The 105,251-nt window shown below is 37.6% G+C and overlaps 10 protein-coding genes and 1 pseudogene across 10 annotated transcripts; 5 read left to right on the forward strand and 6 right to left on the reverse strand.

The window, feature by feature from the left end:
• The first annotated feature begins 3,495 nt into the window (after positions 1-3,495).
• Positions 3,496-4,445, forward strand: LOC125186082 (PRA1 family protein B3 pseudogene; annotated as a pseudogene).
• Positions 4,446-6,028: 1,583 nt separating this feature from the next.
• On the forward strand, positions 6,029-8,769 carry LOC125189161 (protein RETICULATA-RELATED 6, chloroplastic-like). The gene is made up of 6 exons (XM_048086408.2): positions 6,029-6,803; positions 6,883-7,437; positions 7,511-7,618; positions 7,688-8,233; positions 8,314-8,427; positions 8,510-8,769. Exons 1-6 carry the CDS (start codon positions 6,159-6,161, stop codon positions 8,639-8,641), a joined length of 2,100 nt encoding a protein of 699 aa, XP_047942365.1. The 5' UTR covers positions 6,029-6,158; the 3' UTR covers positions 8,642-8,769.
• Positions 8,770-10,040: 1,271 nt separating this feature from the next.
• On the reverse strand, positions 10,041-12,464 carry LOC125190391 (uncharacterized). Its single transcript, XM_048087689.2, has 2 exons — positions 12,299-12,464; positions 10,041-12,052 (listed from the first exon to the last, which is right to left on the reverse strand). Exon 2 carries the CDS (start codon positions 11,922-11,924, stop codon positions 10,236-10,238), a length of 1,689 nt encoding a protein of 562 aa, XP_047943646.1. The 5' UTR covers positions 11,925-12,052; positions 12,299-12,464; the 3' UTR covers positions 10,041-10,235.
• Positions 12,465-17,334: 4,870 nt separating this feature from the next.
• On the reverse strand, positions 17,335-21,617 carry LOC125199706 (alpha-soluble NSF attachment protein-like). Its single transcript, XM_089059436.1, has 9 exons — positions 21,366-21,617; positions 20,569-20,618; positions 20,388-20,460; positions 20,168-20,247; positions 19,837-19,988; positions 18,964-19,123; positions 18,836-18,883; positions 18,541-18,621; positions 17,335-17,621 (listed from the first exon to the last, which is right to left on the reverse strand). Exons 1-9 carry the CDS (start codon positions 21,508-21,510, stop codon positions 17,541-17,543), a joined length of 870 nt encoding a protein of 289 aa, XP_088915562.1. The 5' UTR covers positions 21,511-21,617; the 3' UTR covers positions 17,335-17,540.
• A 5,099-nt stretch (positions 21,618-26,716) lies between these two features.
• On the reverse strand, positions 26,717-27,151 carry LOC125199707 (uncharacterized). The gene has a single exon (XM_048097638.1). It carries the CDS (start codon positions 27,149-27,151, stop codon positions 26,717-26,719), a length of 435 nt encoding a protein of 144 aa, XP_047953595.1.
• Positions 27,152-27,215: 64 nt separating this feature from the next.
• On the reverse strand, positions 27,216-28,008 carry LOC125199888 (uncharacterized). Its single transcript, XM_048097745.2, has 2 exons — positions 27,846-28,008; positions 27,216-27,706 (listed from the first exon to the last, which is right to left on the reverse strand). Exons 1-2 carry the CDS (start codon positions 28,006-28,008, stop codon positions 27,216-27,218), a joined length of 654 nt encoding a protein of 217 aa, XP_047953702.2.
• Positions 28,009-34,022: 6,014 nt separating this feature from the next.
• On the forward strand, positions 34,023-36,918 carry LOC125190549 (amino acid transporter AVT6C-like). Its single transcript, XM_048087877.2, has 5 exons — positions 34,023-34,550; positions 34,852-35,004; positions 35,406-35,609; positions 35,967-36,432; positions 36,525-36,918. Exons 1-5 carry the CDS (start codon positions 34,181-34,183, stop codon positions 36,646-36,648), a joined length of 1,317 nt encoding a protein of 438 aa, XP_047943834.1. The 5' UTR covers positions 34,023-34,180; the 3' UTR covers positions 36,649-36,918.
• A 12,688-nt stretch (positions 36,919-49,606) lies between these two features.
• Positions 49,607-53,343, forward strand: LOC125187700 (uncharacterized). The gene is made up of 5 exons (XM_048084330.2): positions 49,607-50,003; positions 50,527-51,123; positions 51,378-51,486; positions 52,076-52,142; positions 52,975-53,343. The coding sequence occupies exons 1-5, from the start codon at positions 49,724-49,726 to the stop codon at positions 53,101-53,103; spliced, it is 1,182 nt and encodes a 393-aa protein (XP_047940287.1). The 5' UTR covers positions 49,607-49,723; the 3' UTR covers positions 53,104-53,343.
• A 570-nt stretch (positions 53,344-53,913) lies between these two features.
• Positions 53,914-58,264, reverse strand: ETG1 (E2F target protein 1 (ETG1)). Its single transcript, XM_048083413.2, has 14 exons — positions 57,930-58,264; positions 57,447-57,560; positions 57,232-57,339; positions 57,002-57,133; positions 56,713-56,757; positions 56,496-56,612; positions 56,246-56,401; positions 55,758-55,829; positions 55,501-55,614; positions 55,145-55,347; positions 54,894-55,029; positions 54,573-54,800; positions 54,300-54,367; positions 53,914-54,216 (listed from the first exon to the last, which is right to left on the reverse strand). Exons 1-14 carry the CDS (start codon positions 58,095-58,097, stop codon positions 54,093-54,095), a joined length of 1,785 nt encoding a protein of 594 aa, XP_047939370.1. The 5' UTR covers positions 58,098-58,264; the 3' UTR covers positions 53,914-54,092.
• An 8,754-nt stretch (positions 58,265-67,018) lies between these two features.
• On the reverse strand, positions 67,019-71,994 carry KT2 (potassium transporter 2). Its single transcript, XM_048085454.2, has 10 exons — positions 71,491-71,994; positions 71,353-71,412; positions 70,978-71,212; positions 70,654-70,899; positions 70,509-70,562; positions 69,668-69,928; positions 69,192-69,244; positions 69,005-69,122; positions 68,329-68,583; positions 67,019-68,257 (listed from the first exon to the last, which is right to left on the reverse strand). Exons 2-10 carry the CDS (start codon positions 71,389-71,391, stop codon positions 67,161-67,163), a joined length of 2,358 nt encoding a protein of 785 aa, XP_047941411.1. The 5' UTR covers positions 71,392-71,412; positions 71,491-71,994; the 3' UTR covers positions 67,019-67,160.
• An 18,168-nt stretch (positions 71,995-90,162) lies between these two features.
• On the forward strand, positions 90,163-93,615 carry LOC125187332 (UDP-xylose transporter 2-like). Its single transcript, XM_048083898.2, has 7 exons — positions 90,163-90,567; positions 91,045-91,229; positions 91,325-91,392; positions 91,777-91,909; positions 92,706-92,867; positions 92,953-93,222; positions 93,299-93,615. The coding sequence occupies exons 1-7, from the start codon at positions 90,447-90,449 to the stop codon at positions 93,413-93,415; spliced, it is 1,056 nt and encodes a 351-aa protein (XP_047939855.1). The 5' UTR covers positions 90,163-90,446; the 3' UTR covers positions 93,416-93,615.
• Positions 93,616-105,251: the final 11,636 nt, after the last annotated feature.

Below are 105,251 nucleotides of genomic sequence, written 5' to 3' on the forward strand. Positions count from 1 at the left end.
TGAAGAGAATAATGTTGAAAGGAAATTGAATTCAAACCATCCCAATTGCTTTACATCGTCGTAAATCTAGACAAAATACCCTACAAATCTTTTTCAAATCAGTTGGACACCTCCTGAACAAGGAAGACAAAAGCTCCAAAACCCAGTTCATGGACGGCTTCCTTCTGCTGTGGAGTTAGGTTTTTAAACAGTTCAGGAACTCGGTTGGGGTCCGTCGACAGTAGAGATGGTCGACTTTCTTCCCCCTCGGCTTCCTTTTCTCTGCGTCTTCATAAGAGGTACTCGTCTCGCCCCTTTGCTCAGCCAATCTCCCGAAACTTCAAAAATCAATAATGTATTGCATTAATATTATATACTCCCTCCGTCCCATAGAAATTGACCATATTTCCTTTTTCATACTTCCCATAGAAATAGTCACATTTCCATTTATGGTAACTTTTTTCTCCTTTTTTACTTTTTCATTTATGGGTCAACCATCCACTACACAATTTCAACTATTTTTTCTCCTTCTCTCTTACTTTACCAAATTACGCATTAAAACCCGTGCCAACCCTAAGTTGACCCCCTCAACTTAATCCTAGATGAATAGTCCCATGATAATTAGTCATAGCCTCCCCCCTCCAACTAAAATAATCCTACAACTTAATCCTAGATGGATAGTCTCATGATAATTAGTCATGGCAACCGAACGTCACCTAAAAGCGTTATATTATTAGCCGAGCTACATTATTAGATGACACGTGGCCAGATTGGGACCTTGATAACGATTAAAAGATTGGTCGGACCGATTCATTAATATTGCTTCATACATGGATATTGTATCTACATAAATTTATTTTTCAAAACACTGCAATTTAAGTTATGCCAACTTCTATTATACAGTGTATATCTATATAGAAGAAAAAAAATACTATCTTCGTCCACTAATAATCGTTCCATTTTACTATATTTGTCTGTCTATTAATAAATATCTCATTTGTCATTTTACTATTTTTGATAATCAGCCTCATATTCTAATAACTTTATTTCGCTTATATTTTATTATTATAAAACTAATATACTCCTTCCGTCCAAAAAAATATTCATATTTGTGGACGGTACGGTAAATTAGTAAAATAAGAGAGCGGTGGAGAAAAAATGGGTAAAGTATGAGAAAGGGAGATGAGAAAAGTAAAAGAGAAAGAGCAAAAAATGGATAAAATATGAAATAAACTACTATAAAATAAAGATTCACCTTTTACTATTATTTTCCATAAATTTTTTATTATATTTCTTAAAATTCATGTGAAATTAAATTGAACTTTCGTGGGCTAGTATTAGAGCATGCAATGTTGCGGATGTCCCGCCGCCCTTCCCGACGGACTTCCCAAAAACACCTCTTGCCACGTCATAAGGACTTCCCACTGCACTGCCACGTCATAAGTACTTCCCACTGCACAATGGCGGACATCCCCAAGGACTTCCCGAGCGGACTTCCCACAATAAAGAAAATCACAAATTCACAAATATGCAATTACGTTACGGAATTAAATTTTCGACACGAATACGGACGGGAAAATACAACAACTTCATTAAAAAAAACATAGATAATTATATAAAAAAAAATTACAATGCAAGCAAAAGAAAATTAAAATATCAACGTCTACCACTCCGCGTCCAAAGCTCTTCAACGATATCGTTCTGAAGTCGTATATGGGCTTGTGTTTGGCGCATGTCGGCAAATGCGCGGATCCGATCGGCCTCTCCGTGGGGTATCCTCATACGTACATTCCCGGTGGCCCGCCGTGGCTTGAACCCGCATTCATAGCACCTTCATTGGTCAACTGAGTCAGTGCAGGACCTTCACTTTCGACAATCATGTTGTGCATAATAATACATGCGTACATGACATCAGCGATGTTGTCAATATACCACATCCGTGAAGGACCCTACACTGCCGCCCATCGACTCAGACGCACACCAAATGCCCGCTCCACGTCCTTGCGTGCTGCCTCCTGACAACCCGCAAAGTAGATCTTCTTATCTTTTGATGGGCATCTAATCGTCTTCACAAAGACGGGTCAGTTTGGGTATATCTCATCCGCCAAATAGTAGCCCGTATTGTGCTGGTTGTCGTTGGCAACGAAACTGATGGCGGAACCAACGCCATTGCACTGATCGTTGAATAGGGGAGACGACCGGAGGACGTTGATGTCGTTGTTCGATCCGGCTATTCCAAAATACGCATGCCATATCCACAGTCAGTAGTCAGCTACAGCTTCAAGGATCATCGTGGGATGCTTGCCTTTGAAGCCGGTAGTGTACATCCCTTTCCAGGCGTCAGAGCAATTCTTCCACTCCCAATACATACAATCTATGCTGCCCAACATCCCGGGAAACCCGTGCACCGACCCGTGCATATCTATTAGCTGATGGCAGTCTACGGGGTTGGGCTTCCAAAGATACCATTCTCCGAATATCTCTCTAATGCCCTCGCAAAAATACTGCAGACACTCACGAGCTGTCGACTTGCCAATGTGGAGGTACTCGTCGAACATGTCGGTCGCGCCTCCGTATGCCAGCTGCCTGATTGCGGCAGTCCACTTCTTTATGGGCGTGTGACCGGGTTTGCCAACCGCATCCTCCCTGAACCTGAAATACTTGTATCGATGCTCTAAAGCACTCACGATACGGAGAAATAGCAGACAATGCATCCTAAAACGTCGTCGGAATAAGTTATCCCCAAAACGCAGCTCCAGAGCGAAGTAGTCTGCAAACAACCGATGATGTGCAGCGATGTGGTCCCGGGGTACTACAGCTCGACGACGGATGGGGCGAGGTACCACCGCCTGCTACTGCCGCTGCATCGCCTCGCGTAGCCCATGTCATAGCAGCCTGCAGTTCTTCATTAATTCGTCGGCCCTCATTCGCACCACCATTAGTCATTCTGTATATACTTGACAATAGAAATTTAGAGAGAGAGAAACTTGTTAACACAAGTGGAGCGAGTGAAATGAAGTTCAACGAGTCGTATATATAGATTTTGTTAAAAAAAAATCAAAAAATGGGAAGTCCGCGCATTGCCGCAATGGCGGATGTCGCGGTGGACGTCGGCACGACGGCCGCGCCCCTCCCGTGTCCGCCCCTCTCCGCCCTAATGCTGGACGTCCTGCGCGCCCTTCCCCGAAGCCTCTTCGACGTCCGCCGGGAAGGGCAGCATTGTAGATGCTCTTATTTTATTATTTATATTTGCATAATTAGTTAAACAATCTTCAACTAACTTATCTAACTAATGCATCAAATTTGAATTATACAGTAATATTTGAGAATTGAGAATCTAAAATTCATGATAGTACCAATATTTTAAGGTGGGTTGAAATATATCCAGCCCAATCCAACGCCTTAGGCATCCAGCCCAACCCAAAATATTTTAATTACGGTAAGCAGAATTGTTTGGATTAAAACGCGTAGATTAATTCCTAAGAAAAGTGAATATATATGTAAAACACTTTTTGGTAGCACTTGCCAAATCCAAATCTCACCGACGCGTGAAAATCGAAATCCCAGCAAAAATATCTACCAAATCTTCTCTCTCTAAACCCCAAATGGCCGCTCCGGCGACTCTCCCCATCTCCAACCCCCAATCCGAATCTCAGCCCCCGATCGCCACCCCCGCCTTCCGCGCCTTCATCTCCCGCCTCAATTCCAACATCCGCAACGGCCTCGCCCAGCGCCGCCCCTGGCTCGAGCTCCTCGACCGCTCCTCCTTCTCCCGCCCCGACTCCCTCTCCGACGCCGCCTCTCGCATCCGCAAAAACTTCTCCTATTTCCGCGTCAATTACGTCTCCCTCATCGCCCTCTCCCTTGCCCTCTCCCTCTTCTCCCATCCCCTCTCCCTCCTCGTCCTCCTCGCCCTCCTCGCCGCCTGGATCTTCCTCTACCTCTTCCGCCCCGCCGATCAGCCGCTCGTCCTCGCCGGCCGCACCTTCTCCGATCCCGAAACTGTGGGGATTCTGGTGGTTTCCACCATAGTCGTGGTCTTCCTCACCAGCGTCGGATCTCTGCTCATCTCCGCATTGCTCCTCGGCCTCGCCGTGGTCTGCACGCACGGCGCGTTCCGGATGCCTGAGGATTTGTTCTTGGATGATCAGGAGCAGGTCAACACCGGCTTCCTCTCGTTTCTAGGCGGCGCCGCCTCCTCTGCCGCCGCGGCTGCTGCTCCTACGGTTGTCGCAGCGCGCGTCTGATTGTAGATCTGGTGCGGAGATCAACACACGAGGTAATATGTGGAAGTGAATTGAATTTTACTCGGAAAATATTTGTGATTCATCCGTTGTTGTGATGGACATGTGTAGTTAGGGTTTCTTGTTTGCAATTCAGGATACTTTACCAATGTCTATCAATGTAATTGTTTTGGATCGATTTATGTTTAATATTTCTTCATTAATGGATTTTGCTCCTTTGAACTCTCCCTGTTGCAATCGATGATGCTCTTTATGTTCTTGAAAATGGATACTCCTTCAAATTGTTTGCGTTTTGGTGTATCATGTTTCGTAAGGATTTATCTGTAACATTGATTAAAATAATTTCACAAGGAATTATGTGAAATTTTACTCCTTAGCTAAAAAATTATTAAAATTTTACACCAAAAGATTTTGAAGGCTCCCAAAACGTCTATATTAATTATAATTTCAATTTATGCAATGTTATGTATGATGTTTAGATTGGAGCTGTAATTAAATCTAATACTTGACACAATTTGAATAAAACTCCCAAATAATACAACTTTGCGAGATTATAGAGTCAATTTTAGTACTGGTATTATTTAATTTGAATATTAAGGTTTTGAAGAAAGATTTTACGAAAAGCTAGAAAATTAAACAATAAAGAGATGGGATTTTGAAGTCTTTATTGTCATATTCAAGATCTTCATCAATATTTGCGTGTGGGTCTAAAGTTAAAGACATCTATATTTGTAGACCCACTCATGCACCCATGGTAGCCTAAAGTAAATATTTGAAGTGAAAAGCATGGACTGGATTAACTGGATTATGACATTCAATCAACTATTCACAAACTAATTACAAATTATTGGCAATGGAAACATTTAGCCACACATTACACTATGAACAATACCAAAAGCCTTGAATTTCATGATGAATTCAATGGAAAATGACAAATAGGCGTCGTGATGATGAAGAACATTGGCTCAAATACTTCATCTAATTATATTCCTTTTCTTCAATCTTTTCTCCCAGTTTTTCTTGGCTAATTTTGGGTTTTTTCATCCAAGAGAGAATATGACCATAACCGCTCAATGATCCTCCCTTTTTACTTGATTTCGTCAAAGAAATTGCTTCTGTGCGTGATTCCCGCACGATCGTGCATCAAACAGCCATGTGCACGGTTCGCGCAATGGCTTCAACTCTGGGTGAATTGGTGACAACTGGTTGATGCATGAACCAGCCCTATTCGAGTTGCGGGCTAATTGGCTTATTCAGGCCCGTCCACGAATTACGGATTGCATTGACACCTTTATAATCATGTGGACTCATACAATCGTACTAGTGTATTTAGATAGGTGCAAAATCGAGAAAGTAACTTCTTTTTAATAAAAGAACACAATAAAATTATGCTCCCTCCGTCTCTCATTAATTGACACTAGTTGACTTTGCACGAGTTTTAAGAAATATAGTAGAAACTAAGTGAAAAGAATTAGTGAAATGTGAGTCAGTGAGTCCTACTTTTATATATTAATTTTATAATAAAATATGAGTGAAATGAGTGAATGGACTGTGAGATCCATTACTAAAAGTAGTAGGATGTCTACTAATTATAGATAGATGAAAAAGAAAATTGGTGTCGATTCCTGGGGATGGAGGGAGTAACATTAGTTTAATCATTAAAAATTAGAATGTGAAACTAATCAAATTTAAATAGTAATGTAGTACTACTTGTGTACGATATTTGAAATGAGTATGGTAAGTAGTACATTATAAGGCCAAATGCATAGTGGTGTAACTCTTGACGCCACAAAACGAGACCAATAAGAACCAATCACAACATTTATTGGCATAAAAATTGAAATCTTATTCCAAGGCTCACAATCAATCCGATTGGTCCCCCTCTACGTACTTGTGCAAATGCCGCATACAGCTTAGCTCAAACGACAACACAAGATGAAGATGGAGCCCCGCACTTTAACCGTCAAACCTCCCGGCTTCCACTTCCCAACAAACAAACTCCCCCGCCGCCACGTCTCCTTCCGCCGCGTCGTCACCGCCGAATGCACCCCCCCGGCCGGGCGCCGCGATGTGCTCATCGCCCCCTTGCTCGCCCTCGGAGCGTACGCGCTCCACTCGGCCGCGGCCAAGGCGGACGAGACGGCAGAATCAACTAAGCAGCATGTCAAGGACGAGACGATTAATTCGAGGATCTACGACGCAACGGCGATAGGAGAGCCGCTGGCGCTGGGGAAGGACAAGAGCAAGGCGTGGGAGAAGATGATGAACGCGCGGATCGTGTATTTAGGCGAGGCCGAGCAGGTCCCGACGCGAGACGACAAAGAGGTGGAGATGGAGATCGTGAGCAAGCTGAGGAAGAGATGCGCTCAAGCTGAGAGGCCCCTGTCGTTGGCCTTGGAGGCTATTCCTTGTGATTTGCAGTCCCCCCTCAATAGCTATATCCAAGGCAGGATCACTGCAGACGCCCTCGAGTCTTTACTAACGCATTGGCCGTCACAGCGCTGGCAGGAATACGAGCCTCTGCTCACTTACTGCCGCGATAATGGAGTTCCGGTTATTGCCTGCGGCCTCCCCCTTGAGGTGCGGTGCGTTTATATATTTATGATATGTTTTGTGATGTCAGCTGATTATATTAAGTTTAATGGCGTTGTTTTTATAGGTTTTGAGGACAATTCAAGGTGAAGGGGTAGGCGGGCTCTCGGAAAGTGACCGGAAGAAATATGGTCCGCCTGCAGGGTCGGGCTTCATCTCAGGGTTCCGGTCTATCTCAAGGCGATCCTCATCATCTTCTTCGTCCTCCTCCTCTCTTGACATAAATTTCTCAAGTCCGCCTGCTCCGTTCGAGCCAAGCTCCTACTTCTCCATGCAAGCCAAAGTGGTGGAGGACTACTCCATGTCTCAGATCATTCTACAGGCCGTTACAGCCAGTGGGAGCAACGGGATGCTGGTAGTAGTGACGGGCGCCAACCATGTCGCCTACGGGGCCAGAGGGACGGGTCTACCCGCAAGAATATCCAGAAAGATCCAGAAGAAAAATCAAGTAGTGATATTGCTTGACCCTGAGCGCCAGTATATCAGGAGGGAGGGAGAAGTCCCTGTCGCGGACTTCTTGTGGTACTCGGCTGCCAGGCCCTGCAGTCGGAACTGCTTCGATCGTGCTGAAATCGCTCGAGTCATGAATGCTGCTGGAACTAGGAGAGAAGCCTTACCTCAGGTAAGCCAACTATATTTTTTTTTTCAGACTGTCCCAAGATAGTTAAGTCATTTTCTGTTTTTGGCTAAATCAGGACCTTCAAAACGGACTTGATCTCGGTCTAGTGTCCCCTGAAGTACTACAGAATTTCTTTGATCTAGAGCGATATCCGATCATCTCCGAACTAACACACCGTTTCCAGGTAATTCGATGATTATGTTCAACTCTATTTTTTTTGTCAAAGATGTTAAGGATGTTTGATCACCAACAGGGCTTCAGAGAAAGACTACTGGCAGATCCCAAATTTCTACACAGATTGGCCATAGAAGAGTCCATATCAATCACCACAGCCCTGGTAGCTCAGTACACGAGGCGCGGAGACAGATTCATCCAAGAGCTGGACTATGTTATCACGGACACAGTTAGAGGGATCGTGGTGGATTTCTTCACCGTGTGGCTCCCGGCGCCCACGCTGTCGTTCCTCCCTGTCGTGGACTCTGCTGCCCCGGACAGCTTGGAAGCGGTGAAGGGCCTGTTGGGGTCCATCCCGGACAATGCTTTCCAGAAGAATCCGGTCGGGAGGGACTGGAACGTGAGCCATAGAATAGCATCAGTGGTGTTTGGTGGTCTAAAGCTGGCCAGTGTGGGATTCGTCTCCAGCATTGGCGCGGTGGTCTCGTCAAACATACTGTACCTGTTTCGGAAGCTCATCAATCCGAGCTTTGCTGCGATGGAGCAGAACAAACGCTCGCCTATACTCAAATCCGCCCTCGTCTATTCAACCTTCCTCGGAACATCAGCAAATCTGCGCTATCAAGTACACGAAATGCGCTAGATTTATGTCATTTCTTTCAATGAGATCAAATCAAACAAAATAGTTTGTTTGTTTGTGTACAGTTTATTGCAGGAATAGTGGAGCATAGGATATCGGAGGAGATCGCGGACCAGCCATTGCTAGTAAACGGGATATCGTTTGTGGCTCGAACGATAAACTCGTACTTGGGAACGCAGGTGATATGGCATTGGAATGTATTGTTATTGTAGTCATAAAATTGAGATGATGAATGGTTGCTGATACATTGAATTTGTGCAGCAATGGATTGATTTGGCAAGGTACACAGGAGTGCAGGCTAGTAAGAAGGAAGAAGAAATAGTAGTAACATCGTATGAAGTGTTAGAAGATGCTACCAACAACATTGATGAAGTTGAAGCCAACCAGCAATAGGCTGAGTATCTTCCAAATGCCATTCATTCTTTCACAATTTTGGCTAAGTGTACATTGAGAATGGACAACCACAGGAATACTTTCAATCAATTTTCATTAATAATATTTTTTATAGAATTCTTCGATCACTAGTAGTTATCATTTGTCTGCCTTCCATAATGTATTTTAAATGTTTATTTTTGTATCCATAAAATAAGATGCAATATGGATCACCAAAAGTGAGTTTTTTTGAATAAATGCATAACATATAAAAATTCATTTTAAATAGGAAATAAAATAAAAAGGAAGTATAATTAGAGTAGTAAACGTTTTAGATATCAAATTTTAATGATTTATTTTAGTATATATGAAATAAAAATAAAATAAAAATATTGTACTGTACTACTCAATATGAATGGAAATAAGGACTTTTGGTTTATTGACTAGCAACTTAATCACTAAATCGTATTGAGAATGAATATATTTACCCAATCATAGTGTTTTTCAACTTGATTATAAGGCATAATTATGCTTGCAGGCATTAAAAAAAATATCTTACAAAGTGGGGTTCGTTTAATTTATAGTCACAAAGAATTGCATTTCTTAACAAATGCGCAACACAAATTGGGTTGTTATGAAAGACGGGGGTGGGGTTGGGCTGAATGGTATGCAATTTTTAGAAAAATGTAGGGATATTTTTGAAATTTTTTATTCACATCGTCTCATTAGATAACCATTTTTCCATTTTTTTTCCTCAATCAAGACGATCATTTTCTACTTTTCGATCTTTCTCACTAAAATATTCAACTACTATTTTTTTTACTTTACTGCACTCGACATTCGACAACTCTACCTACTATCTCGTGCCACTGAAAAATGTGATTATCTTGAGCTTGAGTAGGACGAAGAGAATATTTATTTATAAATTCAAAATAAATTAACTCCCTCCTTCTCACTCACACAATCCCACATCGCTCTCTCACGACCTGCCATCAGCAAAGCCCCATGCATTGTGATTTTCTTCATACAAGTACGAATAACATTTGTGATCTTATTTAAATTATTTTTAAAATATGGACATTTAATAATTATTTATCTTATTCATAACCACAACTTTTAAGAACATTTTTTGAATGCATCATAAATTTTAGTCAAGCAGTTGAAATCAACTAACTTCACTACTATATGTTTTTGGATTAATGGATTTAATTTCAAATCAATTGATACTGATCATATGCTTTGTTATTTTCAGATAAATGAATCGTTCTAAGAAACTTTCTTCTGATGTCAAAGTTCAATCTTTATCAGCTAATGGACCTTTTCTGCAACCTCAAGTCATCTTAAGAAATACTACTACTATATAATTTTAGTTGATTTATGAGCTAGCAAGATCGATTTACTTTCAAATTTGACACAGAAATACAGATAAAAACATGATAGTATGTGTTTCAGTTTGGAATTGAGAGCAAACAATATGGCATAAAAGGAAATATACTCAAAAGTAAAACTCACACAATAACAGAGCAATATATCTCCAAATAAAAGAATTCTCAACACTTAAGCTACATGTATCAATATTACAGTGTTACCTGACGATTCCAAAACTTGCGCTGAGCTAATCATCTTCTCGTCGAATAACTGAGATTGTTGGTGCTGTCATTGTTTCATCCTCAACTCTCGCAGAAGATTCTTCTTCAATAAACGCGAGCTGCCTCCCGGGGCTGTTGTACTCCTTGGATAATCGGCTGGGACTAGGCGAGTTGCCCTTTGTAACACGGGATGGAGATGGGATGTTGTTCCCTAACGGTGAAGTGGGATGAGATCGGAACTCACCACCCTCGCGATTCAATGGGGACATAGGCATATGCTCGCAGTTCTTCTTGTAAAACTTGTCTTCCACGATTTCATATGCATTCCCAGTTCTTACTTCCTGAGCCAACGAGCACCAACAGCAGAAAAGCCACATGGCACAGTCGGTCACAGCTGGTTTGCCACAGCAGAATTTCGAAGGAGGCAGATTAAATCTCTTTCTCATCTGAATTCTCCAAAACCCACCGTAGAGTAGACCAAAAACACAGAGGAATATCCCGGTGATGCCTAATGCCTCCCTAACGGTCTCGTTATCAATATTAACAGCAGCCAGGTTGAATATCCAAAAGGGAGCCATACAAAACAGAAGAAAAGTTGCGATGTGGACGTACATATTGCCAAACCCGAGCCTCTCCATATTCCATCCGAAAACACAGAAGCTACAGAACAGTGAAAGGTAAGCTAAAGAAATGTCATCCCAAAAATCAAGAATGCCTCCACTCCAACTTGGTCTCGTCTCCAGTGTTCTTCCATCGTCTCTCATCGCAAACGAGAATCTCTTTTCTAGCGATTCTCTCCTAGATTGGTCTCTGCTACTACTATCCTCGGTCGTAACTGGAATTTGCATTTCCTCATCTGACTGAGTCTCGTAATCTTTCCCAAGAGGGCTAAGCATAGTGTACACTCCAGCAACTGCAGGGGCACCAATTGCGAACGAGATACATATTCCAACACCAATGGCAGGTCGCTCCGACCTCTTGTATCCCAAGTTAAGACCACATAACGCGTATTGAGCAAAGCAGTTTAAGTTCAGCAAGGCTACAACCACCATCATATGTGCCCATTCGTGGGGTTTGTAAGTACCATGTTTGCAGTAAACTTTCCGAAGCTTTAGAATATCTTCTTCCCTCCACCTAAGCAGTAGTGCCAGGTGATATATTCGCTTCGGATGCTGGTATAAACACATGAGAGTGAACAAAGCATTGAGGATCTGATTATTGACTTCAAACCAAGCATCCCTCTCCGACTTCTTGGGCAGGGCATGGTTCAACATGCCAATCATGACCATGAACAAGATAGCACCGGAAACAGCAACACATGCAATCCAAACAAAGAGTGCCATATTCATAGGATCTCTTATCCATTCTTTCCCCATTTTCACAAGGTTATTCCAGTCCATTTTACGCGAAAATATCCTATGGAAGCGCTCACGTATATGGAGACTACCGGAAGAAGGTACAGCACGTGAAGCCTCATCCTTCCCCTCTGCAATCCGCTGAAACCTAGCTGAAGGCGACGCTAAGTTGCCAAATTTAAGAAACCTTAGCCTTTTAGAGATAGCGGAGAAACCGCCATCGGATCCTCTCCCCGAGCTATCTTCATTTATAAGACCTCTCTGAGATGTTGAGATGTGTAGAGGTGCATGACTCTTGACTTTACCAACACTAGACTCCTCACTTCCCACAATATCCTCACCATCACCAATTGAAACCATAATTGTTTTTTTCTCTCTAGAGATCACCAAAGCATTCTCAATCTTTTACCCGTTTCCCTTGACTGTGACAATTAAGCTACCAAAATAAACTCAATTCATGACTGCAACTTCACTTCACCCAATATATTCTGGAAAAATAAGCAAAATCAAATATGCAAATTGAAAACCCCAACTAAAAGATGAAAACACAGAGACTAAGAGTAGGATTTCCATTCATTCAAATACCAATTACTACAGCTCAAAAGCAAAAATAACAAATTAAATTAAACAGCTAGAAACAAGATAGGAAAACTTGGCAGATACAGCAGTACAAAAATACAAGAAAGGAAAGGAATACAGCAATATGTAAGCAATGAATTTGAAAAAAAACTCACAAATAGGGCAAATTAGCAGAGCAAAATTTGTGTGTGATTGAAGGTTGGAATTTGAGATTGGGCAGCTACAGTTCCAGAGAAGAAAATGAAAGAATATTGAATAAACTTTAAAGTGGGATGCTTTTATTTTGGGTTTTCCCTTCTTCTTCATCCTTCTCCTATAACTATAACTTTTATTCCGTTGGGTCAACCGTTATCTGTCGTCAACGTGGCTTTATTACATTTTATTTTTATTTATAAAATACATTTTGAATCTAGAGTGGAATAGTAGTATATGTTTGATATATCTGTCTTTTTTATTGGATTCATAGAAATTTGATCAAATTTTGATGTCTGTGTCTTGAAATCTTAAAAACGCGTTGAAAAAGTTTTTTTCAGGACTAAGAAGATATTCAAACGGGAAAGATAATCATAAATCTAATGACAAAAAAGACTTGATTAGGGTTGATTGTGGTTTTACTAAACTAAACAGGTTACAACAGCCATTGACAATGCAAAAGCATGTTGGCCAAAGTGAATGCCACGTGGTAAATATCTGGCTTCACGTGAAATTAAGAAAATAGTTATTCTAAATGTGTATAAGTAAGTTGGTTAGCGGTAGAGTATTCGTGTCTGAAATTAAAGATTTTGAATTCGAGTATAAATATCAAGCCACCCACCACATCCACCTATCTGGTCCCTAATTTATATGTAACTGGTAGAGTAATAATATCTGAAATCAAAGATTTTGAATTTGAATACAAATCTCAAGCGATTCACCACATCCATCTATCTGGTCCCTAATTTATTTATAGCGGTAGAGTAATAATGTCTGCAGTGGCGGACATATGTAGAGCTTTGGGGGACCCATGTAACCCCCAAGAATTTCAAATTTCCTTATATATATTTTATATTCATAAGATTTATGTATTAATTTATCAGCCCAAGTGGTCTTCTTTTAGGCCTATCAGCTTCCAGTACCAGCTTCGATGACCGTGTTCAATTCTCCACAAGCTCAGTTTTTAGCTTTTATGATTTCAATTTGTCTTTACACCAAAAATAATAATAATAATAATATATTAGTACTTCATTAATTAACCCATCTCAAAATTTATCCATAACTGATAGTATCAATTTTTCCTTTTGTTATTTGTGATTGGCTTTTATTATTTCAATATGTCTTTGCACAAAAAAAAAATCATACTCCTATATTAGTATACTTCATTAATTAACCTATCTTAAAATTTATCCATTATTGATAGTATCCATTTTTCCTTATGTTATTTTTGATGTTTTTTTTTTATTTTTCTACAACTATTATAAATAAAAAATTTCAGATTTTATACTAATTTATTCCAAAATTTATTCATAACTGATTATACTCCAATAAAAATATATATATTTCTAGTATTCGTATTATTTAATTATTTCTATCTCATTACTCATTTTTCTCGCAATTGTCGGCTATGCTAGCATAAAAAATAATATCCTACAATTGTTATCAATAACTTGGATCACCCACCGTCAAAATCCTGCGTCCGCCACTGAACGTCTGAAATCAAAAATTTTGGATACTGAATACAATTCTCAGGCCATCCACTACATCCACCTATCTGGTCCCTAATCTATTTGAATCGAATACTAATATATGGCGCAAAAAAGTTGACTTACAATTTCAGACAAAACTATTTTGGTATAGTTTTTATTTAGTTTTAAACTTTTAGTAGCGTGATTTGTGTACAATTAAGGGCTCGTTTGGTAGCTATGTCATGTTTCGACTAGACATGATACCATTATGATAGTAATCATAGTTTCGATTAGTTAATTTACATATATTAGGTGTTTGGTAGATTAAGATAATTATGAGTTATCTTATTGTAGTGTTTGGTACAATAAGTCACAAGTAAGGATTAAAATTATGATTGTCAAAATTATCCTTATTAGTTTAAGTTAATTACTAAACTATCATCATTTTACCCTAATTATTCCTATAAAATCGTTTTGTTTAAAATTAACATCTTTTCAAGCTAAACTCCTTACAAAAATTAGCATCTTTATATCAAAAAACTTATATTTATTTTGGTATTCTATTTTTGTGAGCATTAATAATTTTGGACAAATTTTATGAATAATCAATTATTATTTTGGACAAATTCTATATGAAAATATTTTATCAAGTACCAAATTTTCTATGTTCAATTTTTTTGAAGTTTAAAGCGTTTGTGGATTGAACAACATCGTATATTTATGTTCAAAACAAAAGTAATTGCCTTCAAGTATTACGTAATTATAAGTATAATATAATATAATGTAAATAAAGTAATATAATGAGAATATAATACGATTTAATGTAAAGTAATATAATGAGAATATAAAGTAATATAATGAGAATATTATAATATAATATAATGTAAATAAAATAACAAAGTAATATAATTAGAACAACAAATTGACATCAACAAAATTCTTAATATGATTTAATAGGAAAATGACGTTCTTCAATACAACAACTAAGTAAAATTGATGGGTTAGAAATTTTGATGGGTAAAATTGTATTTTGCTAATTTAACTAGGCTTCCATGATAAATAACATAGGATTTTGGGTAGTTACAAATATGACTAAAACATAAGATTTTCAGTGGGCTTTGTGCGGGCCAGAAATAAAACACCGGCTACTATATTTGGTAACATAACTACCAAACACACAAATAAACCCAGATTAATCTCTTATCTAGGCGAAACATAGCTACCAAACGGCCCCTTAGCTTATGTGAATAGTATTAAGTCTTTATTTCAGCTTAGAAAATTAGTCCATAGTTTTGATGAATTACACTAATAACGGATTTCACAGTTGGATCAAAATAATAAGATAAAATTACTAAGCTATTCTACATCTATCTCACTCTCAAAATGTTCATACATATTCCTGAAACTATTTTTGTCCAAACAAAATTTAAATCGTATTCTATATTTTACACCAAAGATTAATTTAAAATAGCGTAAATTTTTATTTAAATTATCTAACACACCAACAATAAATTTTTTTCTTGTTTTGGGAGAAAATATATTTGTGGTTCTTAGGAACAAATTCTTTTTTATTTTAAAATATGCCTTAAGCAAATGTGTAATTGAAGAAATATGCATGTATGTAACGTGTAATTGGAATACTCATTCTAAGAATGCACAAACTTAAATATGCATTTCAAGAATGCATGATATCATTTAAATATAATGGGGTTGTTCGGTTTGTAAGATTGTATATCGGGATTAAATAAGTTGTGTATTTGGTTTATAAAATTGAATTCTACAACTCAATGCTAGATGGATTATCATGTGATAATTAGCCATAGTCAACTCACTCTAACTAATATAATCTTAGAACATAATACTAGAGTATGTATTGAACTTTTGATATTATTTTATCTAGGAAATCAAACATCTCTAATATTCTTATCATCCACTTTTGGAAATACTACTACTCCACATTTAACACGCCATTGACAAATTTTATAGCAAATTCTTTAAAGCTTTTGGTCATATTTTTTGTTTGTGCATGATATTTCCACAATTGTTTAATATTATAATTTTGTAGTTGAAATTTATAATACTATAGAATATTCTTTTAGATCTAGGGTTAAGAATTACTTCCTTCGTCCCATGTTATTGAATGCATTTTTTCTCAGCACAAGATTTAAGAAAATTGTGTTTAGCAGATTATATGAAAATAAAATAATGTTCCTTGTCTTACTAAATGTGAAGCATTTGCTTTCATCATGAAATCTTATGTGTTTTGTTTTATGAATTAAGGAGAATAAAATCTAGATTATGTTGTTTCTATTTTAGAAAATGCTACTTCTAGTAAGAAAACTCAAAAAGAAAACGTGTCATTAATTAAAGTCATCACTGAAATAGCGCACTTATCGTATTGAAATCACCATTTTTCCGATATATCGAAAGATTTCGGTATGGTAACGGTATCAATTTTTCTATACCGCCTGTACACCGAATATTAGGTATATACTGTAGATTCAGTATACCGCGGTATACCGAATCCTCGGTACATATCGAAAAATCTGTATACGTTGTTATATACTCCCTCCGTCTCCTAAAAATAGGAATTTTTAAACGAGCGCGGATTTTAATGCAAAAATTGGTAAAGTAAAAGAGAGATAGAAAGAAAAGTGTATTAGTGGAAAAATGAGTTCCACCTCATTAGTGAGAAAGAAATTTCCTAAAATAAAAAGTTTCTATTTTTAGGGGATGACCCAAAAAGGAAAGAGTTTCCATTTTTATGGAAATGTACATTATATTTAAAATATTTGCATAATAAATAGAATTGAAAGGAAAAAATCTCTAAAAATCCTACTTTTTAAATATTTTGTGTATAAAATAGATTTTTTTTTGCCTAACAGTATTACAGTATACCGTACCAAACTTCGGTATATCATAAAAGTGTGGCATACCGCAATAACAGTAAGATAATGGTATAAAAAATTAACCATATCGAATTTTCGGTATACCGAATTTACCGAAAATTCAGTATGATATCAGTATGATATTTTGCCAAAGTGCAGTTTTCGGTACGGTATGCGGTATGACAATCTCAGTACGATATACCATAACAACGCTGACCACATAACATTCAAGTCATTATAGTACCAACTCACAAAATAACATTATTATACCTAACTAAATTTAATAAATCTACACAACAATCCAAGCAAAAATAATTTCAAATTCAATTACCCTAAAATCAAACTTTTTTCCAAAAACCTGAATGTGGAAAATGCGACTGCTTAATAACAGATTTAATGTATCGCCCAAAAACCAACCTAGACGAACACATGCATTAGTGAGGAGACAAGGGACCATCGTCCGTATTTTGTGCCATCTGAGTGAAAATAATGCATTCAGTTTTTTGGTTGTGATTGGGTCTCTATAGTTCAAAACCATACACAAGATCCAAGTAACTTGTAGATATCAAAAATCCCTACACTTCATCGACGAAATATATCAATGTAATCGTAATCTGGTAACCACGAGATGCAGCAATTCAATAGCAGAAACAATGTTCCCCCCGGGATGAAAATCGAAAACATGAAATGGTGTATTAGTTACAAAAATCATGGTCATGGATCTTGCAAACACTTCCAACACCAAACTTGATAGTAGTATCATTCTTATAGTACACACACAATCCCACAAGACTTATCAGAAGAAACTCAGAGACTTGGATAAATCCACATGGTAAGGAAGGCACAACTCAAGTAAGATCATCTTCCTCCATCTCTTTTGCCTTCAAGGCCTCCTTTACTCTTAATAAAAGTGTTGTCTTCCAAGCATCCTACATCACAGTGAGAAAAGTTACCAATCAAGATTTCGGAGTTAACTATGAAAACAAAGCTGGCTTTCAATCAGGACATTAGCATATAGTGGTCTGTTCAACATAAACAGCGTGTATTCATATATTCAGCGCTACTTTACTGTCTTCCCATCCCCAACCCCAGACAGAGTATTAAGAAACCACTTTTTCATAGCAAAATGCACTCACATGCTATACCCTATATGGAAAATATACAAAATCTGAAGTCTAATGCCTTTTTAGTTTTTACACACATTAACTAGAGTAATTGATCCAGTGAATAGTAACTTTGTTTCATGTAAAGCAACATAGCAATGGTCAGGGAAATTATCATAGACTTATAGGAAATCTAAATAAAGCTTAAAACAAATAATAATGATGATATATGACAATTTGGCAGTAAACAAGACTTGATTCTCTACCAGTGAACTAACTATACACTTGTCATTAGTGAAAAATTCTAGGCCTTACAAACTAAGATTTGTTGTTATGACTTTCATCCTTTTAATTGTATTTCTTAGGTTGTCTTTGTCGATCCTGTTCATTATATTTATTTCACTCTCTCAAGCCTCCCTCAGATACAGTAGCCTAGAAAAATCCCAAGATAGGGATGAGAAAAACTACATGATAAAAATTACCAACGTAAAATGAAATGAACAAGTCTGAGTTCTCACTAAATAGAACCTATGGGGCAAATAGAAGCCAAGCTTAATATAAGGTGTTAAGAGAAATTATCATGCACATAATACATTAAAAGATTACATTAAGCAACTATTGGAGCTTCATAAAGGGCGCATATGCCCATGATTTAAAACAAAGAAGGGTGTTCAAAAGAAGAATATATGTATAACAAAAGGTAGGGGGACAAAAATCAAGTCCGGATAAATGAAAACACACTTACCAGCGGGGTCATACTATCAAATTCCTTGACAGCATCAGTGAATTTAGCAACATCTTCCTCATCAATAGCAGCAGCTAAATCCTGTAATCAACATACACACCAAGCCATTATCAGGTTAAACAATAACTTTTGGAGGCGCTAGCAAATTCACATAAAGATACATGATAGATGAATATGCAACACAAGTTTAAAGATGGAAAATCTAGTTTCCAAAAGTGGAAGACGTGGAGATAGAAAAGTTAAGAGAGTTCGAAAAAGGAAAATTGAATGTAATGCTTTAGCAGCCATGACATACCGCAAGCAATTTGTACTCTCGTGTTCCAGAAAATGTAGGATCCAATTCCTACAAACCCAGAAAATATGGTTATCCCACGCATCCAAACAGAAAGAGTGTTGTAAATGTGTACAAAAAACAAGATGCACCTGGTATCTCTCCAATGCATTGTTTATCGCAACAACATCACCTTTGCAAAGCTGGCAAATACCAGCATTGAGGAGGTGCCCTTTGACTCCATATTTCAGCAAGTTATTGTTGAGACTCTGTCGTGCTATGTCTTCAAAAATATCAATAGCCTTTTGGTATCTGAGAGAAAGTCCGAACATGAAGCTCGAATCATACTAGCTAAACCTTAGCAAATATAGAAGTATAAGACCTTCAAAGCTAGCCCATAATACCCTGAAACCCTTTTCTCTGGCTTATCCAGAATTCTAGATCATGCTAATTGTTTGACAGGGAAGAACCTCAATACATACCGTCATATCCAACACAAAAGAACATCAAAAAACCATGATATTATTTTATCCTTCTTCAGTGAATTGTAGTTTGCAATTTCAACACATTGCCATATCCAAAGTCTCTAAGACCATACAAATAAGCTTCTTCAAACAACCTCTTGATTCAAGAATTAAATGTATGGGCTATTATGGGGTGAACCATAGAACAAAGTGCAGGCAAGTAGATGAAACTCAGTAAAATCGTGATGCCAAGGCTCACATAAACCACAGATGTGGTTAGTTGGCAGTAATGCTTTCATGTGATACTATAATTTGTTTTTTAAAGATGATTAATAGAAAAAACTTTAATTTTTTTATATCAGCCAAATGCATCTAAGTTGCAAAAGACAGTTGGGGTGTTCATAATTTCTATGACTAGAAAAGTGACATGCGGGCAGAACCAGATAAGAAATATTCATGACGCATAAATACAAATTTAAAACAGACACTGATGATTTTTATATAAGCATATAAAACTGGGGATGGCAGCTTGATTATGCAGAGAGCACAGGCAAACTTAACTGTTCCAATTGAGCAGCGAATTGAGAAACTTTCTGCTTGCATTGATTGGCTGATGTTGTTACGTCTTCACTTTGGAAGAGATCGGCAGCTCTTTCATAATAAACAATAGCCTGCTCGAAGTTCTGTTCCTGCTCATACAGTTCAGCTATTTCCTGCAAAGCAAAAATGTCTGGTCATTTTCATCCAAAATACTAACTAACATCATTGGCAGGATCATCATTGGCAGAAGAATAAAATCTTCATCCATTTCTAACAATAAGCAGCAGAACTTGACTGCTAACAAAAGGTCATGTTTCACAATAGAAACACACATACTTCTAAGATTTTTTACCTTGTAATATCTGGCACACATATTAAGCCTTCCCATATCAAGAAACAAATTTACAGATTGCTCGAGACATGATATCGACTCTGTAAAAATATGAATGTCAGTTATGGCCAGGTGGCTTCATTTCTACAAAATGAAACAATAGAAAAGATGGGAACTACATACTATAAAATGTAACATGCCTAGTTAAACTAAATGCCAATTGCTGCTAATTTAAAAATACCTCTTATATTGGACTTTTTGTAGCTATGGGCAGCATCAGCATATGAAGTAGCAGCTTCATGCTTGCTATTCAACTGAAAATGGAAATACAACGAAACACATTTACCAAAATTAAAATCAGATGGAGGACAGAAAAAGTGACCTTGCAGCAGAGCGCAAGACGCACTCCTAGAGAAACTTACCTTCAAGTGGCAGTTAGCCAGCTTAACATACGCTGCTCCGGCCTGATCCCCTGATAAAGAAAACCACAATTTTATGCATAACCAAAACTGGCAGGAAACTATTTTCCGAGATAAATGAGGACATTTCCTGAAGCCTCTAAAGATTTGTGATTTCCGTTCCTTTTTTCAAAAAAGAAGCTTTCAAGAAAAATCAAAACTACTGAAATGCATCAACTGAATGTAATCATAATTCGCAAACAATAAACACAGCAGAAAACTGATTAAGCTCGCATTCTGATATCTTAATATTCAAAAGCTGCAAAATTACAAATGAGAAACCCCAATGAATAATGCCGAGCATAGACCAGGATAAAAGAAGCCAATGAGTAGATGATGAAAGTTACCTTGAACCATTAGAAATAAACAAAAAAAATCTTCATAGTAATTTTGAAGAAAACACAAATTAAAGTTAGTACAGGATAGTTTAGAAAGTTACCCCTTGAACTGGATTTGCTTTATTTCACAATTCAATTGTGCAAACTATCCATCGGCACTTAACAATCCGAAATGAGTAAATACAAAAACCCGCAAGTCATCCCCCACTAAATTTTAGATCCAAAAGGAGGATTTACAGCAATCGGATTCGTATCCATCGAAATCACGAAGAATTAATTTTTTCTTCCACTATCAATCCAGAGGAAGAAAAATGAACGGAAGGGCATTTATACCAAACCACACAAAATCGGGACTTTGCAAGTTGATCGATAAATAAAAATCACATGGAAGAAATTATGCATCCGGAAAATTGAATTGCTTACATGATTTGGCAAGCTTATAGGAATTGGCAGCTTTTTCGAACAAATCGGAGGCGTCTTCATACTTGGAGCCGAAAAAGCCCCAGCCGCTGAGCTTCTTCTCGGCTTTTTTCTCGAAGTCTTCGCCCTTTGCAGTGGGATCGCCCATTGTTTTTCCCCCTTTTTGGTTCTTCACCGAATCGTGGGTTTGGTTTATGTTGCTGGATTTTGAAGGAAAATGATGATATATCACAAAATAATTTTCAATGTTGCCTTTGTCTTCAGCGTTTCTTGTTGACCACTGAGAAATCGCAGCAAGATTCAGTCAGCTTTGAACCCATATTTGGGTTTAATTATAAGTTACTTACACTTAAAACTAGTAATTAATTAGATTAATGAAATATAGAATTAATTAAATGATAAAAATTAAAGATATTTAGTAAGCGCGTTCCAACAAAATAATAAAAAAGGAAAATACATAATGAGAGTGATAAAGAGGATTAATATTGTTATATCGAAACATTATCTTTTCAAAATTAATAATCTTTATTGCAAATTCAACGTCAATCCACAAAAATCAGTCTTAGTAACAAATAATTCCTCCGTATATGGTATATATAGTCTCATTTTCACTCGGCACGAGTTTTAAGAAATTGTTTAATTTTGTGAATAAAAATGGGGAAATGAGTTAGTAGAATATGGATCTCACTTTTATATATTGACTAATAGAATGTGTGTAATATAATGATGAGGTCCATTTACTTAGATGGAAAAAGGTAAACGGGACTTTGAATTGCGAACACCCTAAAATGGTAAAATAAGACATTATTTCACGGACGGAGGAAATAACACAAATTTCAGTGCAAATTTAATAAAAGGAGGTATCCAATACGGGCTTGTTGTGAAAGATTTTTATGTCATGTTTGATTGGTGGGATTTTATTTGAAAATGTAATCTGATTCGTTACTTTCTAAATTTATGTGTTTGTTTTGATTTTTTAATCTAATTAGGAAAGTAATCAAAATCTAGAAAATAAACAAGTAGTACAACAAAGTCTTAATAATTATTACTTCCTCCGCCCACGAAAAATATGCCACATTTGTCATTTTTGGTTGTCCACGAAAAATATGACACATTCAGAAAAGGAAAGTTTTCAACAACTTCTCTCTTCCTTTTTTCTTTTCTCTCTTACTAATAATATGGACCACATATTCCACTATCACTACTTTTCTCTTACTTTTTTTCCCTTCTCTCTTACTTAATCAATTCTACATTAAAACTCGTGTTATTCACAAAGTGCTTTATTTTTCGTGGATAGATGGAGTATTACATTATAAACTAAAAATTAATCAACAAAATCATAATAAAATTTTTTGAAATTATAAATTATAATCAATTATGATATTAGTAATTAACTGTAACTATATTATTATACTATATATATCGCCTTAGGGCACCACTGCAGGCCCCCGCCCGAAGTCCTTGCCATCCTCCGCGCCCTAAGCCTCGATTCTCGCATTGGGCGCGTCTATCGGGCACCACTGTAGCCCCGAGCCCAGTGCAACGCGTTTACGATTTTTTTTTAATTCTTCTACATATACTACTTTCACTTCTCATTTCACACACACTTCACTGCACTCTCCTTCCCCCCTCCCCCGCAATTTCTCTCTAGAATGAGCCCAGCAATTTTCCAAATCCAAATAGTCCCGACGCAATGCCGATATTCGGTGGTGGTGCCCGGTGTCCGGGGCAGAACCTGACGAATACCGGTCGTTCGACACACCGGGTTCTGTCGAGTCCAACTGGGATCAGAACACCCAGTACGATGGATTTCACCACGGATTCCTACAGGCTCTCCGACATGGAGCCGACCGTCGACCCCACCCCCGCCCCCAAGGAAAGAAAGAAAAAAAAACGAAGGTCAAAGCCCAGAAGTTGCTTCCTCCGGCCGAGAATGATGAATATACCCCAGGGGGGACGAACTACATCAACGAGGAGACCGTGTTGCTGATGAGGTGTTGGGTTGATATTTCGGAGGACCCGGTGTTCGCCAACAACCAAAAAATCATCGCGTACTGGTCGCGCATCACTGATCGCTACAACGGAAACAAGCCACCGGCCTCGTGGAAGCGCACGAAAGAGCAGCTACGCAAGCACTGGGATCAGGTGAAGAAGCCGCTCAAGCTTTTCTCGGCAGAGTACACTCGATTCTTGAGGGAGCAGCGCCGTGGCGAGAGTCTGATGGATGTGCGCGACAAAGCGCTTGCGTCGTACGTGTAACAGTATTTGATCGATGATCTCAAACACCAGTTGGGAATGAACTAGACCAGCTCTACCGCCTTATCTGTAGTGCACCTTCCCTTCCTATCATTATAAAAAAAAATTATTTAAGTAAATGTAGGATTTGCCTTTTAATTTGTGGTGGTGTTTTTATATTTATTTTGCTAATTGACGTGTTTGCAAACATAACAAGTAAAAAATAAATACAAAATAGTAGTAGTTAAAACTATAGGGCGGGCTATAGGGGCGCCCCACTGCAGGTGGATGGGTAGGAGGATAAAATGTTGATGCGGCGGAGTATAGGGCACCCCACTGCTGATGATCTAAGAAATTGCGTTGAAAAGTAGGAGAGATGAATAAAGTAGAAAAGATAAAGAGAGAGTAATGTAGGTGATAGAATAAAGTAAGAGTGATTGGATGCTTCGTTTTTTTTCTCAAGAGAGGAAATGACTCAACTTAGTTGGGACATCCCAAAAAGGAATACAACTCAACTTAGTTGGGACGAAATGAGTATTTATTATTGTGATAGATAGATAGACAGTCCATATTTAAATTATCCATCAAAATAATAAATATATTAATATAATTATTAGTATAATTTTGTTTTTGATTCATTACTCTCTCTGTCTTATAAAAGATGTCTCACTTTCCTTTTTAGTTTGTTCTACTAAAGATGTCACATTTCTTTTTAGTTTGTTCTACTAAAGATGACACATTTCTATTTTTCGCAAAAGTTCTCTCTCACATTTATATGACTATTACTCTCTCCGTCCCCGAATAAGAGTTACTAATTTCTATTTTGGTTCGTCCTCAATTAAGAGTAACACTTCACTTTTATCATAAATGGTAAGTAGGTCTCACATTCCACTAACTCATTTCACTCACATTTCATTATAAAACCAATATAAAAAAGTGGGTCCCACATTCCACTAACTTTTTCAACCAACTTTTCTTTACATTTCTTAAAATCCGTGTCCGGTCAAAGTGCTACTCCTAATGGAGGACGGAGGGAGTATATTTTTTCTATTCACTTAACACAAAACAAAACCTCTTAAAATCTCGTGTCATCCCACAAGTATGACATCGTTTATGGGTCGGAGGGAGTATTTATTAAGAAAAATTAAATTTAAATATAATACTCCCTCCATCTCGCATTTGGAGTCCCGGTTGATCAATTTTGGGCGTCCCGTTTTAGGGTCCCGACTGGGATAAACTAATAGAAAATGCCTACAAAGTAAGTAAAAAAGTATTAAAAGTGGGTCTCAACGTCCACTACAACATTTATTTATTACACACTCAATTAAAAGTGAGTCTCAACATCCACTACAATATTTATTTATTACACACTCAAACACTTTCTTAAAACATGTGTCCGACTCAACCAGGACTCCGGACGGAGGGAGTATTAAAATTATAAATATTACTCCCTTATCCCTGAAAAATTGTCAATTATTTTCATTTTCATTCGTGCTTGAAAATTTGTCACCTTTCACTTTTAGTACTACTGTTTTTTATAGTGGACCCTACATTCCACTAACTCATTCTCTCAATCACATTTTATCATAAAACTAATATATAAAATTAGGATCCACGTGTCACTATTTTTTCAACTCTATTTCTATTACATTTTTTAAAACTCGTGCAAGATCAAATGGTGACAAATTATAAGTGACGGAGGGAGTATTATTATTATCATTAAATTTATTTTATTAATGAGAAATAGTTATTATATTTTTAGCTTAGTGCCTAAATCAAATATAAAATTTAAAATCTTAAAACATAGAAAAGTAAAATTGTAAGAAATTATATTCATAGGATTCATTTTCCTAGGGCTTCTCCAAGGATTTCATCCTTTTGTCCATTCTAATTTCTTTTTCTTGTTGGAGCCTCTCCTCCGCTTCACATGAGTTCTCAAAGGACTTCTTCATGTTATCCAATCTTCTTTTTCTTTCATCTTGAAGCATCTCCTCCCTTTGTTTTTCAAGTTCTTGTATTATGATTCTAGGGTAATCTCGTTCGGATTCATCATTGGTTGTGTTTGCACACGTCAGCTGTCTCCAATAATTAAACGCATCCATTGTTGTGCTCTTTAAAATTTCCGAGTAAGTCTAGCGGGTTTTGGGTCACTTCTATCCAGGTTGCAGGTTAATTAGATTTTATGTTTTTATCAAGTTAAAAAATTTTAAACTTAGCTTTCAACGTTCGGGTTTCGGGCTATCCTAATAGGCCAATCGAACTGCTACCAATAAAACTAATATGCGACAAATCTAATACATAATGATGAAATTTTCATATTTATAATATGTAAAACATTTATTATGAAAATATTGAGAAATATACTTAAATTTAAACATAATTAATACTAGTTTAATTTGGTATGCATAAAATAAAACACAAATATATTTTGAGAAAATTAAAGAATATTTTAAAATTCATTTCTCTCTAATGAGGTGGACCCATTTTTCACTGATAATACTTTAATGACTTTTTCTTTACATCTCTCTCTTACTTTTACTAATTGTGCATTAAAGCTCATGTTCAATCAAAAGGGCATACTATAGTGGGATGAATGAAGTATTAAATAAATATTAGATCCGTCTCTTAAAATTAGAAACTATTTTCAGTTTGGTATGTTGCTTAAAAATAGAAACTTTCTATTTTAGGAAGTGGATATCACATTCCACTAACACTACTCCTACTACTTTTTCTTTACCTCTCTCTTACCGTACTTACTCACTTTTATCTCTCTCTCCCTTAATTTATCAATTATTCTCTCTTACTTTATGAAACTCGTGTCATCTCATAATTTCTGTTTTTAAAGACGGAGTTAGTATAATAATAAGTTAAAAAAGTCACATCCCCTGCCTTCTGTCCCGGATCCAGTTCCCAAGTCCCCTCCACGTCATCACTCCCCTAATTTTCTGGGTCAGGCCACAACTCCTACAATCCTGCAGGCCTCATCGAAGCCCCAACCATTAAATTGCACTATTAACAACTACAAATTATTTTACACGTAAAAATAAAAAATTGTGAGCAATTATAACACAAGAAATTCATTAACATCAATGCTGAAAAACGTTGGTGCGTGTCCAAATTTATTCAATTAGATCCGCTTGGAGGTGAGTATGTGCTTCTTCTTTGCACATCTCAGCTGAACAGGCCATGACATTGCGCATGTCGAGAGGAACACCCTGCACTGTAGGGTCATTTACAACGAACGAACTCGCGGTGCTGGAGTTTGCATCGTCTCTCCATGCCGTGACATAGTCTCCTTCGTCGTCATCGATCATGTTATGCATTATGATACATGCATACATAATATCAACGATTAGTGGACGATGCCATCCAGAGGCCACTCCTTTCACTATACCCCACCGTGCTTGGAGGACTCCGAATGCACGCTCTACATCTTTCCGAGCCGCCTCTTGCTTTTGGGGAAACAACGACCTCTTCGGCGTTGTCGGACATGTGATAGTCTTCACGAACACATGCCATCGCATATAGATTCCATCTGCCAGATAATACCACATACTGTACTGGCAGTGGTTATCGTGAACTCTACATTCGGCGCTCGCCCGGCACACAGGTCGTTGATCACTGGAGACTCATCAACACATTGACATCGTTGTTCGACCCAGCGACAACAAAGTAGGCATGCCAAATCCACAATCGTTGGTCAATAATAGCATCCAACACGATCGTCGGATGTGTGCCCTTGTGCCCGCTAGTGTATTGTTCTCTCCATGTTGTTGGACAATTCTTCCACTGCCGGTGCATACAGTCGATGCTACCCAGTATCCCGGGAAAAATGTGGACCTGCTCATGCATGTTCACCAACCTCCGGGTGTCGTCGGTCATTAGCTTTCTCAAGTACGTATCCTTGAATGCTCCAATGACTGGCCGGCAGAATTTAGCTAGGCACTCTCGTCCAGTGTGCTCGCTAACATGGAGATACTCATCGAACATATCTGAAGTAGTTATGTAAGCTAGTGACGTATGGGTAGATGTGCATTTCTGCAAAGTCGATATACTTTGTCGGCCAACAACATCGGTGATTTGCTTGAAATACGAGTCATGAGCTACAACTACATTGACGATGATTATGAATAAAGGCTTCTACATCCGGAACTGACTATGGAACATCTGATCACTCCATTGAGGATCTGTAGAGAAATAATCTGTGAATGGCCGCAAATGAGCTTGTTCATGGTCTTGTGTATATACATCTGAGTTTGTGGTATGCGTACGTGTTGTTCGTTCCACCCTTGAATAGTAGCTTGGTAGCGAGCAACCTTGTTGTTACTTCCTCTTGGATTGCAGGCATCACCTCCTCCAACATTCTCGCAATGTTGTCTTCGATTGCTCTTTGATCATGTAGAGGAGGCATTTTGACGGATGTTTTTGAGTGATTTAGTTTGAGAGGGAGAGAAATGAAGTAGAATAGAAATGAAAATGGTGTGGAATTAGATGGTATTTACAAGAAAAAAATTTAAAATAAAAATAATATATATATATATATAGACTTGCGGCCTGGGTCCGGGGCGAAACCCCTCCAATGCTAGGCCGAACCGCGACTAGGCCCGTCCCAGGAGTGTATAACACCAGACTGGACGACAACCAGGCCCGGCCTCAGGCCGCTGACTTGGCTTTGGGCGCGGCCAAGCCCCGTCCCCTCGTCCCTCCAACGCGCAGACCGCGGACCGAGACCTAAGTGCATTATGGCCCGCCAGCGTTAAGTATGCTCTTAAAACGTGTCCACCTTTTAGTTTAATAAAACGTGGTAGAAGAATACTAACGTTTTTATTAAAAGAATGCTATTGAAACCTTTACATATATACTAATTCTAAACTTTACATATTTAATTCCAAGTTAGTAATTTTATTGCTAATGTGCGGTGTGATCCTTAATTTGTTGCGCTAAGCGACTGGGAAAAGTATTACTATGGAAATGGTCAAAACTAATACGCATTTAGTTTTTTCACTGGTCTATCTGATTATTGAGTTGACATTAGTTTTACCTATTGCTAGTGTTTTCGTTGAGAGAACATTTTTTTGCAACTAGGGCGATCAAGATCAACTTTACATATTTAATACCAAGACAGTCTAATTGTGTATATTGAGAAGGATATTTTTTCGACGATTGATAATGAATAGATCCTGAGCATTTTCAATCGATGAGAACACGTAGAATTCAGTTATCACCACTTAGCAAAACAAGCACAACTATAACATGAACTGTATCATTTTTTAAGTTAAATTTGTATTGAATTAATTTTATGTATTAAATACTATGTATTTTTATAATCATTGCTATTATGATTTTTATAGTATAGTACTCCCTCCGTCCCATTGAAGATGATCCACTTTCCTTTTTGGTTTGTCCCAACTAAGATGACTCATTACTTAAAATGGAAGCACCTTTATCTCTACTTTATTCCCTCTCTTACTTTACTCTCTCCTCTTAACACACAAAATATAACTGCATAAAATCTCGTGCCGCTCAAGAAAGGGGTCATCTTTCTTGGGACGGAGGGAGTATATATTAACTGTAAAATAATTTAGTGATGTCCCAGTTAAAGTTTATTTCACTGAATATGATTATCTTAAAATGTGACAATGAGAATATTCGTATTTTATTTACGTGAATAATATTGTTCCGCATGTCACAATTCTATTTTGCAGTTTTCTCATCTAGATTTCTCCATAATTGAAGATGACTTGAAAGGCTAATTAATTATTCTACGGTTCTACCGACACCTAAAAAAAACACGGCAGTGTCATACTCTAGAAGAAAATGTGAAAAGACCCATATGAAATGACTATTTTGCCTCTATATCGTATTCTTTATACTAACATGAATTAAATTTTAACTCTTCTTAAATATACGCACATTATGTCATTATCACTGTATTACTTAATTATAATAATTACTATAATCCTTATAATTTATCCAATAATACTATAATCCTTATAATTAATTACTCCATCCGTCCGTCATTAGGAGTCTCATTTATGGACGGCACGAATTTTAAAAAATGTTAAGAAAAGTAGGTGGAAAAATGTTAGTGGAATAAGGGTCTCACTTGTATATATTAGTTTAAAATGAAACGTGAGTGGAATGAGTTAGTGGAAGGTGAGACCTTATTACCATTTATGGTAAAAGTAAATCGGTACTCTTATTTGCGGACGGACTAAAATGAAAAAACGGGACTCTATTCGCGAACGGATGGAGTATCTTCTTTGGGTCATCTTCTAATGCTTATAACATCATAATCTAAAACTAAGACTAAACCTACACCCTTATATTTTAAAGAGTGAACTTCAAAAATGGTCCCTGGACTATGGGTTTATCTCGAAAATGATCCCTGGACTTTAAAAATATCACCAGTAGTCCCTGGACTAAGGGTTAATATCAAAAACGATATTTTGAGACGAAAATGCCCTTTTGAGGGGTTTTGGGAGTTTGGGCAATTTGATCTTTTTACACTTTTAACATTTTAAATCTGATATTATTTTAGTTTTGTACTAAATCTGATATTATTTCAAAATTATCATTCTTCTTTCCTTTTGTCATCCTTCACTTTGTTTCTTTATTTCAATTTAGATTTAATTTTACAAAATTAAATTTTAAATTTCAGTTTTTAAATATCAATAAAAATTTTTAATTATAAAAATTATTAAATAACAAAAATTATTAGTCATAATCAATATTTGATAGTGTCTAATATTTAATCAATAAGATATAACAACGTCTTAGTTTTAATCAATATTTAATAGCTTTAATCATAAATAGACAATATAACACGATTTATTCTGAAATAAATATGTGTCTAATGTAAGACTAATATAATTTTCGTTTATTAATTTGAAAACAATCAATCAAAATGACTAGAAAATTTCAACAAAAATACTCATATACAAAATTTTTAGTCGACTTCATAATATTCAATCACAAGCAATTATAACAACCGAACGAAGGCTAAATAGAATAGCTCTTATTTTTCCATCATGATTAATATTATTTTTCTGTACTTCTTCAATTCAGCTTAATATTATATTAAATAACAAAAATTAATAGTTTCAATCAATATTTATAGTGTCCATGAATTAATAGTTTTAATTAAAAAAATTTATTGATATTTAAAAATTGAAATTTAAAATTTAATTTTGTAAAATTAAATCTAATATTGAAATAAAGAAACAAAGTGAAGGATGACAAAAGGGATGAAGAATGATAATTTTGAAATAATATCAGATTTAGTACATAACTAAAATAATATCAGATTTAAAATGTTAAAAGTGTAAAAAGACCAAATTGCCCAAACCCCTCAAAAGGGCATTTTCGTCTCAAAATACCGTTTTTGATATTAACCTTTAGTCCAGGGACTACTGGTGATATTTTTAAAGTCCAGGGACTATTTTCGAGATAAACCCATAGTCCAGGGACCATTTTTGAAGTTCACTCTATTTTAAAATTAGTGGATGAGATTAAAGCTCACAAATTTCAATAAATAATAGACAAAATATCAACAAAGGGTAATACCGTCATTATGTTATTATATGATAATTTTCGTGGGTATTTTTCTATATCAACATAGTGTATTACAAATATCAACATAATGACATGAAAATATCAATACAGTTTTATTGATATTTTACCTACTCCCTTCGTCCGCGAATAGGAGTCCCGGTTGAGTTGGGTGCGGGTTTTAAGAAAAGTTTGAGTGTAATAATTTAAGTGTGTGATAGTGAAATGTGGGACCCATTTATATTATTATTTGCTTTATTCTTTGTAATAATGAAATCTAACATTAAGAGAGAGGGAGTAAATTAAGGGAAAAGTGAGGTAATTTCTTATACTCCCAAGATAAAATGTCTAACCGGGACTCCTAATGGCGGACGGATGAAAATGGTCAACCGGGACTCCTATTCGTGGACGGAGGGAGTACATTATATTGAGATTTTGCATACACTATATTGAGATTTTTTTGCATTTGTTGATAAAATCTATTTATCAACATGTACGAAAATTGAAATATAATTTATCAAATTTCATCATCCGAACATCGTCGGAACATATGCAATTGAGATCTCGTTAGAATCCTTTTAAAACTATTTTTAATTTGATATTTTTTTTTGCAAAAAAAAATAATTTAAATTGCGAGAGTTACGTAAATTTAAAGTTTTAAGATGATTTTGATTAGAGGGAATTGACATTAATACCCTTTAAGTTTATTTAATAATTTTTTTTATTTTAAATATAATCCATGTGACATTATTTCAACCACTAGATTTCATAATCTAATGGCTAAGATTTAGTTTTAATTTGTGATTGCTAATAAGTTGGCAATTGATCAGTCCCCTAAGTGGAATCATTATACTCTTATAGTCCTATTACTTAATTATAATAATTAATAATACTATAATCCTTATAATTTATCCTTAATTGTTTTAATTAATCCATGAGATATTACCTATATCTTTACTTTAACTATCAAATTCAACTGATAGGATTGAGAAGATTTGAAATTAGAATCAATCTAAAATTCAAACATTTTTGTGATATTAAACATTTGATTGGAATTAAAAACTCTAATTCCAAATCTACATCATCAATTTTATGATATCAAGCTGATTATTAGAGAAATCTTTCAAATCAATAGTTTCAACATTAAACATAAATTTTAAATTTGATGTTTTATTTCTATTTTGAAAAATGTATTAACTTAATCACATTCAGTCACCATTTTTAAAACTCATGTTAATTTCAAATGAGACACTAAACAGTGAGTATATACTATATCCGTCCCTGAAAAGTATAAGAATTATTTCCTTACTAAGTTTGTCTCTGAAAAATATGAACTTTCTAATATTTAAAATAATTAAACAACATATTACCCCTACACAACATTTTATTTATAACTTACATCATTACACTTAGGGATGTCAATTGGGCTAGCCCGTTCAGGTTCGGGCCAACCCACTCGGGTTGCCGGGCTATTTGGGTGTGGGCTATTTGGGTTATGGACTTTTCGGGTTATAAATTTTCAACCCTAACCCTAAACCACCGGGTTTTGGGCCCATCGAGGTATTCGGGCCTAAAAGCTTTCGAAAATAATTTCTTGTATCAGAATTTTCTTCTATAAAATGATTTTAAATTATAGATATTTTTTTTTCTTTTTAGTTAGAATCATATAAAATCTTCATATTTTCATAGTATTCTACAATAATACATGGAAAGAAGCATTTCATCTTGATCAACTACAACATAAATTAAAGCTTGTGTTCGTGTCATTATTTTGGCATTGTTCGTAACTAATTCTTTATGAAAATTAAAAATCATATTTTACATGAATCATTATTAAAATGATAACTATATTAAGATTTTGATGAGTTATTTTTTTAATTTTGTCTTGATTGGCTTTGGTGGTGGTAAGACACTAGTAGCAAGATAATGGGACGGTGGAATAATGAGTTGAGGTGGAACTTGAAAGCTGATATTGTGGGATCGAGTGGAAAAGTATAGAATGAAGATGGAATAAGACTACTGATTATGTAGAAAGATTGAAGATTCAAAAATATTAAAAAAAACGCTAAAACTTAATAATTTTTAATTAAAAGTTGCAACCCATCGGGCTGACCTGCAACCCGTTCGGGCCAACCCGTTTAACCCGCCAACCCATTCAGGCCAACCCGTTTAGCCCGTTTTATATTCGGGTAATAAAATTACAATCCTAACCCGCTCATTTTATCGGATTGTTCGGGCCGGCCCACGGGTTTCGGTTGAATTGACATCCCTAATTACACTACACTACTAATGATGTGGAGCCCACTCTCCAATAACACTAGTTAGTAGTTACACTATTCTTTATCTCTCTTTTATTTTACCAATTATACATTAAAACTCATCGAACCAAATGTTCATAATTTTTAGGGACAAATATAGCATTTTGTAAGCGACGTCATATCTTAATCGTCAAAGTAATTGTTAATTTCTTTGAACAAGAAATAGTACTTCCTTCGTTCCATGCATGATGTCCACTTTTAGTTTTTAGTTTGTCCTACTTAAAATGTCCACTTTTTATATTTGGAAATAAATTTATCTCCTATCTCTCCTTATTGAATTATTCAATTCTATTTAATCCACTTAACAATTTTTCATAAAATTCTGTGTCAGTAAAAAGCATGGACACTTTGAGTGGAAAGATGGAGTATGAATTACTAGTTACTTATAATAACTAAATAATGGAAACCTAAAATAAGAGATTTTACTAGTGCAAGTAACTAAAAATATTTTTCACATGATATACTGTAATCTTTATCTGATCCTTCCAACTTGGTAGAAGAGTTAAATTTTCAATGTTATCCAAATTCATGGATTGCATTATTCCAATACAACTCAGACATGATTGGAAATTTTGTTTTATTTAGCTATCTATTTTCACATGGTTTGATAGTTACTAAAATCCATCAATTTTGATACTCTCCATATTGATTGGACTCTCAACTGAACCAGAGCGGCCCCCTCAACCGCCACAGAATATTCCCGATTTCCCATTGATGAAGCTCCAAAGCCACGAAATCGAAGTTCAAGCTCCGTTGCTCCCGGAATTCGAGCCAATCAACGATGACAGATCGATCTCCGGTGCAGTATTCAACATCTCGACGGGGATGGTGGGGGCCGGGATTATGTCGATTCCGGCCACGTTTAAGGTGCTTGGCGTGATCCCCAGCTTCTTAGTGATCCTGATCATGTCCTATTTCGTGGAGGTTACCGTCGAGTTCCTGTTGAAATACACGCAGTCAGGGCACTGCAACACGTATGGGGAGCTCATGGCTGAATCGTTTGGGAAACCGGGATCACTTGCGCTTCAGCTTTGCGTCGTCATTACCAATCTCGGCGCTTTGATTATTTATTTGATCATCATCGGTATAATTCCCCTTTTTTTTTACTTTGCCTTCTATTGATTGGTGGTGATGTTATTAGCTGTTGCTTTCTGCTTCAGAATTCCATAGTTAGGTTTCTGATCTGTGCTCGTGACTTGTTTGACAATTTGCGTCAATACACTCTCGATCAATTTAATTACATTCCTACCTTTTTCAATTACCTTCACATACTAAAAATAGGCAAAACTTGTAATCTAGCACTGAGAAATGCACATACCAATTTCAAAACTCGAAGTCAATTAATAGATTTCTGATCTATGTTTCTTTGATTATAAATCCTGCAGGAGATGTTCTCTCGGGAAATGAGTCCGACGGAACTGTCCATTTAGGTGTGCTGCAGGAGTGGTTCGGCATCCACTGGTGGAATTCTCGCGCATTCTCGTTGCTTCTGGTTGTACTTCTCGTCTTGCTTCCCTTGCTTCTTCTACGGCGCATAGGTTAGTACACCACATTTCTCTCTGATTCACTCTCTGTTCTTTTAAGTTCTTTTAAGTTAAGATTGTGTGTGCAAAGCCATAAATCAATCAAGATTCTGTTGATGTCCACTAATATTAGTTATGCAGCCTCAGTATAGTTATTGATAGTACTTTCTATGGAACTTAGATTGTGGTTACGTTTGGTATTTCACGAAAACATAACATGTATTATTGTCCATGATGAACTCAGATCTTATATACCAATGAAAGTACTATTATCTTTTGTAAACAGAGTTTGTAATGCAATAGTTGGCCTCCAATCATATGAACTCTCAGATTCTTGGATAATAGAAGTAGATTTTGTGCCAATCAGTATTTATTTTACAAGAATGATTGATATGTGTGCAATTTATCCCCTGCAGATTCACTAAGACATGCCTCAGCTATATCGGTACTACTAGCAGCGTTCTTTGTTGTCATATGCTCTGTGATGGCAATACATGCGTTATGGGTAGGGGAAACAAAAACCCCTAGACTGTTACCTGATTTTTCTGGAGGTGTTTCCGCATTCAGTCTCTTCACTACTATTCCAGTCTTTGCGACTGCCTTTGGATGTCATGTAAATGGTAAGAACGCAGACATGAATGAAATCACTAATATAGAGTCCATCATCGTGTATAGTGTATAGTATATGTTAGATTTTGACAATATTAATGTAGAGACATAAACCACATGCTAACCAGAAAAGAATCTGAGACATCATTTCGTTACTCCTCCAGTTCTTACCTTAGCCTATCAGGAACACTGAACGAGACATTCAGAAATCCTCTACTAATGCCTTATTTGTGTGTGTGAGCGAAAAAGAAAGAGACTTGATAAGTGTAGTAACACAAGTGCATGAATAGAGGACTATTAGGGGACCGATTTGGATCAACAATTTATATGCATCAGAATAACCAATTTTTTATTGGCAATATGTGCAGTACATCCGATAAGAGCAGAGCTGGGAAGGCCTTCTGATATGAGCGCAGCTGTCCGAATCTCACTCATACTGTGTGTTGCAATATACTTTTCTGTTGGCTTCTTTGGCTACCTGCTGTTTGGTGAGTCGATCATGGCAGACATGCTAGTAAACTTCGACAAAACTTCAGATTCTGTCATGGGCATCATTCTCAATAATACTGTTAGATTGAGTTATGCTATTCACCTCATGCTCGTCTTTCCGGTGATGAACTATTCTCTAAGGGTCAATGTTGACGAATTACTCTTCCCCAAAAAGCCTCACTTGGCTGCGGAAAACATCAGATTTTTGTCCCTCACGTGTACGTTGCTTGCATTAATATATGCAGCAGCTATAGCAATTCCAAATATATGGTACTTCTTTCAGTTCATGGGGACAACAACGGTCATGTTTCTGATGTTCATTTTCCCAAGCTCAGTCGTTCTCAAGTATGCCCTACTGCATTTACAATTTCCTTACGTTGATGAGTGAAATGAACGTATTTCTTACTTGATTTATTTCTTATGCTAAAACTTTGCAGAGATGTTCACTGCATGTCCACAAGGAGGGATAAGGCTTTGGCAGTGTTGGTGATCATCTTGGCTGTGGGGACGAGTTTGATTGCCATTTTCTCAAATTTGTCTGATTATTTCGGCTTCAATTGATGACGGAAATATATATATATCACCTTCGCCACAAGAAGATTTAGAGTAACAATGTTACTGCCTTTTGTCTAAGTTATTGGGGACAAGGCATATTTTTCTTGTGGACAGATAGGTTTGAAATATGGCATTTGAGAAATTCATTACAGCTTTATCTTCCTCTCTACTTTCTGATTCAATGAAACCAGAAATTCTTCCAATGTTGAAACTCTCTCTCATAGTCATATACCAGATCAGCATCATCTGAAAATGGAATGAAGAAATTCTTACACATGGTGATGACAGAATTTTTGAGGTTTTGGAGTTTCATGTTTAGTAGTTTCCTTATGCCCTAATAACATTACAATTCTATGTTTCCAAAGAATATTTTTTTAGTCGTTAGCAGTAAAAATATTGGGGTGTACGGTGCACCAATTTGAGTGTTCGCAGTATTCCAAACGAAGATTTAACGAGCATCACTTTGCTTGCAGAAAATGGCGCGAAGCCACGGCACGAACACTTTGTTTGATCTTCAAATACAAACTGCAACTACCTGTATCTGTTAGTAGTGATGTATGATGATTTCTATCTTTCCAAGAACATGAAGTATTTAATTCGATTTTTACAAATCTGCTGCTACAAACCATTTCAGTTTTGGAAGTCATGTTCACAGTCACGACTTCTAGATCTTAAATCAAAATAATCTTAAAATTTTTACGAATAAATTAGATGTCTAATGCATTTCTTTGGCCACATGCTTGCTAATAAGTGACCAACAGCAAAATTTCGCGAGAGACGATTTAGCAGTGTGTTACGGATACCATAATCCCTACAGATGCAACCTCACCTAGAGGAGACGACGACGAGGCGTCGAAGGATGTTGATGAAGAGCAGACGGCAGAAGAGGAGAGAGACGAAGCAAGAGCAGAGGCAACCAGGAAGTTGAGACCGAGAACGCAGCTCAAACAGCCGGATCGCTATCAAGACTTCGTCGCCAAGTAGGCGACAGCAGAGTCGTAGTTGGTGTTTAGTTTAATTCAGTACTTTGTTATTTTATTTTATTTTATTTTTCGTGTTGAACTTGTTTGAGTCGAGCGTCTTATAAGCTCTGTCGGGTTTTCTTTGTTGGTTATTTCCCGATGTTTAGGTTTAGGTCGAACCAACCCTAGGGCCCTAGGTATATAAATAGGGCTATTCATTAATGACTTTCCAGTTAATGAAGAAATATTTTGCCCCAATTGTTTGAGCATTTCTCCACAAAACTCATAATCGCTGCCGACGGAAGTAACTTCCGCGCCAGCCTTCCTTCTTTTAACCGCTGACCCCAACCTGAGGGGCGCCGGAAAATTCGTTTGTTGGCAGTGCTATTGATAGGAGTTCTGAGAGAGAGAGGAGTGTTCCTAACACAGTGGTAGGCATAATAAGGTTCGAGAAATCGCGACTAATGGTTGGGATTAAGAAAAGAGTAGAAACTAGAAAGAGTATTTGTCAATGAAAGAATAAACATTTGGAAATTGGAGATGACCAAATTCATAATAGTAGTAATAAACATTGGTTACAAGAATTTGAATGAAAAAAAACTCGTATAGGTGCTATATTTTTCAAATACTAATCCAAAGAATATTTTGAGTAATTTAGATTATTAATAGGTGCTTTGCATCATTAAACAAACTTTAGATAAATTTAAAAATTTTATTAAAGAAAATATTTGAAAAATGAGTTGACCCCGTTAGAGCATTAGCAATGGAAGGACCATCTCATTCCACATCAGCATTTGGCCAAAGGGTCTATCTCCCTGTCATCGAAGAGCCCTCTAATTCCATTTCATTTCCACATCATCATCATTTTGTTTTAATTTTTTAGCACTTCTATATTTAATATGTTACCAAATTAAATTAATGTAGAACCAAAAATATTAAGCGGTGGTCGGCAACGACTTCCAAAATGATGGTTGGGTGTGTGCCATTGAACCCGCTCGTAAATTGGTCTTCCAAGCGGTCAGACAGTTGTTCCACTACCAATGGATACAATCTATGCTTCCCAGCATACCTGGGAAGCCGAGCACCTTCCAGTGCAAATCAAGCAGGAACTGGCAATCTTGTGCGGTCGACTTCCGCAGATAGGTTGGGGCCGAAAGTCTGAATCAAACCTTTACAAAACTTCTTCAGATAATCGTGACCAGTTGTGTTGGCGACGTGAAGACATTCGTCGAACATGTCGGCACATCCTCCGTATGCCAACTGCCTAATTTAGAGATGCCCACGGTTCCAGAACCGGTGGGTACGGTTCGGAACCGCCGGTTTTGGTTTTGGAAATTATTGAATCGGAACCGAACCGTGAGGGTGTTTCGCGGTTACGGTCCCGGTTTCAAAACCGGCGGTTACGGTTCGGAATCGCGACCAGTTGTGTTGGCGACGTGAAGATATTCGTCGAACATGTCGGGACATCCTCCGTATGCCAACTGCCTAATTTAGAGATGCCCATGGTTCCAGAACCGGTGGTTACGGTTCGGAATCGCCGGTTCCGGTTTTGGAAATTATTGAATCAGAACCGCGAGGGTGTTTCGCGGTTACGGTCTTGGTTTCAAAACCGACGGTTACGGTTCGGAATCGCCGATTTTTCGGCGTTTTTTACGGTTTTTCATGGTTCCGAACTGCTGGTTTCCGGCGGTTTCGGAACGGTTTTCCGGTGGTTTTTGGTGATTTCGGCACGGTTTCACGGTTTTCTGGCGATTTTTCGCGGTTCTAGTCTAGACCGCCCGGAACCAACGGTTCCGGTACAGTTTCGATTCCAAAATTTTTGAACCTGAACCGAACCACGGTTCCAAAAGCGGCGGTTTCGGTTTGATTTAAATCTCACGGTTCCGGTTCAGAACCGAAACCGTCGGTTACGGTTCTGCGGTCAACCGCCCGAACCGAAAACCTTGGGCATCTCTCGCCCTCCTGCACTTCTGCAGAGGTGACAGAATACTGTAAAAATTCTTATTGTATTTTCCAATAAATAAAACAGATTATTTTTTTTGTCATAATGTTGTTATGTTTTACATTTAATAGATGTTAATGCATGTTTAAATTTATAAGTTAACTTAACAAAGTCTAAGTCTTTGTTTTAGTAGACCGGTTGTGGGCGTCGTCCACTTTAAGGTAATACAGTCAGTTCTAAACAAAGAAAAAGATGAATTTCACAACCTAGTTGGAATTTGACTATCCAACGAGAAAGGTTGCAATGTCAGTCCGCATATTTCTAAGCCTTACTGAAATAAGATGACATTGGTGTGGTATAGCACTGAACGGATCTAACAGCAAGACTTGCCTTAGGCTATCTACTGAAAGGCGAGGTCTTGATAAATATTTATTTCTTAGTCAATGTAGGTTAGCATTGAGCATACGGTATTGATTATGCACTGCTTTGACTTATCAAATGGTGCGGGTTTTTCGTAACCCAATTATCCTGATATATTGGGTAGTGGTGATCAATATCTAGCGGTGCTAGGATTGCTATTATATTGAATCGTGCGCGAGCTGAGTCTCGTTTGATAATGTCCTCAAGAGGAGCGCGAAGCAAGGTTTTATTATTCGGAACCTAGCTAGTTGGAGTGTGATTACTCTATGAATAATAAATAAGCGTTTCATGCTAAGTCCACTCTTGGAATTAATAAGAAGTTAATTAATTAAGTCAATAGCAGACATTAATTAATTAATGGACATTTTAATATTAAGCGCAGGAAATGAAAGTTAAACGGAAACCCAGATTACTTGTAATTTCGGATTTGGATGGGGAGAGTTCAATATTACTTCTGTAGTGGCTGCTCGTAATATTCCAATTATAACTTATATTAAATTGTGGGTTCAATTTAATTAGTAAAAAGTAAATTGGATGAGCTCATATCCAAAACCTTCCATAGATCCTTGTCTGGGCCCAAAAAGAACTTAATATAAATAGGAGAATAAAGGAGACAAAAATAACACAATTTTATCTTTAAAATTTTCGAAAATTTTCAGCCCCAAGCTGAAGGAATTTTCGAATTCCTCTCCTGTTTCAAAAAGGATTTCTTCTGTCTTTCTTTATTTAAGTCCTAGTATTCTAGTAAGATCAGCCCACACTGATATTGGGATACAGTTCGGGAACCAGAGAGAAGATTTGTGGTCTAGTACTCAAAGCATCACGTGGAGAAGAAGCTAGCCATCTTCAATTCTTTGGAGAATTATTTAGGTATTTTTCTGCTCCGTAGAAAAGCATGTTTTAGGTTTCAATATTCTTAAAGCATGATTGATTCAAGTTATGAGCATGATACATGTGAAAATTACGCGAATAGGTTTTGTCTAAATAATCTGCTAAATAGATCTGATTATTATGTGATTGTTATTCTTGCGCCCGCTTCCGCTGCCAGTTCCTGTTGGAACATATATACTAAAAAGCATTTTTCGAGTTTTTGAATTTGATAAATTGCTTGTATATTGTAAACACTCTTCATTTAATGAGAATAATAAATGTTTTCTTCACACTGTGTATTTTACTTTAATGGGTATTGACCGTATTTAATTATATATTAAATTATATAATTAAAACGCCGGAAAGTAAAATCAGTCTAAGTCTTCTACATTGAAGGTTGGGTCGTGGAACAGGTCATCACAGTAGGTGGCCCAACCGGTACCTTGTAGAAGTAAAACTTTTTCACAACCTAGATAGGCTTTGGCGACCTATCGTGAAAGGTTGCAGTGTCCATCCGAAAGTCGTCTTTACCTTGAGAATGACTAGTGACACTGGTGTGGTATAGCATTGAATGGATCTAAAGTATAGACACGTCTTTGTTGCTATCTACTGTTAGACGATGTCTTGGAGATTTAATATTTCCTAATCTTTGTAATAATATAGGACACACGTTATTTGATCATACGCTGCTTTGACTTATCAATAGGTGTGGGTTTTTCGTAACCCAATATTCCTGATATCTTGGGTAGTAGTAATTAATAACTAGAATGGTGTCAGTTTTATTATTACATTGAATCGTGTGCCTGCGCGGTTTGACTATATCCCCAAGAGGTGTTCGAGAGAAGTTCTATTATTCGGAAACCCGGCCGGTTTGGATTTAATCCAAGAATAAATAGAAAAGGAAAAGTATATTTTTAATATACATCTCGTACTAGACAAACTCTTGGAAATAAAGATATTAATTATTTTAAAGTCTATAGCAGACTACAAATTAATTAATGGATATAGAAAGTCTTAGACACGGGAAATAATATATTAAAGAGGTTAACCCGGATTGCTTGTAATCACGGATTGGATGAGCGATCAATATTTCTTCTATAGTGGCACAAGAAATATTCCATTGGCCTTATATTAAATTATGAGTTATAATTTAATTAGTAAAGAAGGTCCAATTGGGGAGGCCCAACCCAAGCCCCATAGATCCCTAACCTAGCCCATCATAAACTCTATAAATAAGAATGTAAGGAGGAGACACATATGTTATCACAAACCCTAGCCTCCACACTTGGCTTTCTTATCTTCTCCTTCAAGATTCTTATAATTTCTAAGAGATTCCTCCCACAAGGAATTTAGATCTATAGAGTTAAGGGTCATAGGTTAGAAGATCTTTGGTCTTGCATTCACAATCAAGCTTCAAGATCTACACGTGGAGAAGTAGCAAGCCACTTCGATTCTTTGGAGAATCATTGTTGTAAGTATTCAACAACATAATTTAAATTAAATTATGTGATTAATTGCGCAATTATATGTCTCTACATGTTCAAGCATGAAATTGAATCGACCCACATAATCACCTAAATAGATTCTTTTGTGGATTTATTTAATTTGCAATTTCCGCTGCGATTATCCCCAACAGTTCCAACAATTGGTATCAGGGCCAGTCTTTGGCTCTGATTATTTGGATTTAAATTTTGCGAAATTCATGTATGCATGTCTTATCAGAGCCGGAGAACCATCGCCGGTGCCGGTGCAACCTAAAAACGCGCCGATCGAGAATGGATTCATACGATCACACGTCGACGTGAACACGAGCGTGGGCTCGTCCACGCCGCCGTTGAGACCGCGATGCAGGTCCTCCTCGAAGCTGACGGCGCAAAGTCCGTCGACGTTACGACAAGGTGGCGATGCCACCCGAAAAAGTCGCAAGAACCCTAACCCTAAAAACCGAAACCCTAGTCAAACCCTAAGCTATCGACGCCGAACCGGAGCTGCACCGCCACAGTCGGCTGTCGCTGGTCCGTGTGAGCTCGACGGCGGAGAAGGGAACTCGCCGGAGTGACGCAGAGAAGCTGCGTCCAGGCGACGCGATGGCTGGATCGATCGCGGCGTTACAACGCCGCGAAAGTCGGAGGAGGAAGCAAAGCGCCGATCGGGCGGCGAATTTGCCGCCCCGCCGAGCGTCTCCGGTGGATATCTTCAAATCTTCGTCGTGTTAATTCATGCCAACCTCGAATCGCAAGAAATTGACGAAAGATTGTTTTAATGATTATTTAATTGATTAATTAATAAAAATCATTAAAAATAATATTATTTAATGAAATAAAATATTTTGGGAAGATTTCCCTAGATTTTAGGAATATTTGGATTATTTTCTATATCTATGAATATTTTATATTCTAGATGATATAGATAAGAATAATTTAATAGTTTCCTAAATATAATATATCTAGAATCTATAATAAGATAGATATATGTAAGATTACATTAAATAATATAATTTAATTTTCTTCCTAATCTTGAACTTGGAAATTATATGAATTTAATTCTTCATGTCTAATTAAGATTATAAATAATGCACTTTATTTTAGATATATCTTATAGTATGATATGAATAAGAATTAAATCCTAGATTAATAGTAATTCCTAAACTAAGATATTAAAGATAATAAAAGATTTAATTATCCAGTCAATTAAAATACCAACAGAATTTAATTAGTCTTAATCTGCCTTAAGGCTAAAGGATAATTAATTAAAACCATAACACAAATATCTAAGCGATAATTATGAACTAAAAGTTTATATATGGTCTCCATCGGTAGGACTGCCAAATTTTGTGAAGCTGATTTTCTAATATTATCGCCGCCTACAGAGTAGGGACAATAATCCTACGAAAACAGTAAGTTCATAAGGGCGGACTTCTCAAATAATAAATAGAATGAACTAGAAAGTGGTTCCTAATATTATCGCCACCTACAGAGTAGGGACAATAATCCTAAGGAACAACGAGTTTCAGGGTTCAATCAGAATTTATGAGATAACTTGGTTTTGTTATCAACACATGAACATTATTTTGGGAGTGTGTTGTAGAAATAAAATTCTGTAATGCTAAACCTGATGGTAGTAGTGCTTAGGCAGCAATAGATGTGTCGACCTCCAGAGGAGGAAGCTATTGATATGTCCGTGTTGTGACCAGTAAATTGTCAAAATTTTAATGCGTATTAACCTCCAGAGGAGGATACAATTTATTAATTTTGTTGTTGTAAGATTTTGAAAAGTTTTATGGTTAATCTACTCAATTTCCTTACATAAGTTTATGACAAATAGTAAAATCTTCTGTTTGCAGTGCAATAAAATCCGTCAAGATGTCTTTTAATCCTCTTTCTGCCATTCTCAAAGAAAACAAACTCGAGGGCCAAAATTACATCGAATGGAAACAAAACTTGGATATCGTTCTCACAGCCGAAGAGTACAAGTTTGTGCTCACTACTCCACGCCCAGCTGTGCCGGCAGCTAATGCCGCGCAAGCACTGCGAGATGCGCATAGACGATGGCATAAGGCGAATGAGATGGCTAAGTGCTATATGTTGGCTTCTATGTCATCAGTACTCAAGCATCAGCATTCAGCCATGGAAACTGCCGCCGAGATCATGACGAATCTCGCAAATCTTTTTGGTACTCAGAATCGAACGGCTAAGTCTCAAGCCTTTCGGAGTATCATGAAGAAGTCTATGAAGGAAGGCTCGTCTGTGAGGCAACACGTCCTCGAGATGATGAGTCACCTCAACCAGATTGAGGTTTTGGGAGGGACAATCACTCCCGAGTCCCAAGTTACTATAATCCTTCAGAGTCTTCCCCCTAGCTTCCAACAGTTCAAGCTCAATTTCGAGATGAACTAGCGGAATTACACTTTGGCAGAGCTGCTGACTGAACTTCAGTCGGCGGAGGACCTTATGGTTCAAGCTAAGGTAGCTATGATGAGTTTGTCACCTAATTCCTCTGGCTCTAAGCCTAGAAAAGGAAAGAAAAAGGCGCCGAACCCAGTGGCAGCTAAGAATGCTAAGGGAAAGAAGAAACAGCGGGGTGACAAGAAGGCACTACTGGAAAGTGCTTCAAATGTGGAGAGAAGGGTCATTAGAAGCCAGATTGTCCTAAGAAGGGCAAGGCTACAGGTATGCACCATGCTCTAGTAGTCGAGTCATATTTGGCTTCGACATCTACTCATACTTGGGTTATTGATACTGGAGCAACTGATCATATATGTTTTGATCCTGACTTAATGCAGGTGACAAGACGGCTACATGATCGTGAGATCGAGGTCTAGCTGGGCGACGCTACGAAAGTGGCGGTCGTTGCAGTGGGAGACGTTTATTTGCTTTTTTCTAGTGATAGATTTTTTATTTTGAAGAATGTTTTGTTGATACCTTCTTTTAGAAGAAATTTAATTTCAGTTTCTAAATTGTCTTTTTATGGATATTCGATTTCTTTTAATGACAATTGCGTTATTAAGAAAGATGGTTCTTATATCTGTCGTGGTATCATGGAAAACAATCTGTACACAATCACTTCTACACAATTTAATCAACGTAAATCAGAACTCAATGCTACATCGAAAATTTCTAAGAAAAGAAAAGAACCTTCAACTTCAATGAATGAAACGTACTTATGGCACCTTAGACTTGGTCATGCCAACGAAAGAAGGATTCATGCGATGGTTGATCAAGATCTTATTAAAGGTCTTGAGAAGGAACCATTTTCGCAGTGTGAGTCCTGTCTCGAAGGCAAGATGACTAAGAGACCTTTTAGGTCAAAGGGGAATAGGGCCAAGGAAGTACTTGAGCTCATTCATACTGATGTGTGTGGACCAATGTCAACCGAGACAAGGGGCGGTTTTCGATATTTCGTCACCTTTACAGATGACTACTCGAAAATCGGATACATCTATTTGATGCGCTACAAGTCTGAAACTTTTGACAAGTTCAAGGAGTTTAAGTCTAAAGTGGTGACACATCATGGTAAGAGTATCGCCTGCGATCTGATCGCGGAGGCGAATACCTAAGTGCCGAGTTTTTGGACTTTTATCAGTGGCGGGAATTGAATCCCAAACGACTGCGCCGGGCACACCCCAACAGAATGGCGTGGCTGAAAGAAGGAATAGGACCTTATTGAATATGGTCCGCTCGATGATGAGTTATACACGGTTACCTGTTTCGTTTTGGGGTCATGATTTGCTTTCAGCAAACTATCTCTTAGACAACTTACCTTCTAAATCAGTTCCTACTACCCCATATGAGTTGTGGAATGGGCGAAAGCCCAATCTAGAACATCTCAGAGTATGGGGGTGTCCGGCTCATGTATTGGAAAAGGATCCAACTAAGCTGGAATCTAGGACGGAGGTTTGTGTGTTTATAGGATACCCTAGAGGAACGAAATCTTATGAATTCTATAGTCTCAGAGATCAGAAAGTGATTGTGAGCACTCATGCCACATTCTTAGAGGAAGACTATGTAATGAATCATAAGCCCAGCAGTGAGATAGCTCTTGAAGAGCTCACTCAAGTCACAACTTCCATTAACCAAGAACAACTACCTAGTGTAACAACAATTCCAGAAATTTCAACTAATACTCCAGATATTGTAGTGCCGCGCCGCAGTGGGAGGGTCTCTCATGAGCCCGATAGATACATTGGTTTGGGTGAGTGCATGGATCACTCCTCGGACAGCAATGTACTTGATCCCTGAAATTTTGGAGAGGCGCAGACAGATGTCGATCATTGCGAATGGGTGAAAGCAATGGATTCGGAACTACAATCAATGGTGGACAAAGATGTCTACGATTTGTCTGTCCTACCCGAAGGCTGCACTGCCATTGGGAGCAAGTGGATATACAAACGTAAACGTGGACCCGATGGACGAGTTAAAGTCTTTAAGGCAAGACTAATGGCTAAGGGGTATACCCAAAAGGAAGACATCGATTACGATGAGACCTTCTCCCCAGTGGCCATGCTCAAATCGATATACTTTTGTCTATAGCAGCTTACATGGATTGGGAAGTATGGCAGATGGACGTCAAGACTGCGTTTTTAACGGGAGTCTTGAGGAGACCATCTACATGGAACAACCCGAAGGCTATGTGGTAAAGGGCAAGGAACACATGGTTTGGAAGCTTAAGAAGGCCATTTATGGCCTCAAGCAAACATCTAGATCATGGAACCAGTGTTTCGATCAAACAGTTCAAAAGTTTGGATTCGAAAAATGCCCCAATGAAAGCTGTGTGTATAAGAAGGTTGAAAAGGGAAATGTTGTGTTCTTAGTTTTATATGTAGATAACATTCTTCTAATTGGAAACAATAAAAAGATGTTGTCATCAGTGCGAACTTGGGTGTCCAGCCAGTTCGAGATGAAAGATATGGGTGATGCAGGACACATTCTCGGTATCAAGGTTCTTGATTGAATACTGTAAAACTCTTATTTTATTTTCCAATAAATAAAACAGATTATTTTTTTTTGTCATAATGTTGTTATGTTTTACATTTAATAGATGTTAATGCATGTTTAAATTTATAAGTTAACTTAACAAAGTCTAAGTCTTTGTTTTAGTAGACCGGTTGTGGGCGTCGTCCACTTTAAGGTAATACGGTCAGTTCTAAACAAAGAAAAAAATGAATTTCACAACCTAGTTGGAATTTGACTATCCAACGAGAAAGGTTGCAATGTCAGTCCGCATATTTCTAAGCCTTACTGAAATAAGATGACATTGGTGTGGTATAGCACTGAACGGATCTAACAGCAAGACTTGCCTTAGGTTATCTACTGAAAGGCGAGTTGATAAATATTTATTTCTTAATCAATGTAGGTTAGCATTGAGCATATGGTATTGATTATGCACTGCTTTGACTTATCAAATGGTGCGGGTTTTTCGTAACCCAATTATCCTGATATATTGGGTAGTGGTGATCAATATCTAGCGGTGCTAGGATTGCTATTATATTGAATCGTGCGCGAGCTGAGTCTCGTTTGATAATGTCCTCAAGAGGAGCGCGAAACAAGGTTTTATTATTCGGAACCTAGCTAGTTGGAGTGTGATTACTCTATGAATAATAAATAAGCGTTTCATGCTAAGTCCACTCTTGGAATTAATAAGAAGTTAATTAATTAAGTCAATAGCAGACATTAATTAATTAATGGACATTTTAATTTTAAGCGCAGGAAATGAAAGTTAAACGGAAACCCGGATTACTTGTAATTTCGGATTTGGATGGGGAGAGTTCAATATTACTTCTGTAGTGGCTGCTCATAATATTCCAATTATAACTTATATTAAATTGTGGGTTCAATTTAATTAGTAAAAAGTAAATTGGATGAGCTCATATCCAAAACCTTCCATAGATCCTTGTCTGGGCCCAAAAAGAACTTAATATAAATAGGAGAATAAAGGAGACAAAAATAACACAATTTTATCTTTAAAATTTTCGAAAATTTTCAGCCCCAAGCTGAAGGAATTTTCGAATTCCTCTCCTGTTTCAAAAAGGATTTCTTCTGTCTTTCTTTATTTAAGTCCTAGTATTCTAGTAAGATCAGCCCACACTGATATTGGGATACAGTTCGGGAACCAGAGAGAAGATTTGTGGTCTAGTACTCAAAGCATCACGTGGAGAAGAAGCTAGCCATCTTTAATTCTTTGGAGAATTATTTAGGTATTTTTCTGCTCCGTAGAAAAGCATGTTTTAGGTTTCAATATTCTTAAAGCATGATTGATTCAAGTTATGAGCATGATACATGTGAAAATTACGAGAATAGGTTTTGTCTAAATAATCTGATAAATAGATCTGATTATTATGTGATTGTTATTCTTGCGCCCGCTTCTGCTGCCAGTTCCAACACTTAGTATATGCCCCCCTTTGATTTTTTAATATGTAGACACCTCTAAGGATAGTACAACTGACTCAATTATTTAAAGTGCTTAGTAACCAAAGACAAGGATCGATCTTTGACCATTTAAGTTTTTTCTATTACTATCTACCATATTTGAATTGTTTATGTTATGGTCAACTTCCATCGGATCGGCTAACCTGTTGGATGCACATATAACCCAAGCAAGAACTAAGTTTAGACTTTAGCTAGCCTCATGGTGGCAAGATGGCAAGAGTAAGAGCATTCACTACAGGAGTCTTTCCCACCGAGTCGTCCCAGTTCATTGCACTTTTTTTTTTTAATATTTGATAAACACCAATAATTAAAATGAATTAAATTGAAAGAATTTAAGGAGGACCATGGAAAGGCCGTGGGAGGGCTGAGATGACATGGCTGTGGTGTGGTCAATTCTAGGGATGTCAATCGGGCCAGCCCATCGGGTTTCGGGCCAACCCTATTCGGGTTGCGGGTCAATCGGGTGCGGGCTAATCGGGTTGTGATTTTTTCAGGTTATAAAAGTTCAACCCTAACCCTAAAAGTTCGGGTTTCGGGCTAGCCCAACGGGCTAATCGGGTTGCTACCGATAGAATTAACATGCTATCAATCCAATAAAAAATGGTGCAAATTAGTTATATTTATAAAATGTAAAATATTTAATTATGATAAATTTGAAATATATGCTTAAACTTAAACATAAACATGATCAAATACTAATATTTGAGATTTATGCAAAATAAAATATAAACATCAAAAAATTTTAAAGCCTGTTTTAGAAATTTAAATATATTTTTTTACTGAATTTGAAGTTTCTAATGTATATCTAGTGAATTCATTCTCACGCATTTTCCCGCCCAAAGCGAATCTTCTCTATCACTCTCCCTAGTCCCTACCAATTTACCGGAAATCTCCCTCTCTCTCAGTGTCTAATTACCAGAAATCTCTCGCTCAATCAAGTACTGACGCCAATCCCAACGGAAATGGAGACTAGGAACCGCAAACCCTTATCAGACATCACCGACTTTCACAACCTTACGCCCCTCTCCGTTTTGCGCGAGCTCATTTCCTCCAATCCAACCTGCAAACCCCCACTTTCCATCTTGAGGTCTAATTCCAATTCCACCAACCACAAATTAGGCCCCGAATCCTCCGATAGATCCAACACTAGCATCGGCTCATCCAGCGTCGGCGCCTCCTCTAATTCCAAAACCGTTCTATTTCGAAACCTTCCAAATGCACTCCCTCCACCTATTTCTCCGGGTAATTTCCTTTCACCTTTCATCTCTGTTTAATCACGAGACTCGTCTATGTTTTGATTGATAGTATATTTTTGTGCGGGTGTTTTTGGGGCTAACATGGAAATGTGCTGAAAAGACCTAGGGTTTTCGAGCTGGATGCGAAAGCTTATTGGGTTGTTGAATACATTAGTTGCGTTGTCGATGTTTAGGTTTTTTGATCGGATTACTTTTTCCGTTGCTTCTTAACGCACTAATTCATGAGTTCGTGAGCCATTTTGTTTGTTCCCAAAATTCTATCAGTTGTTTGGAGGTCAGATCTATAGCTGACTCCTGATTTGAAGCTCGTAGTTCTAGATTCCGTGATACTAATTGTTGGTGGGATTACATATAGATTGTCTCATTTTTATTCTCTATATTCTAGGTGTTCTGTTTCATTCTCAAGTGTTATAGATGTTTATAGCATGTTTATTGGTCTAAATTTTAAGCACTAGTGAATTTTTGTGCAATTAGATTGCAAATAATTTGTAACATGGCTCTTACTGAAGGTGATATTGGAACCAAGAATGCAGCTTACAGTCGAAGAAATAATATTGAAAATTCCAATAAAGAAAGAGAGGCACAAGTTATTGATAGTCGCACATCTATTGAGAAGAGGAAGGACAAAAGGAAGGCCGCTGCTGTACCATTTAGTTCATCAGCTTCTGAGAAAATGAAAGAAAATCGGAGTAGGATCTGTAACATGTCTGTTACTGATGGTGTTATGAGCATGCGAAATGCAGCATATGATCGAAGAAAGATTATTGAAAAACCCAGGAAAGAGATAAACTCTGATTTGATTGGCTGTCACACGCCTCTTACGGAAAGGAAGGACAAAGGGAAGGCCGTTGCCATGCCATATAATTCATTACCTACTGGGAAGCTAAAGGAAATTCAGAATAGTATTTGTAATTCCAGCACTCTGGTTGAGAAATCATGCCAGAAAGGCGAAGGAAATCACAGTTTCTCTAGTGGTTTTGCTGAGGATGTGAAAGAGAGTAACATGGATAAGCTTGTTTCCTACAGCCACTCCTCTGGAAAAACAGAGAAAGGGAAAGCAAAAATCAGCTCTTCTAATGCTGGATTGGGAAAACAATCCGAAATAGGTAAGAATGTTTCAGACACTTCGTGCTTTTCATTTGAGAAACTAAGATAAATAAAGTGATATTACAACATAATAGATCTTCCATTTTGCAATTAAAAGATATAGAGAAGGATTATTTCAATCCTTCTACGTCCTTCATTGGGGGACCAATGGACAGGCCCAAGTTTGTGAACACTGCTAACTTCTTGCCTGAGAAAACAAAGGGACAGGGGAGTGTGATTCTTGAACCATCTAACATTTGAGAGTCATCTGCAGCTATGGCAGCCATGACCCGTCCATCAAGGAAGATGAAGACAAGTGCGAGGAATAATAATGCTTTTGGGGTTTCAAGTTGCCCTACAATCACGAGGACCAAAAAACTACAGTAAATCTCTCTCTCTATCTCTCTATCTCTCTCTCGTCTCTTACGTTCAGAAATAGTTGATAATTAATAACACATGCACACACTTAACCAAGCTTCCGTATTACACATTCACCATCTCTGGCAATTACAGAAGAGAGTTCTGTTTAGAAAATTGAATAACTTTTGAGATATTCAATTCTGAAACCTTTTCAGTCTTATGGACAAGCTGGTATCAGCCACTTATACGCTAAGTGCTAACTCACTTTAATGGTTAAATGACCTTGTGATACACTATCACTGATTTATATAGACTGTTTTGCTGCTATAGATTTGCTTTTGTTGGTGAACCGAGGAAGTTCTCTTTCTGATATTAACAATTCTGGTAGAAACCAAAAGTATTCATTTGTCTTGTAAGGTGTTGTAAAAACATGCGATGACTCTATGCAATTTCATTGTTATGTTCATAGTCTTATAAGGAAAAATTGTCATTTTACTTCTGCTCGTTAGAATGATCATCTGTAGCAATAAGCTGTCCTGATGCTATATTCCTCTTATTTAACCAATATCTGCCCCTTTCACTGATCTACTGAATGCTTCTTTTTTTATTTAGGAATGATCTTGATGAAGATGTTAAACATTTTAATTCATGGACTGATCCACAGGCAAATGCTAGAAAGGTATGTACAATGTTCTCTTTCTGAATACAATAATCCCTATTCTTGTACAAGTAATAACAGATTTTACGTGAAATAGCATGACAGTTGATAGCTATTTGTAATAAAAAAATAAAACCTCAATGAGATGCAATTGTTTTTAAGGTTTCAAAGATTACAGGACATTTCTTTCTTTTGTTGGGTAGACTATGCACCAACTTCTGGGGGTCTTTTGTAATAATTCTACATCTTTGACTATGGTGCTTTCCACTTAACCTTGTTGTACTTTTACTCATTCCCATTGTGGCTGATGTTACTGAGATAATGTAGTACATGCATGTATATTACGTTTGAAAAGTAAAACTGCATAAAATTGAAATAAGATCACATTGTCGGTACATTGATTTCTCACGTTTCAAATTTGTGGTATGATATGAAACTGGCCTTTGTTCTGTCTTTCCTTTATGGAATCAGTTATCTACCACCATTACTATCATGTTTCCTGTTTGATTGTTGGAATGAAAGTATATTCTCAATTTTGTAACATTCTCTTTATTAGGCCTTTTGGGTTTGTTGAAGGATGATAATCTCCTCAAGTTAATATATTTCTCTAAGTTCTGAATTACTGGCCTTTGCTCTCTTTAATCATATCATGTTTGTCCATTCTCAAATCAAAATAAAAGTTCTTACTGTCTAGCATAATCCCATCAAACTGGTTTTGTTCACTTCTGATTGAAATTAGTAATGTTTCATTGAGTGCTTGTCTCCTATTCAATCTTTCTCTCTCCCGTGTAACATATCCTGTTATTGATGAATTGTTCACTTTCTGATATCTATGATTGATGTGGTTTTGCAGAAGAGGCCAAAAACTGAAAATACAAGTGAATTGCCAGAAGAATTCATTAGAGAGAAAAAAGCATACTATGACGACATTGATAATTTTGAACTGCCAGTAGAGGAAGTATCCCAAGATGAGTCAGATTAGGATAAGAAAGTGCCTATCAGGTTCGGACTAAATAATCGGAGGTTCCATGTACAGTTAACAGTGGCGATGCATCAAATTTGTTTAGTCAAATGTATAGTTCAGATTTTACTGTTATCTTACTCTTTTGCAGCTGTAGATCATACGCCAAATAAATACTTGTCTGTAGATCATGTAATGCGAATTCATATCTTATCTTATACATAAGCGCTAATATCATGTTGCGGGTATGTACCTTCATTAGTTTGCTTTGAGTTCCTCACTGTTAAAATAGATTTACCATTATTATTATTATGTGATGTTTCATGTCTACTGTCCTGTACAGTAACTGTTTCAAATCTTCTTCTTGTATGGTTTAATTATATCATATAGGTTTACCAGTATAGTAAGGTTGTGATACACCAAAACTATATTTATCCAAATAAATAAGACAATTTTGAATATAAAATCTTCATATATATAGAGACATGTTAGCTGAACTGAAAAAAAGTGGTTTGAAAAATATAAGAACGAACGTTATTTGTAAGTGTGAAAAAAAGGAGAATCTGTGCTGGAATAACTAGTTTTCGTAATAAATTTATTAAAAATGGTAGGCTGAAAATTTATTTGGAATACAAATATACAATACATAAAAACATAGTATTAGAAAAACAAATTCAGTTATAAGCAACATTTTTTTTTATTTTTAATATTGTGTTGTAATTTAAATGGTACTTATGATTTTGGTTCTAGACTTCTAGTGAAAAATTACTCGTATTTTACACGGATTTTCAGTCAGATTGTTTAGGGGTTGCTAAAGTTTGTTTCAGTTGGTAGAGTTAAGTATAGTCTCATACGAGACAAAAATGTAAGTATCCAATTGGGTAAAGAGTTTGTAAATGGCATTACTAATGATGTGGGAGAACATCACTTCATTCTGACAACAAAACAAACTAGGAAGACATTAGGGGAAAGAAGGATCTACAACAGTCACTGTTTATTTATCATCTGCTTCAGAGATACCCTTGAAACCTATTCTTCCGGAGCCTCTCAAGTTCTTTCACCATTTGCCAGTGTTCCATCGACAAAGAAGTCGCCCCAAAACTGACCGACATCAGGCGCCCCATGGTAAGCCATCTGCAAGGAAAAATCCATAAGCTTGGGAAACAGACATTGATCGCAGAATGAGGATTAAAAACTCAGGCTACAAACATCTTTACCTACTAAAGTCTTCTCTGCTTAAGCTCCTATCCGCTTGTCGAGCAGCAACTAGATCATCTTCGACAGCCTGTAATTCATCAGATGATTTCATTTTTTAAAAATACCATATGGATTGACACCAGTTAAGTAAAGATCAAACCACACCAAGACATTAATATTGAGATGCAGCACTAGCTTTTACCTTAAATAGAGCTGAAAGTAGTACATAAAAACAGTAATTTTAAGACTAACATAGATTAGAATTAGACTAAAAAACCGGATTTAAAACCGACCTTCTGCAGAGGTGGATCAATTGAATGAGGTAGTGATTTCATGGTAGCCAAATACCATCTCCAAGCTTTCAGCATTTCTCCATCCACCCCTGATGCAGGGTCAACTGAAGATGGGTGAAAAGGGAGGACGAGATCAGCAGGCAGGATATTTGATTTGCCTTCGGAAAGGATCAGGAATTGAACATCTGCAGGCATCTCCATTTTATAATATGTGAAATCATAATGAACCTGTGGTATGCAAAATCAGATGGAACTGATGTAAGAAAGGGGAGGAGTGTAATATTAGTCTCCATTAATACCACTGTAAATAGCAAAATGAACCTTTTGTGACTCCATCATGCTTCTTAGTACTTGTGCATTTTCAAGGCCTCCAGAGTTAAGGGTTCCAGATTGTAATGGGGTCTCGTCAATGGTTAAATGTGAGCCTTCGGCTAACTGTAAAAGCCCAGGCACCAACCTGTGGATACAGGAACATATATGATAAGACACAATCTTCTTTCATGTCCATTATAAATAAAGCAAAAGTTTGCAAAATTATCAATTCAGCAGATAACAAAATTGACTATCTTTACCTATTTGTGTTGTAGTCTTTCTTTGGGGCGAGGGTAGCTGAATTGAGATAATCAACAGTGAGAGGCAAGCATTCTGTGAAAGGTATGAGGCTTCCTATGATCAGTTTAAGATTATTTCCAAATACAGACATGTTTTCTTTGTTAAAGCAAGTAAGATTTAGAGATAGCTTTCCAACAGCAACTTCATCTACTCTTGCATGCACCTGCACATTGTAATCATTATGCTGAATAAATTATCCAAAATAAGCACGAGTTCATCTTAAGTTTCAAAAGGCTCTACTCAGAAAATTGATGTAGGCCTGTATAAGTTCTATGCGATTTTGTTACAGAAAAAGACGGAGAAGCAAGATGTATACTCTGGATAGCAGGTGCAACAAAATGTATTCAGCTGCCAACCGATCACCTCCAAGAACAGCTGCGAGATGTCCAATAAGCGCTTCCCTTATTTCTTTTATTACTGGGGTTGTTAACTGCAATTATCAGGAAAAACAAAATCTAGGTTGTTAACTGCAATTATCAGTGTCAAACAGACAGAAATGATTGATATGCTACAGAGTGCTATATAGTGCAGAAGTTTTAAGAGGCACAGATCAATCAATATTTTCCAACCTACCTCCAAATGAGGACTGGAAACAAAAGCACTTGGTCCAAGCTTCCGGTGCACAACACAATGAAGTCGAGGAACCTGTACCATTTAAAAATCAGCACACCTTGCAAGTATCTTGACTGGGACCAGACATGTCAAAAGCATTCAAGGACAAACTGAGAATCTAAAAGCAATCTCTCTCTCTCTTGAAAATCTTTCAATCTCAATCAGCATGTATTTTCAGTTGTAGAAATTCACAGTTTAATTACAGATATGATTTAATTTATCACTCTACATAGCAACCCAAAAAAAGGTTACCCCTTTCTTTCTGTCTATGACAAAGATGCCGGAATCACTTATGAGGGCCAAAGAAGAAGAAAATGGACTAATTAAGTATTAAAGCATGATCAAACTTTAACATCAAAACTTGGAGACAAGCATAAGATAAATTCAGATTACATGCACAAATTGACATATTAAGGTGGAAAATAGTGAAAGTGAAACATGATGCTGACCTTGGAGGGAGGAAGACAAAGTAATTCATCTTCACAAAAGTCATCCATGACTTCTTTATCATCTATGAGTACGGTAAGGTCTGGGTCAAAAGTGAAGATGCCAACAAACTCAAAAACTTCATTAAGCTTCAAGTCTGACTCAGGAGAGTCGTAAATCTGCAAATTGTAACATTATTACCACAATGATCAATGGATCATTTATAAAGAAAATGAAAATTCAATCTATCTAGCTCAGAAACTATGCATTCACCTTTACAAGACAAGAAACTGAATTTCTTTCAACGGCAGGTGTACTTGAGTTAGATGTACTTCCTTCAGTCACCACCTTCTGCAAATTAAATGGCTCAAAAGCAACTCCATCCTCACGCTGTGAAAAAAGAAAAAGGAAAAGGTGGGACAATCAGGGACTCTTAACTTATGCACAGGAAAACCATAACTTGATAAAATACTAAGAAAGTTGAACATGCCATCTTTTTCGGATTGGGAGAATCCTCAATGGCATGGCCTGGTTCCTGTAAAACATATGTGAGTTTCAGGTTAGAACATTATTATAATATATTCCCATCCAAGGACATTGTAATATTTATTGACATTGTAATATTTATTCATATATTTGAACAATGACGGTTTTCAACTATTAGTGATGGAATACAGAGATGATGTAAATCACATGTAAGCCAATGTTAGACACAAAACATTATCTGAGAACAAAGTGAAGTTTTGCATAATCGTAACTAGTTCAGGCCAATGATTTACCACCATATCAGCATCACTCTTGGTTGCTTCATCCTCCCTCTGCCGCTTCTCCCTAAGTGGAGAAATAGCACTAATATACGGATTTCTCATAGCATCAGGGGAACACTCTACCCATGAGTTCTGCCCAGGAACCTAGAGCAAGATTTGATAGGATTATTAACCATGCATTAATTTAATGGGCAGTAGCTAAAGTAACAATATCAAATGAGAACATCAAAGAAAATGCTCACAGGGGTACAGTAAAGAAGTCGGCGCTCCCAAATCCGCACATCGGATGATGCATCAGAAGGACCATGGGAACCATCAGCAAACTTATTGGTTATCCACTTATCACTGTCCTGCATTGATAAAACCCGAAAAAATGACATCAAGTATATCCCTCTTTAGACTGAAGGAAAGCCAACATTACATTAACGAACTAGAGTTAGTGTAACGCCAAACATACCTTATAAGCACCAACATAAAATTCATTTCCCAACATATCTTGTATCATGCCTCGAAACCGAACAAGAGTATTGGGTTGCACCCATTTCATCGTTGATGAATTAAGCAACGGCACCTGACAAACATAACATAACACAAACATATTAGGAGAAAATTATAAAGTAGAGTACTACTATACTGAGAAACAGGGGCAGAGCTAGCATATCACTAGATAAATTCTCCCACAAGATAAATTCCTGGCTCCTCCCCAACTCAGCAAAACAACTCAAATTACCCAATCACCCAAGAAATAGATCATTACAGCTAATACGGTCCAGAGCACCATCGGTTATTTTGAAATGACAGAGGGCCTGAATTTCATTTTCACAAACTTCAAATTTTGAAGATCAAACACTTTTTCAATTAAAAGAACACACGTTGAGTATGATGTCTCATTTGGTCAAACAAATTGGGGGGAAAGATTATTATAACGGCAAATACGAACCTGAGACAGGCCGCCGTCATCGAAGAGAAATTGACGGAAGACTTCGGCAGCTCCCCAGTCCTTGCCGTCGAGCGCGGCCGCGCTGGAATCGGAAGAAATCGCCTTATCGAAGGTGGATCGGACTGCTCCGAGAGGGTTTGCAAGACAATCGTAGGGTAGCCCAACCATAGTCGCTTAATTCCGCTGCGTTCCTGATTGATTCCGCTTTTCAAATTTTGATTTCTTGAGTGAAATGAGAGCTAGGGTTCCTCTGGTGGGAGTTGATACAAATAGAAGCGGATGATTTTCCCGCGCCAAAGATAACCTCAAAGTGGCAGTTCCCGCCAAAATCCAAGGCCACGTTCCCGCCTGTTTCGGTTACAATGATAAATAGGGAGTAGGAGAAACTAGACATGGCCACGGTTCAAAAACCGCCAGTTCCGACTTACAATGATAAATAGGGAGTAGGAGAAACTAGATATGGCCACGGTTCAAAAACAGCCGGTTCCGGTTCGGAACCGGCGGTTCCGGTTCGTCGAATGCTTGAACCGTAACCGGCCCGAATACCGGTTATCCGATTCCGGTTTAACCGTCGGTTATCGCCGGTTCCGGTTCCGATTACTAATCGCCGGTTTTCAGTGGTTCCGCCGGTTCCGGTTCGGTTCTGGTTCTTATTTATTTTTTATTTTTTTATTTTATTTAAATCTTATAGTTATAACTTTTAAATTCTGTAGTAAAATCCAAAGAGAATTGATAATGATAAAGAATTGCAATTTTATTGATTTGAAACTTTGAATGTAAATTTCTATAATACAATTACAAGTTACAAAATACAACAATACAACTATACACTTGAATTTAAGAATTTAAATACAAAATTACAATTTACAAAAAACATATTAAAGGACTTGAGCTCAACTTAAATTTAAAATTTAAGTTGAGGTGTGTAACAGCCCGGATTTCTAGGGTATAATAAATACGGCGACTGCTACTTAGGTGATCTTAAATCAACAAGAATGTAGACTAGGGTTTCATTTAAAGAGATTTGACCAAGTGTTTAACGAAGTATCAAGACAACAAGTCAACGGCTTAAATACGAAAAATCATAATTTAATAGATATCATAGGCTAAGCTCAAAAGTCAAAGGTTTATTGTAGCTCCAACAAAACGCAATATTTCCCAATATTCCAATAAGTTCAAATCAACCAAAGATAAATAGTTTCAAAAATTCAGCGGAAGCAATCCAAGAGGAAGCGGAGTCATGTATGAAGACACGACTACACTTAACGTTCCAAACATCCATTTTATTCGATTCAACTGTCTAAACACCACCGACCGCCCGTCGCCGCTCAACCTGCACATAGGGAAAACACATGCAGGGCTGAGTATTTTAAACATACTTAGTGGACTCATGCCAAAACGTTTTAATAGTTATGCCACTCTTACCATAGTGAACTCGAGGTTTAGCATTTAATTTAAAAGATAGCATCGAGTATCACAAAATATTTCATGGACTGGTCAGTCAAACAATACCTCTCATTTTCTCATCAATCAACAATATCATGGTGCGACGAAGTGTGGCCACACTTTCGCCCACGAGACCGGCCGACTAGCAAGGACGGCTCCCGATCTCCAGTGTACACTAGCCTGATAGGGTTTGCGGCCCTACTCAGACCCGAATTCGTTTATATAGCCCTATAGCCTAATGGAGCGTACTCGCAAACTAGGCATCAGACACACACAATATCCAAAATAATCATAGGCATGGCATAACAGTTTATTCCACCCTTATCGCTCCACTTTCATATATTTGCAACATAAGAGAGAGTTTAAGAATAAAGCCCACCTCGATTTCCTTCGATTTCAAGTACGTATTTCTTCTTGTTATCACACCGAGAACGCGAGCTATCACCTTTAGTTCATGTATTTCAAATAAGTCTCAATCATGGATCAAAATCATGCATGTTCTCACGTTTCCCTTTCCCATCGATTATTTTCAATATTCCCATTCAAAATCAAAGTACGATTATCAAAACGCTTTTATCCACACAACAACTCCAGATTTAACATCAAATCGTGTCACGCATGAGTGTTTCCCACACACAACACACGTGTGCACGCATACCGAGGCGTGCACACACACACGCGGTCACACACACATACATGGTCACACACACACACACATGCATCCAAATTCATCGATTAATTTCCCCCTTCACTCGATCTAAATGCATGTGGACTCAAGAACACCGATTGATCGGTAGAAGAAGAGAAGATCAAAATAAAAATACCTTTTCAATAGAACAATCGGTAGGAAACAATTAGGATCTTGATTCTTCAACAAATTCTCGAATTGCAACTTCAATTCTTCTCCAAAAGATGAAGAATTAATGGAGAAAGTAGAAGAAAAATTTGAGAGAGTGGGAGAGGGAGAGAGACGACGTGAGGTAGGGGGACGATTTTTGTGTGATGCTAGGGTTTGATTTCTCACTCTTATTTATAGAGTGCAAGATATAATCCAATAATTAAATAAATCAAGATTTATAGAGATATGGTGGGAGAAGTGGCGTTAAAAAGGTTGAGGAAAAAGGGGATTTTCGAAATTTAGGCTATTTAATTAGCCTATGATTTAATTTAGATATTTCACGGAGTAGAATACAATATCACGGAGCAAGAATAAAAATAATAATTCTCCCCAATTAAATAGGAATAGGCGTGATTTTCAATTCCTACTCCAAGGAATTAATTAAAATCCTAATTTAAATAGGATATGGCAAGATCCTCTTAGATTTGGCAAGATATGCTAGGATATTTGAATTTATTTATGCGAGAGAATAAACAAGGGATCAAATAATATAATAATAAAATCCTTCTCCCATGAAGTAGGGGATTTTCGAAAATCACCCTTGAGACAAACATAGGGGCCGAAATTCACCAATTAAATAAGGAATATTGGACTTTAGATTTAATTCGGACAATTATCCCAAGCAATAATTAAATCCAAGAAAAATAGGATTTCTTTCCAATAAATAGGAGGGGTCGAAAATTCCACTTAATTAAATAATGCTCCTATTAAATTCTCACTCATCCCTTAGGAAAAATAATTCACCACAATATTATTTCACCTCGCATCAAAATATCCACATATTCGAATTTCACCTCCACTTCACATTTTCCACCGACTTTGACCATTCCACGGCCACGTCATATTTTCCACAATATTGACTATTCAATAGCCACGTCACATATTCAACAAGTTTGACTATTCAACTCAAACTCAACTCCATATCGCAATTAGGTCACAAAGAATATTGCAATAAATTACTCATCATTTAATCCACATATATCATAGCATTAAAAGTATTTAATGCAAAAATTTTCACGTCTCAAAAATTAGGGTTCGAAAAAGTGGGATGTTACAAGGTGCCTACATATCCTTAATGGGGGAAAAATCTGATATTAAAAAAAAAAATTGAAAACGGTCGAAAACCGCCGATTTTCTGACCGAACTGCCGGTTTGTATTAGAAAACCGTCGGTTTCTGACCGAAAACCGACAGTTTCCGACACCTTTTCAGACCCTACGCTGCAACCCTACGCCTACGCCTGCAACCCTAGCCCTGAACCGTCGGGAACCGGCGGTTTTGTGTCAGAAACCGGCGGTTTTCCAACCTTTTTCAGCCCTACGCCTGCAACCCTATGAACCTACCGGCGATGGCTACATTTTCCCGGAAAACCGCCGGTTCCGGTTTCATATTTTTTGAACCGTAACCGGTCCGTTATAAACCCTAAACCGGATTTCGAACCGGAACCGTCGTCCGGTTCCGGTTCCGGTTCCGACCCGCCGGTTGGGAACCGGCGGTTAACCACCGGTCCGGTTGGGTTTGGCCACCTCTAGGAGAAACAAGAGAGAATTCGGAATAAGGGATTAATTTCGCTGACCTCTCGAAATTTAGGATTAAAATCGCTGACCTTTCGTAATTTGGAATCGTGACATGCGTATTTTTTAGAACAAGGGATTTATGACATTTTCTCCTTTTTCTATTCATTTTTAATATTACCTCCCTCCCTCCATTTATCAATTGCCTAAATCACCCCTCAAATATTTTACCTAAATTCTATAAAATTTGCCGTCTCTACAAAATGTGAACAATTGCCTAAATTTGCCGTCTCTACAAAATGTATACATTTGTCGTCTCAATAAAATGTGTACAAAATTTGCCATGCTCTGCAAAATATTTTACGTGAACTTTAGTCTTTTAAATAATAATAGTAATTTTGTTCAAGACAATTATCAATCACCATACCAATCCATAAACATGTATTTATCATATACTATCTAGAAACATCATATATTTACTTATAAGGATTCTTTTTTTAAAAATCCATAAAAGTAACCATTAAAACTCATCCTCTGTGATTACTTCCACAAAAACATGGATTTAAAAATCATAGTTTCATAAAATACTTCCATAAAGTCATAGTTTCACAAAATACTTCAACAAGACACAAGAGCATAGACAATCCATGAACTATGTTCTTCAAAAGCATAATTCCTTAGAATACATTATCACTAAATTGGCTTCCTTGGAGTGAGCTTCTTCTTCGTACATTTTCTCGCTGTACGTCTTCTAAGTTTATGCTTTCCTCTACCTGTATGCTATGATTCATTTGGCTGAAATTTTTTCAAACTAATGTCAGTTTATAAAAAATAGTAGGCTCCATACTACAAATTCTACACAATTAATTCTTTCATATCTTATTGGTTCTTCAACTGCAACTGCCCCCCGCTTTTGGCTTGTATTACCATGCATCCCACCTAAAGGTCGTCCCTTTGCATGACTCTTTCTGCAACTCAAGTAAACAAAACAAAAATAAGACCGAGATAATAAAATAAAGAGTAAGACGCAACTCCAAGTAATTATCTTTTCTTTGTGCTATTAAAGACACAAAGCAAACATTGTTTCTTCATCCATCAAGATCTCAGGAGCACCAATTTGTGATTCTTCAAGTGGAGTAATTTCTATGCTATCCCAATCAATACTATCAATTTCATTTATGTGATCCATCCTACCAAATAACAAAAAATTAAATATATCAAAACTGTCAATATAATTTTACAAAGTTCCAAATATATATATATATATATATAGAAGAAACAAACGAGTATATAAATGTATTATATATGTGTGTGCATTCTTTCAGCACAAACAAACATGGATATATATGTATACTCTGCTGCACAAAATTTTAAACAAATGTATCTCAAAAATTTCAATTACGTAAGCAAAGTGATTGCAAAACACTAATATATTCACCCTATAACATAATCTCTCCACTTTTTTGAGACGTATATTGATAAGTCGTATTCTAAGCCTTGGTTACTGGTCAGTATGTCGTGAAATGCATGTATTATCTGCAAAACAGTTGCTCAAGTGTGCAGGATTAAGGGATCCAAGCCAGTAGGAGATGATTCAGGCGACGCAAGTGGAAAGAGCGCTAGAAGGGTGCAATACTGACAAGAATGCATGCCAGAGAAAAGGCTCGAGATGGAGAAGAAGGATAGCTGGGATGATCATTAACAAGGGCAGAAAAGTCAAATTGAGAAGGAAGCCTACCCTAAAAGCAAGGGCAAGCCTCCATATAAAAGAAGCCACTTGGAGAGAGACAAGTAGTTCTTAGTTCGAAAAAGCTCTCGGTTCTCATACTCACTTAGTAGAATTCTCTCTAGAAGATCAGTCTTTCAGCATTATCCAGTCTCTCGTTCCTCGCCACAGCTATGGTCACTTGACGTCCAAGAGTCTGCCGGAGAAATCATCGTCCTACCGTTCCAGCCAGTTTGTCGTAGTAGTATAGCGGTATCACCGCCCGGAGTGGCAAAATAATCGTTATTTGCTTTCTAGTTTAATCTTTACATTCTTTCTTCGTTGGATCTGTTGCAAACATTTATCTTTGTTGCCTTTTGAAGTACTTGGTGAAGATCCAAACGTTTAAGTTATGAAATTTCTATTCCGAATGTCTCTTTGGTTTGAGTTTGCTTCAATCTGCCTAGGAAAGTTAGATTTAGTTATCGCTTTTAATATTTGAGTGCGTGCATGTATTTTCTTTCGAGTAAGCTAGATCTGTAGTTGTTGATCGAATTTTGTAGTTATGTTTCAGTTTGAGTTTTCGTGCATGAATTTCCTGTTTTGCGCTGTGATCACAACCTTGCAGGTTAGTCAGTAGAGGCAGTTTGCAATTTCAGCTGTTCATCTTAAGTTAAACATTTTAATCAATAGATCTTGAGTTTGAAGTTATGAATCTGAGTTTAGTCATGGAGTTTGTGTTCATCTGATTTCTGTTAATACTTGGTGAAGAAGAAAACGTCAAAATCAACTTTTGTCTTGGACCACTTTTACTTTTTAAGTTACTTTTGCTTTTGTCTCCCACTTTTCAGTTGTACCTTCCAGACCTGTCAGAAAGCCAATCAGCCACCAGATATGCCTTGTTGTCTAAATTTCCTCTTTTAGTAACTGTCGACTTTTCACATGCCTCTGAGATACCTTGTCCCCTATTTTCACGAACACAACCACATGCCTGTTATTTTCACGCCTACTAGTCAGTAGAGTACCGTCTTTATTTCTCGCCTAGGTAAAATCCCAACCCCAAAAGCGTGATAGCTAACCAAAAACACCCAGGAATATCACCACAGTTATCCGAACGTGTCCATCCTTGTGAGATTCGACTCTTACGTCCATTATACTAACCAGTAGAAGTGGGTTGAGAAAATTTGTTTGATACCAAGTTCCGGTTATCGTGCCAACGACTCCGCTAGGTCGGGAATCTCATCCTGATCAGTTTGATACACCCCTGCATTTACACACGTTGACCGAGAAAACCTGCACTTTTATGTATATACGTCAGACAAACAAAAAATATGTATGTATGTATAATTCATATGCAACAAAACAAAAAAATATGTATATATGTATATTACATATACAGACACATATGTATATATATTTTTGAATCCTTACAGAATCATGACTGCTTTGAGTTGGAGAGACAGAAGAGGAGGATGGAGAGGAGAAGCGCTTGGAAAAAAAAAAAGACGGGTGTTTGAAAGTGATCAAAAAAACGGCGCTGATTTTGTAGAATTTAGGTAAAATATTTGAGGGGTGATTTGGGTAATTGATAAATGGAGGGAGGGAGATGATATTAAAAATGAATAGAAAAAAGAGAAAAAGTCAGAAATCCCTTGTTCTAAAAAATACGCATGCCACGATCCCAAATTATGAAAGGTCAGCGAATTTAATCCTAAATTTCGAGAGGTCAGCGAAATTAATCCCTTATTCCGAATTCTCTCGAGAAGTAAAAAGTAAATAGTATTATGAAATATTAGGAGAAAATTATTATGGATGAACTAAAATAATATTTCCTTCGTCCGTGATGTATAGTCTCATTTTGACTCAGCACGATTTTATATATTGATCTTATAATAGAATGCGAGTGTAATGAGTTAGTTTGATGGTGGAATTAGGCCTATCAAAAAGGTAACAGGTATTTCCCAACCTGATATCCGCCGGATATTGGATACCCGTTACCCGCAAAATTCGGGATCGGGGTCAGAATCTGGTAGTAAAATTTACAAAATTTTAAAATGCTAGATTTTCTTTAATTGATGTTGAGTTTCTATTGGAATGCTCCATCTCAGAAAACATAAATAAATACATGAGTTGTGAATAGATGTTAATAAGCTTATTCACAAGTTTAAAAACTACTCCCTCCGTCGTTGAATATGAGTCTCGTTTTATTTATTTTAGTCCATCCGTGAATAGGAGTTTCGATTCATTTTTACTATATGTGGTATTAGGGTCTCACATTCCACTAATTCATTCAACTCATATTTTGTTTAAAACTAATATATGCAAGTGATAATCATATTCCACTAACTTTTTTCACACACTTTTCTTCACATATTTCTTTAAACCCATGTCGCCAAGAAATGAGATTTCTAATGGCGGACGACGGGAGTATCCCACATCGTTGAGTACTTGATAGTAGTCCTTAACCAAATCTATACAAATATTGACAGATGCACATTCATTAAATTAACTACGCCCGCATTTGCAAGTGCAGGATACCTGCAATACTTTGCGGGTTCGATTGTCAGGTAGTATAAAATGTGTTTTTTCGGGTTCAGGTACCCATGAATTTGGATGTGGATATCCGCATATAATCGTTTCGATCCAAAATGAAAAAAAGGTAAATGAGATTTAAATCGCGGACATCTAAATCCAAATAATAAAAATAGGACATTTTTTCAAGGACGTGGGGAGTAAAAGATTATTCATTATGACTAATGACGCTCATTTCTTAATTTTAAATTCTTCTTTATTTTATACAGAGTATTTTTATATAATATAATTATATTTAGTTAAAAGTGTACGATATTATTCAAATTGTAAGCCTCTTTCTCTAATAACGTAATTGCCAAACAAACAATTTACTACCAGTAATATAAATACAGTATAACAGACTCAAACTAAGTACTAGTAAATAATCATATCATGCTACGATAACTCTATAAACAAAATAATAACTTTATAAATAAACAAATATCAGGCAGAGTTGACATGCGATGGTTGGATAAGTTTGGTGAATAAAAATGCCAACTACTCAATGTCCCACTCAGTTCACTCATACATGATGGTTGGATTGTTTTTATCAGGGCTTACCCAATCTGTCGTAAAATATCTACATGTATATCACATTTCAAATCGGATCGGCAATATTCGTTTAAATGAGCTATACAAAATTTATACGCCCAATTCGGTTCCGTATAGTTTTTCATCTTTATACTCCCTCCATACCACAATAAGATTTTGTCATATTTCCGTCATTCCCACAATAAGAGTCCTATATATATATATATAAGTAGGACTAATATTCCACTAATTTTTTTACAACTCTTGTCCAAACCAAATAGGATCTTGGGACGGAGGAAGTATTTTATTTTCTGAATCCTCTCTTTAGTTGTTTCATAATGAGTTGATCCACCAACTCAAACATAAATTGATTTTAATTTCCGTACATAATATAATAGAAACAGTTTAGGAGTTAGAGAGTAAAATTTTCACCCAAACTTCTAAAATTAGACAATCTTTATCAATTGTCTTCTTGTATGACTGAATCCAACTTAACAAAATCTGCATCTACTGGAATGTACTAAGAGAGAGAGAGAGAATCTAAAAGCCCTCAAGTTTTACAATATCTCAAACAATATAAACCATGCCAACCTCAAGAAGCGATGCAGGAGGTACCTTGAGAGACACGTCCGCTCCCCTACAGTTTCTTCGCAGGAAATTATACCCCAAATTGATAGCCAATCTCTTCCACACCGACGACCCTTGTTTTGCCCGAACATGCGAATGCCCTAAAATGAATGCTATCCCTGCTTGCTGTGCTTCATACAGATCCCGCACCTCCTCCTGCACCAGCATCTCCATCTCCGTTTCGCACCCCTCGTCCACCGCGAACCGAACCCTTCTCTCCGGCACCCCTATCTCGACTATATCGCTCACGCTGTCCACCGTCTGGAACCCAACCGAGACGCTCGCCGGCTCCGTCTCGTCCTCCATTTCAAACGCCGACAATGGCACCGTGCCAATCACTGCCAGCCTGCACTCGCTCGTTGATCCCGCGCCCTCCTCCTCTTCCTCGTCCTTGCGCACATCTATGATGCCGCCATGCGCCTTGTACCAGTCGTACCGGATGAACTCTGACAACCTACTCACGAGCTCTGACTCGAATGAGTCCACGTCCTGGTGGACGTCCCGGTACCCGTAACGGACAATGCACCTATACGAACGGTGAGCTGCCGGGCCCACACGGCCGACTAGATACCGCTCTGCCGGGGGCACGTACGGCACCGGCACTGATTTTATGCATACGAAGACGAGCACGCGGTGGAAGGCCGGGAGGTTGGTCACGAAACGTGAGAAGTTGGCGGGGATGCCGGAAGTGAGATCGGTGAACACAAGGCCAACGCCTGGGACGCGAGCGATGCCCAGGCTCGGACCCAGGGCTAGAAGCCATTCTAGCGAAACCTTGTTGTGGAGATCGTACTCGTATTTCTTTACTGTGGTGTAGTGCCAAACGAACATGATGGTGACCAGGAAGAGCGCGAGCAAGATGGGAAGCCATGCACCTTCGAGGAATTTGATGAGGGAAGCAGAGAAGTAAAGCAGCTCGATGGATCCGAAGAAGAGCAGGAAACACAAAGCCACCAGTGGAGGTTTGTGCCAACAAAGGATGATTACTAACGACGTTAGGCAAGTGGTTACCAGCATCACTGCCATTACAGCCAGCCCTGCAACCAACAGCAAACCCACGGTCAGAATTTTGTCGAAAATGTGAGATCACAAAGCGGATGAGGTCTACCCGATGCATTTCCCATGTGTTTTATGTCTCTGAATCCAATGGTTACTGCAATGCAGAGGATCATCAGCAGCCAGTTGATCTCGGGTATGTATATCTGACCGTGTATCTTATCCGAGGTGTGAATCACCTTGACCCTCGGAAAACAACCGAGTGACTGACTCTGGTTGATGATAGAGAAAGTTCCGCTGATGATCGCCTGACTGCCCACAACTGAAGCTAGTATTGCCACCACAAGTACTGGCCACCTTACACTTTCTGTTGAACAATTTTATGCCACAAGACACCCATAAATTCATTACTAAAAAAGGTTATTATTCAATAATGATAAAAGAGAGTTTTCACCCCAAAATTCACAAGGCTTTGTCATTGATGCTCACTGCATTTTTCAACGTTAATTAGCTAAAAACATTTAATCTCCACTTCCCGAATATCATTTATGTTCGTGTTCTTTTACCATTTTGAAGGGGCGAACTATCAAAGCACAGAGTGGCAAAACTCAACTAGCACATATATATCCTGTGGCAATGTCATGACGACTCTAAATGGATTGAACAAATTGGTATGCGGAAAATTTCCCCAAATCAGAGGAACAATTCAAAGTTTGCATATTAGATTAGAGCATACATCAAGAAACCAATCATGAATCATAGTCTCTCTCGACTTTACTAAGTGATACCTGGAACAGAAACATAAAAGCCAATCTTATGAATTGTATGATGGTGTCTCGATAGGTAAGCTGCTTGTCCCATGTATGCCAATATTAGTGCTGGATAAACCAAAAAGGTGAACGCTATCTGAAACAGCATGCCATATGTTAATCTCTCACCAAGAAAAAGTCGTTATATAATAAGCAGGTACTTCACCTGAATTGCTGCATGTGAGAAATGGCCAAGATCAGCAAACATTGCTTCAGAACCTGCACGATGGATCTGTGCTCAAGTTCATGATTGGGAAAGTTATATATGGATCATTGCAATAGGATTTCCGCATCATACAAAACGTAGAAGTCACAGGAACATCTGAAACTAGAGTCTGTACAACAAATAATACATTTACTAATACTGAATTCACTTATTATAGGATTCTAAAACGTCAAGAGTCTGTTGAAGAGATGATGAGTGTCAAATAATACATTCATATTGCACAATCAGCAGATTGAGACATGCCCTTTAATTGGATCAAAATTTTTTACCAGTTAATACTCAGTAGTCTCTGCTTACCCAAGATAATGTTCCACCTCCCAACACTAGTAACATATAGACATTATTATTCAGAGTAATTATGCAAAATCGCGATACTGTCAGTAATAAAAGTTTCATACAACTTAGAAGAACTATACCTGTTATGCACAAAAGTATTCCACCCAAAGACATCCACCCTCCTTTTCTAGTCTTCTTCAAAAACTTTATCATATAAGACGGGGAAAGTGCTTGATATACATGATGATTCCAGTGGAAAATATTATACAGGCCGAGCGCACTTATGCATAACAACCAAGTAAGGACTATTGGCGCAAAGAAGAACCCAATTCGATGGGTGCCGTAGTGTTGTAAAGCAAATAGGCACACTAATATGAAGCAAGTAATCGGTACCATAGCATCTGCACAATATGAATTGTACAACTGTAAAGATGACTTGATTGAAGTAAATATCAATATCAAAATATAAAATGATCATTCAGTTTCCATAGAAAACCATATATAATCTTCAAGATAGCCAAGCTGCCAACAAACCAAAAATGATGTAGTGTATAATGAAGCAACATAGAAGGCGCGGGGGGGGGTTCAATAAACCAAGGAGAACATACTTTAGAAAGAGCCAGATAAAAACCATATGATTTAACCATATCGAACAAAATAACCTGAGAGTATCAGATCTTTATATACAGTTTGTTTCTCTCTAGAACTAGCAGAAAACATGGCGGGTCCTAAACCATAAGTCAATTCTACATTCTTAGCATTATTCTATAGTCTTCTAAGAGAAAAACCGATAAAACAAATTCACCCAGCACTATGAACTGATGAAAATATATAGTGACACAACTTTCCAATCATCTTCCTCTTAACTACAGAAAATATTAGACACCATTCTTCAACTATAATGTGGATCCAGTAATTCATGTTTAGAGAAGAAAAAAGAGAGATATGTAATATACAAGGATGTATGGAAAGAAAGCTTACATTGGTGATGATCCTTAGACATCGATAATTCAAGACCAGAAACAGCAGAAAAAACTGCAGGATGCAGAAGCATATTTTTATTTATCCGCACACTTAGATCTCTTTATGAAAGTAGACCGTGAAGTAGCTAGTTTAGATAACTTGCCAGATATGGCTGGAGTTAGCAGACCATCCCCAATGACCATACAAGTGCCAAGTAGAACCAGAATTAGTAAAGCAACGTGCAAGGACTTATGATTCTCTAGCACCGCTTTCACCCTTGAACTGTTCTTTGTTGTTGGAGGTGGCTCGAGTATATACGTAGAGAGAGCTTCATCAGCAACTTGCTGGTTGGGGAGAAGGCTAACTTTCGCGTGCCTGCATATCAAGGAATACAAAGCAAAAGTACCACCTGCAAGAACGAAGAACCAACAGTCCATCATCGACATAATTAAACTGGCAGAAACAAGTTCTCTATCAAGACACACACCTTCTCCATTGTCATCAGCTCGAAGAACTATGAAAACATATTTGAACAAGGGGACAAGGGTTAGTGTCCAAAACACAAAGGAAAGAACCCCAAATATCTCTTCATTTGTCTCGGAGTGATGAATATCCTCCGCAAACGTGCTCTTGTACACGTAGAGAGGCGAAATGCTGAGGTCCCCGTACACTACACCGAGACTCTGGTAAGCTAGTAGCAGAGTGGCCTTCCAAGAATCCTTCTAAAATTCCCACAAGAAACAGCCACAATCTAAGCATATATCTCTAATTTCAACAATGTTCAACTGAAAATGGAACTGTTCACTTGCCACAACCGATTTCATATGCTGTGAATGCAAAACGATAAATGAATTCAACTAACCTTTGGATTGGACCAGCAATTCCCACAGCTAGGATCCATTGAAATTGAATGAAACTAGAGCTGAAAGCAAGAGAAAATTTAGGTGCAGATCTCAACTACAGAAAATAGCATGTGGAAAGGAAAAGGAAATGGCCAAACCTTCCTTGAACCAGTGCTACACGAAAACATCTAAATCATAAATCAAAAACCCCCAAAGTAATAAAATGCACCCAACTTTTTCCCAATTATTAGAAGTCTTCCCAACAGTGTATGTTAGTGCCTCCACAAAATAAGCAAGAAGCAGGGAAAATGGAACAATAAATAATGAGAGAAAATATCCGCAGCTCTCTCACATTATAGATAAGAGTTAAGTAAGTCGAAGTCGGTAAAAGAAAGGTGAAATGAGAGTGTAACAGAGAAGGAGAAAGAGTGGGACAGAGAGGGAGGCCAACATCACATGATTTAACCACAATTATTTTATGAAATCATCACACACACACCTAATTGAGCCCCACGAGAATTAAGGCGATTGTACTCTCATTCTATGCCTTGGCATATTGTTATTATAATTATAAACCCAAGTTGTAGTTTCAAATGACCGACAGCAGAAAATTCCCACCAACATTCACGAATCAGAGCAATAAAATATGTGAATAATTAACAAAGATGAAGAAACGAGCTAAAAGAAATGTGCCTTTTTTTTGTTCCACCAATTTTCAACTCGGTTAGCTCAGAAATTGGTTGCAAATGCCACCGCTTTTTTGAATAAAATTTAACTTTTTTCTTTGCGAGTTCGAGAAGTGGAATAAAAAATGGCAACGAATCGGATAAAATCGCAAGCAAGGAAAAAAAAAAAAAAAAGTAAAATTATATTGAAGAAGTTATCTGGATTATGGGCAGCAGCAGCACGTGATAAGAACATGCACCCTCTCTCTCTCACAATAAACATGAAAAGCACATCTATTTTCTTCTCTATTTTTTGTAGATTTTCAGTGTAGTATGTTGAAAAGCAGTTCGCATGCAGAGAGAGGAGAGTGCATGTTTTGCGGAGGTTGATCTCAAGTGGCCAACACCGATTTGCTCCGCCGCCTACTTAATATGGAGTAATTAGTTAGTACTATATGAGTAAGCTATAGTATTTTTTAAAATATCTAGTTAATGTAGACGACAATAAATGGAGTATTAAATAGCATCGGAGGTTTCTTGACACAGAATTTATTTCGGTTAAAATGTATATTCACCTATTCACACTTGTCTTGTCCATGTTGCTTTTTCAGTTAGGGACATTTTTGTTCGTTACAATAATATCTAAATTAATGTAATATTTCGTTTAAAGTATTCAACTCACAGCTCGATGTAGCTACTTCTTCTTAGATTTTATAAGTGTAATGTACTTTATTGGTTTCAATCAAATATCGCTCCGTCTTCCGACTTTATTGGTTTTAATCAAATATCGCTCCGTCTACGGAAGGTTGTTTATATTTGTTGGTTTTAATCAAATATCGCTCCGTCTTCTGACTTTATTGGTTTTAATCAAATATCGCTCCGTCTACGGAAGGTTGTTTATATTTGACTCAGTGCGGGTTTTAAGAAATGTGAAAAAAGTGAATAGAAAAAATTAGTGGAACGTAGATCACATATTTATACATTAGTTTTATTAAGTATAATGAGTTAGTGAAAAGTCATGAGGTTCATTAACAAAAATGAAAAAAAAAACAAAGTGGACAATATTCCCACCACTGACCGAAATGGTAAAATTGGACAATGTTTCACGGACGGATGAAGTATGTATAACCAAGTTAGTTGGATATTTAGAACGAATTAATAATATAATTCATTTGTCCAAAACATACTCTCTACATGACCATATCCCTAAAAAATACTTCCTCCGTCCTCAAAGAGTATGACACCTTAGTTAGTACCCTCTCTGTCCCAAGGAAGATGATATCTTCCTCAGGCAACAAGAGATTTTATGCAATTATATTTTGTGTGGTAAGAGAGAGGGAATAAATTAGAGATAAAAATGTTTTCATTTTAAGTAATATGTCATCTTAGTTGGGACAAACCACAAAAGAAAGTGAGTCATCTTCAATGGGACGGATGAGAATATATAAGTAATTATCTAAAGTTGTGAATTGAGTATCTAGTAGTACAAAATATTATTTCCTTCGTCAGCAATTAGGAGTCTCATTTTTTTCATTTTAGTCAGTCCGCGAATAGGATTTCCAATTCATTTTAACTATAAATGGCAATAGTCTCACATTCTATTAATTTATTGTACTTACATTTCATTCAATACTAATACGGAGTATATAAAGGAGGATGTAATAAAATACAAACTCTTATGATCTGAATCGTTAGAAAATACCAATAGATGACAAAATAACGCCAACAAAAAATGTCAACACAATATCAACAGTTGACGTTGTATTGACATCAAAATCTTGAAATTTTTAAATGTGTTGGTACTATGTTGAAGAGTTTGGAATTTGTAAAATATAGAGTTGGTAATTTATCGCTATCCTATATAATTATTATTCCTATTCTACTAACTTTTTTTATAATATTTCTTTTACATTTCTTATAATCTGTGACAAAAAGTAACAAGACTCCTAATTTTGAGTACCAATTTTGTAACAACATTACTAGTAGTAATTGACAAATTTGCCATTGAGGCAGGCCTAAGGGCATCTGCATCGCTGCGTGATGCTGTCTCGGTCTCGTCTCGACGAGACGAGACAGCGTTGCGACGCTCGTCTTGTCTCGACGAGACGCGACATCTCGTCGCGCGACGCATGCCGGCGAGGCCGGCCTCGAGCTGGCGAGAAACGTGGCGCGCGCTGGCGGATGGCGTGACGCCCACTCGTCGGCCTGCGAGTGGACGTCGGAATTATGACATAATAAATTTTTTTTTTTAATTCGAAAAAAATAATTTTTTGTTAAACGGTCAAATGACCGTTGCCAAACGGTCGATTTTTCAATTTTTTTTTTCCTTTTATTTCTATAAATACTCCATTCCTCTTCCATTTTGTTCCTCTTCCATTCTTCATTTTACACACAAACACTACACTCATCTATTATTTTCTCTCCAATTGTTGAAAAAATGTCCGGCGATGGAAACTCCAGCGGCGGCGGCGGCGCTCCGGCGGGCTCGACTTGAACTCGTTCGACGATTGGGCGAGCATGTACAACTTTTTGGGTACTCCCGGTTCGTCACCGGGCACCCAAGCCTCGACGACTCCGCCGGCATACCAAACACCACATTTTGATGTGGATGCATACTATCGTCCCTCCCCCCAGAGGTACGAGCAATCGCCGGGATTATACCAAATTTCGGAGAATTTTTTGCCGCCTGAACGCACTTTGCCCGACTGGCCAATAGCAATAGGTGGAGGCTCCGGCAGGATCGGCGTCAATGCCGAGGAGGAAGAGGGCGACCACGAGGTTGTGGGGGACGACAGCCGTCATCCATACAACCAAAAGGAGACGTTGGCTCTGTACGACGCTTGGATCAGCGTCTCGTGCGATCCTGTCATCGGGAATCAACAAGCCCACAAGTGTTTTTGGAAAAAAAGTCACTGAAGTTTACAACGCACGAAGGCCGAAGAACACCTTTGCCCGCAACGTGAAGATGCTCCGCAGTCATTGGGACCGATGCGACAAAGATGTCAAAAAATTTTGCGCGATATACAGGGCAGAAGAGGCGAATTATCAAAGCGGAGCCAGTGGAGCCGACATTCTGAGAGCGGCGTTGCAGGTCTTCAAAGACGACGTCGGTAAAGATTTCAAGCATGTCGATGTTTGGTCGCAAGTCCACCACCTTGAAAGGTGGGCTGGCGGTGTCGAGTCGGGCTCGAAACGCACGAAGCACACGGCGCGTGGCCACTACTCGTCTAGTGATGGCGGTGAAGGCAACACCTTACGAGAGGGCACGCCAACCGATGATGCAGGGGGGGTCTTCCGGTTCACGACGTCGGCCCCAAGGGACCAAGGCTGTGACGCCCCGCAATCCTTTACTCGTTATATAAATTATTATCAAAAGAACGTCAATCATTTAATAAAAAGTTATTGGAGAACCCACGTTTTCAAATTTACTAGTTTGATTGGAGTTTTTTTTTTCTTTTCAAAGTGGCAAAAGATGTGGCGTTTCACACGATGTACAAAGAAAAAAAAAAGAATATATATAGTTATTGAAATTGTATGAGATGGAATGTCATGTATTATTACATGGTTACACCAATGAACCGAGGCCTTAGAACTTTTACAAATGAAAGAATAAATATTTCTACACCTACTAAACAAGGAGGTAAACATACATAGAATATATTGTTGAATACATTTGGGCATAGCAACTAAGTTACATGCCACTTCTAGCTGCATCTTCTGCAAAAGAAATCAGCGCTCCTCTCACTGAGCAGCAGCTGTATTCCTCACAAATGGATAACCTGCTATGTGAATACAATACAAATTATTTCTAGTCCTATGTTTTGCCAAGTAGGGGGGGATAGGCAATACTACTTTATAAACAAAAGACCTATGTCTTGCTAAATGAGCAAAGTCAGCTCTGCACTCCCTTCCACACCCCAACAGCTCCTGCATTACTCTATGTATACCTAGCACAATCAAACAAAAGGGAGTTATTACCCAAGTACTCGTACTCCAAATGCCACCAAAACAAATTAAGTTCAAAGCACACTAAGAAGCTGCAAATAGGGGATTCGCTGCACAATAGGATCAGCCCATTAATAATTCACGAGTACAACTGGTGTACTGCCCCACAAATAGCCAATCATTGTGAACAAAGAGCCAAAAATGCTGATTTGATTTCTGCTATATCTCAACAAATTGTAGCAACAACTTATATATATGTTTTCCCCTTCAATATTTGTTTCCCTTCACCACTCACCACTTCAAAATTTCTTTCTTTCTCCCCATAATTCACAACCGAGAGTAAGCGAGTGAGTAGAGGTCGTTATGCCTCTCAAAGACCATTAGATGCGGGAGTTTTTCCCAATCCACCAGCCACAAGGAATCAGGTAGCACATACTCACCTATATACCTCATTTTTTTTTCATCCACTTAGAACATCATAACATGATCATATGGGAAATAACCTTATCATGTATAGAACATAAAGCACAAGCATAACTTGTTCGCATAAAACTCAAAGCATAGTATGAAAATTTCCGAAAGGAACCATAATCTGTTCAACTCTAATACCATGAACCTTCAAAAAAAAATCCAACTTTAAGCTAACTGTAAAAGGACTAAGAGAGAGAGGGTAGGAACTTAGCTATTGGGCGGCGAATCGGCGTGGCTCACAGGCAGAACCGCAGCTCGACGGAGGGAGCCGAACTAATCGACTCCTTTCTAGAGAACAGAGGAAGTCACGGAGGCAGTCGGAGCTCTGTGCGGAGGGAAGCGATGCCTTCTTCTCCCTTCCGACGGTGCAACACCAGCAACGGCTGGGCGTAGAGCCGGCTGCGCGACAGCAGCGACATCGGCTCGTCGTCGGGCGGCTGGCGGCGGTGCTGTGTAGTAGCCGAGAGAATCGAGCGGACTCTCAGAAAACAGGGACGATCAGGCCGTCGGTGGCGCCTGCTGCGCTGACTTCAGGCCACTGGAGCCGTCGGCGGTGGAGGCGGCGCAAGGGAGGCGCCGACCGGAGCAGTGAACGGTGGACGGCGAGAGATGGGGTGTCGCGCCGCTGCTCCTCCTCCGAGCTAGGGTTTTTCTTCAATTTGGGGATTGAGTAGAGAGGAGAGACCGATGGGTTATGGGGTGTAATTGGGCCCCTCTTCCTTTAATTGTGTTAGGCCTCTTCCTTTAATTGTGTTGGGCCATTATCTCTTAACTTAATGTTTGGGCCACCAACAAATTAAAGTATGGACTAAGAATTTAATTAAATCATGGCTCTCCTACGTATGGACTTAAATAATAGTCTGCTAATTGTTTTTCCGAGGATAAGTCTAATTTTCCGGAATGTAGTATAAGTGCTCGAAGGATTAATTCTTTTAGAAATTTGATATGCTAACAAGGGATAGACCTCGAGCCCTTTTTTTTTTTGTGCTTGAATAATGGCATAGGAGGTAACATCCTCTAGTTAAGCGAATGAATTTTTCTAAATTAATTAAATCTACTGATTTAATTAATATTCACGAAATCTAGAACTCTTCTAGAAAATTTAGAGAAAGAATAAATGATCACGCACTTAGGATGCATCCACATTTAAGCTTAATTAATTTATCAAAGTCTAATTAAATATTATGTCATTTACTAAAGGGGCGTCTACGAACGTCGTCTAAGGCCAAGTTAAGGAAATTACGGAGGGAGCTTTAGCTTTTGAGGTGGGCATTTCTTTCAAAATATGAACTTGCCTTTTTCATGATTATGTGAAAATTATGCTACTTAAGTTTTGTCATGCCACTTTATGTTTTTATGGATTACCTATCTGCTTGGCTATGCCAATATATGTTAAATCGAATTCGGGTCCCAGTAGGGCCGCAAACCCTACTCGGACTAGTGTACACATAAGGGGACCGTGAGCTAACAAAAGGGGTTGGCCGGTCCAGTGACCGTCGTGGAATGTGGCCACATTCCCGGTTCACACAATGTTCAGATATGGTAGATCTATGTCATATGATTGCGCAATCAACTTTATGAAATGAAAAGGATTTTAGTGACACGGGCCTTTCAAGTTAAAACCCCGTGTTCACTCAACGGGCTGACAAAACTCTTTATGAAAATTATTTTGGCAATGTGCCCACTGAGTATATCAAATACTCAGCCCTGCATGTTTCTTTTCTAATGTGCAGGTTGAACGTGGACGGGCAGACGATGGTGTTGGGAGTAAAATTTTAAATAAGTCTTTAGGTAGCCCAGAGTAGTGTGTCCTCATACATGCTACCCTGTCTTGGACATTTCCGCTGATATAAGATTTTGAAATAAGAATTTATGAACCCAGGAAGCACTCTGATGTTATGTTGACCTATTTCACCTTCGTCTGTGAGACTGTTATCCCAGTTTCATCTTACAAATCATGCTTACTCTATCCCTTTGATTCTGATATGTTATTTAAAGCAAGTATAGAGGCAGTCACTCCCACGTAGGAAGTTGTGGTCGTGACAGAGTGGTATCAGAGCACCGTTCTTTCGCTCTGGACCCAAGAACCTTCTTTCAAGCCTTAGTTTAGAATGATAGCACTAGGCTAGAATATGACTTAAATGGAAAGTTAAAGGACCCAACACCTCGACTCGTCACGTTCAACCGCAACATTGAGGTAAGAAAGAAGTTCTTACCAGAAAATTTTCAGTTATTCATGAAAGAACTTGATAAGTGGAAAAATGATTTCGTTATGAAGATATTTTAAACATGTTCAAGGATTTAAAGGAAAAGCATGTATATTCCATTTTTCCTACGAACCATGGAATTTCAAGTTTTAAATGTTAAGCATAAGGATGTCTTTGAGACAAATGTTAAAGTATTACTAGTTACGCATGCTTGATTACGTGAAGTATGATGATAGATTGAGGAAGTTTTTAGGAAGTTACGAAATGACTAATGCATGCGAACATAGGATGCCTAAGAAGTACATTAGGCTGAACGCTCTTGAACAGTAATACGAGTTGATGATTCCCAACCACTTTTCTAAGTGATAAAACGAATGAGTTTATGCAAGTTAGGGCAAACCCCTAATGTTGTAAAAAAAAAGGGAGAAGAAGAAAAGGGGCAAGGAAATATGGATAAATGAGCCCGAAAACGGACCTCACACCTTTGTCCTTCATCTTATGTCTTGACGGAACCACGATTCATGATGTTGTATTTGGATCAATTCCAAATGTACAAAAATGAACCTTATAATTTATAAATAACCCATCTATTCTTAGATGGTAACGATCACACGAGATACGAGAAGCTACCTACGGCACATGGGTGTCTGTGAACGTTTTAAATGATCTGAACAACATGAAGTTCCCTTTGTCTTCATGATCTCAATCATAACCAAAATGAGCGTACCCTCGATCCAGTAAAGGAGGTGTATCCTTACACGAAAGATATCGTACCTACGATCTAATTATGTGATCCAGTCTTGAGTAGCAAGTCAAAGAGGCTATGCGATCTCGAAACAATACTTATAGTACGCTATGAAGCACGATGGAGAGTACAATGTTTTACGAGAATGACCGTTTTGACTTATCGAGAACATATTGAAAATAACAAACAAGAAAGTGTCACATAACTGGAACAGATGATTATGGTCAACAGTACTTACTTGGATCCCCATCGATTTCTTTCTATGAACCTCTTTAATGAAAATGCCCTCGTCTACTTTAGACTCTAGATTGACTTGCATTTATGCAAGTAATGCCTCACTTTTTCCTTTCCTATGAAAGTTGTGGCTCTCTTTCAGTTTATTGGCAATAGTAGTTGAGCTCGTTATTCAAAAAAAAAAAATGTAAAGTGTTGACTTCTTAAGTTCCGGTCATAAACCTTCGATTCTAAAGTTGCTTACGACTATGCCCTTCGAAATAATCTCATTTTGAACATCCTTAACAAGGGTGTCTTGCCGTCTATTTGAGACTTTTGATTGACTTGCATTTTGGCAAGTAATAAGTCACTATCATTTTTTTCAACGAAGGTGGTGACAGAGATCGTTCTAAAGAGTTCCTTTCACCTTGGTTGCCTCTAACCAAACTTACAAACCCATTGACTTGATTCCACAATATCATATTATGATGTCGTTGAGCCATGATCAACATTGATTCGTGGCAATTGCCTATATTCCAAAACTCTCCCATGACTGATAAACTCAAGTCTTGACATGCTGAAACCATCATCCTTGATGTCCGGATCTAGTCAAGTTGAGCGGACAATTGAACTATCTTGTTTGACAACCTACTATGGAAATTGAGAGTTAATAAAGTATCATCTTGTTCTCATGACCTATGTTCTTTCAAGCTCCTTTCAGAAGTGAGTTTTCAAATTCGATGGGTTTATCTGAAACCATTGGGACCGCCTAGTTCTTTGAATTGACAAGATGAGTTCATTTGAACCTAGTTCTTTCTTTCAAAAATCAATTGTTGCAAATTGGTGATGAAAATTCACAACAGTCAAGTAAGAGACGTTATTCTTGTCCCTTTGGATGTTCTATAGTCCTTTCAATAAAAGAAATTTGCAGTCATGCTTCTTTTAAGTGACATCAGCACCTATCCAAGTTAAGACTGTTTGATTAATCATTGAGTTCTTAGTACAAGGCAATCACGAAGGGCATGAATGTTTGGACTTTTCGCACTTGTGTGCCGACGGTCACGAGCTGCTAAGGGATGGATCGTTACGCTATATACACAGAATATAGGCCAAAAAAAAAAAAAAGAAATGTAAAGGAATCTTATATATGTATAGACCTAATGACTTTTCATTTCACAAGACATATTTATCTAAGCGATTAATCGTTGGGGCACAAATAACAAGGTGAACTAGGAGAGCCACGAGGAAATGGAGATCAAGATCATTGTTAGGTAACGAAATCTAGTGAAAATATGAACACTCTCATAGATTACGTTTTAATGAACGGATGTCTTCGACAAGAGGAAAATCGTCTGAAATTAGGTGCAATAAAACCAACGAATGAAGGAACGATCGGGAAAACGAAAATGTACTTCAAATGAGAATAAGAAGCAACAACTTGCCCAAAAACCATCGCAGAATGGCGGTAGAGAAACCGACCTCAATAAGAAGGTTGAGTACCGACCTAAGGCCCATCCCTGCGCTAAGTGGTCAAGAAACCACCGTGGAAAGTGCATAGTTAGGACACATAGGTGCCTTAATTGTGGAAGAAGCGGACATTTCTCCAGGGAATGCTGTACAAGAATACTAGGACAGGAGGGAGGCAGGACTATTAGGGGCAGCGTCCGTAGTTGCGGGCACTTCGAGCTGAGCCGAGAAGAAAGATAGTCCTAATTACCATATCACCAGCGGCAGCTACGCCAGAGGTTTCCCACTCAGACTATAGTTACCGCACCGAGGCAGAAGCAGCCTAAGATTGAGCAGGGAACCAAGAGCAAGACAATTTAGCAAGTATGAGAACTCTCCTCAACATACCTATTGTCATTCTTTCATGTCAGCACCTTGCGTGGATACTTTAGAATTGCCTACTGATGAAATCAAACATAAGATGAGGGTGTTCTCACCCGTAGGAGGCCTTATAGACATCTCACGAACTTGCTCAAATGTAGAATTCACTATGGGAAACCTTAAGTTAGTGGCTCACAATTTACATGTAATGTTGATGTGGAACGTCGACATCATATTGGGAATGGATTAGTTAGCCGAGAACTACGCTACCATTCTTTGTAAGGAAAGGCGGATCTCTCTGCAATACCCAGGGAAAGAACCCACAATCTTTCACGGAATATCCGTGAGGCAACGAAAGTCCATAGTTTCTGCGCTACAAGCGGCCACTATGATAAGGAAAGGATGCCCTGCATACCTCGTTTATCTGAATGGAGAAGAGAAAGAGGACCGAAAGATTGAGGATGTAGCAGTGGTACGAAAAATTCTAGATGTCTTTCCTGACGCACTACCAGGATTGCCGCCAGACAGGCAATTAGAATTCACAATCGATCTCGAACCAGGATCGGCTCCAGTATCGAAGGAACCATAGAAAATGGTGCCTAAAGAGTTAGAAGAACTCAAAATATAGCTACAGGAATTACTAGACCTTGGCTTCATCCGACCCAGTGTGTCACCATGGGGCGCACCAGTGCTCTTCGTGAAGAAGAAGGACGGAACACTGAGAATGGGTACCAACTACCGAGAGTTGAACAAGCTGACGCTCAAGAACAAGTATCCTCTACCAAGGATTGATGACCTTTTTGACCAACTTCGAGGGGATGGTGTATTCTCGAAAATGGACCTGAGATCAGGCTATCACCAACTGAAATTCCGACATGACGATGTACCCAAGACAGCGTTCCGCACCAGATACGGCCATTACGAATTCACTGTAATGCCTTTCGGGCTCACAAATGCCCCGGCAGTGTTCATGGACTTAATGAACCGCGTGTTCCACCCATACATGGACAAATTCGTCCTAGTCTTTATAGATGATGTACTCATCTACTCGAAGAACGAGCAGGAACACGAGGAACATCTGAGGACCACCTTAGAGACATTGAGAGCCGAGAAGCTCTATGCTAAGTTTAGCAAATGCGAGTTCTGGCTCAACGAGGTGAACCCTGCAAAAGTGGAAGCAGTACAACGTTGGCAGTCACCGACAACACCTAGTGAAATTCGAAGTTTCTTAGGTGTGGCTGGGTATTATCGACGGTTTATTGAAGGATTTTCTAAAATAGCCAGGCCACTGACTCAACAGCTCAAGAAAGGAGCTAAGGTCAATTGGGCGCCGGAGTGCGAAGCAAGCTTCCAACTATTAAAAGAAAAAGTTGACCACCGCACCAGTCCTAGCCGTGCCAGCACCAGGGGCAGGCTATGTAGTGTACACCGATGCATCAAAAATTGGACTCGGATGCGTATTGATGCAGGATGGCAAGGTGATTGCGTACGCGTCACGCCAACTCAGGCCGCACGAGCTAAACTACCCCACTCATGATCTAGAACTAGCAGCAGTGGTACATGCCTTGAATATTTGGAGACATCACCTCTACGGAGTTCGATGTGAGATCTTCACGGACCACAAGAGCCTTAAGTACTTCTTCGAGCATAAGGATTTGAATATGCGACAACGCAGATGGCTCGAATTAGTCAAAGATTATGACTGTGGCATAAATTACCACCCAGGCAAGGCAAATGTTGTGGCAGATGCTTTGAGCAGGAAGACTACACCCCAAGGGGCCACCTTCCTCACACAGAACGAGGAGCTTATACGGGAATTTGCTAAGATGCGACTGGAGGTAGTGAGAGCACCAGAGACGGTGGAAATAAGGATCGCCACTTTAGTGATTGAACCAGACTTAAGGGCCAGAATTGTTGAGGCTCAAAGGAGTGATGAAACATTAGAGAAAATTCGTCTTAAAGTGAGGACCGGAAAAGAGGTGAGCTACCGCGAAGAAGCGGATAACGCCCTCACTTTTGAAGGGAGATTATGTGTGCCCAATGACGAGGCTCTCAGAAATGAGATGATTTAGCTTGTATGAATCGTTATTGGTTTGATACCAATAATGGCAGTCGTTTCAGTATGTTAAGGATACATCTGTATCCGCGATTGAAATTTTGTGAATAATACATTTTTCTATATATCCTAGATCCTATTTCTATATACCCTAGAATAGAAAATAGAATTTCTAGGGTATATCAAAGTAAACACATATACACCCTATACTGCCCACCCAGGAGGTACGAAAATGTATCAAGATATGAAGAAGCAGTTTTGGTGGGATGGCATGAAGAGGAGCATAGCGTCGTTTGTAGAAAGGTGCTTAGCATGCCAACAAGTGAAGGCTCTACATCAACGACCCTATGGGAAATTGCAACCCCTAGAAATACCCAGAGTGGAAATGGGAGCACATTGCGATGGATTTCGTGACAGGATTGCCAAAGTCGCAACGAGGAAACACTGCTATTTGGGTGATTATAGATCGCCTCACCAAAAGTGCTCACTTTATACCAATTCGTATTACTTCCGGATCGGACAAGTTAGCTCAGATCTATGTACAAGAGATCATACGCTTACATGAAATACCGGTAACAATCACATCAAACCGTGATTCAAAATTTACTTCTAGATTTTGGATAAGCTTGCAACAAGAGCTGGGCACAAGATTGAATTTCAGTACTACATTCCATCCACAGACTGATGGGCAGTCTGAAAGAATGATCCAGACTTTGGAAGATATGCTGAGAGCCATAATGCTCGACCGTGGAGGAAACTGGGAACCAGTACTACCACTTATAGAGTTTGCTTACAGCAACAGACAACTACAAACATGACCCCATATGAAGCATTGTATGGGAAAGAAATGTATCAGTGAGAGAAAGATGCTCGAACCGGATTCTGTAGAGGAGATGATAGAGATCGTCCGTCAGATCCGTGAAAGAATCAAAGAAGCTCAAGATAAGCAAAAGTCTTACGCAAATGTTCGCAGAACCGACCTGCAGTCCAAGGCTAGAGAGAAAGTTTTCCTGAAAGTATCCCATAAAAAGGGATAACAAGGTTCGGTGTCAAAGGCAAACTAAGGCCGCGTTTCATCGGACCCTACGAAATTCCGTAAGAAGTAGGTCTCCTAGCATATGTTTTGGCGCTACCACCAAAATTCGAGAATGTGCTCAATACCTAACATGTGTCACAATTTCGAGGAAAATGTGTGTGATCCTAACACGTAAGTTATCAAGAAGAAATGGTTTTATATCCATTTGAGAGTAAAAAGAAAAAAAAAATGAATAAAAAAAAAAAACAAAAAAAAAACAAAAAAAAAATAAAAAAAAATGAAATGAGGTTACTATAGATCTGAAAGTGCAAGAGCTGGGAAATAAATATTAGCAAAAGAAATGCCATGGTCATGAGGAATCTATTCGGGTTTTGAAGGACAAGACGAAGGAGCATAATTTTTAAAATGACATAAGCAAATCTCGGGACGAAATTTTTGTTAAGGAGGGTAGAATGTGACGCCCCGCAATCCTTTACTCGTTATATAAATTATTATCAAAAGAACGTCAATCATTTAATAAAAAGTTATTGGAGAACCCACGTTTTCAAATTTACTAGTTTGATTGGAGTTTTTTTTTTCTTTTCAAAGTGGCAAAAGATGTGGCGTTTCACACGATGTACAAAGAAAAAAAAAAGAATATATATAGTTATTGAAATTGTATGAGATGGAATGTCATGTATTATTACATGGTTACACCAATGAACCGAGGCCTTAGAACTTTTACAAATGAAAGAATAAATATTTCTACACCTACTAAACAAGGAGGTAAACATACATAGAATATATTGTTGAATACATATGGGCATAGCAACTAAGTTACATGCCACTTCTAGCTGCATCTTCTGCAAAAGAAATCAGCGCTCCTCTCACTGAGCAGCAGCTGTATTCCTCACAAATGGATAACCTGCTATGTGAATACAATACAAATTATTTCTAGTCCTATGTTTTGCCAAGTAGGGGGGGATAGGCAATACTACTTTATAAACAAAAGACCTATGTCTTGCTAAATGAGCAAAGTCAGCTCTGCACTCCCTTCCACACCCCAACAGCTCCTGCATTACTCTATGTATACCTAGCACAATCAAACAAAAGGGAGTTATTACCCAAGTACTCGTACTCCAAATGCCACCAAAACAAATTAAGTTCAAAGCACACTAAGAAGCTGCAAATAGGGGATTCGCTGCACAATAGGATCAGCCCATTAATAATTCACGAGTACAACTGGTGTACTGCCCCACAAATAGCCAATCATTGTGAACAAAGAGCCAAAAATGCTGATTTGATTTCTGCTATATCTCAACAAATTGTAGCAACAACTTATATATATGTTTTCCCCTTCAATATTTGTTTCCCTTCACCACTCACCACTTCAAAATTTCTTTCTTTCTCCCCATAATTCACAACCGAGAGTAAGCGAGTGAGTAGAGGTCGTTATGCCTCTCAAAGACCATTAGATGCGGGAGTTTTTCCCAATCCACCAGCCACAAGGAATCAGGTAGCACATACTCACCTATATACCTCATTTTTTTTTCATCCACTTAGAACATCATAACATGATCATATGGGAAATAACCTTATCATGTATAGAACATAAAGCACAAGCATAACTTGTTCGCATAAAACTCAAAGCATAGTATGAAAATTTCCGAAAAGAACCATAATCTGTTCAACTCTAATACCATGAACCTTCAAAAAAAAATCCAACTTTAAGCTAACTGTAAAAGGACTAAGAGAGAGAGGGTAGGAACTTAGCTATTGGGCGGCGAATCGGCGTGGCTCACAGGCAGAACCGCAGCTCGACGGAGGGAGCCGAACTAATCGACTCCTTTCTAGAGAACAGAGGAAGTCACGGAGGCAGTCGGAGCTCTGTGCGGAGGGAAGCGATGCCTTCTTCTCCCTTCCGACGGTGCAACACCAGCAACGGCTGGGCGTAGAGCCGGCTGCGCGACAGCAGCGACATCGGCTCGTCGTCGGGCGGCTGGCGGCGGTGCTGTGTAGTAGCCGAGAGAATCGAGCGGACTCTCAGAAAACAGGGACGATCAGGCCGTCGGTGGCGCCTGCTGCGCTGACTTCAGGCCACTGGAGCCGTCGGCGGTGGAGGCGGCGCAAGGGAGGCGCCGACCGGAGCAGTGAACGGTGGACGGCGAGAGATGGGGTGTCGCGCCGCTGCTCCTCCTCCGAGCTAGGGTTTTTCTTCAATTTGGGGATTGAGTAGAGAGGAGAGACCGATGGGTTATGGGGTGTAATTGGGCCCCTCTTCCTTTAATTGTGTTGGGCCTCTTCCTTTAATTGTGTTGGGCCATTATCTCTTAACTTAATGTTTGGGCCACCAACAAATTAAAGTATGGACTAAGAATTTAATTAAATCATGGCTCTCCTACGTATGGACTTAAATAATAGTCTGCTAATTGTTTTTCCGAGGATAAGTCTAATTTTCCGGAATGTAGTATAAGTGCTCGAAGGATTAATTCTTTTAGAAATTTGATACGCTAACAAGGGATAGACCTCGAGCCCTTTTTTTTTTTTTTGTGCTTAAATAATGGCATAGGAGGTAACATCCTCTAGTTAAGCGAATGAATTTTTCTAAATTAATTAAATCTACTGATTTAATTAATATTCACGAAATCTAGAACTCTTCTAGAAAATTTAGAGAAAGAATAAATGATCACGCACTTAGGATGCATCCACATTTAAGCTTAATTAATTTATCAAAGTCTAATTAAATATTATGTCATTTACTAAAGGGGCGTCTACGAACGTCGTCTAAGGCCAAGTTAAGGAAATTACGGAGGGAGCTTTAGCTTTTGAGGTGGGCATTTCTTTCAAAATGTGAACTTGCCTTTTTCATGATTATGTGAAAATTATGCTACTTAAGTTTTGTCATGCCACTTTATGTTTTTATGGATTACCTATCTGCTTGGCTATGCCAATATATGTTAAATCGAATTCGGGTCCCAGTAGGGCCGCAAACCCTACTCGGACTAGTGTACACATAAGGGGACCGTGAGCTAACAAAAGGGGTTGGCCGGTCCAGTGACCGTCGTGGAATGTGGCCACATTCCCGGTTCACACAATGTTCAGATATGGTAGATCTATGTCATATGATTGTGCAATCAACTTTATGAAATGAAAAGGATTTTAGTGACACGGGCCTTTCAAGTTAAAACCCCGTGTTCACTCAACGGGCTGACAAAACTCTTTATGAAAATTATTTTGGCAATGTGCCCACTGAGTATATCAAATACTCAGCCCTGCATGTTTCTTTTCTAATGTGCAGGTTGAACGTGGACGGGCAGACGATGGTGTTGGGAGTAAAATTTTAAATAAGTCTTTAGGTAGCCCAGAGTAGTGTGTCCTCATACATGCTACCCTGTCTTGGACATTTCCGCTGATATAAGATTTTGAAATAAGAATTTATGAACCCAGGAAGCACTCTGATGTTATGTTGACCTATTTCACCTTCGTCTGTGAGACTGTTATCCCAGTTTCATCTTACAAATCATGCTTACTCTATCCCTTTGATTCTAATATGTTATTTAAAGCAAGTATAGAGGCAGTCACTCCCACGTAGGAAGTTGTGGTCGTGACAAAGGCGGCGAAGGCGGCTAGAGCGAGGGGGAAAGGGAAGGGGAGGGGCCGCGGTGAATCAAGCCAGGCGGGCTCGGGCTCCGGCACGGGCTCGAACACCCTAATGTCCATGTACCTGGTCGCCACGATGGCTGACACTTAAAAAATGGATCCTCACCAATTTGAAGCCCATATGGACGGGATTGAGCATCTGAAAGCTCAACTTGGTATTCGGGATCGATCTAACTTGGGTGCACTGCCGACTTCGGGGGATGATTCGCCGGCGGAGTAGTTTTTATAGTTTAATTTAGAGTATTTTAATTATGTATTTTTTTATTTTTTAGGATTTTAAATTATGTATTTTTTTATTTTTCAGGCTTTTAAATTGTAATTTTTATTTTATTTAATGAAGTGTGTTTGGAATTAAAAATAAAAATGAAATTGAATGAATTGTTAAGGGATGAGATGGTTAAAAGATGGAGGGATTCAGGTGTTGTCTTTTAGTTAAGAGATGAGCTGAAAAGTACAGTGGGGCCCATGAATAGTGAAGAGATGAGACGGTTAAAAGACGGATAAGAGACAGGGATGCGAATGACCTAAAGGGGTAAGATAGAGAAGAATATATTGTCATAAAGTGAAAATTTACTTTAAATGAAAAAAAAGTTGTTGTCCAAAGACCTTTAATACTATTTATTTTTAAGAAATACTGCAACTATACAATTTACATACGCTAAATACTAATTTTGCAATTCATTCCTTTTCTTTTATTTAAACAGATAGTAGTAAAACATTAAAAGAAGATATATTACACATTTTATACGTACACAAAGTAGAAGGTATATACACCAGATATATAAACGGGACTACTTAAAACAATAGTCATATAATTTGACTAATGTGACTAAAATCACTTATTATAAGAAGAAAAAATAAAAGTAGTTTATTATGTGAAAATTTGATACGAGTTTATTTAGTTGATATAGTATGAAATTTGTAAAAAAATCCCAAAAAGATAAATAAATGTGACAGTAAAAGTTCAATTCTCATAAAATATAGTATAGTATATAAAAAATAATTTAGTACATGGATTGTAAACTAATAGTAGTATAAAATAAAATTAAAAAAAATGACACAAATGAGAATTGAAACCTCAAATTAAACAATTTTCCCACTAGTCATCTTCATCATTTATATAGTATAGTTGAACAACAGTATATTAATATATCAATACAAAGAGAGTGTAGAACATAATAATTTTCCGGCTTGATTTTTATTTTTTTCCATGCGAACGTTTCACATCTAAACTACAATCCATCTTATTAGAATTTTACAAGTTGATTCATCATTTGGTCACCAAATTATGTGGCGTGTAATGTAAATCAAAGATTTTTTCTAAAATTAACGGTTTTTGAAGTGAAAAGGTTGTTAAACTCATCGAATATTTCCTTAAGAATACGGGATAATTATAAAATATGATTAATTCTAAAACTAACTAGTAGAAGCGTACTATTGAAATCCTGAAGTGAACTATTATAAATGAGTCACTCACCCTTTAAAAGGTATTGAAGTGGAACAAGATTTAAAAGTTTTTAAGACGCCCCCTTACATGTGGGCAGGAATTACACATCGAACTTCCTCATGTGGGTAGGCAAGATAAGAGAACAAGATTTAAGAGTTTATAAAACGCCCCCTCACTTGTAGACCGGAATGACATATCTGACTTCCATCACGTGGGTAGGCAAGAGACTTTCATCTAGTGGGTAGGCAAGCGAAGAGATAAAAAGATAAAATTTGTTATCAACTTGGACTCGTTTTGATACCATATTAGAAATGAGTCACTCACCAATTGAAAGACCTTATAAAGAAGAGAATTATCCATACTTATATAGATGAGTTAGGATCATCACCGTGGAGATGGATAAACGAAATAAGAATAAATGAGGTAAAAAATATTATTTTAAATTAAAATTTATGGATTCTTGAAATAAAACAGTTGATGAAATCTGATGAATGGGTTTACAGTTGAAGTGTGGAGAAATAGCGAAATTACAATCTAGTCCCTACAATGTGATACCTGAATGTAAATCAGGTAAGCTTTGAAAAGTGGCGCATATGCCCGCCTTCAATGGTGGAGGCGATGCAACTGCAATTGCAATACTCAAACCGAACCCGCCTACCTCTCTCTTCAATGTTGACTCGATCACATTCACACACAATCACACTCAAACCCAATTGACTGAAACCCCTTCCTTCTTCTATCCCCTCGCCTCATACTCCAACCAGACTACTCGCATTTTGCCCTAATTCAAACCTTCTATTCTCTCAATTTCCGATCGCGCCGCCTGTCAACTACATTTTCAATCATTTCCTCACACAAAGAAGATGACTGAGAATAAGAGTTTTCAGCTGGGGACGATCGGCGCGCTCACTCTCTCCGTCGTTTCCTCCGTTTCTATTGTGATCTGTAATAAAGCGCTCATGAGTACTTTGCATTTCATATTCGGTAAGCCATTCTCAGATGTTGAGCAATTATTTGGATTATTAGATACTCTGTGTTTTAGTAATTCTCGAGATTTTCATTTTTTTCTCTACTTGTTAGTTCATGATGTTAATATTAATTCTTCACTGTATTATCATCAAGTTGGATATCTTTTCCTTCCTTTTCACGTGTTTTTATTGCATCCTTGTGCGTTTTACCTGCAGCTTAATTCTTCACTGTATTATCATCAAGTTGGATATCTTTTCCTTCCTTTTCACGTGTTTTTATTGCATCCTTGTGCGTTTTACCTGCAGCAGAGCCATTTTCAATGCAATCTGACATAACACTGCAAATTTTGCTGCCTAACTCTTTTCTTGGAGTAGAGCTCGTGAACTCTAATTTGTGTTCGTCGAATTGAAATGCCGAAATACAGATTTTATACAACCACAGATTGCAGATATATAACTTCATCTGATTAGCGTAAACTTTCTTTGAATGCAGCTACAACACTAACGAGCTGGCATCTCCTGGTCACATTTTGTTCTCTTCATGTGGCACTATCACTGAAATTCTTTGAGCACAAACCAATCGATTTTCAAACTAATATTGGATTTGGCATCTTAAATGGAATTTCAATTGGAATGTTAAACCTCAGCTTAGGTTTCAATTCAGTTGGTTTTTATCAGGTAAAGTTCTCCCCAGGTTCCTTTTGTGTTTTGACTTTGATGATGCATGTCTTCACAGTTTCCTGAATGAAAGATCTTTCTTCTTTACCTTGTAGATGACAAAGTTGGCTATTATTCCCTGCACAGTACTCCTCGAAACCATTTTCCTTGGCAAGACATTCAGGTTGGTCACACGTCCCATACAGAAGTAATTGTCTATGAGCCAATTTTCTTAAAAAAAGTTGGCCTCTCTGGTGGTCATGTTAATCTGTTTGAGAAAGGCTAAAGGGTGGCATATTGTGATCTCGTAGACTTTTATTTTCATTTAGTAAATGATGAATATTCCTAAGACAACAAGCTCCTCTTTCAATTATGCCTTACAAGTACATAACACACAACAGATAGTATTCTTTCCCTTCTCTGCAACATACTTTCTGTAAGAGATATTTGATCTATTGTCAAATGCCCTGAACCAAGAATATCGTGCAGTATGTAAATGATGGTTTTGTTCCTCTAACCCTTTTTTTCTTGGTTTTCTTTCTCTAATGCTGGATGTGTGTCATTGCAGTAGGAGTATCAAGCTTTCTCTGGGATGTCTGCTCTTAGGTGTTGGAATTGCCACAGTTACTGATCTTCAGCTCAATATGCTAGGCTCGTGTCTCTCTCTCATTGCAGTTATTACCACCTGCGTCGCTCAAATTGTATCCTTTGTCTACTTACATTGATCCCTTTGCTTTAGCCGATACAGGAAAACCTAATGGCCGGAAATTGCTGGAGACTGAGAAACACGCAGTGTTGCATTTTACACATTAAAAAAAAAAGAAAAAAAAAAGGAAAGAAATACAGTTATATAATTAACAGAACTCAGTTTTGAAGTATTCAGCAGGAGAATATTGATGTTGTCCTAGAAGGGTGTGAATACAGCTTGAAACTAGTCGCTCACTTGTATGATGTGTAGGGATCATGCGTGCCTCTCTTTCTTCATGTATGGAGTTGAGATCTTAGCAATGCAGGAGCACCATTTTGTTGCATCAAAGAATCTAAGGCAGTTTAATGTTTATTTTAGAGACCAACATGGTGTTCACCTTCCCTTATATAAGGAGGCAATGCCATTTATTGGTTGTAATAAGATTAGGATAAATAACCCAGACTGTCCCCTGAAAACATATTGAGCCTTCTTTTCTTGGATTAGGTACCGCTCACACCTTCTCACGGACTGTACCTGCATATTTACAGCCAATTTGATAGCTGTGTTTGATCTTCTAATACTCTAGATTCCAAGTCTTTTTGGGAGATAGGCTCTCTTACCCCCATAAAATCATTCATAATGGTTGTCTTGCAGCATATATTATATGGATCTGTCGATCTGGTTATCTCCGTGGAGGCATGGGTATCACATTCTTGAAAATAAACTAATTTTTCCCAGCATGTTCCATTTATTTCTTGGTATGTCTATAGACTCTATACATTGTTTAAGATCTTAACTATTTCCTTTAGATGACCAATACCATCCAGAAGAAATATAAGATTTCATCAACCCAACTGCTGTATCAGTCTTGTCTATACCAAGCACTGACCTTGCTCATCTCAGGTCCATTTTTGGATAGGTTTTTGACTAACCAAAATGTATATTCATTTGAATACACGCCAGAAGTTGTTGTAAGTAATATGAGAATTTAGATCTATGTTCTTCGTCTTTCTATGCTAATTGCACCAGGACCTAAATCTGTGTTTGATGTTGCAGGGTTTTATTGTTCTGTCCTGTCTGATCTCAATCTCTGTCAATTTTAGCACATTCCTTGTGATAGGAAAGACGTCACCTGTCACTTATCAAGTCCTCGGGCATCTTAAAACATGTTTAGTGTTAGCATTCGGTTATTCTTTGCTTCAGGATCCATTTAGCTGGAGGAACATACTTGGGATAATGGTTGCATTGGTCGGTATGATCTTATACTCATATTATTGCAGCCAGGAGAATCAAGCAAAATCTGAAGAAGCTTCAGCACCGAGCCAGGTATCTAGAGCTGCTCTGTTTTACTGATCTATATACCAAACAGTAGTTACTAAGCTTTATTTTGTGGTGTATCCAGCGAAAGGAAGCTGAATCTGATCCCCTTATAAATGTTGAAAACGGTACGCAAATGACAAACGAGCTGCCTCTGTCGAAGGGCACAGCTTGGGAAGTAGACAAAGATTTGCATGCCTGAAGAAATGTGTCTAATGGTATACGGTGCCCCTTTCTACACACATGAACGTGATGAGTTCAAGGAGTCTTTTCTATATTCTTTGTGCTAAGAAATTCCCATACCTAACACGCCAAGACTCTTTGTATGCTCCTTTAAGTAGACAGACATTATTCCTTGTTCTGATAAAAATAAGAAAAAATAGTAAAAATTACTTCTTTGTACATAGTTTTTACATTTTCTTAGATGATAACACCTATCTCTCTCTCCAAAATAAATGACCAATTTAATCTGGATTTCTATTAGCCACCATTTTGCATGTTTTTCCCAGCATACGCGCTAAGGATGGACAACTATGATTTTTTTTTTAATGCAATATGCTCAACCCAAAATTAGTACAAAAGCAGTTCAAAATAAAGCAAGTGTGCTATATAAAATTGCTCATTAACAAGAAATCAAAAACAAATAAACAACATAATACATCTGGCATTATATTTCAGTTTTCATCCAAAAAATAGTAGTGGTTTCACTGCAGAATTAAACTGAATGATTAGTTGAGGTGTTTAAGTTTTAACATTATTGTCTCGGTGCATGAAGGAATAGTTTAAAGCATCGCGCTATTAGTCCACTTGTATATCCGATGGTGTTGACTATGGATGGTTCAAAGCCAAAAACTATATATCCTTATGCTTACATACCTATTGAGGGTTGAACGTGTGTCTGCATACATGAGTTTGACAATTTCCACTCATGTGGGGGATTGTTGGAATCATGTTTGGTCAATGGACTTTGACCAATAATAAAAAGGAGACATTTAATTTTGTAAAATTAAATGCAATGGCGGCGATCTACTTTCAAAGTACATGACTGTGGTATATTCATTTTCTCTAAACTGATTCCCGGTAAGTGAGAAATTATGAATTAGAGTTTGTCACAATTGTGAGCTGTAAATGAGCTATGAGATAAAACCAATGGATTAATTAAAATTGTTAATTATCCCACATTGGTGGAGAGAACCTTATTAGACATGATTTAATGAGATGAATTATTACGTGTATAATTATCGTGGACTAGATGGGCGGTAGAGCCCACATGCGCACGCTGCCTCGCCGCGTGCCGCGAGCCACGCCCTGTGCACCATGTCTTGTGACCCGTGCTTAGTGCATCAAGTGATGTGACTCGTGCTCAGAGCATCGTGTTCCATGACCCGTGCCTCCTTTGCTGTGTGCCATGTGCCATTTGTCAAAAGGTCCACGATGGACTCAGCGCATAGCGGGTGCCAAAAGGTCCACGATGGACCCAGATGCACAACGGGTGCTAAAAAGGTCTACGATGGACCCCGATGCATAGCGGGTGACAAAATGTCCTCGATGGACCCCGATGCATCATGTGGTGTGCCAAAAGGTCCACGATGAATCCCATCGTGTAGTGTGTTTAGATGCATCATGTCTCTTCAGCTCCCGTAACGGCTTGTAACCCTCGGCGAATTACAGTCAAGCCATCATGACACACATAATGGTCGTTGACTCCATCAACACCTAATGAGTGGACTTGGCCTATAAATAGACAGTCACTCCATGCATTGCTCCCCATATTGCACACCAAGCTTGTCATTTGCATAGCTCTCTCCCTCTCTGCGTAGTCTTCCGTCGAAGCTCTGCCCTCGCCATCATTCAGTTCGCCGGAGCTTGTTCTGTGTACGGTGCTGCAACAAACAAGATGAAACTTTTTCATCTTTGGGGACGACACGCCAATCCGAGAGCACTACCGGGGCATATCTCGTCTTGCGGAAAGAGGACTCCTCAACTCGGCTTACATCTTTACGATTTACAGTTTTAATTTGTTGTTTCAATTCAGTTTATTTAATTGTACTTTTATCTTCGTTCTTCTTTGATTGTATTATGCCATACTAGTGTTTATCTTGTACCCGGAAACCAACACATAATACTATGTCATAGCTCACATTATCATTCTAATTAATTGACGACAAAGACGACGTTTATCTATATTTTTCTACTGATAACAAGAAAATTGGGTTTAGATGACGATGACATTTGATGTGTTCTTATCCTGTTTTGCTATTGTTTTTCCATGTTTTTTAGTTTTTGTATTTGTTAAATGTAGGATGTTTTAATTTTAAATTAGGTATGCTATTTTTTATAATGTTTTTTGTCTTGAATATTTTTTTTGTTATTTTATCGCATTTTATTTGACCTCAACAATTAATAAATAAATATATAAAGAATGATTATGTGGAAATGAAATGGGTTGTGGGATGGGACGTGCGATAGGTTGTACCATTGAAGGGAGATAGGTTGTGGAATAAAATGCTAACGTGGTAGGAGAAAATGAGATAGGTTGTGAGATAGAACAACCTTGTTATGGATGCTCTTACAATAACTCTCAAATAAAAATCAGTTTTTATTTAGAAAAGCACTCAAATCTAGGGGTGGATGGCCAGTATATCTTACCGAAACCATTTACCGAAAATTTGGTATTTGAAAAAATCATACATTTACCTTATCAAAATTTTTAGTATACCGAATTTCGGTATATACCTTATTTTCCATACCAATACTATACCTGTAACACCCCGATTATTTTCTACCTTTATATTTGTCATCGAAAGGACATCGTTGTGCATCTGAAATTTTTTTTCAATTTAATTTCTTTCGTCGAGAGAAGGACTATACATTTTGGGCTTAAACAATTATTCTTTCCTAGCCCAATTTGAAAGCCATTTGTTATGAGCCCCCAAAAAAAATCATATTTTTATTTATTCTCCTTCTTGAGCCTGGAGAAGCCCAATTGGAGATGAAAACCGCCAAATTACTCTCAATAATCTGTTACCGAAAATCTTGTTCATTATCTGCACTACCAGAAAAAGAGGAATCAAATCAGTTTTACTTTCAACGTGAGACCATCTATATACTTTCTGCCTTCTCCGCGTTGTTAAATGGTATAGGCATCATACTTAGAGAAGAAAGTAATAGATAGCAAAAGATTGTATTGATTCGAATGAATGAAAGATACCCAACACCCATATATTTATAGGGATGTTAGGGACTTTTGAAATACTACAATAAATGTGTTTCTTGGAACAACTCATATTGGAACAAGACATTATTAATGTTGAGTTCTTGAAACTCTAATTTCTCTTGGAACCCAAATATTCCTTTTCTCAACACTCCCCCTCAAATTGAGTGGTGGGGTCTCCAATACTCAATTTGGAAAGCACATCTTCAAAGCTCTTTGAGTTAACTGCTTTAGTTAGGATGTCGGCAAGCTGATCCTCTGAGCGAACAAAAGGGAGCTCAACAATCCCATTTTCAATGTTTTCTTTGATGAAGTGTCTGTCAACCTCCACATGCTTTGTTCGATCATGTTGCACTGGATTCTGTGAAATGCTTATAGCGGCTTTATTATCACAGTACAACTGGCATTTGCTAGGAGAGAAATTAATTTCTTTCATCAATCTCCTTAGCCACAAAATCTCGGTTAACCCACTTTTAATCCCACCTTCAGCACTTGAAAGAGCCACTACCTTCTGCTTCTTGCTCCTCCATGTTACTAAGTTACCTCCAACAAAGGTAAAATAGCCTGCTGTCGACTTCCTATCATTCGGGTTTTCTGCCCAGTCAGCATCCGTATAACCATGAATCTCAAGATGTCCGTGTTAGGATTGGTATACTGAAAAGCATATTTCGAGCTTGTTGCACGGATAGAATTGCTTGTATATAATAAATTCTACAATCCACTTTTAACCCAAGGCGAGAAGAAGTAATTTTATCGCATTGATGTTTGCTTGTGCATTTATAAGATGTTTCTCAAACATTTAAATGTATAAGAAGCAAATAAATCTAACTTTTCTACATAGTAGACTGGTCGTGAACGATGTTCACAGAAGGTGACGCAGTCGGTCCTTTGTAGAAGAGAAATAGAATTTCACAACCTAGATAGGCTTTGGCTACCTATCGTGAAAGGTTGCAGTGTCAGTCCGCATGTTTCCTTACCTTAGGAAATAAACGACACTGGTGTGGTATAGCACTGAAGGATCTAACAGTTGAGATAAGTCTTTCTTGCTATTTACCGAAAGACGAAGTCTTGGTGATTGTTATTTCTTAATCATTGTTGACATAACATTGAGCATACGATATTGATTATGCACTACTTTGATTTATCAAATGGTGCGGATTTTTCGCAATCCAAGAATCCTGATATCTTGGGTAGTGGTGATCAATGTCTAGAGGTGCTAGTATTGTTATTGCAATGAATCGTGTGCTGGGTGAGTCCAGTTTAATAATATCCTCAAGAGGTGTTCGAAAAAGGTTTTATTATTCAGAAACCCGGCCGGTTGGAATTTATTCCAGAATAATAAATAAAGATTTTGAACTAGACAACTCTTGGAAAAAGATATTAATTAATTAAAGTCAAATAGCAGACTTAAATTGATTAATTGATATTTATATCTTTAACACGGGAAATAATAAATTAAAGAGGTAAAAGCCCGGATTACTCGTAATTTGGGATTGGACGAGCAGTTAATATTATTATACTATAGTGGATGATAATAATATTCTGTTTGGACTTATATTAAATTGGGGCTCAATTTAATTAGTAAAAGTCCAACAGGTTTGGCCCAAGTCCAACCTCCATGGATCCCTAATCTGGCCCACCTTAACTCAATATAAAAGGAGATTAGAAAGGAGACTTAATAGAATTTTAATCATTAATTTTCGTGCTCCCCTCTGGGAGTGGACGAAAAATCGGTTTTTGACAAAACTGATATTCTGTCTTCTTTCTAATCAAGCCCTTTTCGATTCTGACAAGCTTTGCCCACCCAAATGTCATAATCTGAGTTTGGGAGACAGATTAGAAGATTTATGGTTGAGTACGAAGATCATCTCGTGGAGAAGGCGCAAGCAATCAACGATTCTTTGGAGAATCAGATCGGTAATTCTAAACCGTAGGAAATCATGAATTAGGGTTCTTATTCCTTAAACATGATTTATTTGTGTTCTTGAATGCAATTTGATTTGTTTAACATGTAGATAATTAATCCCATAATCGGTCAAATAGATCTGTAGATCTGATTTATTTGTGTATGCATGTCTTCCGCTGTGCAAGGGGCACCAATCCCCAGCAATTGGTATCAGAGCCAATTTTTGGCTCTGATTATGTGGATTAATTTCATGTTATGTGAATTGCATATTCCTATGTGTTTTCGTTGCTTGTTATATGTTTTATAATATGCATAGTTCGAAAACCCTAGAGTAAAGAATGAACTTTGAATGCTCCGAATATGTCTGCTGCGTGATTTAATTCTTTAATGAAGCTTTGACTTTGTTTTGCAATTAATTCATGATACGTGCCTTTACACCCATGTAAAGATTACAATGATTCTATGTGTGATTACTTTGGAGTGGAATTTTCATACGTATCATGTGAATGGAATTTGTGACTTGGGAATCATGGCATTCAAATCGCGAAGTGAATTCCGGCAGTCTGGGCACCACTGCCTTGTCAATTTTGTGTGTTGCCCAGCGCGATCGATCGGGCAGTCTAATCAGATCCACGCAGCAACAGCAGTGACGCCATGGCAGCAGCGGCTGCGGTGAAGCAGCTGCAGCAGCAGCCATGAAGACGGCAACGCAGCAGCCGTGAATTGGGCATGCTCCGGATTAGCGCAGTTTGGGTGCAGGCTGGACAGTTTCGTTTCAGCTGAGAGCAGCCCAAGAGACTGCCCTGGAGGTCCGATCAGAGGCTCAAAGGGTGCGGTCCGAGTGGGAGCCCAATAGCGGTTCCCGGGCTCGTGTGGCTGCATTGAAAATTTCAAACTCAGTTGGGGTTTCCTTAACCCTAAGAACTAATTTTGGAGAAATTTCCTAAATTTGTTAGGGTTTCCCAAACCTTAGTAACTAATTTTGGAGATTTATTCAAGATATGTTTTAGAATAATATTTGAATATATCGGAGTGGATTATCTAAAATTTAAATTTTTAATTAAATTATGGATTAATGGTATTTTTCTCCTTATTTTATGGATTTAGATAGTTTAAATTCTATCTAGATAAATCAGAGATAAATTAGGATAATAATAATTAATTTTATCTGTCTTATGGATTTATATAGATTTGATTCTATGTGAATAAATCCTAGATAGACTAGATAAATAATTAATTATATTTGGATTTTATCCTTATTTTATGAATTTAGATATATTTAATTATATCTAGATAAATCCTAGATAAATTTGGATAATAATTAATTTTATTGTCTTATGGATGAATATAGATTTATATCTATGTGAATAAATCCTAGATAGATTAAGATAAATTTTAATTATGTTTATCCATATCTTGTAGATATTGATAGATTTATATCTATCTAGAATATATCTTAGTAGATTTGGATAGTTAAAATCCATGTTTATCTTTTTCTTATGGATATTTATAGAATTAATTCTATTTAGAAAATATCCTAGTTGAATTAGATAATTAAGTTTATCTCTATCTTATAGATATTGATAGATTTGCATCTATCTAGAATATATCTTAGAAGATTTAGATAATTATTAATCCAATATTGTAATTATCTTTTGGGTTTAAGATAGATTTAGTTCTATCCAGTTAAATCCTAGTTGAATTAATTAATATTAATTCTAGTTTATCCTAATTTTATGGATATAAATAGATTTATTCTATTTAGAAAATATCCTAGATAAATTTGGATAAAGATAATACAAGATAATCCTTATCTAATTGGATTTTGATAAAATTAGTTTTATCTAGTATAAATCCAAATAAAGTTGATATATCCTAGTTTCTTATTCTAAATAATCTAAGATTTTTTCTTCTTCTTAGAATTGGATTTTATCTTCATCTTATGGATTTGGAAAGATTTGTTTCTATCCTGAAATATCCTGGTATGATTTAGATAATGATAATCCAAGGTCAGTCTTATCTTGAGTTTTAGGATTTGATTTTATTCATGTAAAATCTAGAATAATCCTAAGAGGATTTAGATAGATTAAATTCTATCTAGGTAAATCCTAAATTAATTTGGATAACCATTATCCAAGATAAACTTATCAAATCTGAAATTTCTATTTTGGATAAGATAAGGAATTAATTATTTAATTAAATCTCCTTAGATTTATTAAATAATTCCAATAATTATCCAGTGTGATTTATTACCATGAAGTAAATGGATTTGTCTATTTATTTGGTGATTATCTATTATAATTGGATTAATCTGCCTTATCTGCTTATGTGATAATTATGCAAAAGCCATGTTCAAAATAACTAAGCGATAATTACAACAGTGTGTTGTATATGGTCTCCATAAATTGGTCTATATATGAAGCAATTTCTAATATTATCGCGACCCACCTTAGTGGGAGCAATAATCCTACGAAATAGCAAGGTCATAAGATTAGACTTCTTAATAGTAAATTGTTTAAACTAGAAGCATGTTTCTAATATTATCGCGACCCACCCTAGTGGGAGCCATAATCCTACGAAATTGTAAGTTCATTTGTTTAAACTTATTTATAAGATAGCTATGGAATTTTGTTAGTGGCGTACGACCTTCCCTAGAAGGAGTATCAAAACAGAAATGAAATTCCTAGATGCAAATATTTATGGTAAAAGCTTAGGCAATATTTGGCGGCCATGCCACCTTAGTGGTCTCTGGACTATTCGCCGGTATTGTGACCAGGAAATTGTTGGAATCCGAATTTGTATGACCTCCCTAGAGGCGTACTTATTTTGGTTTTGGCAGTTGCGAGATACATAAATTGTTTTGTGGTTGTTTGCGATTATGTATCAAGCATAGTATGTGATAAATAGTTTTATTTCTTCTCAGCCAAATTCTTAATAATGTCTGCGAACCTTAAAGAAATCAAACTCGAAGGACAAAATTTATGTAGACTGAAAATGTAAATGGATAAGATTCTCATTGCTGAAAACTTAAAGTTTGTATTCACCAATTCATGTCCTCTATTTCCTTGACAAAATTCTATAAAGAAAATTCAAGAATGCATTTTATGCATGTACTTGACAAGTTCTTTGAAATAGAAGGTCAAACTACTTTCTTTTAAGTAGTAAGACACGTCTTGGTTTATATTGATGAAAGAAGAATATCCAATAAGGACGATGTCCAGATTCTATTGGAATATCCACGAGAGATAGAATATTTTGAGGAATCTTCTGATTCAGTTACTCAAATAGTTTCTACACTCAGTTTTTCATCAAATGTAATAGGAAGTGATAGTATGAAGGTTGTTACTTAAAAGTTGGAAACCTTCTACATGATATTCACTTTATTAATAATAGAGGAAGATAACATGATAGATGACAAATTCGTTAAAGCTGCATCTTTCCTATGTCTTAGTTCAATCGAACAAAAGACTAGCAATGGAAAGAGGGAAGAGCTGAATTGTCATCAATACCTGCTGAAAGCAAGAAAGACAAGATAAATTAGGTGAAAAGGCAAAGTGAAGATGCATTGTAAGTCGGATTGACCTCTTGTAAAGAAGGACAATGACTTAGATAACAATGTAACTTCTAAAGGAGAGATCTCAATCCAGTTGGGCAGTTGTTGCAGTGGGAGCTATTTATTTATGCTCACTTAATTGTTTTGTTTTGATGTTAGAGTTTTGTTTTATTGGTACAATTTAGTTTAGAAAGAATTCAGTTTCAGTTTCTAAACTTGTTTATGATTAAATGATGTTCGATGTCATTTTATAATGCGTGCATTATTAAGAAATGTGATTCGAATATCTATCATAGTACCATAGAAAAACAAATTATACATCATAGTATCTAAACAATATAAATGCAACAAGATTGAGTTTCGAACAACAGTTCAACTTCTTATACAATGAATGATAAAGTATTTATGGCACTTAGACATAAGGCCAAGAAACTACTTAGTAATTGTTCAAACTGATTTTGTCTAACTCAAGTGACTACCGAGATTTTAACAACTTGCTTGTTAAATAGCTCGAAAGTCAAGTAAGTCTGGTTGATGCACTATAAGTAAGGATCCTTTGGTGGTTCAAGGGATTCAGAATACTTATAGAGATGCAACATAGAAAGACTAGCAAGTCTCAATGGTCTACACCATGGGAGACGAGCAATGAGTTAAGATCAGTAGTGGGAGTTAAATCCTAGTTGACTACTCCAAGCATTCTTCTAAAGAATGGGATAGTCATATAAGAAGATATCGAAGTCTCTCTAAGACAAGTTCGATATGGGAACAGTTTCACTCAATGATACCTTATCATTGATGGGATTTACGTTGGAAACAACGAGTTTTATCTTAAAGAAACTACCATAACATCAGTACCTTCTTCAACACACGAGTTGTGGACTAGAGGTAAGTCTAGTCCAGCACATCTCAAGGTGTGGAGTTATTCCAACACATGTTTTGGAAAAGGTATCCAAGTAATTGGAGTTGTGTACTGAGGTATGTTTTAAGATTGTCCCAATTGATAGAAAAGGTACGGGTTCTATAATCTTCACGGCAAGATAAGTGTTGGTTTACATCAATACTAGATTCTTTGATGAAGATTATGAGAAGAACTACAAGCCTAACAAGCATGATAATTCTCAAGATAATGAGAATATCTATTTTCATCTTAACCAAGAAGTCATACCATTAGATGCTTATGCACTTAGAAAATCAACATTTGTACCTAAGATTATAAGAGTCGTGTCGTAGTGGGAGCGTTCCTTGCGAACATAACAGGTTCATGGGTCTAAGAGAGTCTTTAGACTCAGTTTTAGATCGACTTGAATCTAATCCCTGTAACTACAAGGACACATTGACTCATTCAGATAATCGTTCTTGATAAGATGATAGATTCTGAATAATAATCTAAGATAGACAAGAATGTTTGCAAGACGTGCAATACTACCCATAGACTATTTTAGCCAGTGGGAGCTAGTGGATCTGCAAGTGTAAACATGGATCTTGAAAGGCCAGAATAATGGCTAAGGGTTATACCCAGAAAGAATGATATTCTCGCTTGCCATTATGCCTAAGACGATCTGTGTCATATTGTCTATTGTAGCTTACATAAATTAGGATGTATGTATTATGATTGTCAAGACAGTTTTCTTTAAGTAGAAGTCTTGAGGAGATCATCTACATGGAACATCTTAATGGTTATGTGCTACAAGTACAAGAAAGTTGAAAGTGCACTATATATGGTATTCTTAGTACTCTACGATGATGACATCTATAAAAGTTGATAAACAACTCAAAGGGTTATCTAGCGTAGGAAACCGGTCGTCTACCCAGTTTAAGGATGATGGATTTAAGATAAACTAGTTACATTCTAAGCATCTAAGTCATTAGATTGCTAGAAAAAGAATGTTAAGCTTTCTTAAAGAAGCCTACATCTACATCATACTTAGACACTTTAGCATTGAAAATTCCAAGAAAAGTTTTTACTTCTCTGGATGGAATTATCTTGTCTCTAGTCAAGTGTTTTTCGACACTGAATGAGATCAAGAAGAATGAGACAAGTTCTGTAATTGGAAGTCTCATGTATGCTATGATGTGAATTGAGTTAGATATTAGCTTTGCCGTTGGCATAGAAGCTTGATATCATATTAACCATGGCCAAGGACATTGGATTGGTAAAGAATATACTATAGTACTTGAAGAAGGCTAAACGGTATGCTCTAGTTTACCAGACATCTATGTTATGTCCTTTAGGTTACATCGACTCAATTTTATTATTGATCGGTGATCGAGTTATCCTCTGACTATGTGTTCACGTTAGGAGTTGAAAACTGAGTCTTGAAGGAGTGTGATTACATCACAGGCTCTATCATGATAATTACAAGTGTGGTTTCATAGGAAACTACTAAGGTAGTTGTTCATCTCAGTAACTTTCTAATAGCTTTGACCGTGATTCCGAGTATGCCTATGAGTATTATATTTTATTATGGTTACTCTAGACATGTGACTAACTCGAGGGAAACACGATCTGATAAAGCTAAGCAATCACATAGAGAGGAAGTATGAAATAAATTAAGGAAAAAGTGCGCAGCGTGACATTATGGTTACCAAGATATCATCAGAGAACAACCTGGCAGAATTATTCACAAAATGCCTATATGGCAACATGATTTACACATGACGTGAAAAGTATGGTAGTTCGATATATCATGGTCCGAGACCTGCTTAGAGTATAAGTGGGAGAGTTTTGGCAGTGGGTATACTCGAAAGCATGATTTTGAGTATAAGTGGGAGATTGTTAGGATTGGTATACTGAAAAGCATATTTCGAGCTTGTTGCACGGATAGAATTGCTTGTATACAATAAATTCTACAATCCACTTTTAACCCAAGGCGAGAAGAAGTAATTTTATCGCATTGATGTTTGCTTGTGCATTTATAAGATGTTTCTCAAACATTTAAATGTATAAGAAGCAAATAAATCTAACTTTTCTACATAGTAGACTGGTCGTGAACGATGTTCACAGAAGGTGACGCAGTCGGTCCTTTGTAGAAGAGAAATAGAATTTCACAACCTAGATAGGCTTTGGCTACCTATCGTGAAAGGTTGCAGTGTCAGTCCGCATGTTTCCTTACCTTAGGAAATAAACGACACTGGTGTGGTATAGCACTGAAGGATCTAACAGTTGAGATAAGTCTTTCTTGCTATTTACCGAAAGACGAAGTCTTGGTGATTGTTATTTCTTAATCATTGTTGACATAACATTGAGCATACGATATTGATTATGCACTACTTTGATTTATCAAATGGTGCGGATTTTTCGCAATCCAAGAATCCTGATATCTTGGGTAGTGGTGATCAATGTCTAGAGGTGCTAGTATTGTTAT

Source organism: Salvia hispanica, chromosome 5 (assembly GCF_029641045.1).
Source record: "Salvia hispanica isolate PSC_SH4W2 chromosome 5, Shi_PSC_v1, whole genome shotgun sequence".
NCBI classification, from domain to species: Eukaryota; Viridiplantae; Streptophyta; class Magnoliopsida; order Lamiales; family Lamiaceae; genus Salvia; species Salvia hispanica.

Coding starts and splice junctions, on each gene's coding strand:
- LOC125199706 (XM_089059436.1), bottom strand. CDS start 21,510: ATGGGCGATCCCACTGCAAAGGGCGAAGACTTCGAGAAAAAAGCCGAG. Junction 19,124..19,836: donor TTCGCTGCTCAATTGGAACA/GTTAAGTTTGCC, acceptor ACTTTCTCTCAG/ATACCAAAAGGCTATTGATA. Junction 17,622..18,540: donor TTGATAGTATGACCCCGCTG/GTAAGTGTGTTT, acceptor ACTGTGATGTAG/GATGCTTGGAAGACAACACT.
- LOC125190549 (XM_048087877.2), top strand. CDS start 34,181: ATGAAGCTCCAAAGCCACGAAATCGAAGTTCAAGCTCCGTTGCTCCCG. Junction 34,551..34,851: donor TATTTATTTGATCATCATCG/GTATAATTCCCC, acceptor TAAATCCTGCAG/GAGATGTTCTCTCGGGAAAT. Junction 35,005..35,405: donor GCTTCTTCTACGGCGCATAG/GTTAGTACACCA, acceptor TATCCCCTGCAG/ATTCACTAAGACATGCCTCA.
- LOC125199707 (XM_048097638.1), bottom strand. CDS start 27,151: ATGTGGTATTATCTGGCAGATGGAATCTATATGCGATGGCATGTGTTC.
- LOC125189161 (XM_048086408.2), top strand. CDS start 6,159: ATGAAGATGGAGCCCCGCACTTTAACCGTCAAACCTCCCGGCTTCCAC. Junction 6,804..6,882: donor CCTGCGGCCTCCCCCTTGAG/GTGCGGTGCGTT, acceptor TTGTTTTTATAG/GTTTTGAGGACAATTCAAGG. Junction 8,234..8,313: donor CAGCAAATCTGCGCTATCAA/GTACACGAAATG, acceptor GTTTGTGTACAG/TTTATTGCAGGAATAGTGGA.
- ETG1 (XM_048083413.2), bottom strand. CDS start 58,097: ATGGTTGGGCTACCCTACGATTGTCTTGCAAACCCTCTCGGAGCAGTC. Junction 57,134..57,231: donor GACTTCTTTACTGTACCCCT/GTGAGCATTTTC, acceptor ATCTTGCTCTAG/GTTCCTGGGCAGAACTCATG. Junction 55,348..55,500: donor TGTTGCACCTGCTATCCAGA/GTATACATCTTG, acceptor TACAATGTGCAG/GTGCATGCAAGAGTAGATGA.
- LOC125187700 (XM_048084330.2), top strand. CDS start 49,724: ATGGAGACTAGGAACCGCAAACCCTTATCAGACATCACCGACTTTCAC. Junction 50,004..50,526: donor CCCTCCACCTATTTCTCCGG/GTAATTTCCTTT, acceptor CTCTTACTGAAG/GTGATATTGGAACCAAGAAT. Junction 52,143..52,974: donor CACAGGCAAATGCTAGAAAG/GTATGTACAATG, acceptor GTGGTTTTGCAG/AAGAGGCCAAAAACTGAAAA.
- LOC125187332 (XM_048083898.2), top strand. CDS start 90,447: ATGACTGAGAATAAGAGTTTTCAGCTGGGGACGATCGGCGCGCTCACT. Junction 91,230..91,324: donor ATTCAGTTGGTTTTTATCAG/GTAAAGTTCTCC, acceptor TTTACCTTGTAG/ATGACAAAGTTGGCTATTAT. Junction 93,223..93,298: donor AAGCTTCAGCACCGAGCCAG/GTATCTAGAGCT, acceptor TGGTGTATCCAG/CGAAAGGAAGCTGAATCTGA.
- KT2 (XM_048085454.2), bottom strand. CDS start 71,391: ATGGATCCTAGCTGTGGGAATTGCTGGTCCAATCCAAAG. Junction 70,563..70,653: donor GCTAACTCCAGCCATATCTG/GCAAGTTATCTA, acceptor TGCATCCTGCAG/TTTTTTCTGCTGTTTCTGGT. Junction 68,584..69,004: donor CTTTTATGTTTCTGTTCCAG/GTATCACTTAGT, acceptor ATTGTTCAACAG/AAAGTGTAAGGTGGCCAGTA.
- LOC125199888 (XM_048097745.2), bottom strand. CDS start 28,008: ATGCCTCCTCTACATGATCAAAGAGCAATCGAAGACAACATTGCGAGA. Junction 27,707..27,845: donor CGCATACCACAAACTCAGAT/GTATATACACAA, acceptor TCGTCAATGTAG/TTGTAGCTCATGACTCGTAT.
- LOC125190391 (XM_048087689.2), bottom strand. CDS start 11,924: ATGGTTTCAATTGGTGATGGTGAGGATATTGTGGGAAGTGAGGAGTCT.